A 144179-nucleotide genomic window follows, 5' to 3' on the forward strand; every position below is an offset into this window, starting at 1 on the left:
CTCGCAGACATCCATAACTGCGAAAGTGTTACCGGTGCAGGATTATGTGCACTAACTGGCCCCTCAATTGTGGCCCATAAATTTTCTATGAGATTCGTGTCAGGCAATCCGGCGACCAAATCAATCGCTCGAATTGTCCAGAATGTTCTTAAAATCAATCGCGAACAATTGTGACCCGGTGACTTGGCGCATTTCATGAGAACACGAAGTCCGTAAGTGACTGAAAATGGTCTCCAAGTAGTCGAACATAACCATTTCCACTCAGTGACCGGTTCACTTGGACCAGAGGACACAGACCATTCCATGTAAACACATCCCACACCATTATGGAACCACCACTTGGATTTATGGCTTCATACAGTCTGGTAGACACTCAAACCCTACCATCAGCTCTTACCAACTGAAAGCGGGACTCATCTGACTAAGCTACGGTTTTACATTCGTCTATGGTCCAACCGATATGCTCACGAGTCCAGGAGAGGCGCTGCAAAGCATCTCGTGCTGTTAGCGAAGGCACTCGCGTCGGTCGTCCGCTGCCATAGCTCATGAACGCCAGATTTGATTGGTTAGTTGATTTGGGGGAAGGGACCAAACAGCGATGTCATCGGTCCCATCGGATGGGGAACGAAGTCGGTCGTGCCCTTTCAGAGGAACCATACCGGCATTTGCCTGAAACGATTTAGGGAAATCATGGAAAATCTAAATCAGGATGGCCGGACGCCGGTTTGAACCGTCGACGTCCCGAATGCGAGCACAGTGTGCTAACCGCTGCGCCACCTCGGTCGGTGACGCCAGATTTCGCAGTATTGTTCGTCGTACGTACCATATTGATTTCTGTGGTTATTTCACGCAGTTTTGCTTGTCTGTTAGCACTGACAACTCTACGCAAACGCCGCTGCTCCCGGTCCTTAAGTGAAGGTCGTCTGGAACTGCTTTGTCCGTGGTGAGAGGTAATGCCTAAAATGTGGTATTCTCGGAACAACCCTAACACTGTGGATCTCGGAATACTGAACTTCGTAACGACTTTCGTAATGGAATACCGCACGCGTCTATCTCCAACTACCATTCCGCGTTCAAAGTCTGTTAATTCCTGTCGTGCGGCGATAATTGTGTGGGAAATCTTTTCACGTGAATCATTTCTGTACAAATGACAGATTGGCGAACCCACTACGCTTTTATACCTTATGTAAGCGATATTACCGCCACCTTTATATGTGCATATCACTATCCCATGACTTTCGTTACCTCGGTGTATGTGCTGCTGTGGTTGGTGGCCTTTTGCGAGGTACCCGACTGCGGATATCCTCTGTACGGACCTCCGTTTGGAAAGCAGTTCCCTTCTTTTTACGACCACTCATCTTACGTAAGGTTACATGGTTGCGAGTGGTTCACCATTCGTTCACTGATATACCAACAAATGGGACGATATAATTTTCGATGTGGTCCTGGAAATGTCAAAATACGGTAACTCCTCTTTGCCAAGCTGTCATGCCTCGAAGTCGTCCCATCCTACTGTTCTGAATCAATACAATCGACTGCCACTTAAGCACTATGCCATTGCCACGACTTACGTCAGCTGTGGAGGGTGACATGTCCACCTTGTACCATTTCCACGGTATCTATAACGTGCTCTTTTAAGGGGCGCCTACAATTATGTCGCGTGAGATTTTGTAAACGTAAGAGCTTATAAACATCTCGTTAAGAAAGTTACGAACCTTGAACACAAAGGTATGGCACGAGTGATTTGTAACTAGGACTTCGTAATTTGGACAATCGTCTCTACTTAAATTTATGTGTACCAACCTCTTGGTGGTCTTGTATTTCTTAAGGCGATATCAGCATCGACGGTTCAAAGTCGCCAAGACTACTTCGGTTTTCGTCTCCATTGAGTCATTGCATTGAGATGTTGCATACGCCTTCGAGACGTTTCACTTGGAAAAATTAAATGTAAAACAAAATGTATATTGAGATGCGATGTTCCAAATAGTAAAGAATGTTTAAGGAATGTTAGAATAGAGTTAAGTAAAGTAAGAGCTACCACCTGCTGGGTGGTATATAATTTTTTAGGTGTTATGGAGAGTGGTGAGATTGCAAACGTATCCTAGTCTCATTGCACATTGGCCCTTAAACACACCAACCCTAAGTCGTCAATGTTGTTTACCAAGCTCGGGTCTTCTGGTGATCCAAAGTGTTTTTTCTTCATTTCTTAACATAGTAATCTAGAAGGTTACTTATATTACGATTTGCCGATGTCTAAAAGTATATTTAAATGAAATAAGCAAACTGATGCGTTGCTTTATCGTTAGACTTGATAAACTTAAAAATACGCACATATCGACCCCATGCCTTGGCAGTACTACAAACTGCATGAAGATAATTTTTGTCTGTCGTACAGATTTCAGAAATTGATTCCTTTCGGCAGCGAAAGGCTCCATATATCGGCTCCTACAGCGGGTCACTGGGGACAGGGAAGTGGTCCATTTTCGTCCTGAATTCGCAATAAACTTATCTCCTTCATTGGAATCTCCATAATAATTTTCGCTAGCAATGTGTCCTTCTTCTGAATTCACATTAATGTTATCTTACAGTCCTGATGCATGTCGTTCTGTGATAATGTCCTCATCATAGTCACACAAGACAAGAGGGTCACTGAGATGACACTCATCCAGCATCCGAATAGTTTCATCATATGAGATTTGCTTTCGGGCCGTTTTTGAAAAGTTGCGACTTTCACATTGTGAAAAATAACAACGAAACATCAAAATATGTAATGTAGTATACCAAGCGCGGTCCTACCAGGGCTCCAGGTGAGTTCTTATTTTTAAAAAATTTTTTAACGAATGCAGCATAAATTTAAGTATGGTATATAGATGTCTTAGCCAGCCGCGGTGGTCTAGCGGTTCTAGGCGCTCAGTCCGGAACCGCGGGACAGCTACGGTCGCAGGTTCCAATCCTGCCTCGGGCATGGATGTGTGTGATGTCCTTAGGTTAGTTAGGTTTAATTAGTTCTAAGTTCTAGGCGACTGATGACCTCAGAAGTTAAGTCGCATAGTGCTCAGAGCCATTTGAGCCATAGATGTCTTAAACAGATGCGGCACACACATAAAAATGTGTTGTATCAGCAAAAATCATTCTCTGGTGTCCCTGAAGGATCCCGCTTGATATGATAATGGTTAACAGAGTTAAGTGAAATCCTGATTTCACACAAAGTACATGGTTATTACAAATGATTGAAGCGATTTCACAGCTCTACAATAACTTTATTATTTGAAATATTTTCACAATGCTTTGCACACACATACAAAAACTCAAAAAGTTTTTTTAGGCATTCACAAATGTTCGATATGTGCCCCTTTAGTGATTCGGCAGACATCAAGCCGATAATCAAGTTCCTCCCACACTCGGCGCAGCATGTCCCCATCAATGAGTTCGAAAGCATCGTTGATTCGAGCTCGCAGTTCTGGCACGTTTCTTGATAGAGGAGGTTTAAACACTGAATCTTTCACATAACCCCACAGAAAGAAATCGCATGGGGTTAAGTCGGGAGAGCGTGGAGGCCATGACATGAATTGTTGATCATGATCTCCACCACGACCGATCCATCGGTTTTCCAATCTCCTGTTTAAGAAATGCTTCTGCTTTAGCCTTTTCCGTAAGATTTTCCAAACCGTCGGCTGTGGTACGTTTAGCTCCCTGCTTGCTTTATTCGTCGACTTCCGCGGGCTACGCATGAAACTTGTCCGCACACGTTCAACCGTTTCTTCGCTCACTGCAGGCCGACCCGTTGATTTCCCCTTACAGAGGCATCCAGAAGCTTTAAACTGCGCATACCATCGCCGAATGGAGTTAGCAGCTGGTGGATCTTTGTTGAACTTCGTCCTGAAGTGTCGTTGCACTGTTATGATTGACTGATGTGAGTGCATTTTAAGCACAGCATACGCTTTCTCGGCTCCTGTCGCCATTTTGTCTCACTGCGCTCTCGAGCGCTCTGGCGGCAGAAACTTGAAGTGCGGCTTCAGCCGAACAAAACTTTATGAGTTTTTCTACGTATCTGTAGTGTGTCGTGACCATATGTCAATGAATGGAGCTACAGTGAATTTATGAAATCGCTTCAATCATTTGTAATAGCCCTGTACAATACAGCTATTACTGGGCCACTTGCCGTGGTATGAGACGAAAATTTATTTTTCTTTCACTTTCAGGCTTCAATAAAAAATTTCGTCGTTGATAATTTGCCTGTAGCCTAACTGAATTACAGCCAAGAGCGATAGAACCTCCATGTACAGTACTGCCCATTAAAACTGCAATGCAGCAAGCAATAAACGTCAGACTAACATGACGAGTAGAACATGTCTGAGCATGCAAGTTATCAGAATCTGAGCGGAAGCGGATAAAACCATTTGGAATTAAAACATATACATCACGTGTGTGAGAAAAAATTACACAGTAGGTTTCTCTTGCAGAAATCACTTTTGATGCTGATTATTTGTGAGGAGATTGGATTATGCCTCATGCAGGAACGAGAACGTCTATTATCACGTGTCGGAATTCAGCAGCAGAATCGTCGCCTAGCGACAGTGTGTTCCGCAATACAGATACTCGAGGTTGTGGTTCTGTGTGCAGCATTGTGATGGACGTATCCGTTTGTACACTTTGTGAGGAGAACTAATATTGCCACAGAGCAGCCGTCATCGCCATACAGGGCCAGCACTCGGCGTGATGGTGTAGGATGCTGTGGATAGGTGGGCCCCTACTTCCTATCAGCAGTTGAGTTTATGTACTGCCACCTTACATACAAAGGCAACAAGAACCTTCAGTTTAGCGGACGCCAATTTTGTACCTTCTACAGAAAGCATAACGACGGCGTGGAACGGATAGCCGCTTGGGTAACTCAGTCAGTAGAGCACGTGCCTGCGAAAGGAAAAAAAAAAGTTTTAAGCTCTATGGGACCAAACTGATAAGGTCATCCGTCCCTAAGCTTACACACTACGTAATCTAACTTAAAGTAACTTACGCTAAGGACAACACACACACCCATGCCCGAGGAAGGACTCGAACCCCCGACGGGGGAGAGCAACGCGAACCGTGACAAGGCGCCCTAGACCAGGCGGCTACCCTGCGCGGCTGCGTGCGAAAGGCTAAGGCCCGAGGTTCCACTTCCAGTCCAACACATACGAGTAGTTTTAATCTGTAGGAAGTTTCACATCAGCTCAAGATTCCTTCTGGAACTTCACAGTGGTTTGCATGGATGCAGATGTCGGTATAGATGGTCATCATATGCTCTCGATCATCTCCGTAATCTGTTACGCTGCATAACTGTACACTGGCAGCGAGGTATTGCGGATCGATTTGCAGTGTCTACCTTGTAATTTTATGGCACTGTGAAGGTTGGAATGATTGCAATTATCTCTTCAGGCCAAATAAGAAGTTACATTGACATATAATCCTCGGAAGTGGTGTCGATGCAAAAGGCTTGTTACTACGTATGTAATATATACATTGACGATGTGACTGAAAATTGGAAACAACAAAGTGATGTGCGCTTGAGATTATTACATAACTTACCTTTTTCAATGAGATAATTTTCGCAGGCGAAGTTGCAATTGTACAGGGTAGCGAGACTTAGCTCCAAAGATCCATCTGTTGAATGAGTGAAATTTCTGAATATTATATTATACAAATATGTATTCCAAAAACAAACCATTGAACGAGTTAGTCACTTCAGTCACCATGGAAATATTATAAGCTACCCGAAGGAACTCGACATTGAGAACAAACTGCCGAAATATCTAATGATATGCGAAGCAAACAATAGCATATTGAGAAATAAAGTGAGAAAAGACACAAACATCGAGTTTCATAAGGTCATGGCCATCCCCACATTGCTATTTGGAAGTGAAACTTTAATAACCATTAAGAAGCAAGAAAGTAGAATCCAAGCGGCAAAAATGAAATTTCTAAGAGGAATTCAGGGCTATAGGAGATAAGGTAGACTAAGAAACTGTAAGGTGGCAGAATAAATGGTCAGATTCACACCTTACATGAGACCTTTACAAATAGCAATGAGAAGGTGAAGATGACACCTAACGTAAATCGACAGTCATGAGAACATCTGCCTATCAATATGTAATGCAAAAAAGGATGACAGTCAATCGACGGTAATTAACACACCATTCCTATACAATGCATATCTTTGAGCAGAAGGTAGAACAGGGAATGCGGGTCGAGTCGCTTTTAGTTTTGAAAAGCCAGCTCCACAATGTGTAGCGAAATCACGCTGCAGGATTTACAATGGCAACCACTTAAAGGGGTGGCAGGAAGGAGGACAGCGACCCTGGGCCAGCCACTGTAGCGAGGGCATCGGTACAAGAGAGAGAAGAAGCTGTAGAAAACTGCATTTCGAAATTCCAAAGGGATATGAACAAAAGCAAGTGACGCATTTTCGTCGTCCAGCGTGTGTGACACACAGAAAGGTCAATGTACTTTAGGCGTCTGGAACAGGCACAAAATGCCCGATTGGCGGAAACTCGTTAGGAAGGAGAAAACTACTGAAGTTTCGACGCAGTTTGATAGAAGGGACGTTGCGATTGGTAGAGGGTGTTTCTACAAAATGAGAGGAATGCTCCTATTGGTCGGAAAATGCCGTGACATGAAAAAGGAACCCATGTGGAGCGAGGCAGTTCTGCCTTGAGTAGGACAAGAGAGAAATTTGGTGGTGGACTCTTCTCTGAACTGGCGTCAAGTGCAGAACGGAATGCAGAGAAGAAATTGGTGTAGACACTGCGTTCACAGCGACTGCACTCGAGCTAAAATTAGCTATAGCAACGTTTAACTCCAACTGTTGAGAAACGAACCAGTCAAATTAGTTAATTGTTCTTGCAAAAACTGAGAGGACACTATAATATGCGTGCTGCTCCAACCATGCGCATGTATATCGTCATGTAATAAGACTAGGGCTGAGTACATGTTTTCTCACATAACGAGAAACATAGGGAAAGTTTCTGCTGGAAAGTTCAGCAAAGGCCAGATTACTTTTGTAGGAATTTCAGTGGGAGAGAGCGGCCTTGCAGATAGCAGCAAGTCGCAGCTTAAGGCAAATACCACATGCAGAGGCATAAACTTTGTTGGTTCACCAGCTTGTGTCCACTGTAAGCTCGAGTGGCCTTGGGTAATCTGGCGCTCAAATTTGTCACTTGACTAACCATCCACTGTAAACTTGATTGTCATCCTAAATAGTACTGAACTTTAAACCGGAATAAGATTTTCGTAGTACTGGCCAACATCGTAACATACGTGTAGCAGCAATTTTGTAAAGAAATGTCCAATTAAACTTTCATATTATTGTGCTTAGGATTAATGTAAAGAAACTTCCAAATAAGCTTTCATAATATTGTGCTTAAGATTAATGTTCTTTCAGAGAGTTAATATTTAACATTGTTGTGTGTAAACTTATTTCACTCTTTGAAGTTGGCAAGATGCGTTATCCATTGCACTGTTTTTATGTTGGCGAGTTGAAAACTGTGTGAAAAGCTGTAATTTGGTGAGAAATATTGAGACATTAAACTTGTCATTTCACCTCACACAGTTGTTCTCAATTCAAGAATAAGCAAAAACAAAAGCCTCGCAACCTTACAAAACGAAGACATGAGAGCAGAGCTTGGGGAGTACGTTATAAATGAGACGATGAAGACTAATCGACAAAGCTGGCTAGAACATCTACAGGGATAGCCAGATTGAAGACTATAAAAACAAGCCTTAAATTTCGAGCCTTTAGGTACAAGATCCGTCAGAAGGCCAAGAAAAAGATGGGTGCACAATTAGTAGACGGAACAGAGCTATGACCCAGACCATGACAAAAGAAGAAGCAGACATTGCGCCACACGATTTTTGTTTCATCCTAATGTGACTCGACAGAGCCTGTAGGCCTCTTTTCTTGGCAACGCCTTGTATCTAGTGGAGTGAAGGTTTCTGTCTCAGAAGGCGAGTCCCGGCGGGCTGCCTTGAGGAAGTGTGGAGAGCAGAGTAGTGGTGCTGGCAGAGGCAGCTCGTCCTGTCCCTACCCGGCTACTGGCTACAGGCTGAGGCGACAGACGCCCCCCGCGGTGCGACACCGGGCGCGCATTATCTGCCCATAACGCTGTGTCTTTATAGGCGGCCGCTCATTTTTCACGCGCCCTTCGGCACGGCGAGGGAGCCGCGGCCTGATTTAAGATTTTTTCAGGCGCGCCTCCTCCGCCCCACACAGCAGAGGGCTGCAAGCCGTGTCGCCAGGGGGCTGCGGCGCGCCGGACGGGGGATGATCACCCCAATATGGTCCCTCGCGGGAGGGGAGGTTCCCACCCAGCGTAACGCCCGTCGTCTACACGCGCTTACTGTCCACCATCAGTCATCTCCCCGACATGTATTGCTGACGACACGCGAACACTCCTGTTGGCCTTAATTCTCGATCACAACTTACGAGTTTATTAAAAAAAGAAAGAGCAGAAAATTCGCAAACAAAAAACTTAATGCAGTGATCCTATTGTAGCATGCGATCAACAATCAACTAACCCACGAAAAACTAACGCCATACAATCGTAAAGCAGCAATTAGAGTGATCGTCAGCATCTCATCCTTTGTGTAACAGGCTATACACTGAAGAACCCAAAAAACTGGTACACCTGCCTAATATCTTGTAGGGTCGCCGCGAGCACGTAGAAGTGCCGCGACACGATGTGACATGGACTCGACTAATGTCTGAATTAGTGCTGGAGGGAACTGACACCATGAATCCTGCAGAGCTGTCCATAAATCCGTAAGAGAACGAGGGGGGGGGGGGGGAGGGGGGAGATCTCTTCTAAACAGTATGTTGCAAGGCTTTCCAGATATGCTCAGCAATGTTCATGTCTGGGGTGTTTTGGGGCCAGTGGATGTGTTTAAACTCAGAAAAGTGTTTGTGGAGCCACTCTGTAGTAATTCTGGACAAAATGGTTCAAATGGCTCTGAGCACTATGGGACTTAACATCTGAGGTCATCAGTCCCATAGACTAACTAACCTAACGACATCACACACATCCATGCCCGAGGCAGGATTCGAACCTGCGACCGCAGCGGTCGCGCGGTTCCAGACTGAAGCGCCTAGAATCGCTCTGCCACAATTCTGGACATGTGGGGTGTCGCAGAGTCCTACTGGAATTGCACGAGTCCGTCGGAATGCACAATGGATATGGCTGCACAGGGTACCGTGGTCTAGGGCGCCTTGCCACGGTTCGCACGGCTGCCCCATCGGAGGTTCGAGTCCTCCCTCGGGCATTGGTGTGTATCTTGTCCTTACTGTAAGCTAGTGTAAGTTAGATGAAGTATTGTGTAAGCCTAGGGACCGATGAATGGTTCAAATGGCTCTGAGCAATATGGGACTTAACTTCTGAGGTCATCAGACCCCTAGATCTTAGAAATACTTAAACCTAACTAGCCTAAAGACATCATACGCATCCAGGCCCGAGGTAGGATTCGAACCTGCGACCGCAGCGATCGCGCGGTTCCAGACTGTAGCGCCTAGAACCGCTCGGCCACTCCGGCCGGCTAGGGACCGATGACCTCAGCAGTTACGTCCCATGGGAACTTACCACAAATTTCCAATTCCACAATGAATATGAACGGATACAGGTGGTCACAGTTGTATCTAGACGCATCAGGGATCCCATATCACTCCAACTGCACGCGTCCCACACTATTAAAGATCCTCCACCAGCTTGGAAAGTCCCCTGCTAACATGCAGGGTCCATGGTTTCATGAGGTTCTCTCCATACCCGTACGCGTCCGTCCGCTCTATATAATTTGAAACGAGACTCGTCCGACGAGGCAACATGTTTCCAGTCATCAACAGTCCAATGTCGGTGATGACATGCCCAGGCGAGACGTAAAGCTTTGCAGCCATCGAGGGTACACAAGTTGGCCTTCGGCTTCGAAAGTCCATATTGATGATATTTTATTGAACAGTTCGCAAGCTGACACTTGTTGATGGCCCAACAGTGAAATCTGCAGCAATCTTCGGAAGGGTTGCACTTCTGTCACATTGAACGATTCTCTTTAGTCATCACTGGTCCCGTTCTTGAAGGATCTTTTTACGGCCACGGCGATGAGCGAGATTTGATGTTGTACCGGATTTCTGATATTTACGATACACTCGTGAAATGGTCATACGCGAAAATCCCCACTTCATTGCTACCTCGGAGATGATGTGTCCAACCACTCGTGCGCCGACTATAACACCGCGTTCAAACCCACTTAAATTCTGATAACTTGCCTTTGTAGCAGCAGTAGCCGATCTAACAATTACACCAGACACTTGTTGCCTTATACAGGGTATTACAAAAAGGTACGGCCAAACTTTCAGGAAACATTCCTCACACACAAAGAAAGAAAATATGTTATGTGGACATGTGTCCGGAAACGCTTATTTTCCATGTTAGAGCTCATTTTATTACTTCTCTTCAAATCACATTAATCATGGAATGGAAACACACAGCAACAGAACGTACCAGCATGACTTCAAACACTTTGTTACAGGAAATGCTCAAAATGTCCTCCGTTAGCGAGGATACATGCATCCACCCTCCGTCGCATGGGATCCCTGATGCGCTTATGCAGCCCTGGAGAATGGCGTATTGTATCACAGCCGTCCACAATACGAGCACGAAGAGTCTCTACATTTGGTACCAGGGTTGCGTAGACAAGAGCTTTCAAATGCCCCCATAAATGAAAGTCAAGAGGGTTGAGGTCAGGAGAGCGTGGAGGCCATGGAATTGGTCCGCCTCTACCAGCCCATCGGTCACCGAATCTGTTGTTGAGAAGTGTACGAACAATTCGACTGAAATGTGCAGGAGCTCCATCGTGCGTGAACCACATGTTGTGTCGTACTTGTAAAGGCACATGTTCTAGCAGCACAGGTAGAGTATCCCGTATGAAATCATGATAACGTGCTCCAGTGAGCGTAGGTGGAAGAACATGGGGCCCAATCAAGACATCACCAACAATGCCTGCCCAAACGTTCACTGAAAATCTGTGTTGTTGACGTGATTGCACAATTGCGTGCGGATTCTCGTCAGCCCACACATGTTGATTGTGAAAATTTACAATTTGATCACGTTGGAATGAAGCCTCATCCGTAAAGAGAACATTTGCACTGAAATGAGGATTGACACATTGTTGGATGAACCATTCGCAGAAGTGGACCCGTGGAGGCCAACCAGCTGCTGATAGTGCCTGCCCACGCTGTACGTGGTACGGAAACAACTGGTTCTCCCGTAGCACTCTCCATACAGTGACGTGGTCAACGTTACCTTGTACAGCAGCAACTTCTCTGAAGCTGACATTAGGGTTATTGTCAACTGCAGGAAGAATTGCCTCGTCCATTGCAGGTGTCCTCGTCGTTCTAGGTCTTCCCCAGTCGCGAGTCATAGGCTGGAATGTTCCGTGCTCCCTAAGACGCCGATCAATTGCTTCGAACGTATTCCTGTCGGGACACCTTCGTTCTGGAAATCTGTCTCGATACAAACGTACCGCGCCACGGCTATTGCCTCGTGCTAATCCATACATCAAATGGGCATCTGCTAACTCCGCATTTGTAAACATTGCACTGACTGCAAAACCACGTTCGTGATGAACACTAACCTGTTGATGCTACGTACTGATGTGCTTGATGTTAGTACTGTAGAGCAATGAGTCTCATGTCAACACAAGCACCGAAGTCAACATTACCTTCCTTCAGTTGGGCCAACTGGCGGTGAATCGAGGAAGTACAGTACATACTGACGAAACTAAAATGAGCTCTAACATGGAAATTGAGCGTTTCCGGACACATGTCCACATAACATCTTTCTTTATTTGTATGTGAGGAATGGTTCCTGAAAGTTTGGCCGTACCTTTTTGTAACACCCTGTATAGGCGTTGCCGACCGCAGCACCGTATTCTGCCTGTTTACATAACTCTGTATCTGAATACGCATGTCTATTCCAGTTTCTTTGGCGCTTCAGTGTATAATAGTCCACAGTGCAAGAAAGTTCGCCATTACTGTTGTCGTTCAGAGACACTCCAAAAAAGAAAAAGGAAAAAAAAAAGTAGTACGTCACAAAGGAATTACCTGAATGGGGCGGAAATAGGTAAATGTGATATAAATGTACAGACAAACAAATTATTACAATTTCACAAAAACTGGATGATTTATTAAAAAGAAAGAACTTCACAAATTAAGCCAATGTAAGGGTTTACGGGCTGCACGCAGCCATACAGTATGTAACAAGCGCTCGCCAGCCGACCTATCTGGAATGCTCACAATTTGCTTGGTCAGTACACGTACATCCGGCTGCAGTGCGACGCAGGGAGTAAGCATCTGGCCGCTGTTCCCAGCCCGCCGTATTAACTAGCGTGGCCTCGGATGCGAATATGTCTCTTTTCTTAGCTCACCATGGAGCCTTTCGATACGACCGTAATTAGGATGTCAGACACAGTGATGACCGCTGCGCGTAGTGTTCGTGTTTTTTATAATCTGCCTTTGTTAATAAAAAAGTTAAAACATACTTCTCGTGTTCGCGCATTGCCATACCTCAAGGACCCACCGCTTACAAATCCTGGCAAATATTTCGTGTAATTATCATCCGAGGCAACAACACAAACAAGCCTCTCATACAAATCAGTTACGCGTTGGTCCACCTCTGCCCCTTACGCAAGCAGTTATTTGATTTGGCATCGACTGATACAGTTGCTGTATGTCCTCTTGAGGGATACTGCGCAAATCCTTCCAACTAGTGGGTCAGATCTGGCCAAGATAGAGTTTGGCAAGCACGAAAACGAGCAGTAGAAGAAACTCTCACTATGTGCTCTTTGGCATTATCTTGCTGAAATGTCGGCTCAGGATGCCCTGCCAAGAAGGGCAGAAAAATGGATTGTCTTCCGTGACGAGTCCAGCTTTGAAATGAGCCCCAATGATCAGCGAAGACGTGTCTGCATACGCCCCGAACAGCGGTGGGATAGCAGCCCGACTGTCGCCTGCAATACGGTCCGACAACCAGGAGTGATATACTGGGGTGTCATTTCATAGCTGGACCCCTTTCGTTATCATCTGCGGCATCCTTACAGCACAGCAGTACGTCGACAATATTCGACGCCCCGTTTTGTTGCCTTACCCACGCCAGGGTTCCCGGGTTCGATTCCCGGCGGGGTCAGGGATTTTCTCTGCCTCGTGATGGCTGGGTGTTGTGTGATGTCCTTAGGTTAGTTAGGTTTAAGTAGTTCTAAGTTCTAGGGGACTGATGACCATAGACGTTAAGTCCCATAGTGCTCAGAGCCATTTGAACCATTTTTTGTTGCCTTACATGGCAGATCACCCTGCCCTTTTATTTCAGGAAGATAATGTCCTCCCGCACATGGCAGGAGTTCAACTACTTCCTTCTTGCTTGCCAGCAAGATCGCTGGATCTCTCCCCAACTGAGATGTCTGAAGTATTAGCGGCAGGTCACTCCAATCATGCCTAAATTTTGACGATCTAACTCGCTAGTTGGACGGAATTTGGCACGTTGTCTCTCGGGAGAACAACCAACATCTCTGTCAATCATTGTCAAGCCGAGTGATTGTTTGCATAAAGGCCAAAGGTGAACCAGCGCGTTATTGACTTGCTCAATTTGTGAAGTTCTTTCTCTTGAATAAATCATACAATTTTCTGAAACTGTAAACATGTGTTTGTTTGTACATGTACATCACATCTACCGATATCAGCCCCGTTCGGTTAATTCCTTCATGGTGAGTCATTTTTTGACTTGGAATGAATCTTAAATTTAAAATGTGCAATAAATGTAAAAGCTATCTGATGATAATTCCGGTGTTCTCACATTAGCTTCGATGGAAAAATCGTGAAAATATTTTGTTTTCCAAACGAGGCGCATCCTATTAATGCAATTATTTTGTACAAACAGGGCTAGGAAATGAAAAGCACAGTCATATTTTTCTAATAATGGCATGTTCTGGTACGTGCTAAAGCTTTCACGGTCCCCAACAATAATACGTAATTATCTTCAATGGTTCAAATGGCTCTAAGCACTATGGGACTTAACATCTGAGATCATCAGTCCCCTAGACTTAGAACTACTTACACCTGACTAACTTAAGGACATCACACACATCCATTCCCGAGACGGAATTCGAACCTGCGACCGTAGCAGCAGCACGGTTCCGGACTGAAGCGCCAGTCAAGTAGCTCCTCAATTTGCCTCACATGGGCTGAGTGCACCCCGCTTGCCAGCAGCTCGACAAACTGGATGGTCATCTATCCAAGTGTTAGTCAACTCAACAACTCTTAACTTTGGTGATCTGACGTAAACCTTTGTTATCACTGCGACAAGGCCGTTGGCATTCTTCACAATTCGTAAACAAAAATCTTGAGATTACACAGGTTATGTATAGAAGCCAGTACGTTGTCCTCGATGGTGAGTGTCCACCAGAGGTGAGGGTATCATCTGGAGTGCCCCAGGGAAATGTGGTAGGTGCGCTGTTGTTTTCTATCTACATAAATGATCTTTTGGATAAGGGGGATAGCAATGTGCGGTTGTTTGCTGATGATGCTGTGGTGTACGGGAAGGTATCGTCGTTGAGTGACTGTAGGAGGATACAAGATGACTTGGACAGGATTTGTGATTGGTGTAAAGAATGGCACCTAATTCTAAATATAGATAAATGTAAATTAATGCAGATGAATAGGAAAAAGAATCCCGTGATGTTTGAATACTCCATTAGTAGTGTAGCGCTTGGCACTGTCACGTCGATTAAATATTTGGGCGTAACAATGCAGAGCGATATGAAGTGGGACAAGCATGTAATGGCAGTTGTGGGGAAGGCGGATAGTCGTCTTCGGTTCCCTGGTAAAATTTTGGGAAGATGTGGTTCATCTGTAAAGGAGAACGCTTATAAAACACTAATACGACCTATTCTTGAGTACTGCTCGAGCGTTTGGGATCCCTATCAGGTCGGGTTGAGGGAGGACATAGAAGCAATTCAGAGGTGGGCTGCTAGACTTGTTACTGGTAGGTTTGATCATCACGCGAGTGTTACGGAAATGCTTCAGGAACTCGGGTGGGAGTCTCTGGAGGAAAGGAGGAGTTCTTTTCGTGAATCGCTAGTGAGGAAATTTAGAGAACCAGCATTTGAGGCAGACTGCAGTACAATTTTACTGGCGCCAACTTAAATTTCGCGGAAAGACCACAAAGATAAGATAAGAGAGAATAGGACTCGCACAGAGGCATACAGGCAGTCATTTTTCCCTCGTTCTGTTTGGGAGTGGAACAGGGAGAGAAGATGCCATTTGTGGTACGAGATACCCTCCGCCACGCACCGTATGGTGTATTGCGGAGTATGTATGTAGATGTAGATATCGACATGCTGCCTTGGCCTACTTGGTCACCGTATCTGTCTTCAACCGAGCACAAACGGGACATCATCAGAAGACAACCTCACAAACAGCATTAACCGTCCCTGTACTGACCGACCAAGTACAACTGGCACGGAAAGCCATCCCACAAACTGACATCCGGCTCGTGCACAACACAATGAGTGCACGTTTGTACGCTTGCGTTCAACATTCTGGCCGTTACACGGGTTATTAATGTACCAGCATTTCACATCTGCGATGCCGTACCTCGCGCTCATACTGTGATTTGCAATATCAATCACTGAAACATGATACTTAGACAAATGTATTCCCGAAATTTCATTACTGTACCGTAACTGATTTTTACGCAGCGATTTTTTTCCGTCCTTGTAGTTAGCACGTCCGAAAGAGTCCGTACGCGAAAGTTGGGACTTTCGCTGGCGGCCGACCGGCCCACACAGGCATGGTGGCAGGCTTCTCGCGTCTCCTGGCAGCCCAACTTCGATATAAACTGCGTAAACATGAAGTGAGGCCGTGAGTGCGTGGCCGCTGGAGGTGTGGAAACTGACCGGCGCGGCGCGGCGCGGTGTGGCAGCGGCAGCGGGCAGGCCCCCCTCCACTGCGACGGTAGCCGCTTTGTGCCGGCCGTGATCACTTCATCAGCGCCACAAAGGCCCCCAGCGGCGCAGATGTTGACGCTCAAAGCGCGTCCTATTCACGCGCCTGTCGCCGCCAGATTTATGCCCCTGGCCAGCCCGGTTATCTCCCGGATTAATTCACGCCGCAGCGCGCAGCCGCCACCGCCGCCGCTGTCGCTGACAAATTCGGCGTCCGCCGCGGACAGCCGCGTCTCGCGCCCAGCGGTCGCACCCCGCCGCCGTCTCGGCTGCCACTTCACGCACGCGCGCCCTAATTAACTGACAGCGCAACGACGCTGCTCGTCGCATCCTGTGGTGAGTGTTTCATCTCGAATAACTTCGCACAAGACGGAGACATTCAAACGTATCGTTATGCATGCGACAGCATTGTTACCTAATATATTCCAAAACGCAAGCCTGAAAAAGAGATTTTCCGGTGTACGTACCTCGGGTTTCATTGGTGATAAAAAGGGGGAGTCAAGTGCTTTAGATAGCCTTTGGTCTAGGGATCATTAGTATAGTCAGCAGAAAGATCGTCTTAGTGTCACTATCCTACAGTACAAGTTCCAAGTACGAATATTACACACTTCCGCCTCCTTCGGCAAATGGAGCAAATCGGTTAGCTCTTATTGCATTTGACGTGGTCTACGGTGAGCTTGGTGGTACTTACGGAAGCACCATTAGTTCCCGTGTGGTTCCTCGGAAAACCCTACAAAAAGTCTTCCTTCTCTACATTGACGCACAGATGACAAAATGGTAGATATCGAAATAGATGACAGAGGGATATAAAAACAATTATAATCACTCAAAAGAGGAAAGGCCGCTGGACCTGATGGGACACCAGGTCGGTTTTACACAGTGTATGAGAAGGAATTTGCCCCCATTCTTGCAGAGGTGTACCGTAGGTCTCTAGAAGAGCGTAGCGTTTCAAAGCATTGGAAAAGGGCACAGGTCATCACCGCTTTCAAGTAGGGACGTGGAGCAGATGTGCAGAACTACAGACCTATATCTCTAACGTCGATCAGTTGTACAATTTCGGAACACGTATTATGTACGAGTATAATGACTTTTCTGGAGACTAGAAATCTACTCTGTAGGAATCAGCATGGGTTTAGAAAAAGACGATCGTGTGAAACCCAGCTCGCACTATTCGTCCTCGAGGCTCAGAGGGCCATAGACACGGGTTCCCAGGTAGATGCCGTGTTTCTTGACTCCCGCAAAGCGTTAGATACAGTTGCCCACAGTCGTTTAATGAACAAAGTAAGAGCATATGGACTATCAGACCAATTGTGTGATTGGACTGAAGAGTTCCTAGATAACAGGACGCAGCATGTCATTCTCAATGGAAAGAAGTCTTCCGAAGTAAGAGTGATTCAAGCGTGCCGCAGGGAGTGTCGTAGGACCGTTGCTATTCACAATATACATGAATGACCTTGTGGATGACATCAGAAGTTCACTGAGGCTTTTTGCAGATGATGCTGTGGTGTATCGAGAGGTTGTAACAATGGAAAATTGTACTGAAATGCAGGAGGATCTGCAACGAATTGACGCATAGTGCAGGGAATGGCAACTGAATCTCAGTGTAGGCAAGTGCAATGTGTTGCGAAAACATAGAAAGAAAGATTCTTTATCATTTAGCTACAATATAGCAGGTCAGCAACTGGAAGCAGTTGATTCCATAAATTATCTGGGAGTAGGCATTAGGAGTGATTTAAGATGGAATGACCATATAAAATTAATTGTCGGTAAAGCAGATGCCAGACTGAGATTCATTGGAAGAATCCTAATGAAATGCAATCCGAAAACAAAGGAAGTAGGTTACAGTACGCTTGTTCGCCCACTGCTTGAATACTGCTAAGCAGTGTGGGATCCGTACCAGATAGGGTTGATAGAAGAGATAGAGAAGATCCACTGGAGAGCAGCGCGCTTCGTTATATGATCATTTAGTAATCGCGAAACCGTTACGGAGATGACAGATAAACTCCGGTGGAAGACTCTGCAAGAGAGACGCTCAGTAGCTCGGTACGGGCTTTTGTTGAAGTTTCGAGAACATACTTTCACCGAGGAGTCAAGCAGTATATTGCTCCCTCCTAGGTATTTATCGCGAAGAGAGCATGAGGATAAAATCGGACATATTAGAGCCCACACAGAGGCATACCGACAATCTTTCTTTCCATGAACAATACGAGACTGGAATAGAAGGGAGAACCGATAGATGTACTCAAAGTACCCTCCGCCATACACCGTCAGGTGGCTTGCGGAGTATGAATGTAGATGAGATGTAGAAGGGTTGTTTCCCTATATTTTCACTGTCACTAGCGGACCAAAACCCAGCCGAGGAACTAAGACGACTGCAAGTTTTACAATACATTCCTAAGATTCCGTTCGCGAACAACCCTGGTACCTTTATTTGTATCCAAGATACAGAGGTTCAAATTTACCTTACTTCTACACATAAAATCCGTTACGAGACGAAATCTGAATAACAAATAACTGCAGCAAATTGCTCAAATTTTAACATTATTGCTCTAGGCATCTATATATAGAAGAGTCATCTCTCCGTTTTCAAAAATCTTCCGAGACGGCCATGCACACCAAATGACTGTAATTTTTACGATGTATTCCTAAGATCCAGATTTCGAATAACTTCAATAATTTTATTCATATCTTTATCCGTTTCCGAGATACAGAGCTTCAACGTTAGCTTAATTGTACACGTAAAATATGGTCGTAAAATGCGATCTGAGGCGGAAAAGTAGTTTATAAAAAGAGGTAACACGGAGAAATAGTCTGTTAATTGTTTGTGTTATCATCAGATTGGTTTTGAGAACCCAGTGCCGTAGTACTGAAGCAGATGCAAAACTTTTGTGCATGTAAAATCCTGTCTGAGGTTTTGCGTTATTTCAGTTTCAAAGAAGTAAACTATCTAAATTTTACTGACAAGTACATTTTTTTCACTTGATCTACACGTGCAGGAAAAAGCGGGGAAATGGCCGAAAAGACCAGCATTGCACAAGAAATGCGAATATGTACCGTTTATTTAAAAGCCTCTGACTGAAAAGTGGGGTACCAGCCTCCTCATTCTACCTTCCTCAGCACTTTAAAATTTATTTTTCAAAAACGTTGGCGTGTGAACATGTTCCAGTATTTTTATGCAGCGACGAAAGAAGTCAGAGGCAGCGGCAAAGAGACAGAAAACTAATAAATATTGGAAGAGAGTAGACAGTTGTATTATAGAAAGAGCAAAGGAGACTGGTTATGCGGAAGAAAGAAAAAGTTCAAATGTGCGCGTATTCCTAAGGGACGAAACAGCTGTCATCGGTCCCTATACTTACACACTAGTTAAACTAACTTATGCAGCCGGCCGGAGTGGCCGAGCGGTTCTAGGCGCTACAGTCTGGAAACGCGCGACCGCTACGGTCGCAGGTGCGAATCTTGCCTCGGGCATGGATGTGTGTGATGTCCTTAGGTTAGTTAGGTTTAAGTAGTCCTAAGTTCTAGGGGACTGATGACCTCAGAAGTTAAGTCCCGTAGTGCCCAGAGTCATTTGGACCATTTAACTTATGCTAATAATAACACATACATCCATGCCCGAGGGAGGGGCCGCGCAATCCGTGACATGGCGCCTCTAACCGCGCGGCCACTCCGCGTGGCTGGGGGAAAGTGAGTGACACAGTAGCAGCGAAACATAGTTGACAGAATAGTGACAGGAAAAGAGTGAAGGGTTCAGTGGAGGATGAAGAGAAACAAATAGAGGAAGTGAGAGGAAGTGGGTCGCAACCAGTGATAATGAGAGACAGAGCATATGAAAATGAAAACGAGGAACAGAAAGATATTAACAGTGAGAAGAGACAACGGCAATAGGAAGTTGGTTGGTTGATTTGGTGGAGGGGATAAAACATGGAGGTCATCGGTCCCATCGGATTAGAGAAGGATGGAGAAGGAAGTCCGCCTTGCCCTTTGAAAGGAACCGTCCCGGCATTTGCCTGAAGCGATTTAGGGAAATAATGGAAAACCTGAATCAGGATGGCCGGACTGGGGTTTGAATCGTCGTCCTCCCGAATGTGAGTCCAGTGTGCTAACCACTATGACGCAACGCTCGTTAGCAGTGGGAACAAAGGAATGAGATATAGCAGCAACAGAGAGCAAGAGAGTGACAATGAGAGAAGACTGTTATAGCAAGAGAGAACGAAGGAGACTGTGGCTGCGGCACAGGAGACAATGACAGAGGGACACAGAGATAATGGTAATGAGGTGGGCAGAATGAATGAGCGAAAAAGAGCGACTGGGAGTGGATGGGTACAAGCGACTTATAGCAATGGACTAATGGGTGTGAGTTAGGTTACAGTTTGGCGAGCTTGTGGGAGTTTGAGGCGAGTTGCATGTTAAGAAAAGCGCGAGTACATTCATATGCTAAAATTTTTGGGAAAATGTTTGAGGGTGCTGAAAGAGGTGAAATGAGGCAGTTGGTATCCCACTTCTGTTTGCATTTTTTGTGCTCCTATAGGAGCATTTTTCCGCTGGTTACAATATTCCGTACTAACATGCAGCGGTCAGACGAATTTCGTGCTGGAAACCAACGTTTCGTGCCCTTACGCGGAGGACGTCTTCAAGGAGAGTTGAAGCATTTTTTCGGTGCACACCCTGGCTCGTTAATACAACCCGGCTCGTTAGTAGCGAGCCAGATTGTGCACCGGACCTTCGAAAACGCCACAACCCCCTTGAAATCGTCCTCAGCTGAAGGGGACGACGCGTTGGATTTCAACACTAAATTCGTCGGACTACAGCATAATAGCCGAAATATTTAATTAAGTGTGACGTTTCCAACAGTGAAAGTCTACATTTTACTGAAGAGATATTGCCACTTTATTCTTTGTGTCTATATATTTATTTCTCAACACACAGTACTTACTCTGAAGACGAACACATTTATCACAGACCGATGACCTCGTAGTTTGGTCTCTTCCCCCAAACAACCCAACAACCCCAACCAACATTTATCACAATGAGATCAGTCCGTTGTTACCGTCACTGTACAATGTTTGAGTTTGTTGACGGAGCGACAACCTCACCTTACTTGCACCGCTTCATCACTATCAAGATGAAGTTCTCGAGGGTGTTCTTTAAGTTTTGTATGCAGATGAATATCGGATGGGGCCAGGTCGCGACTGCATGGAGGATGATCGATGACAGTGAAACCAAGGCGGAGGATTGTTGCAGATGTCGCATCGCTAGTGTCTGGTTTGGCAGTGTCACGCTGAAGGAGATGCCGCTCCAAGTGTGGACGAGCTCTTCCGAATCTTACTTTCAGTTTTCTGAGTGTCTCGCAGTACTATCCAAGGATTTATGGTACTACCTTAAGGCATGAATTCCATATATATCAAATCTTGAACATCCCAGAACAATGTAAGCACGACTTTGCCTGCTGATGGCATGGTCTTGAATTTCTTTGGCGTCGGTGATCCTATGTGGTGGAACCCCACTGATGTTGTCTTGTTCTTTGGGTCAAACTGTTGGACACAGTTTTCATCACATGTCATAATGTTGTTACGAAACTCAACGCCCTCAGGCTCAAAACGCAGAATAAATTATTTACACATGTCCAGACATCTCTGTTTCTTGTCACGAGTGACCATTCGAAGCACCCACCTTGCAAACAGTTTTCTGAACCGCACTTCTGCAATGACGGCCTTTAGAAACTTGTGACATGCCACACTCACCTGAGAGCTGTGTCTTCATCGTCCATCGATTTTCTCTGATGAGTTCATCAACTCGATTCCGATGAATCTCGTCCGTTGCTGTATGCGGCCGTTCACTACGACTTTTGTCGCATAAGTTAAGATCAGCACCACCGTTTCTTTCATTACGAGCACGAACAACCTGACGGCGCTTATGGCTCGTAAGGAGGCTAGCTGATGGTTGTTGTCTCGAGGCACCTTTCCGAGTGGAACGGAAAGGTGGAAACAACAGTGGCACCGCAATTGCCTTCTGCTACACATCGTAATGGTGCTTGCGGACTGTAGATACAGATGTACAGCATTGTAGTGGCTGCGATAGCTGGAACCTTCTGCTTCGCTCCTAACATTGTTCTTCTCATTGCTTTTCTTATGCGAGCTCTCACTAGACTTCCAGGTGTAACTGAACACACACTATAAACGACACTAAATGCAGAAATAGTAACAGAGAGATAAAGTAGAATAGAAATCTATTAATATATTAAGTAGGAAAGATCATGGCAGGTTATTGTAATAGGCGCCACATTAAACCTGTAATTAGGCTATATTAACACAGGATAATTCCAATAGAAGTATCCTAGTTGATTAAAACACATACATTATAAAACAAAGTCAACAAAACTTAGAAATTACAACAGTTATGCGAGAGATGGATCGAATCGTGACATCTTAAACGTGAATTATCTCTTGCAAAAAAACTAACAATTGGACGCGCTGCCGAGGGAGGTCTGGCTCGAGTAAATATTCCGAGACGACCTCCAAGAACGGCGCCGGTGACTGGACAACTATCTCCAACACTAACATTTCCTATCTCCTCTTTATTATCTTCTTAAAAATTCAGTCGGCTGGAGTGGCCGAGCGGTTCTAGGCGCTTTAGTCTGGAACCGCGCGACCGCTACGATCGCAGGTTCGAATCCTGCCTCGGGCTTGGATGTGTGTGATGCCCTTAGGTTAGTTAGTTTTAAGTAGGTCTAAGTTCTAGGGGACTGATGACCTCCGCTGTTAAGTCCCATAGTGCTCAGAGCCACTTGAACCATTTGAACGCATTAAAAATTCAAATTTAATAATTTTACGTTTCAGAATATCATATACTATAATTTCAAGAAGTAATCACAGCTGTACCTTATAAAAAAAGCGAAAAACGTTATCCACGCTGCCCAACCTGCACGTGATGCTGCATGGGTATCGGTGGCCGCGTCTTCAACGTCAATGTCAAATTTCAAATAGGTCAAATGGCTCTGAGCACTATGGGACTTAACAGCGGAGGTCATCAGTCCCCTAGAACTTAGACCTACTTAAAACTAACCAACCTAACGGCATCACACACATCCATGCCCGAGGCAGGATTCGAACCTGCGACCGTAGCGGTCGCGCGGTTTCACAATGGATGGGTAACTACGGCCTGCACAAAATTCACGAATTGGTCAGTACTCAATCGGAAATCTGTACATATCTCTGTTATTCTTCCTGCTTTCTACCGACACAGTCCGCTGACTAGTACCATTTCAGCTAATTCTTCAGCCGCGCGGAGTAGGCGTGCGGTTTTAGGTGCTTTGTCGCGGTTCGCCCCCCCCCCCCCCCCCCCCCGAGGATCGAGTCCTACCTCATGGATAGGTGTGTGTTGTCCTTAGCGTAAGTTAGTTTGATTACGTAGTGCGTAAGCCTAAGGACCGATGACCTCAACAGTTTGCTCCCATAGTCCTTACCACAAATTTGCTCAAAACATCGCATATTTAAACGAAATTTCATAATTGTTATAATGAATCGACGATGTAAAAATAATACACGCTATGAAACCAGCATATCTCACAACAAAGTCAGTCTATGCAGATTGCACTTTAAGCGAGACCTGCTAAGGCCAAACACAACTGATTGCGTTTCTATTATCTCTGGAAAACAACGCCATTGACATCTATGTATAATTTTGGGTGTTGCCCGATTCAGCAAACAACAAGACGAATAAGGGACTTATAATTTTAAATGCATTTTACTTCGCAGAGCAGTATTATCCCAACTAAAGTGATTAATAAATTCCATTCAGCAGTAAACAAACCACGATCCTATCAGGACAACTAGGTTGTTACATTTAACTTGTGGTGGATAACATTAGGTTCAATCTTATTTTATATATTCACAAGATGGCGAACCGGCACTGTCTGGGTATTCATTTTGCCATTTTTATGTTAGAAACAGAAACAAAAACGGACTGGGTTTCTGTTGAAATATCAAAAATTACATGTATTTGTAAAAAAACATTGAAGTTATGAAACAGTCGTATAAAGAAATATGCATAATGTACAAATTTGTAAGTGCAGTGTCCAAATTACGCAACGTAGTATGCGAAACAAAAATTCTACAATATGGGCGCAGTTGCTCCACGAGTTTACATCGCGATTCTTTAAACGTCTCTGTGGCAACGCCTCTTCAAAGCTTTACAGACGACTGTTGTTTCCTTCTACAGCGTTTGTACGTTTTAGTTGAAAGCCGTTAGAAGCGCTGATAGGTGACAGGGATATCCTTTAAGTTGACTGGACTATAGCAGTATTGTAGTTGCAAAGAATATATACATTAAAACTTCATCCGTGATGCTGCATTCTTTCACGCTTCACTGTGTTTATAAGGTCATATTTCTTTCAACTATGTGTCGTACAAAGATATATTTGTGTAGGTACATTCAGCGGTATATGTGAATACTGTCTGCAAAATGTGTTGTGAATGAAGTTAGTAGTAAGGAAGCAATAAATTTAAACGTCACGCGTCATGCGCGAGTTTTCCACGCATCTCATTGTTTATGCTGCTATCTCCTTAACTGTGTTAGGTGGTTGTTCTTACCCCTAAGCGATTGTTGCCTAACAATAAGGAGTATGTGTACCAAGTCTGGATGAAATCGGTCCAGTGGTTTAGGAGGAACATACATACATACTCACATAGAGTCTGCATACAGACATCCACTTTCATACTATGCACTGATATATTTTGTTGTGACTTTTAGTAATGGTTTAGCCTTAAAGCACGAAAAGATATTTCAGTAGAAAACTACACAGATCAAAAAAGTTTTGCATCACCCAGCTCCCAGAACTCCTGTAGATAGACGTTGACTGTGGATACTGTATCATAGACACAGTCCCTTTGACTGTTCAGAGATATCACTAAACCCCCGCAAAGATGTAAACAACCAAGCATGAGCAGCGCCTATTAGACGGACGAGGTCCGACAACCGATCAGTTCCAGTCATTCCACCAGGAAGGAGGTACACGGCTCGTGTTGTCTGTAGTTCAACCATGCCTAGACGGTCAATACCGCAACTCAATCGCGTCCGCATTGTTACTTTGTGCCAGGAAGGGCTCTCAACAAGGCAAGTGTCCAGGCATCTCGGAGTGAACCAAAGCGATATTGTTCGGATATGGAGGAGATACAGAGACATAGGAACTGTCGATGACGTGCCTCGCTCAGCCCGCCCAAGGGCTACTACTGCAGTGGATGACCGCTAACTATAGATTATGACTCGGAGGAACCCTGACAACAAAGCCATCATGTTGAATAATGCTTTTGGTGCAGCCACAGGACGTCGTGTTACGACTCAAACTGTGCGCTATAGGCTGCATGATGCGCAACTTCACTCCCGATGTCCATGGAGAGGTCCATATTTGCAACACATTGTCCAGCGAGTGCAGCAAGGTGGAGGTTCCCTGCTGTTTTGGGGTTACATTATGTGGGGCCGACGTACGCCGCTGATGGCCATGAAGGCGCCGTAACGGCTGTACGATACGTGAATGCCATCCTTTGAGCGACAGTGCAACCATATCGGCAGCATATTGGCGAGGCATTCGTCTTCATGGACGACAATTAGCGCCTCCATCGAGCACATCTTGTGACTGACTTCCCTCAGGATAACGACATCGCTCGACTAGAGTGGCCAGCACGTTCTCCAGACATGAACCCTATCGAACATGCCTAGGATAGACGGATATATTGAAAAGGGCTATTTATGGACGACGTGACCCACCAACCACTCTGAGGGATCTACGCCGAAACTTCGTTGAGGAGTGGACAATTTGAACGAACAGTGCCTTGATGAACTTGTGGATAGTATGCCACGACGAATACAGGCTCACATCAATGCAAGAGGAACCGATACCGGTGTGTACAGCAATCTGGCCCACCACCTCTGAAGGTCACGCTGTATGGTGGTACAACATACAATGTGTGCTCTCCATGAGTAATAAAAAGGGCGGAAATGATGTTCATGTTGATCTCTTATTTTAATTTTCTGTACGGGTCCCGGAACTCTCGGAACCGAGATGATAAGAAACTTTTTTTCATGTGTGTATATGTAAAAGAAATCCTACGTACTGGAAGTGTATATGTGTGTTTTTATTTACTGTTATGTTTAACCTATAATTAGTTTTATCTTAAACTGAGGAAATACTGGCTTAAAAACTAGCATGTATGCATGGAATCATTTGAGAGCTTTATCTCATGGACTGACTGTAGGTATTGCTGTATTATCGTAAACATGGCGCGTGGAACAATCAATGAACTTCTTTAAGAATTCTCCAATATTTTGGTGCTACTTATGTGTTTTATTTTTCGATATCCATCGCAGATCGTCCTTCGTATAAAACATTTACTGCACCTCTTAAAGAGGAACCAGTTATAGCAGATGTTAGAGTGAAAAATCCTTTTTTTGTGGGGCAAAATAAATCAGGGTCTCGTTTTTTGGTGTCTGTGCAGTTATATTCAGGGGCGGACAGCAGCGCCACAATGGAGATATCTCCTAATGCTGCTTTTTGTAGTCGAAGCGTCGCTCCTGCTATCGATAGCAGTGACAGTTGTGAGGGCACAAGGGTGGAAAAGGACGCGAACGGGCGACAATCTCGTGTTCCAATACGAGCTGCCGTGAAAACCGACTGAATGGCCGATGAATTATTTTGCAACACTTGGGTACAAAAGGCGCCCGGCAGGCCCCATGAAAAGGCGAGCCAGCTTTGCGCGGGTCGACGAGGGAGGCGGGCGGTGGCGGGCGGTAAGTTCGTTTCACGGCGTGTAATCTCGAACAGTCGGAAGCCCCGGCGACCAGTGTCATACGCGTTAAAAGCGGCGGGAGATGGGCGCTGGCGCTCGTGGCGGCGGATTTAGCTCCCCGCGCTAAGCCGGCGTACCGCTGAATGCCCGGCGCGCCAATAAGTTTGCGTTTGAATTATTCATGGTCGGTGCGCCGCCATAGGTGCGCCCAGTCGCCCCTTCCGCGTCAACGCTACACTCCAACTCACTGACGGAAGAGATGCCACACCGGTTCATCAGCTGTGTGGCCACTGTGAATACCCGAGGCGCGCAGAGTAGAGACTACGTTCTTCATACAGCTGTATCTACAGCACGTAACGGAGTACTTTTGCTGCGACGGGTGTCCTAAGTCAGTGTACTGATTACTACGCTACCATGGTTTCCTGGCGTGGCAGAAACACGGTACTTTTCCGGAATTAAAAGCCAGAACTCATATCCTTTACTCTGGTTAAAGCGATTTAACCTCCTGTAAGCGTATCGCGTACCCTCTAGTTTAACCACTGTAATACTAAAACCCTTTTGGATCCTATATCCTTTTAACAGTCTCATCCCTACTCTTCCGAAGAAGCAAATTTCTAACATCAGTATGCTGCTTTGATTTTGTCTTATCTGGATACGAATACACTGAAAATTTCCTTTTGCAGCAAATTAATAATCTGCATTAATTTAAGCTATTGTTTCGACATTGTTTCCGTTGGGCCTCACCAATATCCAGAATGAACGAAACATGTTGGGTTAAAAGCTGATGTACCATCACAATTTGTACATTATACAAACTTCAGGCACATGGTAGGAATAAAACTGCTATTGTAATTATGGAGTAATTAACGATTAAAGTTCCAATATTTCTAGTCATCCAAAGACAGATATTTTTATATTTTCAAACTAAAAAACAAATTGCACCCACTATAAAAATACGACATGATAATTTTTCAGTCAGATTAAGCATACTCGTGTTGTAATTGGTGTTAGTTAATGGAATTGTAATTACGACTATATATAAACGTAAAATTTTACTCGTACAAAATTTAATTAATTGAGTCTAAGCCTTTCATTCAATAAGACTAATCCCTGTGATCATCTGAAAATGATAACGTGATTATCTTTTAAGTAAGTAAAATAATATATGCAAACTAACTAAATACATTGTTGTAATGATAAAACATGTAATTTGTAGTCTTAATAGAAACATAATCTTTCCTGTCTTCGTATGAAATTGTTCAATGTTATTTCACGTAAATTTTTACGCCATTTGGAAAGATGTATGTAAACGTTTTAATTGTTAAATCTAATAATTTAATATGTAACAATGTCGATAATTGTTTAAAATCATATAAATAGAGGCGATTTGTGCGCCGCCATATCTCAGTTGGAATTCAATTTGACGTCAGTCAAGGGACAGTGTTATGTCAATTTTACATGTAGTTCGCCGCCGAACATCTAGCGTGCGAAATAAAACTTGTGAACACGAAATTCCTGGAGCTTATTTCTACCATTGCATGCATGATTCCTGAGTGGCGATGCAGTAACATCAAGATGAAATTACGGCAGCATTAAGAAGCAGCTCCCCTGATTACACAAGGTACGTACAGTATTAATTATTTAGTGGAGGATATCTGTACTACGATGTGGTATCCTGATTTCTTCTGCTAAGCAACGATATACATCCCAAACTTCACCACACAAAAATCATTTTTCGCCACGTTATATTACACCACGCCGATGTATTCCTTTTTTTACCTCTACTTCTCAATTTTGTATCTCTGTCAATAGCAAAATTTTCTATCTGCCCACCGGCACCACAGTACTGGTGATATATAAAGTAAGGAAGTTACTTTAACGAAATATGAAGCCGTTACAGTTAGTCAAAGCATATAACAGTTACGTACCAAACACTATGTCAAATATTCATGAAAAACTAATGAAAATTCTTCTAAACCTCTACCGCAACCCACAAAAGCTGGAACGCACACTAGTAGGTGATAGGGACCAGGGTGACTACCACTGTTGTATATGAACGATACGGAACATGTCGTATTTTTGTAAAGATGACAGGGACTGTAATGGGAACAGCAAACAGACCTTACTTTATTTTAACTTTAGGAAGGCTAATAATGTGATACCTCGACTAGTGGTCTACTCAAGCAGAAACACAGAATTGCGTTACATAGAATGGGTGTGTCTGACTTCGAGCGGATAAGCATTAACTGATTACTTTAAGTCATTTATTTATGACATTAATGTTCATTACCAAAAGGAAGTCTCCATCCGCAGCCTTAAATCTAAACTCCAGATCATGCTATTACAGTCCTGATGTTGAATAATGTACGTCACAATACCGAGACGGAAGCAACATTTCTAGCGCTGTCAAATTTAGGTGTACATTCCTGTACGTTCCATGGATGACTTACACCAATTGACACAACCTCCGAATGAAACGTTACGTTCCGGGATGAAGGTAGGTTTTAGTGTGGTCCTCCGTCCATATCGAGGCCATTAGAGATCAAGCTCTAGCAACGACTAGAGGCAAGAAATAGGCTATGGCAATTTCAGATGCAACTATCTTCGCACTGATCATCAGACAATTTGTAGCTGAGTCGACGTAAGTTGATCCCTGACAATTGCAGTGGTCTGGCCGCGACAATTTCGGGCGCCTACCCCAGCCAATCACGTAACGCGATTCTGTAAACGTCTCTATGGCAACGCCAGTGTTGTGAAAGCTCTATAGACGGCTGCTATTTTCACCTGCAGCCGCAGCCGAAAGCTGGTAAGAGCACCGCGAGCTGTCAGGGAGCTTATTACGACGTCTCGACTACAGCAAGGCCATGGAAAACCCACATATTATCGATAATGGACATATATGAACCCAGTCGGTCCTGAACACGAGCCTAGAGTGCATGAGGTATCTCGCCAATTACACATAAAATGAGGTCATCAGTCGCCTAGAACTTAGAACTAATTAAACCTAACTAACCTAAGGACATCACACACATCCATGCCCGAGGCAGGATCCTACTATACGCTTACGTGAGTTGTGAATCAAATAGAGGCGATGGAACTTTATTCCCTTCCACTACTAGAACCGGCTAATGAGGGTCGAGTGCCAACACTCTAACGCGCATCGGTGACGCAGGCAACTGGGTCAAATATTTTTCTTGTTTACTTGAGCCGACGCTTGCTAGCGGATGCACTACAAGCACGCTGATACTTGTCACACGGTGTGTGGTGCTGGGATCTAATGTAAGGGATGCTATCCATTCGTCCACTCGCGGCACCTCTGCAAGAAATATCAAGTTACAGTGCGAATATAGTACCTTTCGAGATAGCTGGCTCGCACTCTAGTTGGTATCTTAATGGCATGAAACGAATGCATGACAGCTGATAACATGTGATCTGTTAACAAAAATGTAGTGTTATTGCGAGGAGACTTTATTAGCGTCGGTCGGAGTGGGCGCTAAAGTCTGGAGCCGAGCGACCGCTACGGTCGCAGGTTCGAATCCTGCCTCGGGCATGGATGTGTGTGATGTCCTTAGGTTAGTTAGGTTTAATTAGTTCTAAGTTCTAGGCGACTGATGACCTCAGAAGTTAAGTCGCATAGTGCTCAGAGCCATTTGAACCAACACTTTATTAGCCTTGATGACAAATATTTGTACATAGATAACTAGCTTCAGCAAATTAAATTGTCATCTTCAGTTCACTTAGTAGGCAGTAATGTCTACATCGATCTTTAAGGTTAGACTTTTGTCATAAATGTGTTTTACAGTTTAACTGAGGAGTAAAGCAAAACTGTGAAACTGTGAAACAGTAATATCTAATCATAAAGATGAGTGTAGACACTACTGTCTTGTACTAAGTGATCTGAAGACGGCAATTTAATTGGCTGTAACAGTTATCTCTACAGATATTTGCGATCAAGGCTAATGAAGTGTTCCCACAAGAAGACTACAGTACTGATAACTGTTGAACGCCTTCTGGGAACAGACAATGGCAAGTAATTGTAGATATGTCACCATTTTCGAAACAAATTGTTTCTCTGGTTAACTGTACTACATAACAGAGCAGATTGTATCTACAATTTGGTCATTGCGCTATTAACTGCTGTCGGTAAATGTCCCAAGATATGTTCCGAAACTATTCGTTCCAATTAATACATGAGGTAAAGAACAGCAAAACAAATACATTTCTATAAGGAACATATGGCGTCTGAAGATAACTTGTATGTTACGGAACATTTTGTTAGTCGTGCTGACGTAAGATGTCGTGTAGTTGTAGCTGACTGGGTATGTTTACTGACATTCAGATATCCACAAAAATGGCTCAAATGGCTCTGAGCGCTATGGGACTTAACTTCTGAGGTCATCAGTTCCCTAGAACTTAGAACTACTTAAACCTAACTGATCTAAGGACATCACACACACCCACGCCCGAGACAGGATTCGAACCTGCGACCGTAGCGGTCGCGCGGTTCCAGACTGTAGCGCCTAGAACCGCTCGGCCTCAGATATTCACAGTTCACATGTTTGGGTACAAGTGAACCCACGAGGTACTCGACCTTGCATTATCAGCAGCGATTCGATGTTAATGTGTGGGCCGTTGCTCTTGGTGACAGTTTGATTGGATTATATATTCTTCCATTCCGACTCAACGGACGGAGATATTGCCTCTTCGTGAAGCATGTGTTGCCACAACTGTTGGAGGATATACCTCTGAATGTTAGACAAAAAACGAACTTCCTCCATTATGGGGGCCAGCCCATTCCGGCATTGCTGTGTGGAATCATATGAGAGCCACCTTCGGGAACTGAGAGATAGGCCGAGGTGGCCCGTGGCCTGCCACCCAGGTCACTGACCTCTGAAGCGTCAGGAGTTCTCCCTCTGGGAACATACGAAGCAACTGGTGTACGAAACCGTTGTGGAAACAAAGAACTCATCGCTAGAATTGCCGTCGCTTTCTGATACCATTGCGGACATGGCAGGTATCTTCGAACAGACACAACAACAATGGTCCGACGATGTTCTGCGTGCATGCAGTCAGTGGTCGCGCATTCGAGCAGTTCCTGTGAATGTATCTGCTGCAATTAGCATGCTGAACTACCATCTGTCAGAAACTCCCGTCAGGGACCATACGTTCCTTATCGAAATGTATTGTTTTGGTGTTCTCAACCTCCTTTAGTAAACTGAAATAATATTTTCGGAACAACTCGTATAACAGCAGTAACTGATTCCAAACATTCGACACCCGACCGTGCAATAAAAAGATATTGACGTCTTTATGCATACTGACGAACTTCGTGTTACATTTGCTTACAGATAAGAAATCCTTGGACAGGCCAGTGATCAATCTGGGCACTTATACGCAGAACTGTGTAAAGCATACAAATTTGTCAACCCTTATCAATCTACATAAATTAATGTACAAGCATGTTATCAAGAAATTTAGTAGTTCTTCGTACAAACAAAAGACACCAAAGCTGGAAGTGATGTATAGCGTCAAATAAAATACTAAATGCACAATCGTAAGTGCCAAACTAGTTTCAAAGACAGCTGACTTGTGTACCAGCTGCTGCAAGGCTGCGCAAGTCAGCTCCTCAGTAGTATCTCAGTCAGCTGTCCTTGAGTTCAATTTGGCCTTACTAATGTTTAGTTTGAATCTGACAATATACTTTGCGTCCAACTTTGTTTTCTTTGGTGCGTATGAAAATTTACTAAGTTTTCCTGTAACGTGTTGTAAATTAGCCTGCGTTAGTTGCTTCTTAAGCGTCCTTTATTTCTCACAGATCTGATGATGGCAGATGCCGAAACGCCTCGTGAGTAGGATTAATAAATGTGTTTGACATAAGCGAGTCCGTGTATCGGAAACATTTGCTTTTGTTCAGGCTAACGTGTCAGTCAATACAACGATGCGATCATGAGCAGTTTATCGTTACAGTTTTCTGTTGATGGAGCTATGTCATCCGTGAACAGTCTTGAGAGCCACCGACGTTGTCTGGGAAATCGTCTAGTAAATACCAATTACCAATTATGGCTTTTTCCTGAACATTCTTACGAGACATCCGTATTGAGAATATCGTAGTGCGTTCCACTCCTTCATTCGTTCACAAACTATCCGATTGCAAGTTCGCTGTCCTTAATAGCGAGTCTGAGAATTTTCTGATTTCTCCCTCTATTTACTTTAATGGAGAAAATACTCAGTTTGAGGCTAGTTCCATCCCGTAAAGGACAACATCAATATCAACTCGAAAAGGAAAATTTCTGCAGAAAAAAAATGGCTCTGAGCACTACGGGACTCAACTGCTGTGGTCATAAGTCCCCTAGAACTTAGAACTACTTAAACCTAACTAACCTAAGGACATCACACACATCCATGCCCGAGGCAGGATTCGAAGCTGCGACCGTAGCGGTCGTGCGGTTCCAGACTGTAGTGCCTTTAACCGCTCGGCCACTCCGGCCGGCGGAAATTTCTGCAGAATTCGTATGAAGATGTATGTAAAGAAAAGTGGCATACGTCCATCCTCGAAGGACGATGGTGCAGCATATTGTTCAAAAGTCTGCAACGACTGCTTTGGCGAAACGTCCTACTCGAGAGTGGCAGTCCCTACTGCAGTTTGGTCACGTAAACGCGAGGGACTTCGAACAGAAGCCGCTCTCCATTTCCGTTCTGTCCTCTTCCTGATTTGTTCTTGTGTGCGTTCGTCGTCTGCAAGCTTGACCCCTTTTCCCACAGTAGTGTATGTAACATAAAAAATACACTACTGGCCATTAAAATTGCTACACCACGAAGATGACGTGCTACAGACGCGAAATTTAACCGACAGGAAGAAGACGCGGTGATATGCAAATGATTAGCTTTTCAGAGCAGTCACACAAGGTTGGCACCGGTGGAGACACGTACAACGTGCTGACATGAGGAAAGTTTCCAGCCAGTTTCTCATACACAAACAGCAGTTGACCGGCGTTGCCTGGTGAAACGTTGTTGTGATGCCTCGTGTAAGGAGGAGACATGCGTACCATCACGTTTCCGACTTTGATAAAGGTCGGATTGTAGCTTATCGCGACTGTGGTTTATCGTATCGCGACATTGCTGCTCCCGTTGGTCGAGATCCAATGACTGTTAGCAGAATATGGAATCGGTGGGTTCAAGAGGGTAATACGGAACGCCGTGCTGGATCCCAACGGCCTCGTGTCACTAGCAGTCGAGATGACAGGCATCTTATCCGCATGGTTGTAACGGATCGTGCAGCCACGTCTCGATCCCTGAGTCAACAGATGTGGACGTTTGCAAGACAACAACCATCTGCACGAACAGTTCGACGACATTTGCAGCAGCATGGAGTATCAGCTCGGAGACCATGGCTGCGGTTACCCTTGACGCTGCATCACAGGCAGGAGCGCCTGAGATGGTGTACTCAACGACGAACCTGGGTGCCCGAATAGCAAAACGTCATTTTTTTCGGATGAATCCAAATTCTGTTTATAGCATCATGATCGTCGCATCCGTGTTTGGCGACATCGTGGTGAACGCACATTGGAAGCGTGTATTCGTCATCGCCATACTGGCGTATCACCCGGCGTGATGGTATGGGGTGCCATTGGTTACACGTCTCGGTCACCTGTTGTTCGCATTGACGGCACTTAGAACACTGGACGTTACATTTCAGATGTGTTACGACCCGTGGCTCTACCCTTCATTCGATCCCTGCGAAACCCTACATTTCAGCAGGATAACGCACGACCGCATGTTACAGGTCCTGAACGGGCCTTTCTGGATACAGAAAATGTTCGACTGCTGCCCTGGCCAGCACATTCTCCAGATCTCTCACCAATTGAAACCGTCTGCTCAATGGTGGCCGAGCAACTGGTTCGTCACAATACGCCAGTCACTACTCTTGATGAACTGTGGTATCGTGTTGAAGCTGTATGGGCAGCTGTACCTGTACACGCCATCCAAGCTCTGTTTGACTCAATGCCCAGGTGTATCAAGATCGTTATTACGGCCAGAGGTGGTTGTTCTGGTTACTGATTTCTCAGGATCTATGCACCCAAATTGCGTGAAAATGTAATCACGTGTCAGTTCTAGTATAATGTATTTGTCCATTGAATACCCGTTTATCATCTGCATTTCTTCTTGGTGTAGCATTTTTAATGGCCAGGAGCGTAGAATTCGAAAACTAGAAATGATTCCGCCACGTGCCACCGTCAAAATTATGACGTCACGTCTCTCGGTGCCGCTCCCAATCTGGTAACGCATGGGATTTTCCTGATGTGTTCGTGAGATAAAGTCGAGAGGGCGTGTAACTCTTGTAAACTGCGAATCCGAACGTCAGCACCGCAGTAACGGCTGATACTTATTGATACTGTGTTATTTACAAATTATTGTCGTGGTCTCATCAGCATCACGCTAAATTCAGCTCAGTGTTTTCAGCGTTAACAGGTGGCGTATCGTCGCGTAGGGAAAGCCCGATTGTGTTTAATTACTTATCGATCATTCCTTCACATGGCTGATAACAGTTTTCTGATAGTGAAGGTTTTTTCTGATAGCAAAGGTCAACGAAGTTCTCGTTACTCCTGGCTTTAATGTGTCTCTGTACCCCTTCTCCCATTCCCCTCCTTGGGGCTGATGTTCAAGGGTCAATAAATGCAGAACCGTGGGAATGAATCTAAGGACACGTTACATTCACCTGCGTGAGACAAAATTTATCAGTATTATGTCCGTTCAGTCGCTATTTATTTCACCGCTCAACAAGAAAACTTGACCTACATATATACAAAAAGTGTATGAAGTTTTGTTTCCCTATATTCACATCCTGATCACATTGGTGGGTTGAATGACTACTGTAGGTTACTAGCTTATTTTTGGTATTCAAAGGGAGAGATGTGAGCTCTCTTTTGATTCGATGTGTCATACTAGTTCACTGGATATTTTTAAACAGTAGTCTTCAATAGCCGGTATGTTATGCTACAGCGGTTCTGAGTACAAGCAGTGTGTTGTTTGGTTGTCAGCAGTATATTGCCAGGGTAGCATTCCGTGAGAAGTGAGAGTTGGTCACACTGCAGAGCGGTCTAGAAACAGCTAGCTGAGCACAGAGATGCAAACGCAGAGGATGTTGCATTTTCGAAATACGAATTTGTACACACTAGTTTGAGAAGTGTGAAGATATTCAGGCAATGTTGTCGCTCCACGCTCGCACGTAAGTCATGATAAGTTTGGAAGAGGTAAGGTTTTAGCGTTGTTTTTCTTTATTGGTTCGGATCAGTTACATTGCTGAGACGTGATGCTTGCACTTAAGGCACACATTCGCTATTACAGTTGTATGTTATATAGCGGAGTAATATTTTTTTAATAAGAAATGAATATTGTAAAGATTGTTGTAATTGTTGATAAATGAGTATCATAATTCAGAACACAGTTTTCACATGTTAGTTTCTTTGACATAATTCAGAAAATTCAGTTTCTACCTCCGTCTCCTCACGGAAGTTTTATTTTTTGTTTGTGTGTTGGCGCACTGCAGTTAGCGGAACATAATTGATCAAAAAGTACAGCATGATGTGCTTGGTACAGCTGCTTCTTCCTTGCGTTTTTTTATTTATTTTTTTATTTTATTTTATTTTTTTTAAACACGGCTCTTTCTTTTCTTTAGGTGGTTTGCTGCTTCGCTGCATTTTAATTTTTACCCCTTTGGATCAGTACCGAGTTTCCGTCGCCACAAGAAAGTCACAAAATACAGGGCTATTACAAATGATTGAAGCGATTTCATAAATTCTCTGTATCTCCAATCATTGGCATATGGTCACGACACACTCTAAAGTTTTGTTCGGCTGAAGCCGCACTTCAGGTTTCTGCCGCCAGAGCGCTCGAGAGCGCAGTGAGACAAAATGGCGACAGGTGCCGAGAAAGCGTATGTCGTGCTTGAAATGCAATCACATCAGTCAATCATAACAGTGCAACGACACTTCAGGACGAAGTTCAACAAAGATCCACCAACTGCTAACTCCATTCGGCGATGGTATGCGCAGTTTAAAGCTTCTGGATGCCTCTGTAAGGGGAAATCAACGGGTCGGCCTGCAGTGAGCGAAGAAACGGTTGAACGCGTGCGGACAAGTTTCATGCGTAGCCCGCGTATGTCGACGAATAAAGCGAGCAGGGAGCTAAACGTACCACAGCCGACGGTTTGGAAAATCTTACGGAAAAGGCTAAAGCAGAAGCATTTCTTAAACAGGAGATTGGAAAACCGATGGATCGGTCGTGGTGGAGATCATGATCAACAATTCATGTCATGGCCTCCACGCTCTCCCGACTTAACCCCATGCGATTTCTTTCTGTGGGGTTATGTGAAAGATTCGTGCCAGAACTGCGAGCTCGAATCAACGATGCTTTCGAACTCATTGATGGGGACATGCTGCGCCCAGTGTGGGAGGAACTTGATTATCGGCTTGATGTCTGCCGAGTCACTAAAGAGGCACACATCGAACATTTGTGAATGCCTAAAAAACTTTTTGAGTTTTTGTATGTGTGTGCAAAGAATTGTGAAAATATCTCAAATAATAATGTTATTGTAGAGCTGTGAAATCGCTTCAATCATTTCTAATAACCCTGTATGTTAGGGCCAATTTAACATCACAGGCAGCACACAACAAAATCATCCACAGTCGCCGCGCGGGATTAGCCGAGCGATCTCGGCGCTGCAGTCATGGACTCTGCTGCTGGTCCCGGCGGAGGTTCGAGTCCTCCCTCGGGCATGGGTGTGTGCGTTCGTCCTTAGGATAATTTAGGTTAGGTAGTGTGTAAGCTTTGGGACTGATGACCTTAGCAGTTAAGTGCCATAAGATTTCACACACATTTGAACTTTTTTTTTCTTTTTTTTTTTTTTTCACAGTCAGGTGTTGCATTTCAGAATCATCGTCAGGGTCGGTTTAGGTAAAGTTCAGTTCAAATCTCATTTCTTATGCAGACATTCTTACTCTTACAGCGCAGTGTGGTATTCGTGTGTGTGTGAGTGTGTCGTTATTAATCACTCTGCTTACGTAAATTTTCAGGGCATCTTAATAGAAGTATTTTGGCCAGTTGTTCCTTCAAAGTTCAGCTTGTAATTTTATGGATAATTCTGACTCTGTTATTAATTTCACGTGTTGGAATTGCAAGACATGTGCTGTGACGTCATACACTGTAGCGTTATTCACTGCGCTGCACAATACAGTTTCGCGGGATAGCTTATTATATTTTAGGACTTTTGATTATGTCTGGTAAGGGTTCCGAGTTCGATTCCCGGCTGAGTCGGGGATTTTCTCCGCTCAGGGACTGGGTATTGTGTTGTCTTCATCATCATTTCATCCCCAAGTGGCGCGCAGGTCGCCCAATGTGGCGTCGAATGTAATAAGACCTGCACCAAGGCGGCCGGACCTGCCCCTAAAGGGCCTCCCAGTCAGTTGCCAAACGCTCATTTCCATTTTTTCCATTATGTCTGGTAAAAGTTAATTGCAATACAGTTACACAATGTCAGATTGATTTGGCGACTCTTTTTATCAAAGAGCGTTTACGTTGTTCAGGCTCACATTAAACACAAACACACACGAATGTTAAGAATAAGAAACCAGTCTCATATTCAAAAATAAATAAACAAAACAGCTACAAAACACAATATGCAGAGCAGATCAACGAATATTTTGTCTGAGGTTAAATAGTGGAAGCTAGTGTCTAGAACCTGTATCTCAATCGCGGCTGCATTCGAGTTTGTGATTTAGATTTGTTATTGAGAAATCCTTCGGCATCCCATTCATTTTTTCACGTCATACAGCGAAAGAACATTCACATCTGAAACGTCGTCACTGGGGAAGTGGGAAGCAGCTGTCGTAAACTGAGTTTCGGTCTTCCCAGGCGACGCTGAAATCTTTGACGTTTTAGAGATACAATACGACAAGGACAACGGAACAATATCTTTCTCTTATAAGATCTAGAGTTTTAGCTTTGAGAAAGTACGGCATTAGACGTGGACAAATTAAGTCTGAATGACGACCATCTTTGGATCCGGAGTTTTCACTTTTGCGAGTACGTTCAAAAAGTTGAGCCTCGTAGCCTGACTGAAAACATCTTTTTTACAAGATTTCTAGCACTCAGTTGTATCAGCTAGGCGGAGCAAGTGCTCTGTACGTTACTGAAGACATGAGAAGGAAGGGAGATTAGGATATAACGTCTCGTCGATGTTAGGTACAGAACCCATGCTCAAATTGGGGAAAAGCGGCGAAAGAAATCGGTCGTGTCTGTTTCATAAGAACCAACCATAGCGATGGTTGGATGCATGTTCGTCGGAAACCACATGTGAAGATACGTCCTGGCTTGGCAACAGAGCATCGTTCAGGCATGTGGTGAATCTACTCTCGTGCTACACTGCGTGAAATGGGACCTCTGATACGTCTGACACCGTCTCGTCACATATGCGAACGTAGGGGGGAACTTGCTCTCATCAAGTTTACCTGCTTGTTTGGCCGTAGCAACGCAAAAGGCCCCAGTGCATTCAGAAATTAAACGCATCACCCAACTGCTCCAGAACTGTGTTGGGATGGTTAGGGGGTACTCCACGCAGTTGACTGTGCTTGTATGCATGAACTCCTCTGCCCCTTCTTTCTCCAGGCCAACTGACTTCTAACTGACCTCAGTTGTGCCTAACAAATCGGGAAATTCATCTAGCTACATGTGTGCGCCATAGAGCCTTAGATGCAGCTCCGATCGATCTCCGAACGTTAATCGCTTGAGCGATTATAGACCACGATGTTTCCACGTGGCTTTCAACCAGCCCACAGGCAGTAAACAAGTAGTATGGCACATTCAAAACCCACACCCTTGGCCGAGAAGGGATCGAGCTCTCAAAAACTCTTAGCGTTTGAAACAACAAAAAGAAATAACGATCCAAGTTAAAAGATACTAAAAAGAATTGGAGGGAAAAGAAGTCTGTGGAAAACTCATCCAAGAAGCAAAGTCATTTTGGTGAAACTGTCGGTACGCACCCAGGATGATGAGCTACGACATATAGATAAGATGGAGAGTGAGAGTTTTCTATATAGCATATTATTCATAAATGACAGGTAACCATAAAAGGAAGCGATCGTGATATTGCTAAAGAAACCACTGTGCTACTAACGTGAAAAGAGTTCGGCCACATTCACGTGAAAAACTGGAATATCAATGGCAATTGTCGTTGCAGCAGGCGCTTATTCAAGTATTTTGTTCGTTCACCTTGTTACATCTCCTGCATGCCGGTGACATAAGCTGTCTCCAGTTAGCTACACATTGGTGTTTCACGGTAACAATTGTATTTGTGCGGTACCTGTTTTAGAAGGCAATTATCAATCAAGCATGTAAACTTTTAAACAATGTCAAATCATTTAGGAGAAACGTGTAAATTAATAATCTAGTACCTATATTTTTCTGGCGCACTGAATCTGAGTGAATGGTAGATTACTCTCCGAACAAAATAACTATTTATTCCTATCTTTATGCTAGTTCTAATGAATTATAGGCGGTGTTCGGAACTCGCTTTTTTGTATACGGGGTATAAGGCTATAGATACATAACGGAAAATAGAGAAAGTTGATTCTTTAGAAATGCAAAATATTTCAAATGGTTCAAATGGCTTCAAGCAGTATGGGACTTAACATCTGAGGTCATCAGTCCCCTAGACTTAGAACTACTTAAACCTAACTAACCTAAGGACATCACACACATCCATGCCCGAGGCAGGATTCGAACCTGCGACCGTAGCAGCAGCGCGGTTCCGGACTGAATCCAAAGCTTTTGTACTCATTAAACAATGATGAATCTCGTTTCGTAACAGTGATAATCCTTCCAAGATCAGACACAGAGTGTGAATAAGTTCAAATCGTCACTTGTTCCAAGAGTTCAAAGTCTCATTTGCGACATGATGATGACGTACGTTGGTAGTACTCGTGTAAAAGTCATAACAACTGTGGGTGCTACTCTCTTTTCATCGCACTTCAGTAGATAAGAATATTAACAAGGGTTTTTCAATTATTTCACAATGTTATGCATTCTCAACCACATTTTCAAAATATTGAAAGAGAAGTATATAAATAACGATGTCCGTTTTAATAATAAATTGGCATGTTGACATTATCTCTCGCATATGTTTTTTTATTATTATAAGTTGTTGTATGATACCTGATACATAATTGTTTGCAAAGAAAGTTTTGCCATTGCATCGGAATTCGAATCCAACAGTTTGTATATAGATGGGACAACAAGCAACTGGAGACCAAACAGTACAGGCAGAAAGCTTAACTTGCGCAAGTGGGTTCTCATTTTAACTGATCAGATCTGTCTGATGCAGATAATCCCATGCTATAACGAAATGCAAGCGAGTACGGGTTCTAGAAAGACCTTTTATTTGCATATATTACAGAGAAAATATTCATGGCCGACCACACAAGAGTTTAGTTCCTCTTTTGGCACTTAGGAATGGGGCCTGGTGGGTGCTTACTGCTCCAATACAGTTCTCCCTTATGCAGAAATGAAGGTGTTGCAAACGTCTGCTTGAGTTTGTCTGATAACAGACCGCCGATGAATGGGCAGGCGGTTAAGCGTAACGGATACATCCTGTTTCTGGCCGCAGCCGTGATCGAATCGCTTCCTGTCGGCTAATTTGAATACCGGCCTGCAACTGATACTCCACACTCGTACCTCACGCAGCCATTTTGATTGACAGACAGTATTCATATACTGAAATCCATTCTTGATAGGCTTTATTTTCCAAATAACAAGGCTTAGCACAGACAATATAAGCCGTGTTGGTTATGCACGGCATTGTTAACGGTTATGGGAGGAAATGATTTTTGTTACTTTTCAGGGCAACGAAGTCTCAACGGAAATTTCTGACGGTGTGAAATAATCATCTTGATACTGTCAATAAGCGTTTAGGTGTTGAGAACCATTTTACCATCTTCGGCTGTTTAAAATTTTTGTGATCAATATTTCGTAATTTAATCCCACATCCGTGAACTGCCAGATAATTTCGGTGCACGTCCATCAAACGCGACAATAACCAATACACTTTACAATCACTGGAATGAAATGGAAGAGTAAACAAAACTCTCCATCACAACACCCTTAAACAAAACGCCCCATCACAGCCCCCTGTATATAAGTTATAGTGTTTTTAAGTGGTTGAAACAAGCGATGGCGGTTAAATTGTTATAACCTTCAGTTTCTGCTGCGGCTATGGATTACTTCACAAGAAAATAAAATTCGCGTTTCTTTGCTTCCATTAATGGCTCCACAACATTTCATTCTAGCGAGTAAGAAATTCTTAAGTGAACAATACATGCCTATCTAGCGATATACCAGAACACCCTTTTTGAGAGTTAACGGTACCTCCAAGCCTTCAACACAGAATTTGGCCCGCATCTCGTGGTCGTGCGGTAGCGTTCTCGCTTCCCACGCCCGGGTTCCCGGGTTCGATTCCCGGCGGGGTCAGGGATTTTCTCTGCCTCGTGATGGCTGGGTGTTAGTTAGGTTTAAGTAGTTCTAAGTTCTAGGGGACTGATGACCATAGATGTTAAGTCCCATAGTGCTCAGAGCCATTTGAACCATTTGAACCACCACAGAATTTGCCGTAATCGGTAAAGAACAAGAACAATATGGAAGGAAACACTTATATGCAAATAGGGCCGTGTAGGTAAGCATTATGTCGATACGACGTATACTCCACTCTACTCTAAACAGCAACTTGAAAAATACGAGAATTGATGTGCAGGAGTTAATGGTTTGAAAATCCGTCTGCAACGGCCTCTACGCCTTTGGAAGGTTAAGCTTTACCGTGAAAACCTTCTAAAGGAAATATTTGTAACGAAGAAATTGCTACGATTTACGATATGGTGGATATTAACAAACTTACCTGAAAATAGTGTTCACATTACTTTAAACCATGGAACTTCGATGTGAGGACCCGAGCTGTGGCTGTGTGACTTGCGTTCAGTGGCATGAAAACAGCAGGCGAGGTTTAATACTGCTATGTGTGTGTTTCGATATACGGAAATCTCTTTTCGGTTACACAATAAGTCACACAAATCCCAAGACCGTCATTTCAACTAAATACTCAGCAATAACAATTAGGCATAACTTAACACACATATCTAATGTTGTGGGAAAGGCAAACCAAAAACTGCATGTTATTGACAGAATGCTTACAAGATGAAACAGGTGCACTAAAGAGACTGCCTACACTACGCTTGCCTGCCCTCTGCACGAGTACTCGTGTGCAGTATGGAACCCTTACCCGAGAGGAATTGAGATAGGATATCGAAAAGGTTCAAAGAAGGGCAGCTCATTTTGTGTCACGCATATAATACTCTAGTTGTGATGGTAATCAACGCGTGAGAAACAGCCGAAGGCCTTGCTGCAGTAGTAACCCCGGTTTCCGTCAGATCACCAAAGTTAAGCTCTGTCGGGATTGGCTAGCACTTAGATGGGTCACCGTCCGAATCTGTCGAACGCTGTTTGCAAACGAGGTGTTCTCAGCCCTTGTGAGGCCAATTGAGGAGCTACTTGAGTGAGAAGTAACGGCTCCGGTCACGAATACTGACTACGGCCGGGAGAGCGGTGTGACCACATGCCCCATCTCCACGTCCACTGACGCCTATCGGTTCAGGATGACACGGAGGCCGATCGGTGTCACTGGGCCTTTCGATACCTGTTCAGACGTAGTTTTAGGAGAGAGAAACAGAGCGGGCCCCACGTCCACTGACGCCTATCGGTTCAGGATGACACGGAGGCCGATCGGTGTCACTGGGCCTTTCGATACCTGTTCAGACGTAGTTTTAGGAGAGGTAGAGAAACAGAGCGGGACTGTCAGGCACTTAAGTGCGAGGAGATGGAGGGCGGAAGCATCGTAATATAACTTCGTTATAGATATTGCATTTATACAGATACCACTTTACGCTGCGATATCTTGCTTGTGCTTCTACGACAGTCGTGAAATATGTATATAGAAGATAAACTGCAAATTAAATTGTACACGCATATACTGTAGTAAAACAACATCGCACAGCGGCGTAGTCTAGATTTCTGTTTCAAAAATGGTTCAAATGGCCCTGAGCACTATGGGACTTAACATCTGTGGTCATCAGTCCCCTAGAACTTAGAACTACTTAAACCTAACTAACCTAAGGACATCACACACATCCGTGCCCAAGGCAGGATTCGAACCTGCGACCGCAGCAGTCGCGCGGTTCCGGACTGAGCGCCTCAACCGCGAGACCACCGCGGCCGGCGATTTCTGTTTCGGAGAGCTTTGGATCACCCGATTCTTGATTAAGTTCGTTGCCATTAAATAAGTGGCTTGTCCTCTGCCACAGTGCCATATCTGAATTTATACCTCGTCCTTTCCCACGGGTCTCACTTATCTCAATACAGATGGGAAATTAACGTCCAAGGAGAAAGATGGTAAACTGCAAACTACATTATGCGCGCATTGCTCAGTTCTTGCCGGTAGATGTCTGCTGGTTTGTGCCAGCTATCGCAGTCGTCCGTGATACTGCAGGCTTACACTGTGATAAGAAAAGTCAAGTGCTTCCGAGTGTACGACTGCGTGAAGCGGAGTTGCATCAGATACTTTAGGATTAAGAGAAGAATGACAGAAGCATTAACCTAAATTCAGTAGCAATATTGATGACATTTCTTGAACTCCACTGTAGCAGATAGCGAAATGGTGAGCCAAAATGTGGAATCATCAGATTTGCAATAATGTGAACGCAATATATTTTAATGAGAAGGTATCAGAGAAGAAATAGAAATGCTTTAGATACATTATATGTTCTCAATTAAGAAGAAACTAATATTATGTATGGGATGCCCTATTTTCTAATGTATTTATTAATATTTAGTCATCAAATTCATTTTTCTAGGCAGACAAATACGATAAAACCAAACGAAGTTCGGTCACAAGGCATTTTCGACTCAGCAAGTGCTATACGAATACTAGTTCTGAAAGCAGAATGTCATATCATGATATACAATTTTTTTTTATCACCTCACTGAACTGATATGACCAGTCACTCACAGTAGTATTTTCACCCAACGTCCTAAATTATTTGTTAAGATGGATTCTGCTCCTCTGTTGTCCCCTATATTTATTATCCTCAACAGCAACAACGAAGTTATTCCCTGTTGTTTTGACATATTCGTATGTCAAATCATTCTGTCACTCCTCTTGAAACTATTATCCATACGTCCCTTTCTTCACCTATTCTACGAAGAACTTCCTCATTTCTTACCTTGTTAGTCCATCTATTTTTCAATATACTTCTGTAACACCTCATCTCAAATGATTCGATTGTCTTCCTTTCTGGTTTTCTCGCAGTTCATGTTCATTTTCATACAATATTGGGCTTCAACGAAAAATCTCACAAATATCTTCCCCAAATTAAGACCGACGTATGATACTAATGGATTTCTTTTGGTCAAGGATGGCCATTTCTCTTGCTAATCTGCTTTTTATGTCCCCCATGCTTAGTGCATCATGCGTTATTTTGCTGCCTACCTAGGAGAATTCCTTAACTTCGTCTGCCGTTGCTATCTTCGAGGTTGAGTGGATGATATTTTTTTCGGAAGTCTGGTGGTATGTCTTCAGCCTCATAGATTCCAAAAATCAACTTGAATAGTCATCTAGTTGCTATTTCCCCAGTTTTCATTAGCTACCTGAAATCAAATATCGAAACGTTGAAGCTTGATAGTAGCTGATGGTATCTGTCAACTATCACTCTTCTTCTGCACCGCCTATTCCTAATTGTTACACAGACTCAAGTATCAATCTAGAACTTTTAGTTAGAAGAATAGACCGAGACAATATAGTGTTAGTTAGGGGGACAATCTGCGGAGTCCGCTGTTCCCAGCATCTGTTACGATAGAAGTATACTGTGAACGTGATCGTCCATCAGTTGCTTATTATCCATGAATTCTTGTACGGTATTACTTGTACCGATCTTCCCGTCCATTTTGCTCTTCTGCTTCATCCTAAGGGTTTCCAATCATATATTTTAAAAACCTCTCTACTTTATACTTTTTCTCAGACATTTATTTCAAATCAGTTCGTTACTTTCTACAATACTGTTCACACCTTTTGTCTTTCTTTTTCAGTTTGTTATGCTGTATCTGATTAAAAGGCAACACTCTTCTTGAGCTCCTAGTTTATTCTTCTGTTTTCTACTATCTTCATACATGTCAGAGTTATACAGAACAATGCACAGAACAACTGCATTATATTAGCACTTTCTGATTACTTTTCTTAAAGATTTATTCCATCTCACGCCACATAGTTATGGTGCCCCTTTCGTCGCTGGTTCAGTGCTCGTTTCACAACTCTGATGATCATGAAATACATGTTGTTGTTGTTGTTGTTGTTGTTGTTATGATCTTCAAGCTGGATGGGCAGCTCTCCACTCGTGTCTACCCAATGCAAGCATCTTTATCTCTGCATAACTGCAACTAGTTTACTGTAGTCATTTTGGTCACCCTCTACTGTTTTAAACACCCCCCACCCACCCCATCGCAACATACATACTTCTGTCCGTTATTAATCACTAGATTGCTCATCTTGTGTCCTGGAACGGTGTCAACCATATTTAGTAACATATTAGTAGCAGTATACAAATAAATACTGTGGGGTTAAGAACTACCAGCCTGTTATGGGAGTGAACATGATAAACATAGAGACTGAAAAGGGGGAGGAGGTGACAGACAGACACCGAGAGGGAAGGAGGAGCTGGGCACAGACAGCAGACAGGGGGTGGGTGAGATGAACAGAGAGAGAGGGAGAAAGAGCTGGATAGAGAGAAGGAAGAGGCGAAGATTAACAGAAAGAGGAGGGAGATGGACACAGAAAGGTACGAGGAGTAGACAGACAGAGAAAAGGGGAGAAGGATATGGAGGAGAGAGAGAGAGAGAGAGAGAGAGAGAGAGAGAGAGAGACAGACAGACAGAGAGGAGGAGTTGTACAAAGAGAGGAAAGAGGAGGAGACAGAATTTGAGGGCAGAGGAGGGGATGGACAGCGGCGGAAGGAGCAAACGGTCTGATGAGGAGGAGCAGGTTGACAGAGAGTGGGGCAGGAGGAGATGTACAGACGGATAAAGAGTGGGGTGGATGAAGTGGACAGGGAGAGTGAAAGAGTGTAAGGACGGAGAGAGGGGCAGGAGGAAATGGACGAACAGAGGACTGGAATAAATACACATGCGGGCCGGTCTTTTATTTTCTGACTGGTTTGATGCAGCCTGCGACGAATTCCTCTCTCTTGCTGACCTCTTCATCTCAGAGAAACACCTTCAGCCTACATCCTCATTTATTTGCTGGATGTACCCTCGACAGCTCCCTTAGTACCAAGGAAGTTATTTCCTGATGTCTTACGGAACATACTACCATCGTACCCCTCCTTCTTGTCATTGTTTTCCATACATTCCCTTCATAGCCGATTCTGGGATTGTGGACGTAAATGGACGTTGTATTCAGTTGAGTCATCAGTCAAAGAGCAGTCGGAAGGAAGGGGCGTGCTGTGTCCCAGCTTGTGATGAGCGCACACGTGGGTGCTGTGAAGGCGGGTACTGTGTCGTAGTGTCCGGGTCACACGTGGGGAGGCGGACAGCGGACACCGCGGCACACACGTGGGACCCGGGGGGGGGGGGGGGGGGGGGACTTCCGCTGCTATCGACTGCTGCCTCCTGCGTCACTCTCTCACAAGTTTCCATTAGTTCCTGTGTGTACCGCTCTCTTCTTCCTGCATTCCACAGCCGTTCCTACGGGACAAGTCCTGGGAAGGACCGCACAAAACAGCATGCAAGCATGGCAATAATAGCAGAAGATATTACTACGCCACTTGCTGTAGGAGAGAATGCAATAGTATTACTGAAGAAGGAAGCCTGAATTTAAATAAAAATTAAATTTTCTTCAGGCTGGAAAACATGACGATTCTATGATAAGAGCTACTCTGCGCAATACAATTATGGAATCACCTTTTCTAAACCCCGTATCAGGTTTGAAATTTGGCTCCAAAGTTCCTACAACCTTCCTCTGTAATGACACAAAAGCGTTGCGCCCTGCGATGTGTGGCACCCAGCGGCATGGCGGCTCTTCAGACAGCAAGGTGGCGACAGATACGAAAAAAAGAGCAGAGCTCAGAAGTTCATGTGAGGGTTAAGATGGGTTAATGGTGTCATACTGATACGAAGTTTCACCACAATTCAGCCCAACGCCATCGTGGATGTGTCATACGACGGAAAGGTCGTCACAGTTCCTTTTTCCTCCTCCTTTTGACGCCTCTGCGAAAGAGGTCAGAACCGCGACGCCCAGTGTTGAAATCAAACGTCTTCCCTGACTGCGATGGGTTCTTACAGCACGGCGATTATCCGTATCACAAGGCCAGAATCGTTCTAGCGTGGTTTGGGGAGCATGTTAGTGAACTCACAATGAATCACATTTAGTTTCAGCTGATCTGAAACCGATGGAACACATCTTACCCCCTTTGGTCTCTCGTTCCTAACCCACAAATGACCTGATACGTATTTTACGAAAACTGCGTCATCTCTGACGCCACAGACCTCCGGTAATAATCTATCAAGGACTTGTCGAATCTATACCACGCGGGATCGCTGTAGTATCGAGTTCCAAGTGTGGATCAACATACCATATAGCAGGTGGTCATAATGTTATGGATCATCAGTCCACCATTTACGTACAGTCTCCTCTGCAAATGGCATTACATTTGATCGGCATTACCCGGAAACAGTATATACTAATTAAAATGGCGAAATTAATTTTTCGTCAACAGACTTTCAAAAGACAGTACAGTTGGTGCCGCACGGTCCCTGATCGCTAGTCTGTAGTGGTTCAAATGGTGCAAATGGCTCTGAGCACTATGGGATTTAACAGCTGAGATCATCAGTCCCCTACACTTAGAACTACTTAAACCTAACTAACCTAAGGACAGCACACACATCCATGCCCGAAGCATGATTCGAACCTGCGACAGTAGCAGCAGCGCGGTTCCGGACTGAAACGCCTAGAACCTCTCCGCCACAGAGGACGGCGCTAGTCTGTGCTCCAGCATCAACATCCCAATAACGTCTTTGGGCGTGGAGGTACAACATCTACATCTACATCTACATTTATACTCTGCAAGCCACCCAACGGTGTGTGGTGGAGGGCACTTTACGTGCCACTGTTATTACCTCCCTTTCCTGTTCCAGTCGCGTATGGGTCGCGGGAAGAACGACTGTCGGAAAGCCTCCGTGCGCGCTCGAATCTCTCTAATTTTACATTCGTGATCTCCTCGGGAAGTATAAGTAGAGGGAAGCAATATATTCGATACCTCATCCAGAAAGGCACCCTCTCGAAACCTGGACAGTAAGCTACATCGCGATGCAGAGCGCCTCTCTGGCAGAGTCTGCCACTAAAGGTTGCTAAACATCTCCGTAATGCTATCACGCTTACCAAATAACCCTGTGACGAAACGCGCCGATCTTCTTTGGATCTTCTCTATCTCCTCTGTCAACCCGACCTGGTACGGATCGCACACTGATGAGCAATACTCAAGTATAGGTATAACGAGTGTCTTGTATGCCACCTCCTTTGTTGATGGACTACATTTTCTATGGACTCTCCCAATGAATCTCAACCTGGCACCCGCCTTACCAACAATTAATTTTATATGACCATTCCACTTCAAATCGTTCCGCACGCATACTCCCAGAAATTTTACAGAAGTAACTGCTACCAGTGTTTGTTTCGCTATCGTTTAATCATACAATAAAGGATCCTTCTTTCTACGTATTCGCAATACATTACATTTGTCTATGTTAAGGGTCAGTTGCCACTCCCTGCACCAAGTACCCATCCGCTGCAGATCTTCCTGCATTTCGCTGCAATTTTCTAATGCTGCAAGTTCTCTGTATACTACACGCTTAATTGCTGTCCTTTCGACGTATGGTAATTTCAACCCCAGCAGCTCGCTTTGTGCTTTTGTAGAGGAGCAATATTCACCCCTGCAGCTTACCGCTACCTGCATTTCCATTTACAAACAGACAGCGCGCCAGTGTTGGTGTGCTTCAGTACATGTCTAGCCGATTGTCGACCGCGACGGACACGAACGTACGCTCTAAACTCAAACATTTTTGTTATTTATCACTATAGTTTAATTATTACACAATTCGGGAAAACTGTGATGACGAGAAAAAGATTGAAAGCATTACAGCCGTTAACACTGTCATCGAATGAATAGTTCATTTAACTGTGACCATTGTAGTTTCGGCCCTTCTGCAGTACTTATTCGGTGATGTATTTTTCTGTGTTGCTTAAACATTAATTACCCTACATTACAGACGAATAAATGAGCTTCATAGCATACAAACAGTCATTACATTTACTTTAACGTTCTGGTATTTTCGTGTTTATACTACAGTATTAGCAAACCTTTATTCGTCCTTAAAACAAGGGAATGCACACATAATGTGTGAGAGAAATGTATATTGTCTCCCGAATATTGACTTAGGCACGAGGCTAATAACATTTAAACAGATCGTTCATTCGACGAAATTATGAACACCGTTTTTACCTATTTTTAAATTTGGACTGGAACTACATCAAGATGTCTCTGAAAAGTGAAATTTAAGTCGCTGGAAACAGATACCGTGCTCCAGACTCTGAAACTGTATCACTTAAATTCATCCCAGTTTTATGGTACTGAGATCCACGACTGTATAATGACTGTACCAAATAATTTTCACTTCTTCAGTAACTTTTTGCTAATTTTTATTCGCACAACATGCTTCAGTAGCATGCTGCCATCATCAGTGCATTACAATTACGTATACATTAATCTGAATCCCTGAGGCACGCCCAACAAATAATCATCATCGCGCTTCACAATAATGTACATGTAATCTCAATGTGCTGATGATGGCACAAATTTACTCACAAATATTAGTAAAATGTGACTGAAGAAGTGAAAATTATTTCATAAATTACGATCGGTCTTCTCTCACCCACATAACTCCGAGTGAAAAATTGTTAAAAAAGAAGAAATTCTAGGATAGCTAACCAAGCTCCCAAAGGGACGCTGACTAGAGAATCAATGCGGTAAAAGAAAACACATGTGCCTAATGAATTAATCAGTGCTATGCCGTTTTCGCGACACACAAAGAAGTCGGAGGGAGGAAATGGCAAACCACCTGAACGAAAAACTGAAAGCTGAGCCGTGCTGTGAACATTACATTTTCCAGAAGCTCCCCATGGAGTAGAAGAATGTATCTCATAGTGAAATGATTATTCCGGAGCAATGGACACACATGAATTAGTTTTTAGTCACATATTACACTGTTTCTGTTCCTAATTTAAGCGTCTCAAACACAGTAGACAGTCTCTGACTACTTCAGTCTAACCATCCCCCTACTCATACAAATCTACCGGTGAAGCTTTCATTACACTACCGGAGGCTAACTACGGTAAACAGAAAGGAAGCCTGGCATACGGCACAGTTGGCTTGTACCTCACTTTCCCTCAAACAGTTCTTGACGATCCATCCTGACACTCTGTAGTCGTCCTACCTGTTCATTTTTCCACCAGTGTATCAGTTGACCTGCACCTCACAAGAAGATGTCGCACTACATAACACTTTCTTTCTGAAGGTTTTAACTGAAACATGGCTAACGGCACCTTCGCTTGTAGCTCAGTTTCTGTGGAACAATTCCTGATAGTCGCAGCCGAAATCCTGGGAGCACTTTCAGTGTTACATATTTTGTAGTGCTATTGCCATGTCTGTGTGTTATTGGTTTGTCACCTAGTGGAATAAATCTAATTATCTTTGCTGCTGCTACTATAAACATTTTTTTAAAAAGTCGTTATTCCGCATTGGCAGTACAAATTTTTTAAAATCAAAATTAATCCCATCTCCAAGTGCATAACAGCGATCAAGCACCCGAAATTAAATGCAGTGTTGTCAATATGTGTCGTATTACGTAGCATGGTGTGCACTAAATTCACATAACAAGTGGACTGCATTTTACACTCTTCTGTACAGATGATCAGACGTGTGAGTTTGAGTTTGATCTCTGGCGCTCAAAGCTGTTATTTTATTTGTTTTTAACAATCTGATTCAGTCTCCTGTGCCAAACTCTTCAGTTCCGAGCAGTGCTTGCATAAAACATGCTCGAATATTTTATTGGTCCTTCAGCCGATATAAATTAACTTCATCTACAGTTTTTGCCCTAAATGCCCGATTTAGTACAATGGAACTTACCCCTAAACGTCAGTACATCTTGTATCACCATATGAGTCTCTTCCTCGCTGATTCTGCGGAGAACTTAATTATTATCAGTCCACTGCTGTGTTCCAGACGTACATTCTCAGAAATTTCTTCCTCAAATTAGGGACTGTGTTTGATACTAGTAGACTTCTTTTGGCCGGGAATGCCCTCTCTGCCTGTGATAGTACTGCTTATTTTTTCATTCATTTGGCTTCTACGCAGCTATTTATCCATAGCGTGCCTCTTACAGAGTGACAGTTATTGAACTGTAAGACATAAAATCGTCATAACTGCCGAACAAACTTGTGTTAGGAAGTTCAAACAGCGCGGTTGGCCGCGGGGAATGGTGGGAATTAGTATGCGCGTGGTGTGGTTTGGTTTAGCGACGAAACCCACTTTCATTTGGATGGGTTCGTCAACAAGCAAAATCAATGCATTTGGGGGACTGGGAATCCACATTTCGCGATCGAGAAGTCTCTTCACCCTCAACGGGTGGTGCGCAATTTCCAGTCACCGGATAATCGTTACGATATTCCTTGATGGCACGGTGACTACTGAACGGTTTTGGAAGATGATTTCATTCCCATTATCCGAAACGACTCTGATTTCTACAAGATATGGTTGACGCAAGACGGAGCTCGACCCCATCGAAGCAGGAGAGTGTTGTCCTGGAGGAACACTTTGGGGCCGGCTGATGTGGCCGTGCGGTTCTAGGCGCTTCAGTCTGGAACCGCTTGACCGCTACGGTCGCAGGTTCGAATCTTGCCTCGGGCGTGGATGTGTGTGATGTCCTTAGGTTAGTTAGGTTTAAGTAGTTTTAAGTTCTAGGGGACTGATGACCACAGATGTTAAGTGCCATAGTGCTCAGAGCCATTTGAACCATTTGAACCAACACTTTGGGGACAGCATTCTGGCTCTGCGGTACCCAGAGACCACTGGTATGGGCCTCAATTGGCCTCCATGTTCTCCGGATCTCCTTTTTGTAGGGCTACATTAAAGACAAGGTGTACAGTAATAACCCCAAAACAATAGCTGAGCTGAAAACAGCGATTCAAGAGTTTCAGTCTTTCACGGCCTATTCCACTGATGAATTCTTCTCGGGTTGTCAGCCGAGTGGTGGCGTCGTCTTGTCGCAACGTTTCAATGAGTTTCGTACCCATCATCTTCTGGCCAGCAAACTGCACCTAATATGAAAAACGTATGTTTTCGGGCGTGCCCGGGTACTTTTGATCACATAGTAGATATGGGAAACTATCCCGTATGCTATAACCTTCGTTGTCCAACAGGAGCTCAGTCAAGGGAAATGGATGAGAAGAAAATCTAGTCTCGCTCTGCAGCAAGGCAGAGCCGCCCGACGTAAACGAAACAGCGCCTCAGCTTCTCGGTGTTATTGATGCACGGCAGTTAGCGGGGGCAGCGGCGATTGCCAACGCCGAGGGCGCCGATGTACGCAGCTCCCGTAATAGAAAAGTCGTCAGGCAGACAGAGAGCGAGGAAAAGTGAAGCAGCTGGCGGGGCCGAGGTAACGGGCGCAGAGGAGAGAGGGAGAGAGAGAGAGAGAGAGAGAAAGACAGCCGCGGCGCGTTGTCGGAGGGTAGTGAGTTCCCGGCATTGTGACCCCGTCACCGCCGGGAACATCTGCGCTCGAAACTGATTGATGTGTCACTCGGGTGTCGGCACCTCCCCCAAACGCGACTCTTCGCACGATGCGGCGCCTGTATTAACAAATGGACAGAGAAAGGCATTCGCGAGGGGAGGATGAGCAAGGGGTGGGACAGTCGACGAGGGAGACTGAGCGAGAGAGAGAAAAAAACGATTTACGAGGACTTAATCGCGCCGACACGGCCAGCGTTCTTGCGGGCGTAAGTGGAGGACGCGGTGGCGCGTGCGCGGCCGCCTCATTGGCTGAATAAGCGGCGGGCAGTGGGGCGGGCGCGCGTTCAGCTGCGCAGCATCTGCCGCCGCCGGCTGTCTGTCTCTCCCTCTGTCTGCCTTTGTCTGCCAACTCGCCGCTTTCAATGGCACTCGCCGCCGGACGAGCGTCAAACCGTGTAGCAGCCGCGCTGCTGCCAACTGACGACATTCCGCCGTGCGATTCGGACCGGTTTGCAAGCAGTGTATCTAACTGGGGAGTTGGGCTTACACCTGTTTATTCTCTTCAGTCGCCGCTAGAGATGGGCAAACTCGTTCATCCTTGGGAACTAGTTCACTGCTGATCGTTCTTTTTTGGGAACCGTTCATTTTTACTCGTTCACCGTTCATTTGTGCTTGGTATACGGTTCTTATGAAAAACTGAAAACTAGTAGTGTAGATGACTGAAGGATGGAGGGCACCAACAGGGGCACTTCCCTACCCCCTGGAGTATAGAGTTTTTATTCATTACAGAATTCTTACACACTTTTAGAAGTAATTTCTGTTTAGCCAACCGTAGCCTTGTGTGGCTGATCGCAGGGAAATAATATAGGGTGGCGCACGGAAAACAGGCCCCGAGTACAGACGGCTCGCCAATTACGGACGATGTGTTCCCCTTTATCAGCAGATACAACAAACAGACAAACGTGTAATAATTAGGCAGTGAAGAAAAAACAACCTAATGCAAGCAACAATTGCGAAACAATAGATGACGATGTGTAGAGAGCTGGAGAAGAGAACATGAAAATCTCACGCGACGCGCGTGGGCTATAGCTCATGTAGTCTTGTAAACCTGTTGGTAGCTGTTTCCCAACTTAATAGACCACAAATGTATTGAATAAAATTCTTCGTTTCGACTTCCATTACATAGCTATGCCACGTTGTAAACAATAATCGTTTACACCCTATATATACTTCACGTTGTCTCTCAGTTGGTAGGCGAAGTAGAGACTTTAAGGAAACATAAAATAAAATGTGGTTTTCTCATACTTGCGTCACACGCTTAGTATAAATAAAGGTTTTTATGTTGCATTATTAACGTAAATGCAGCAATAATAATAATAATTAAGTTCGCAGTAATAAAGTTTTTGGTTTGAAAGCTCCTTCTGAACAAATGTTTTTGAGACAACAAATAAATATGATTTTAAGGCGATCTATGTCTTTTCAAATGGAGAGGCGCCGCTTTTCCTACTGAGACAAAATGACCCACAACCCACTTTTTTTTTTCAAAGAAACCAAACTAGCAGGTAATGCAAATTGGAAACAACCAAACTTAAAAATAATTAGAGCCTTCCTGAATGTAATGTTTTGTATGTGAAACATACACGAAAATCGTTTTACATGAATTTTCTTACACTAAAAATTAAGCAAATTATTGAAACTTAGCTGCTAAATCAAGTCGATGAAACCAAAATATATATGAATAACAAAAAAACTTGCCTTGTTATAAGTATGTCTTCTGCTGTTCATCGATATAATGAAGTGAGCTGATATGCCCCCCGTAACTATAAAATACTTCCCCGGTAACTATAAAATACTTTTTGATTACCGGTCGTGGACGCTGAATGGCCAGAACCAAGTGCAAGAACAGTTTGGAACTGCGAGCGCAGTGAACGAAACAAACAACTGAATACTGAACTAACTAGGAGCAGTCGGCAGTGGAACTGAGACAGGTGGTCATACGAAGAACGAAGAGTGCGTCCGAGGGAGACCGAGACTGAGACGAGCACGCGACCGAGGCTGGAACGAGAACTGCCGAAGTGACCGCCGCGACCGAAGTGAACTATGAACCGATCGTTCCTCGTTCCCGGGAACTATAAGTAGACCGCCGCCACCGAAGTGAACTATGAACCGATCGTTCCTTGGAATTCGGTCCTCGGTCCTTTCGTTCATTTTGGTGAACGTTCCTTTGCACCCGTTCGTTCGCGAACTACGTATCCCTAGTCGCCACGGAGTCGCCAAAGAACGACTGCTTGAGCGGTCCACGTGATCCGAGCCAAATGCGACGTACGCCGGTTCGCTACGTGACGTGATCACGCCTACATAGGAAAAAGAAGCGTTTTATTTGTGGTTCTGTATCAACCCCTATTCTCCGATACATGTGAAGTTGTTTTAATAATTGTCATCAGTATTACCTGACTCATGAGGCGTGGGTAATTAGTCACGATCCGCCACATTGGCCGGTACCCTCTACATACGCGTTTGCAAGGCGGGTGCCGGGGTCGGAGTCGTGGGGGGGAAGGGGGGAGAGGGGCAAATGTGGGTCCTTGCCAGTTCCTGGAATACAGGTACAACAGGATTTCATTAGTTACAGTCTATCTGAACAAAAGCATTTGGACACTTATTTGCGGCCATTAATATGGCCTTCAAGTCGACTTGAACTCTGCTGTGTACACTTTCAATGAAGTGTCTGAATGTCTATGAAGGAATGCGAGCCCATTCTCCTTCGAGAGTCGAAACCAGAGAAGGTTGAACGCTCGGGTGTGTAGCGAATTCGAAGGTTCTAACAAGGGAACCTCCCCATCGCACCCCCCTCAGATTTAGTTATGAGTTGGCACAGTGGATAGGCCTTGAAAAACTGAACACAGATCAATTGAGAAAACAGGAAGAAGTTGTGCGGAACTATGAAAAAAATGAGCAAAATATACAAACTGAGTAGTCCATGCGCAAGATAGTGAACATCATGGATGGTCTCAGCTCAAGAGCACCGTGGTCCCGCGGTTAGCGTGAGCAGCTGCGGTGCGAGAGGTCCTTGGTTCAAGTTTTCCCTCGAGTGAGAAGTTTACTTTTTTTATTTTTGCAAAGTTATGATCTGTCCGTTCGTTCATTGACGTCTCTGTTCACTGTAATAAGTTTAGTGTCTGTGTTTTGCAACCGCACCGCAAAACCGTGCGATTAGTAGACGAAAGGACGAGCCTCTCCAATGGGAACCGGAAACATTTGATGGCAAGGTCATAGGTCAACCGATTCCTCCACAGGAAAACACGTCTGATATATTCTATACGACACTGGTGACGGCATGTGCGTCACATGACAGGAATATGTTGTCGACCCACCTAACTTGTACACTTGGTGAATGGGTAAAAAGATTCTTCTGCCTTGCCCGATTGAGGTTTTCTTATGGATGTGATAATCACTCCCAAAAAAGTGATGAAAACATAGAGAGTTTGTCACATAAACTGCAAGAAATGAATGCAACAGTTTCACAGTCGCACAGTTTTCCCTGTGCGCTGTCAAAACATATGTTTATAACGTTTTCAAATTTTTCCAAGTGTAGACCGTCAAATCCTGCATATGTCCAAGCAAATCTGAACATGTCCGGGAATTATGGAGAGCGAAGTTGATTATGTGTGTGTGTCTGAACTTTGATAATTGACACACGATCACGTAAACAATACTGCTCTGTGTACCTGTGCAGCTTCGCGAAATAATTGCCTGAAAATAAAAAATCAAACTTTTCACTCGAGGGAAGACTTGAACCAAGAACCTCTCCTTCCGCAGCTGCTCACGCTAACCACGGGACCACGGCGCTCGTGATCTCAGATTCTCCTGGATGTTGCCTATCTTGCGCATGGACTACTCGGTTTGTATATTTTCTTATTTTTTTCATAGCTCCACACGACTTTCTCGAGTGATCTGTGTTCAGTTTTTCAAGGCCAATCCACTGTGCCAACTTATAACTAAATCTGTGGGGGGTGCGATGGGGAGGTTCCCTTGTAAGGCATCATAAAGGTTAGGATTCAGACTGGGAATCTGGACAGACCAATCCATTTCAGGACCATTATTCTGCACAAACTATTGCCTCGCAGATGCTACTTTATGACAGTAGGCATTGTCATGGTGATACCGTAATCGTTTCTGAAGTGTTCCCCTACTGTACCCAGAACACAATGCTATAAAAAGTGTTCATATCCTTCCGCATTTTGCGTTTCATAAACACAATAACGGAACCACAACATAATCACGAAAAACAGCTCTGTACCGCAACTACACCTCCTCTGTGATCCACCTTTTACACTACACATGATGGCAGCTAACGCTCCCAAACATTTCCTGGAACTGCCACAGGGCATAGCTTGGGTCAGTACGTGGTGTCTGCTCTTTGAAGCTGTAGTTACTATGAATCAAGACACAACGTAATTAAAGGCGTTAGTTAACAGTAGGCATTGACTAAAGTCAATGTGGAAAGTTGAAAATCTGTGCCAGAGTGGAATTCAAACCCAGGTGTCCTCCTTACTAGGCAGATGCGCTGTCCAATACGTCATCCAGACACAGTGGTCATCGCAACTGCATGGACTACCCTAGCACGCCTCCCGTCAGACCCAGACGTTCCCCATCGAGTCAAATCAATGCCCATCTACAGCTCATAATTCCTATGTGCCTTGATAGCATGACTCATAACTTAAAATCACTCGTTTTCGGTTGTACACCGTACAGTGACGTCGCTCTTTTCACCACCTCAAGCGTCGCTTAGCACGGACGACAGAAATGAGGAGCTACTCGATAACTGTACCCCCCTCTTTTCAACTCCAAACGCACAGTCACTGTGCTAGATGGACTGCTGGTAGCATACTACAACTCACGAGTGATTACTTCTGCTGATTTCATGCGGTTTCTTACAAGCACCCTCCACAACGCTCAACGACCCTTGTTCTGCAGTGCCTCGTCTTGGTTCAGCTGCAGTTGTTCATTCACGTTTCCACCTCACAATCTCATCTTCAGCAGTCAATGCGATGAGCTTTAGTAGGGTTGAAATTTCCTTGATGGATTTGTTAGTGAGGTGATATTCAATGACTAGTAGACGTTCGAAGCCACTGAGGTGTCTTGATTGATACATTTCACTGTGGCTGCTCCTCTGCTGAGAACACAAAATAATGGCGGGTCCGTCTCTAGTGACATCTTGTGGTCAATTTCGCATTACATAGAGGTGTTCATATACTTCTGATGAGATACTGAAAATGTTTCATCTCTAACGACGACTGTCTATGTCTCTACCTAAACTGCAGATTTATCATCGGTGAGGACGACGGGAAATAGTGTGGCTTGAGTGACAACTTAGCATCATTTCTGAACAGTGCTGAACACAACGGAGCCATAGCAGTAGATTACTATTAACATCGTAAGAGGTCCATGATTAAGGAATTTCTTGGTAGTGCACTCGAGCAGATGTAATTTCGATGAATTGCTCATGCGCTGCCTGCGATATGTAAGCTATAACAGAATCTCAGACCAAAGAGCAGTGTTGACTGCAGTAGGAACTGTGTAGCAATAGGAGTAAGTAGTAGCTAGCAGTCTGGTGTATCGAGTTGGCTGGGCCGGTCGTGGTGGAGCGATGGCGGAGCCTGAGCGTTGTAGTATGAGGTAAAAGCAGCTTCGCGCATATGTAGTATTGTTATATCAAGTCCCATGTAAATGTTTTTAAAACAATCTCTTGATAATAATCTTTCTCATAAAAAGTAACTTTTGACAATCATTCATTTCAATTTAAAGAATTTACTAATTTCTCCAATCCTTGGTCATCCCGATTTTCGAAAAGAAAAATCAGTTGTTTCTTTTTATACATGACAAATCTATCTGCCAGCATTGCACTGAGCTGTGCCAGAAAAATTTCTTATAGGAGCAGATATATACGCGTTATCCGGCGACCTTATAGAGGTAAGATTTTTCAATTTATTCAGAATGAATTTTCAGGGCCATGACGCAGCACTGCTGACGTCCTAAATTTACCAGTTTAAATTTACAGTCATTATTGAAAGGTTATAAGTGAGCGACAATTTTATTGAGAAGTGAGTCACATTTTTATTATTCCTAGGTTACGCGGTTACAACATGTTCATAAAGAAGTCTCGTGATTGCCTGCTAACCTTACTTTACACGGCAAATCTATAACAGTAAACACTAAAGAACATGGCTATGTAGGAGTGTACATCTTTATCTCTGGGTCAAAATGCATCGGTCGTAGAAAATTTTCTCTTCTAGAAGAGAGCAAAAAAAGGGTGTGAAATTCCAAGTACAAAATTTGTCGCCTACAGGAACTGAGACCTTCTCTACGGGCTATAACACGGTGCCACATGTAGTCATAAAGCCACGAATTCTGCAGTCCAGCTGGCATGCCTGCATGAGTATGTCACAAACAGAGGAAACGAAAATCATATCCGATTTGGTTCAGTTCTAAGCTGTTAAAAATCGATTCTGATGGCCAGTTTGAGGGTGGTTGTCGAAGATAACCCACTTTGATCTAGTCATATACTGACCCTGGGCTACACTTTACTTAACTAACCCAGAAAATATATGTTTCAAAAGAGATTTTGATCGACTTCAATTATGCCAGTGCACATTAAAAACTAGGAAGCACGAAAGTAATGCAATACATTCGTTAGTGTAGTCAGATGTGTAGTTCTGAAATCAAAGTGTTGTTAGTGGAACTACAGTTGAATAATGCCTTTCTGAAAGTTTATTCCCTGTTTCTCTACTTCAAACTATATTAATCTGGCATTTTCTGCTGGCTACTTTTGTTGATGTCAAACAGCATTATCTCAATCGTTTTAAAATTTTTATATTTCATGTTCTCAATATTAAGTTGTAACCTAGTGTTATGAGTATATTAATAATTTTTTAAGTTTTTTGATAATATTCTTTCATAATTCAATGGAAATTATTGATGCAATCATATGAGGATGTAATTTAATGTCCCTGAATTCAAATTCGTATTAAGGATGTGAAAAATGAAATTTGCATAAACTGATGAAATATTAGATATAAAATATTTTACTTTAAAAATATGAACTGGGTAACTATAAATCGCTTGAGACGCAGTAAGATGTGTGTACTCGTCAAATTTCGTTCTCGCGGTATGAAACGTTTTCAAAGTCATCGAATCAGTTATAATGAAACTGGCAATTTCAAAATATTACCACTCTTACAAACATTTCTGCGTGCGTCCAAGGGCCTGTATTTACCTGACACCTATGAATCACCTCGTGTCGGATCATGGACCGAAGAATATATACCGCTGCGTCTGTCGAAATATCCTGCGTATTTATCCTAATACACACTGTTTCTTCAATAGTAGTCGACCGTGAACGGGATCGTATTGGCGATTTCTAGTACACACGCTGTCAATCGCTACATACGATAACTTTCACTCTAGATATTAACGAAATACTTCCGAAATTGATTTCCTTGTGACAAAAGACGCTAAAAATTAATCTTTTACTCTTCACAATAGATTTTCGTAAATTTCCACTCAGTTACCACAGCAACTACAGATTAATTCTCCTTGTGTTTTAGTACTAGCATTTCGCTTTCGTTGCACTTCCTAATCCGCTTTATTTGCGCTGCCTACTTGATACTGCCTTGTGACTGTTTCTTTAGAATTCATTATTTGTAGAGCTACTTTGAGAAATTAAGCTCACGCCAGCTCAGAAAACTTTAACACAGAGTTCTGCGAGCACTGGCAATCGCTCCCGACACTAATGCAGCACACACATTAGGGAAATCCAGCCTTGCAGAGGGGCCACTCCTTGACGGCGAGTGGAACCTCAGTATATTGCACAAAAATTCATCAGATATCTACCGTTCAGCTCAATAATTTTCAATCGTTCTGCAGTTCTCAGAGATGAGACAGTTCACCCAGATAAAAATCCCGAAAGGATAATTTACACCCATCGAAAAACGTTATGGATCACCCCGGTTCCGAGAGTTCCGGAACTGTCGAGAAAATTGGAACAGAGATCAACATAAACATCATTTCCGCCCTCTATATTGCTCGTGAAAACCACACACTGCATGTTGCACCACCATACAGCAAGATCTTCAGAGATGGTGGTCCGAACTGCTGTACACACTGGTACCTCTAATATCCAGTAGCACGTCCTCTTGCATTGATGCATGCCTGTATTCGTCGTGTCATACTATCCTCAAGTTCATTAAGCCACTGTTGGTCCAGATTGTCCTACTGCTCAACGGCGATTCGGCTTAGATCCCTCAGAATGGTTGGTGGATCATGTCGTCCATAAACAGCCCTTTTCAAACTATCTCAGGCATGTTCGATAGGGTTCATGTTTGGAGAACATGCTGGCCACTCTAGTCGAGCGATGTCGATATCCTGAAAGAAGTCAGTCACAAGATGTGCTCGATGGGGGCGCGAATAGTCGTCCATGAAGACGAATGCATCGCCAATATTCTGCCGATATGGTTACACTATCGGTCGGTGGATGGCATTCGCGTATCGTACAGCCGTTACGGCGCCTTCCATGGCCACCAGCGGCGTACGTCAGCCCCACATAATGCCACCCCAAAACAGCAGGGAACCTGCACCTCGCTGCAATCGCTGGAGAGAGTGTCTAAGGCGTTCAGCCTGACCGGGTTGCTTCCAAACAGCTCGCCGATGATTGTCTGGTTGAAGGCATATGCGACACTCATCGATGAAGAGAACGTGATGCCAATCCTGAGCGGTCCATTCGACCATGTTGTTGGGCCAATTTGTACCGTGTTGCTTAATGTCGTGGCTGCAAAGATGGACTTCGCCATGGACGTAGGGAGTGAAGTTGCGCATCATGCAGCCTATTGCGCACAGTTTCAGTCGTAACACGACGTCCTGTGGCTGCACGAAAAGCACTATTCAACATGGTGATGTTGCTGTCACGGTTCCTTCGAGTCATAATCTGCAGGTAGCGATCATCCACTGCTGTAGTAGCCTTTGGGCGGCCTGGGCGAGATATGTCATCGACGGCACCTGTCTCCCTGTATCTCCTCCATGTCCTAACAACGTCGCTCTGGTTCAGTCCGAGACGCCTGGACGCTTCCCTTGTTGAGAACCTTTGCTTGTACAAAGTAACAATATAGACGCGATCGAACTGCGGTATCGACCGTCTAGGCAATGTTGAACTACAGACAACAAGAGCCGTGTACCTCCTTCCTAGTGGAATGACTGGAACAGCCCGCCTGTCGGACCCCTTCCGTCTATCCGTCTAATAGGGCTACTAATACATGGTTGTTTACATCTTTGGGTGGGTTTAGTGACATCTGTGAACAGCCATAGGGACTATGCCTGTGATACAATATCCACAGTCAACGTCTGTCTTCAGGAGTTCTGGGAACTGGCGTGATGCAAAGCTTTTTTTAAAGTGTGTATTAAGATGAATTCTCATTTTATATCGACAGGTGCGAAGAATGGTATACTAAAACTGTTTCCTAAGATGTTATATGATTATTGATTGCTTGCATTACGAGGACGTACCGAAAGGTAAAGGCTCTGCCTTTTTATGTGAAAACTATCAAAGCTTTACGTAAAACAAACATTTGCAATCTATGTCAATATAGTCGCCATGGCATCGAACATATTTCTCCTAACAATAGACGAGAGGCCCGTTTGTTGATAGGGACACTCTAGAATGCTTGAATTAGTTGACGGAGCCACAACCTCACCGGCCGGCCTGCGTGGCCGAACGGTTCTAGGCGTTACAGTCTGGAACCGCGCGACCGCTACGGTCGCAGGTTCGAATCCTGCCTCGGGCATGGATGTGTGTGATGTCCTTAGGTTAGTTAGGTTTAAGTAGTTCTAAGTTCTAGGGGACTGATGGCCTCAGATTTTATGTCCCATAGTGCTCAGAGCGATTTGAACCATTTTTGAAGCCCCCGAAGGTGTTCTTTAGGTTTTGTAAACAGATGAAAATTGGATAGGACGACGTCGGGACTGTAAGGGGGACGCTCGACGACAGTGAACCCAAGGCATCGCATTGTTGTAGATGCCGCAGCGTTCGTGTGTGGTCTGACATTGCCATTCTGAAAGAGCGTGAGTTCCGTGTGTGAATGAACTCTCCGATTTCGAGACTCGATTACAGCACTCTATTTCTCACGCACCGACATAGTTACGTTACACACCACCATACTGTACACTACAATTCGGAGCCCTCTACCAGCAGGGGGCTGCAAATACGAAGAATAAAGATGTGCAGTGTTCATAACGTCTATTTCATTGAAAAATGTTTAAGAGATTTCACACAAAAGAATAGGGGGCATTACTTTTCAGCACTATCGCGAAGAAAGGAGAGAGGTGTAATAGGGGATAACGTCTACTTTAGACGACTTGACGATGACTCGAGGTGAGTCATCCGAGTGAAGTGAATAACGGATATCATCATAAATTTAATTTGGGATAGTCCGGAGGGATTTATACACAGAGTTTACGAGTCCTTATAATGTATCATTGCTATCCCCTTGAACGGTGTAACGAAAACACAATTGTTTTGTTGTTGCAGTAATACCCTTGGTGAACAACTATCCAAGCCCGTAAGTGCGAATGGCATCTTTAAATACGCGCCATCCACTAGTAACAGAAGCTGTTTAAGCAACCACAGGAATTAAAGGAGCTACAACACACGTTTCGTGCCAACGGCTATAATGACAACATCATAAGAAAGGTAGCTAAAACCAAAGGGAGCAGAACACGAGAAGAAGGCAAAGAAGAGAAGCTTCCACTGGTACAATTACCATATGTAAAAGGCGTCAGTAAATGGCTAGGCAACGTCCTCCGCCGACGAGGTTTAAAACCGATATTTCGAAGCAGTCACAGGATCCACAAAATGAAAAGTTCCACCAAGGATGTAGTCAACAATCTTAACACTGCAGGTGTTTACGAACTATGGTGTGAGTACGGAGCTGCCTACTTAGGAGAAACAGGGAGGCTGTCAGCTTACGAGTAGCTATGTACGATTACAACATAATAAATCGGCGATAGCGGAACACCACCGTCACTGTGGACAACCTATCAGGTTTCAGGAAGCCCGAGTGCTGGCGAAAGAATCGTGGATGCGAGAACGCAAAATACGGGAGGCAATCGAAATTAATAAGCAGCCTGACAACATCAACAGAGAAGATGGCTACAAACTCCCGGCGTCCTGGATGCCGGCCATCCCAGTTCAACGGGCCCAGAGCGGTCGCGGGGCAGAAGCTACACGGGACATGGACGTATCTGCACAAACAGCTGTAGAGCAACTGTCAGTCCACTTCCGCGCACACCAGGAGGAAAACTTGCCGACTAGAAGCCGAACGCTGATCGGCGGACAGCTACCAATCGTTGACGACATGGACATCCACGAATAGCCTCTTTCCTTCCATCTTCCCTTACGTCATGACTAGCCAATCATATTACACGGCCAATTAAAAGTGTACAACAGTGACGTCAGACATCGATAGTCTGTAATGAATAGAAGCACCTATCCCCATGCAAAACCAGTCATAACCTGAGGAAGGCTGTTGCAATTCGGCCGAAACGTCGGTTTTAGTTTATATCAATGACGGGGCATAATACCAAGAAGAATTTTAATCACTAAAACCACAAAATTGTGTGTGTGTGTATATGTGTGTGAGGGGGGGGGGGGGGTGCAAAGTTTGTGTAGAGATAAGGTAGCTTCTGCTGCTGGAGCAAAGGCCATTAAGGGAGACTGGTCAGCAGTTTTTTACATAAGTTGGTACATGCAGCCGGCGCGTATTTTGTCTGCCTATTTCCGCTACTAGCCGGACTTTGGTCCGATAGCGTGGAAGAGCACTGTTCACTGGTCGTCAGAAGGTGAAGTTATCTGTTCCGGTCGTCTCTTATAATGTAAGTTTAGGTAGTTGGGATCGTACAGATTTTTCTAAGATTGAAATGCTAATAAGTTTCTTAGAAGCATAATATAGATAAATCACACCGAAGAACCTATTCAATTGGGAAGTGCGGCGATGCTTCTTGATATTTCAGTTGATTAACGCGTTTCTTTCTTCTGCTACTACACAATGATGGGAGAGTGCTTCTTTCGACCCACGTCATGTTACAGTTATTGTGAATCTCTTTGTGAATGCCTTGTGCGTGTGTTATCTGTTTATCGTGTTAGTATTCCTTTTCCTTGCTTAAATTTTAAATTCAGTTTGTGAGTTCGAAGTTTTCTTTGCTTTTGTTAGCCAAACTAGACTACGTGCCCTTGCCCGACGTCCCTATTCATTCAAACACGCTGTTCACATTGAATTGTGAATCGAATGAAGATTTGCTTCCAGCTTCTTATCGTGTCGGACATCTTTTTGCCCTTCGTAGTGCAGCAGCTCGACGTGGTATAAACTCAACAAGTCGTCGGAAGTCCCCTGCAGAAATATTAAGCCACGCTGCCACTATAGTCCATAACTAGAATAGTGTTGCCGGTGCAGGATTTTGTGCACGAACTGTCCTCCCGATTATGTATCATCAATGTTCTATGGGATTTATGTCAGGCGATGTGGGTGGTCAAATCATTCGCTCGAATTGTCCAGGACATTCTTCAAAGAAATCGCGAACAGTTGTGGGCCAGTGACACGGCTCATTTTCATCCATAAAAAATCCATCATTATTCAGGAACATTAAGTCCATGAATGAGTACAAACGGTCTCCAAGTAGCCGAACATAAAGCATTTCCAGTCCACCATGGGTTCAGTCTGACGAGAGGAGCCAGTCCATTCCACGTAAACACAGCCCACACCATTATGGAAGCCACCACTAGCTTGCGCAGTGACTTGTTGACAACTTGGGTCGATGGCTTCGTGAACTCTGCGTCACACTGTTACCAACAGAAATTGGGGCTCATCTAACAATGCCACGGGTTTTCAGTCTTCTAGGGTCCAACCGATATGGTACTGAGCACAGGACAAGCGCTGTAAGCGATGTCGTGCTGTTAGCAAGGGCAGTCGCGTCGGTCGTCTCCTGCCGTAGCCCATTAACGCCAAATTCTACCGCACTGTCCTAACCGAAACGTTCGTCGCACGTCCCACATTGATTTCTGTGGTTATTTCAGAAGTGTTACTTGTCTGTTAGCACTGACAGATCCACGCAAATGCCGCTGGCCTCAGTCGTTAGGTGAAGGCCGTCGGCTAATGCATAATCCGTGGTGAGAGACAATACCTGAATTTTAGTATACTCTGCACACTTTTGTCACTGTGAAGCTCGGAGCATTGAATTACCGAACGATTTCAGAAATGGAAAGTCCCATGTGTGTATCTCCAACTAGCATTCCGTGTTCTAAGTCTGTTGATTCCCGTCATGTGGCCATAATCACTTTTCCCTTGTGATAAGAAATAGTTATTGAAACAGTTGCTGCGCCATATTTACAGTATCAAGCATTCCTATAGGTGTTCGCAACGTTACTTATGCGACCCTTCCAGCTTTGAGTCTGGCTCCATCAATCTGTTTTAAATAATAGTTTTTAATTATATGTATACTGACGTTCATTATGTTCATTTTTTTGAGTCATCCGTCTTTTAACTGGTTTGATGCGGTTCGCCACGGATTCCTCTCCTATGCCAACCTCTTCATCTTAGAGCAGCACTTGCAACCTACGACCTCAATTATTTGCTGGATGCATTCCAACCTCTGTCTTCTTCTACAGTTTTTGCCGTATAATGCCATGGAAGTCATTCCCTGATGTCTTAGTAGACGTTTTATCAGTCCACCTAATTTTCAACATGTAGCACCACATCTCAAGTGCTTCGATACTCTTCTGTTTCGTCTTTGATCTTTCCCGAGACTGTCTAACATAAAAAAAATCGCCCAGTCCACGCCACACAGCCCCTGCTACCCGTGTAGCCACCTCCTGTGTGAAGTGATTGGAATGGATCGGATTGAAGAGTTCCCCGATAACAGAACGCAGCATGTCATTCTCAATAGAGAGAAATCTTCCGAAGTAAGAGTGATTTCAGGTGTGCCGCAGGGGAGTGTCGTAGGACCGTTGCTATTCACAATATATATAAATGACCTTGTGGATAACATCGAAAGTTCACTGAGGCTTTTTGCGGATGATGCTGTAGTATATCGAGAGGTTGTAACAATGGAAAATTGTACTGAAATGCGGGAGGATCTGCAACGAATTGACGCATGGTGAAGGTAATGACAATTGAATCTCAATGTGGACAAGTGTAATGTGCTGCGAATACATAGAAAGAAAGATCCTTTATCATTTAACTACAGTATAGCAGGTGAGCAACTGGAAGCAGTTAATTACATAAATTATCTGGGAGTACGCATTAGGAGTGATTTAAAATGGAATGACCATATAGAATTAATCGTCGGTAAAGCAGATGCCAGACTGAAATTCATTGGAAGAATCTTAAGGAAATGCAATCAGAAAACAAAGGAAGTAAGTTACAGTACACTTGTTCGCCCACTGCTTGAATACTGCTCACCGGTGTGGGATCCGTACCAGATAGGGTTGATAGAAGAGATAGAGAAGATCCAACGGAGAGCAGCGCGCTTCGTTACAGGATCATTTAATAATCACGAAGGCGTTACGGAGATGATAGATAAACTCCAGTGGAAGACTCTGCAAGAGAGACGCTTAGTACATACTTTCACCGAGGAGAAAAGCAGTATATTGCTCTCTCCTACGCATATATCTCGAAGAGACCAAGAGGATAAAATCAGAGAGATTAAAGCCCACACAGAAGCACACCGACAATCTTTCTTTCCATGAACAATACGAGACTGGAATAGAAGGGAGAACCAATAGAGCTACTCAAAGTACCCTGCGCCACACACCGTCAGGTGGCTTGTAGCGTATGGATGTAGATGAAGTGGACACCTAACCTATTTAGCGGAACCCGAAACCCCACCACCCTATGGCGCAAGTCGAGGAATCTGCAGGCTACACGGTCGCAGAAACGTCTGAGCCTCTTATTCAGACCCTCCACTCGGCTCTGTACCAAAGATCCGCAATCGGTCCTGTCGACGATGCTGCAGATGGTGAGCTCTGCCTTCATCTCGCTAGCATGACTGGTAGTCTTCACCAACTCAGATAGCCGCCGGAAACCAGAGAGAATCTCTTCCGATCTATAGCGACACACGTCATTAGTGCGGACATGGGCCACCACCTCCAGTTGGCTGCACCCTGTACCTCTCATGGCATGCGGAAGGACCCTTTCCCCATCTTGGATGACTCCCCCCGGTATACACACGGAGTGCACATTGGCTTTCTTCCAAAGCTGCCATAGGGCTCCATCACCCGCCTAACATGGGAGCTCCCAGTGCCAAGCAATCCCACCCTTTGCCTTTGTCCGGACCTCTCAGGAAGACAGGCCACTGCCGCAACAGGCGAGGCCGCCCTTGCTGGCTCAGAAGTACTTTCAGCAGTGGGCAGTACTTCAAACCTGTTACGGAGGCGTAAGGGTGCAGCCTTGCGGCCAGCACCAACTTTGGCCTTGCGCCCAGGGATTCGCGACCTCACCACGGTTCGCCAATCACCGTCAGGCAAGTGGCGACCGGCAGGGACGTCCGAATCCGAGGGCGCAGTGGTATCAGAGATCCCAGGCGATGCTACAGGTTCCAGAGGCGCCAAAACGCTCGCCTCGGGTGTCCCAAAGACACCGCGGTCCAGGGCAACAGCCTGCAGCCTGTCGACCACGGCCAACACAGTTTCCAGCTGTTTACGGACAGTGGTCTGATATCGATCATTTGGTCAGTCCGATCGGATTGCCCCGTTTCGACAATCATATACGCCATCGAACTAGAACCGCTTCCCTGCGGCCTGCAACATCGTTTATCAGGGATCACCCTGCGAGGACACACATTCAAATACCGCGCCTATGCAGATGACCTGGTCTTCACCGTACTTACCAACGAGGAGGTTCAGGAACAATCTGGGAGCAGTGTTGGCAGCCATATGAACGTTGCCAAATTCTGCGCCATGACTACTAGAAGGGGACTCCGTGACGAAAGTGTGGCTCCGTTCAGGACAATGAAGAATCTCCGCTATCTAAGAATATTTTTCACTCGAGACATCCGTCGCACCATGGCGATCAACTTCTGACGTTTTCTTCAGAACATTGGCACGCGCATTCGAAGTCAGCTGTTGCGAGCAAGGGACATGTCGAAGTCGGGTGATGCAGAGGGAATTAGATTAGGAAATGAGGCACTTAAAGTAGTAAAGGAGTTTTGCTATTTGGGGAGCAAAATAACTGATGATGGTCGAAGTAGAGAGGATATAAAATGTAGGCTGGCAATGGCAAGGAAAGCGTTTCTGAAGAAGAGAAATTTGTTAACATCCAGTATTGATTTAAGTGTCAGGAAGTCATTTCTGAAAGTATTCGTATGGAGTGTAGCCATGTATGGAAGTGAAACATGGACGATAAATAGTTTGGACAAGAAGAGAATAGAAGCTTTCGAAATGTGGTGCTACAGAAGAATGCTGAAGATTAGATGGGTAGATCACATAACTAATGAGGAAGTATTGAATAGGATTGGGGAGAAGAGACGTTTGGGGCACAACTTGACCAGAAGAGGGGATCAGTTGGTAGGACATGTTCTGAGGCATCAAGGGATCACCAATTTAGTATTGGAGGGCAGCGTGGAGGGTAAAAATCGTAGGGGGAGACCAAGAGATGAATACACTAAGCAGATTCAGAAGGATGTAGGTTGCAGTAGGTACTGGGAGATGAAAAAGCTTGCACAGGATAGAGTAGCATGGAGAGCTGCATCAAACCAGTCTCAGGACTGAAGACCACAACAACAACAACAAAGTGATGGCGCGTCGGATCCAAGCGGCAATCGGTTATTTTGTTAGTACTGGTCACATATTCAAGATGAGGTACGATGCCGCGCGGGGTAGCCGTGCGGTCCGGGGCGCCTTGCCACGGTTCGCGCGGCTGCCCCCGTCGGAGGTTCGAGTCCTCCCCCGGGCATTGGTGTGTGTGTTGCCCTTAGCGTAAGTTAGTTTGACTTAGGTTAAGTAGTGTGTAAGCCTAGGGACCGATGACCTCAGCAGTTTGGTCCCATAGGAACTTACCACAAATTTCCAAAATTTTTCAGCTACGACACCCACACATTCCCCAGAGAGCATCTCAACCTGGGCAATGTCCCCGCGCGCGCTACAGCTCTTTTCGTACGTACGCTCTTGAAGCTGTGGGGTCACAGCCTCAATATTATCACTGGAATTCCGGTCGATGAACTCGCACCTAATCCATTTCAATTGCCGATCGCCGTGGCCCACTTTGACCAGCGCTATCAAGTATGAAACTTTTTCTTTTGGAACAGAGTTATGTCAATGAAGACTTTCTCGCACCAGGGCTCTCACTACGCGGGATATTTTTATCACCTCTTAATGCGGACTCACCCCAGGAATGTGGCCGAAGGGCATCACCCAGAGATTAGATGCACCGTGGTGTGGAGCGTAGTTCATCAAGCATACTTAATCTCGAACAAGAGCGCCACTTGATCATCGTCATTACCGGTAAATACCCGACGCGACACTAACTGCATACCATCGCCCCGGGAGGTAGCCCCCTCTGCCTGCAATCTAATGCGGACGACACGAACGAACAACGTTTCCTCTGTGGTGCGGCGGCGGACGTATGGTTCCATCTCCAGCAGATACTGGCCCTTTATTTCCGGATGCCAAAGGATATGATCGTCCGCAGTATGCTCCTCTGTCCGGACGAGACGCATTTTCCATCTTCAAAGATGCATGCTGTCACCTGGATACGGGGTAAGGCCGAAATGGGTTCAGTAACAAGATCGATTTTTGGACGTGTTTGCTAACACCACACCACATAATGGGACGACACGTTAAATACCAGTTCACTTTTGCTATCTATATTGTAAGCGATTTCTCGAACCCGCCCCACAGTTGGAACCTCCACGGTAATACTAATAACGAGCGTATGGCATTGGTGGCCGCGAGACCCCTCGCGGGGCGGTTCGGCCGCCGCTCCACAAGTTCTTTAACGCCACTACGGCGACTTGCGAGTGAATGAGGATGGAATGATGATTAAAGACACACAACACCCAGTCATCTCGAGGCAGACAAAATCCCTGACCCCTCCAGGAATAGAACCCCGGACACCGTGCGCGGGAAGCGAGAACTCTACCGCAAGATCACGAGCCGCGGACGCTTTCCCGCTGAGCGGCGTTAACAGGTGAAGCTTTATTCTCATAACCATCATAGGCTCGGCTTTCGCTCTCTGAAGGCACGTCCGCCAACCGGCGTCTTCAAACAGTGGCGGTCGCTGTTTCGCTTTCGCACACCAGGAGGCTCTTTTGAGTTTTTTCCTGTTTTGCGTGTTAAGTAAAAGAGTTTTCTGTTATTATTTTTACACTGTATAACTAAAAAGAACAGTGTTGGTACAAATTTTCAACGTCGCTTCAATCTGCTTCTATACATCATATCCAAAGATTCCTAGACAAGAATCTTCGTTCCGTTTTTGAGCTACTATCGCATTAAAACCCCCGACTATCATCTTGTTTCGCAGAAATATACCGCTGAAGCGAGATCGTACGAAATACCAAAACGCTTATATGATCGCGATGAGTAACAGTGTCCGAAGATCGCTTCCCTGCGAGCTCCTTTCCTTTTCCCTTCGACTAAGCTGTGAAGCAGAGGTAGAGGAGATTTGGGGAGACGTGCGGGCAAGTGACGGCGGGCACGAGTGGCTGGCTTATCTGTTTGATAAATTCGCTGGAGGGCCCTCCTACAAGTGTCTGCCCGCCCCAGCCCTCCCCCCCAGCTGCGCATCCCACGGCCCGCCGAGCTTCCCCGGGGGCTCGCGTGAAAACAACGCCAATAGACAGCGGGGGATCTCCGCCGCCGACTGACTACCCTCGCGCCACGCCGCCGTAATTGGATTCTCCGCTTCCCGACGATTACACGGCCCACTAACGCCGCTGTAGCGCTGAATAAGCAGAACAAGTTCCAGCACGTCTTACGATACCCGTCTATGGCATCATCTGGTTCTCTCTTCTCCAGAACGCAAATAATATGGCGAAGATTTTAACTGTTTTTTAAACAACAATTAATGTTAAGTCACTGTGCTTCAAGCACTTGTTCATCTTCGATATTGTAAAACACATCTCTTCTACTGAACAAGTGCTCAAAGCTCTAACGGTATCTATTTTTGAGCCTATGTTCAGTAGACTTTTTTCCTTGTTTTGGTCCGCACTAGCACTCTCAAAATATGGAAGTGGAAGAGATTTGTTTCACAGCATTGAAGACAAAGAAGCGCTCACAGCTCTTAAGGTATGTTTACTAGACTTTTTTGCTTCGAATGATCGTTCCTGTCATATCCCTGAATACTGACCACTCTTTCCGTGGCACCCTGTGTAAATGATAATTTTCTATTAACAAGTGCAGTCACAAAATGGTTCGAGGACTGGGCTTACAGGACTAAATGGGACAAGTATCAATTTTCTCCTTCAGCAAAGAGTTTAGGAGTAGTAACAGTAGATGAAAATCTAAATTGGACTGAGCACTACAATGTTCAATATGCATCGGCTTCTCTCCATGGTTTAGAAACATACAAAAAGCTGTTTCTCTTTATCAGAGAAAGAAACTTTTATGAACACTTGTACGTCCAACACGTGACTGCGATGTTAGCCTGCAAGGCCTTTCTCAGATAAGCTTACGACGACTGCAGCTGGTTATGAATGCCTGTGTTCGTTATATCTGTGATGTTCGACTCTTTGCTCACATTTCATCATCACATATACAGCTACCCTGGCTGCGTACAGACAACCGCAGAGATTTTCATACCGTCTTCTCTACTGTCTTATCAACGAATCAACGAACACTGTCCCTCCTATCTCTCCTCGACCACTGAGCGGGGTGGTGCAGTGGACAGCACACTGGAGTCGCATTCGGAAGGACGACGATTCAAACCCGCGTCCGGTTATCCTGATGTACGTTTTTCGTGATTTACCTAAATCACTTTAGGCAGATGCCGGGATGGTTCTTTCGAAAGGGCACGGCCGACTCCCTTCCCCAAACCGATGGGACCGATGAGCTCGCTGCTTGGTCCCCTTCCTCCAAATCAACCGACCAACCATCTCCTCGACCTTAACGCTCTTATCTGAACAACATGGCAGAAACACCAATTCCCATAGAGCAAAATCATTTCTGTTCCACTCCATCGTTCAGCCACTTTCTCGAAGTCAATCTCACAAAGGAAATTCCCCATAGCCCCCCCCCCCCACCCCTCAGATTTATTGGTAACATGTTCCAGAGGATAGCCCGTAAAAGCTGACAGATCAAGCATGAAAACAGCAAGAAGGTGTACTGAACTGTCAAAAATGAAGCAAAATAGAAACAGTGAACTCTCCGAGCAACATCGAGCTAATTTGTTGAGCCTTAAAGTCGTGGTTATGTGGTCATGGTCTTGGATCGCAGAGAGCCTAGTATCCCTTTTCTCCCATGAACTGTCTGTACCGTCATTGACTTGTCTGTTCGCTCTATTCAAATTTGTGTCTGTGTCGCGGTGTAAAGTCCGTTTGCAACAGTGCCGTGTGAGAAAGGGACCTCCAGACGTACGTACCTCCTATCTATTCTATAGAAGTAGCACATGTTATGACTCCTGCGTTCCGTTTTGGAAATTTTGACTCTTGCATTCCTTCGTTGTAATACGGTTCATAGCCGTTTATTTGTTGTCTTCATTTCTGTGAGCGGTCCATGCCGCATCTCACCTTGCTCTCACTATGGATCGCATTTAATTGGCTCTGAGCACTATGCGACTTAACTTCTGAGGTCATCAGTCGCCTAGAACTTAGAACTAATTAAACCTAACTAACCTAAGGACATTACACACATCCATGCCCGAGGCAGGATTCGAACCTGCGACCGCAGCGGTCACGCGGTTCCAGACTGTAGCACCTAGAACCGCACGGCCACTCCGGCCGGCCACATTTAATTGCGACGGTAGTATGTTCCTATCACACGAGTCATATTCTATAACAAATGTATAGTATGACAACTGCCAAGACTAAAGAAAGGGAACGGACACGTCAATGACCGGACGGACAGTCCATAATTAAGTGAAAAAAAAATTGGGGCCGAGGTAGATTAGAACACGTTTCTTCCACTTTGCTCTCTAATACCGCGACAACTCACCCACGTAGCTGCCGTTCTGCGAATTCCGTCGATGTAGCACATCTTCAGCTTGGACGGCTCACTTTCTATTTTGCTTCTTTTCTCACAGTTCAGCACACCTTATTCCTTTCCCCAAAACCCGCTCTATAAATATATCAGAAAACATCTATCATGTATGCCTATAAACTCTTTCTATATCTGCCACTATCATTATTGTTATAATTGTCATTATTATTATTATTATTGTCATAATTATTATTACCACTATTACCACTATTAGTGGCAGCAACTACAGTAGTACAAGTACTGACAGCATTAAATTTTTTAGTTCATAGTACTGTTTACTCACACTGCTACTTCAGACATTCAAATCACTTTAAAATTGTGATATTAAAATTGTTATTTCTTAGGAAAGTATGAAATAAAAGTGGTACTGTACACGTGAAATGCTTGTCCAGTGTAAGAGAGGGCCTGAGGGAGTGATTTGCACTGAAAACGACGGAGTTTCAAGTGTCTGAGAAGTTGAATCTCCTACGATCATGGATCACGAGTAGAACTAAATCTCCATGAAAGTGGAGTCAGCAAGTAGACAGTCAGTAGTTTCAACATGAAAATGAATGGGTTGTGAAACGGCATACTATGAGGCACACGTGTTGTTTCCAGTAACCTAGAAGAGCTTACTATCAGAGTAGAAGATGTTTTATAATGCAAATGACCCGAGTCATCCTTTGATGCTTAGTGTTGTGTTTGGAATGGAGGGAAGATCACCGGTATGACGTTTCCCACGTATATCCTCATCTGACTGTCGTCTACGTTCGTTTCTGGTTACAGTTAACAGTCTCTGGTTATCAAAAGCCTCACCAAATAGTCTCCATATCCTAATGCGGTGATAAACTATGCAGCACGGTAATTGTTGCTGGAAATGACGGGAAACTCAGTGTCCGTTACCATCTTAAACAGCTACTGAGTGCGTAAATTATGGATTTATCGTTTATGCGCTCTAAGCAATAGACTTACAGCTTTATCGTAATTGGCATTTACTTTTGCTACCGGCTGTGTAATCTCATCTTATTACTGAACGCAAACGGCCTCAAGATGCCGCGACCGGTCACGTGTATGTCGCTAACCACTCGTCTGTGGAATGTTCGCAGCGGACTTACAAACACATCTTCAGAGATGAGTTACAAGTAGGCGTTCAACGTGACATGGGAGATTCTTTTGATTCGGCGAGGATGTTAAGTTATTGTCTTTAATAAAAATGTAACGTATGAAATTACGAAACGCCATGTCTACTTCATCGGCTCCTCAGTACGCATGCACTCCGATATCTCAAGTACCTATGGTCTCATCATAATCGCAACAGATTGTCTCACTGTCTGGTATTCTACACGTGACTGTCAACAAAACAAAAGCGTTCGCAAATTCCTTCGCTGCTGCTCATCACTGGAACAAGCTACTGACGCTTATTAAAAAGTCGAAGCACTTCCGTTTGACAACGAAATAACTTTTCCGTAAAAAAATAACATTTTTGGCCAGTTTTCTCTCCCTTGAACAGTAAAGTAAATTTCTCCATCATCACTCAGTTCATTCTCTTTTAGTTTTCCAGTCAGCCATACCACTTTTTATCCTTCTACACCGTAGAGACAAAGAAACTGGAACATCCTAATATCGTAGAAGCGCCGCAGCATGACATGGCATGGATTTGACTAATGTCTCAAGTAGTGCTGGAGGAAGCTGACATCATCAATCCTGCAGAGCTCTCCATAAATCCGTAAGGCTCCGAGGGGGTGTATCAGTAAGACTACGAGGGGGTGTAGATCTCTTCTGAACAGCTCGTTGCATGGCATCCCAGATATGCTCAATAATGTTCATGTCTGGGGAGTTTGGTGGCCAGCGGAAGTGTTTAAACTCAGAAGAGTGTTCCTGGAGCCACTCTGTAGCAATTCTGGACGTGCAGATTGTCGCATTGTCCTGCTGGAATTGCTGATGTCCGTCGGAATGCACAATGGACGTGAATGGCTTCAGGTGATCAGACAGGATGCTTACGTACGTGTCACTTGTCACGCACACGTCCATCGGCTCTATACAATTTGAAACGAGACTCGTCCGACTAGGCCACATGTTTCCAGTCATCAACAGTCCAATGTCGGTGATGACAGGCCCAGGCGAGGCGTAAAGCTTTGCAGCCATCAAGGGTACACAAGTGGGCCTTCGACTCAGAAAGTCCATATTGATGATATTTTATTGAACAGTTCGCAAGCTGACACTTGTTGATGGCCCAACAGTGAAATCTGCAGCAATCTTCGGAAGGGTTGCACTTCCGTCACATTGAACGATTCTCTTTAGTCATCACTGGTCCCGTTCTTGAAGGATCTTTTTACGGCCACGGCGATGAGCGAGATTTGATGTTGTACCGGATTTCTGATATTTACGATACACTCGTGAAATGGTCATACGGGAAAATCCCCACTTCATTGCTACCTCGGAGATGATGTGTCCAACCACTCGTGCGCCGACTATAACACCGCGTTCAAACCCACTTAAATTCTGATAACTTGCCTTTGTAGCAGCAGTAGCCGATCTAACAATTACGTGAATGGCTTCAGGTGATCAGACAGGATGCTTACGTACGTGTCACTTGTCACTCACACGTCCATCGGCTCTATACAATTTGAAACGAGACTCGTCCGACTAGGCCACATGTTTCCAGTCATCAACAGTCCAGTGTCCATGCTGACGGGACCAGACAAGGCGTAAAACTTTGTGTCGTGCATCATCAAGGGTACGCGAGAAGGCCTTCGGCTCCGAAAGCCCATATCGACGATGTTTCGTTGAATGGTTCGCACGCTGACTCTTGCTGATTGGCCAGCATTGTAATTAGTAGCAATTTGCGGAAGGGCTGCGCTTTTGTCACGCTGAACGATCATCTTGAATCGTCTTTGGTTCCGTTCTTGCAGGATCTTTTTCCGGTCGTACCGATTTCGGAGATTTGATGTTTTACCGGATTTCTGATATTCACGGTACACTCGTGAAACAGTCGTACGGGAAAATCCCCACTTCATCGCTACCTCGGAGATGCAGTGTCCCATCGCTCGAATCTTGATAACTTGTCCTAGTAGCAGTAGTAACCGATCTAACTGCGCCAAACACTTGTTGTCTTCTATTGGCGTTGCCGACCGCAGCGCCGTGTTCTGCCTATTTACACGTCTCTGCATTTGAATACGCATGCCTGTGTCAGTTTCTTAGGCGCTTCAGTGCATTTCTTATTCATTGTTGGCAGTGTCCTCAATTTAAATCTACTCGATTATAATGTGCCTTGGTGTTCTAGTTTTCGTGAACTAATATAAACCTTTCTTTTTATTACTAGCGTTTCTGTTATTTCCACTCTTTATGTTATAATTAAATGTTGTATTTCATACTGAATGTAATTCTTTTTATGTCATTATATAACCGGTGTTCTACAGGTTTCCGTTTGAGGACATTGCCGCAGCGTATGTGCAATGTACTGCGACTGCAATGCGAGTATATAAGCACCAATATAAGGCATGGGATTAGAGTGGCATTCGTGTCTTTCCGACGTGTGTGTAGTAAATGGGGAAATGTGAGCTACGGGGACGTTATTACCAAATGCGCCCGAACAGGACGAAAATGCTGTTATTCTCTTCTTGGCTGCCGAAGGGCAAACACAGGTAGACATCCATCGGTAAATGAAGAATGTGTGTCGGCCAGTGGTGACATCCATCGTCTCTTCGTTCCAAGAAGTTCAAGAACCAGCCGTCTGCTGAAAGACGATGCTCACTCTGTTCTTTGATTACTGGGGCCATAGGTTATTGATTTAAAAGAATCTGGTGTCTTTATCACAGGGGAACGGTACCCATGCGATTATAATGCCTTCGATCTCTTAATAAAAGCACGAAGGTCGATGATTCCTGTCGGGCGGAGATGTGAGGCAGTTGTAGCTACGGGCTTCTTCGCTCCGCAGACACGGGGTTTTACCAAACGGTATCTTCAACATTGTGCGTCGGTGGGACGATTGCCTCAATACTCATGGCGATTTTGTCTGAACGGCTAGTTTCACTAATTGACATAACGATCCTGGACTGTACGGTCTTCGAAAACGTACTTTATGATCGCTCCTAATACGAATGTAATGTAAAATATATAGAAAGCTTGGTTTAATGTAAGAGAGCATCTCATAGCTCTCATCTTGCTATTTTATGCAACCTGTCCCTGTAGTGTGTATATATGAGCATCAATTTGTTGCACCTTACCATCGTAGTGCACGGTCACAATTCCTCAAGGATAATCACATTATTTCCATATAGTTCATAGACAGACGCACGTCAGTATTGAACGTTCCGAAGATATTCGTCGTTCAAACAATTCTTTTCCTGTAGATGTCTTCCCACGATTTATTTTGGCACAGCTACGACTACGTTTAGGATTTCGTAATCCTTTGCGAGGGGCGTGAGGAACGGTGAGACGTATGCGCTTGAGAGGGGCGCATTGCCGCGGAGTTGCTTCTAAATGTTTTCGGGCGAGCTGATTAGCGCTCAGACTTAATGAATCCCTCGTGGATGGACGGGCAGATACCGCAGGCTGGCTGTGTGGGCGGGCGCGGCCGTTACCGCCCAGACTCACGCACTGCTTGCCGCTCCAAGCTCTCCAGCCTGTCAGACTGCCTCCCTTGTTACCAGAGCTGTACTTCTGCCTTAGACGGGACAAGCCACTGTATTACACCGCTGTCTTAAAATTTAAGCATAATCAAGAAATGAAAGTTGGTTTTACTGTTGTTGTATGGGAAGGAGTTCAGAACGAGATGATGCTTAATCATTATCCCAGTATGCAGCAACAATCTATCACAGTTGTTCAGAAGAAAATTCTGCTCACTGATAACGCTGTTGTTCACAGGAAAGTGTCATCGCTGGAAGATTATAAGAAACTGTAGAAAAAACGTGACTAAAATTTCCGCTACGTGTAACGAATGTGGATGCACGAAAGATAATGTCTAGTCACATCAATGTGGCCGTGCGGTCTAACGCACGGCTTTCCGGGTGGGAAGAAGCGCCTGGTCCCCGGCACGAATCTGCCCGGCGAACTTGTGTCGAGGTCCGGTGAGCCGACCAGTCTGTGGATGGTTTTTAGGCGGTTTTCCATCTGCCACCGCGAAGGCAGGGTGGTTCCCCTTATTCCGCCTCAGCCGGCCGGTGTGGCCGTGCGGTTCTAGGCGGTTCAGTCTGGAACCGCGTGACCGCTACGGTCGCAGGTTCGAATCCTGCCTCGGGCATGGATGTGTGTGATGTCCTTAGGTTAGTTAGGTTTAAGTAGTTCTAAGTTCTAGGGGACTGATGACCTCAGATGTTAAAGTCCCATAGTGCTCAGAGCCATTTGAACAAATTCTCCACGTACGCGTACACCACCATTACTCTACCACGCAAACATGGGGGTTACACTCGTCTGGTGTGAGACGTTCCCTGAGGGGGGGGGGGGGGGGGTCCACAGAGGTCCACCGGGAGCCGAACCGCACAATAACCCTGGGTTCGGTGTGGGGCGGCGGAGGGGTGAAGTGGACTGCGGTAGTCGTCGTGGGGTTGCGGACCACTGTGGCTGCGGCGGGGACGGAGCCTCTCCGTCGTTTCTAGGCCCCCGATTAACATACAACATACACATCAATGTGGCCACCTGTCACAAGCCTTTTGCAGCACAGACCACTGAGAGACGTGCAGAAAGAGAGCCCATGGGCGCTGCAAGATATCGTCAGGGGAAAGTAGCCATGACGAATCCCGTGCCGTGGTCAGCTGCGGTTGGTTCCGAGATTGAGAATCCATGGCGCGAACAGCCCTATCGAGGTGGCCTCACACATTCTCATTTGGTTTAAATCCAGGAAGATTGGTGATCAGGAAATTGCGGTAAATTCATCCTGGTGCTCTTCAACCACCCACGTACATTGCGAGTTCTGTGACACGTTGCGTTGACCTGCTGGTAGATGCCATCGTGCGGAGGAAAACCAAGCTGCATGTAGGCGTGCACATGGTCCCCAAGGACAGATGCACACTTGTATTGATCCATTGTGCCTTCCAGAATGATGAAAACACCCAGGGAATGCCACGAAAACGCTCCCCAGACCATAACACTTTCTCCTCCGGCATAGTTCCCTGGGACGATTGCTGCAGTGTGTTGCTTTCAGACGTTTTACAACGTACACGCCAACGGCAGTCTATCCGATGGATCATAGGACTTGATTTATCTGAAATGGCCACCTGACCCCAATTAGTGGACATCCAGTTGCGGTACTGACGTGCAAATTCCAGCCTTCGTCGCCGATGTACAGCAGTTTGCATGGAGTCAACGACCAGGTGCGTGATGCAGAGGCTCATATGCGCAGCAACGATCGTTGAACGTTCGTTGAGCAAATATCGTCGACGGCCACTAGATTCCTCCGGAGGTCAGCTGCTCAAAAGTTGACGTCTATTCGGCCGTACACATCTCAGCAACCGTCGTTCACTCCTGTCATATAATGCCCGCCGTGCACCAAAGTTGTCTCGGTGCTGGTTCTGCATAGCACCATTTTGCCATGCACGTATAGTTTAACTACGACAGCGTTATTTTAGGAGAAGAAGGCGTTCGCGCCTTACAGTGTATAAAGTTATTGATAATGTATCCATTACTATGAAGAGCGGGGTAGCTGCGCAAGTTATTCTTCGTGGACCTTCAGTGTTTTGTGGATGCGTACTGAACTTTACTCTTACTAATACTGATGCTAGTGCACAGGGTAATGGTCGGGTTACGTGGTGGTAAAGTGGAGACTGTATCAGGGCTGGAGACTTTTAACAGCCGAGAAGTTATTTGCTTATCGTACATTTCAGATATGTGAAGTGTATAACAGAGATCGTGGTTCATCTTACTGTATGTCTACAATGCCATTGGTTCTTAGGACAAGGAATCGTCGTAAAGTAAATGAATCAGAGTCTGTGTCCGTATGTATTAAAGGTGCACTGAATTGTGCCAAGATTAAAGTTGTTGGTCATGTCACGCATTATTATAGAAACTGAAATAAAGTACCTGTCCTTTCCTTGAGAAAATAAAAAAATAATAATAATTAGAAACTTAGCCGTTTCGGAAATGTGTCCAGCCTTGTTAGAAACCATTCAACAGCCAAGATTGCACGAAATATTTTTTATTCAAGACAACCGGCTTCAACAGTCTTAGCTGTCATCTTCAGGCCTTAAATATTTTTTTTGTAGTACATGTTCATTTAATGCTGACTTCATGCACAAGGTACCAAGTGGATGCAGCTCAGCAAATTAACGATGTCAAACGTTTACAATGTGCTGAGTTTTATCCACTTGAAACCTTGTGCATTAGGTCGGCGTAAAATGAACATGGTTTAATACGAAAAATATTTAAGACCTGAAGATGAAAGCTAAGACTGATGCAACCGGTTGTCTTCAATAAAAAATGTTTTGTGCGATAGTGCCTTTTGAATGCAACATTTGAAACAGACTGCCCTTCAATATTCTCATTATGAGAAAATTCAATCAATGTTCCAGCCTTGCCCGAAAGTTAATGGCACTACCCCTTCGGAAGTCAGATAAATCATTCCGTTACCGTATTAAGAACACGGCTACACTATTTCTGCGTGACAGGGCCATGTATCAGTGCCCCTCTTTTAAAGAGTATACTGTCGCTTTTTAGCGCTGTGATGGTATTGGTAGACAACAGCGTTGTCAGTTAACAAATTGTCCTTCTCAAAAGTTTTGATAGCTCGATGATGCATGTTTGGATCATGTTGTTCTGTTCCTCATCCACTACCATAATAGCTGGCCGGTGTGGCCGATCGGTTCTAGGCGCTTCAGTCTGGAACCGCGCAATCGCTACGGTCGTAGGTTCGAATCCTGCCTCGGGCATGGATGTGTGTGATGTCCTTAGGTTAGTTAGGTTTAAGTAGTTCTAACTTCTAGGGGACTGATGACCTCAGATGTTAAGTATCATAGTGCTCAGAGCCATTTGAACCACTACCATAACAAGAAAAAAATTAATTTTAGGACAAAAGTATAACACACAGGCTTGGTCCGTGTAAAACAGGGATACGGCTATGTTACCAGGGGAAGCAATCTGACACATTGGAGAGCTTCAAGCAGCACGCGGTGAGTGAGTCTGGGCGCTGGAAATGGTAGCACGCAACCCTCCCTCATGACGTAAAACCGTGGAAGTGAGGTGGTGTGTAATGTCATTCGATTTTATGGAATCTACGTCGTAAGGCGGTTCGACGAGAAGACATGACAGAATGACATTAAGGACCCTAATGTGTTTTTGCGCATGTCCATTACCACACCGCGAATGAAGATCCCGTTCCGATACTGTATCAAACTTTCAACAAGGAACGCTGAACCACTCGCAGCCGTGTAACACAGTGTAAGAACAGTAGTCGTAAAAATAAATAACAGTAGTCGTAAAAATATATTAACCGATAGCGGTGGGAGACGAGTGTTGGGTCCAGTTAATAACAATAGGTTTCAAACCCGACAGTGGTTGTCGCTGCCACTGAAGTCACGTCCATCTCAAGCAGTTTCCGGGCCAACAGTGTGTAGGAAACTGCATACAATGGACATCTGTAGAATGGTGCTTCACTAGAGACTATTGCTCACAGCACATAACACAACACGACTTCAATAGGCAAAAAACACAGAAACCGAACAGAACTGACTAAAGCCTGTAGTGGTGCCCGATGAATCGCGATTTTACCTGTTTTCAGTAACCCAAGGCGTCGGCTGAAATGATTGCCGCATGAGGCGTTGAACTCGCCATGCGTGGACATTGTACGTATTTAGGGCCAGTGGTGGTTCTGTGGCATTCTAGGAGTGTTTTTCGTAGCACGACTTGTACCCACTCTTTCAGGTTACCATGAAAATGAACCGGAATGTTTATTTCGCAATTCTCAGCCACTGAAGTGTTGCACTTTCTCCATCGCCCTCAAGATGAGTATGCTGTAGGCTCATCCAACATGACAACACCAATGTTTGCATAGCTGTAACTGTACGTTCCTGGTTTGACGAACACTCAGGCACTCTATTACACCTCGACTGGCGCCCTAAACCACCCATTCTTAATCACAAAGCGAAAGCATTGCACTGTTCTACCTGTTTTAAAATGATGCCCAACGAAGCGTTTAACCAACAGTCGGTGGAACGTGCAGTCCAGGCCGGAAATGGTTCTGTGGTGTTTAGGGGTATTTCTCGGAGCACAAATTGGTCCACTTATCCAAGTTACCGTGAATACGAATGAGGACGTTTATTTTAACATTATCGATGACTAAGTGTAGTCCCATCTTCTCTATCTTCACAACCAGTTTGCTGTGGACGCTCCTTCTTCCCACTAGTGAGGTAGTCTAGTGGTTAGGACGTCGGACTCCCTTTCGGAAGAACGACGGTTCAAATCACCGATCGTCTATCCATGATTTCTCTAAATCGCTTATACCGAATGCCGGGATGGTTCCTCTGAAAGGGTACGGCCACTTTCCTTAAGTTGAGTTTGTGCTCCGTTTGCCATGACCTCATTGTTGACGGCACGTTGAGTACAAAGCTTCAGACTTCTTCCTTTACTGGCCTTATGGAAGAAGACAACAGCCATATTCACAGGGCTGCATGCAAACTTTCCTGGTTTGACGAACACTGACCAACTAAATCACCCTATCGTAATTACACAGAAAATGCTTGGGATTATTTGGAACAGTGGGTGTAACGTAGGGATGAACTTGAATACAATTTGGTAGCTCTATGGGATCTCCGAATGGCTTGAGCTGTATGTGGCGTACGTTGAGAAACTTCTGGGCCTTGTTTCTCGCCGGAAGCATTATCGAGGCAAGATGAACTGTTACACTGTATTATCGTTATATATACTGGGGTGACTAATTTTGCCTATAAATCGACCTCTTTAGGTTGTCACGCGACGACCTTCGCCATTTTTCTGAACAACATTGGAGAGTTCAAATTCCAGATGTCTGTGGAGGGGTTGCCGTACGGAATGCTATTGCCTGTGCTACTATAGCAGGTAATTGCTAAGCAACAGACAGCCAAAAACTCCTGATGATCGGCATAAACTAATATAAAGAAGCGGTCACAACAGACCTGCCGGTGGACGCTTTGTTGCTGGACACAAGCTGCCAATTCGCTGTAGCTTTCCAACCACCTGCTACAATATCAGAGGCAATGATCTTCCGTACAGCCTCCCGTCCACAAGCATCTTGACTTTCAGCTGTCCAGTGTCGTTCAGGAAAGTGTCGTAGGTTGTCGCGTGAGAACCAAAAAACCGACGGAAAAAAATCTCAGGACAAGAAGGAGTTGTGCGACCTAACGAACGTTGGTACGCGTGTTTCTACATTTGAAAAATGATATCTACTCACCAGTCACATAAGAGTGACGCTACTGAGGATGCAAGTCAGGTTTGTTTTAAATACGCGCTGTAAAGGTCGTGAGCGTTAGTTACGTTCAAGATTGGACATGGTGGATTGATGTTAGTCAGAGTGGCTTTAGGGCGACATAGAGGCCATTATTAACACCTCACTGCGTTTGAAAGAGGGTGTGTAATATGGCTACGAGAAGCTTTGTTCCTTCTGCCATACTATAGAAAGACGTGGCACGAATGTAGCCACTACATAAAGGCTGTTACAAAAAGGTACGGCCAAACTTTCAGGAAACATCCCCCACACACAAAGAAAGAAAATATGTTATGTGGACATGTGTCCGGAAACGCTTACTTTCCATGTTAGAGCTCATTTTATTACTTCTCTTCAAATCACGTTAATCATGGAATGGAAACACACAGCAACAGAACATACCAGCGTGACTTCCAACACGTTGTTACAGGAAATGTTCAAAATGTACTCCGCTAGCGAGGATACATGCATCCACCCTCCGTTGCATGGAATCCCTGATGCGCTGATGCAGCCCTGGAGAATGGCGTATTGTATCACAGCCGTCCACAATACGAGCACGAAGAATCTCTACATTTGGTACCGGGATTGCGTACACAACAGCTTTCAAATGCCCCCATAAATGAAAGTCAAGAGGGTTGAGGTCAGGAGAGCGTGGAGGCCATGGAATTGGTCCGCCTCTACCAATCCATCGGTCACCGAATCTGTTGTTGAGAAGCGTACAAACACTTCGACTGAAATGTGCAGGAGCTCCATCGTGCATGAACCACATGTTGTGTCGTACTTGTAAAGGCACATGTTCTAGCACCACAGGTAGAGTATCCCGTATGAAATCATGATAACGCGCTCCATTGAGCGTAGGTGGAAGAACATGGGGCCCAATCAAGACATCACCAACAATGCCTGCCCAAATATTCACATAAAATCTGTGTTGATGACGTGATTACACAGTTGCGTGCGGATTCTCGTCAGCCCACACATGTCGATTGCGAAAATTTACAATTTGATCACGTTGGAATGAAGCCTCGTCCGTAAAGAGAACATTTGCACTGAAATGAGGATTGACATATTGTTGGTTGAACCATTCGCAGAAGTGTACCCGTGGAGGCTAATCAGCTGCTGATACTGCCTGCACACGCTGTACGTGGTACGGAAACAACTGGTTCTCCCGTAGCACTCTCCATACAGTGACGTAGTCAACGTTACCTTGTACAGCAGCAACTTCTCTGACGCTGACATTAGGGTTATCGTCAACTGCACGAAGAATTGCCTCGTCCATTGCAGGTGTCCTCGTCGTTATAGGTCTTCCCCAGTCGCAAGACATAGGCTGGAATGTTCCGTGGTCCCTAAGACGTCGATCAATTGCATCGAACGTCTTCCTGTCGGGACACCTTCGTTCCGGAAATCTGTCTCGATACAAACGTACCGCGCCACGCCTGTTGCCCCGTGCTAATCCATACGTCAAATGGGCATCTGCCAACTCCGCATTTGTAAACATCGCACTGCCTGCAAAACACGTTCGTGATGAACACTAACCTGTTGGTGCTATGTACTGATGTGCTTGATGCTAGTACTGTAGAGCTATGAGTCGCATGTCAACACAAGCTCCGAAGTCAACATTACCTTCCTTCAATTGGGCCAACTGCCGGTGAATCGAGGAAGTACAGTACAGACTGACGAAGCTAAAATGAGCTCTAACATGGAAAATAAGCGTTTCTTTTCTTTATTTGTGTGTGAGGAATGTTTCCTGAAAGTTTGGCCCAACCTTTTTGTAACACCCTGTATGACTGTTGGTAATAGGAGTCACAAGAATGTACGGTAGCAAGATGGCCGGGTCCTGACGGCCACTTGGCATTACCGAGAGGGAAGACCACCGTGTTCGACGTAAGGCTATGGCGAGTCGTACTGTATCTCCAGCAGAAATTTGAGCAATAGTTGGCACGACAATGACACAAAGAACTGTTACAAATCAGTTACTTCAAGGACACCTCCGAGTCAGACTCCCTGTAGAGTGCATTCCACTGATCCCAACCACCGTCTGCGACTTCAGTGGTGTCAAGCGAGATTTCACTGGTGGGTAGGATGGAGGTCTACTGTGGTTTCTAATGAAAGCTGACTCTGCTTCGGTGCCAGTGATGACTGTGTGTTGGTTAAAAGGTGGCCAGTTGAGGGTCTGCAACCAACCCGTCTGCGTGCTGGACACGCTGGACGTACGCTTGGAGTAGGTAATTGTTTAGGGTGCCATTTCTTATGACAGCAGGAGCATCTCGTGGTTATCACACGCACCCTGACTGCGAATTTGTACGTCAGTCTGGACCTGTTGTGTTGTCATTCATGAACAACATTCCAGGGGTGCTTTCCAATAGGATAACGCCCGCCCACATGCCGCTGTTATAACGCAACATGCTCTTCAGTCTCGACACGTTGCCTTGGCCTGCACGATCACCAAATCTGTCTGCAGTCGAGGACGTATTGGACATCATCGGACGACAACTCCAGTGCCATCCACAAAAAGCGTTAACCGTCCCTGTATCGACGGAAGCGGTGCACCAGGCGTGGAACTCCATCCGGCACCTGTACAACACAACGCATGCACTCCTGCTTGCATTCAACATTCTGAAGGTTACACCGATTGTTATTGTACCAGCATTTCACATTTTCAGTGGCTTATCTCGCGCTTACATTAACCTGTTATCTTGCAATGTTAATCACTCAAACATGTCACCTACACAAATGTATTCCCGAAATTTCATTACTCCACTTCTTTTTTGATGCTGCGATTTTTATCGTCACTGTATGCGGGGAAGACTGTCCCCAGGAACCACTAGTATAGTCGCCCTGAAGAGTACCGCTGCACTGGTAGTCGAACCGTCGGTATTAACTGAGTTCTTTTGTTTAAAAATGAGACGGACTGATCTCCAAAACCATTTTATTCATGCTGAGTCTGATCTCGAAAGCATCAGCGCTTGAGTAAATGGTTCAAATGGCTCTGAGCACTATGGGACTTAACTTCTAAGGTCATCAGTCCCCTAGAACTTAGAACTACTTAAACCTAACTAACCTAAGCACATCACACACATCCATGCCCGAGGCAGGATTCGAACGTGCGACCGTAGCGGTCACGCGGTTCCACACTGTAGCGCCTAGAACCGCTCGGCCACCCCGGCTGGCACGCTTGAGTAAAAAAATTAGTTACGTACTTTCATATTTCAAAGTGATAAATAAAACTTTATGAAAACCCCTCGCACACTGCACGAAAACGATGTGTTGCTTATAATTTTCTATCGAAGCAGCGATGAAGCCTCTTTCCGCAGATCGCGACGATGTATGCTAGACGGTCGGTGGGCGATGGTGGTGTCGATGGGCACAGCGCAGCTACCGCCAGCACTCACGCTCACCCTGTAATCAAACGCGTGCAGAGCGGCCCTAATCAATGACAGAGCCGCTGGCCCGTCCCTCAGGTTGGGTTCGCCGCGGCGGCTCCTCCGAGGCGCGGGCTGGGCGAAACCCGACTGGGGAGAGGAGGGCGAACCAGGCAGCCGCCTCCCCCGCCGTCGCCGCCTCCGCTTGTAATCAAGATTGCAGATAACGTAATTACTCTCCGCAGCCGAGAAAAACTAATTTCATGACTGCTGTTCCTTGAAGAGCCCATAATGTGTCTGCGGCGGGGATGGCGCGCCGCTATTTCGAGGCCCCCTGCCCACTGCACGCCTCTCCGCGGAAATCGCCCTCCTGGTCTGTACCTAGCGACCGGAAATTAGACCGTCGCCTAACTGCGGGGCCGGCCGCGCCGAATCCTTTTTGTCCTCCTGAGACGAGGTGCTGCCTAGGAAGCTCGTTTCTTGCGTGTGCCTTATTTGAATATGTGTCCGGTGGAAGATTACAAGGCAGTCCGCCACCACGTTCCCCGCTGTCCAGCGTAACTGCCTCGTATTTTCTTCTTGCATATGTATGCTCTCTGGCCTTACAAGAAAGTTGAGCAAAACGGCCAAGACGTAAACGTGGTCTCATCCGCTGCGTACTATTAGTTGCTTATCGTCTATTATTTTTGAATCGCCATGAGCGTTAACGAGATGCTCGTAGCAAATTAAAAAATACCTCACATTTGTAAAATACTGGATTCAGGGTTACGACGGATAAGCGTACTGATACATGCAACTATATCACACTTTACTGATGATCGTGACCTTGGCGTGCTTACTTTCGAACATGCTAATATACAAATGGTTCAATTGGCTCTGAGCACTATGGGACTCAACTGCTGTGGTCATTAGTCCCCTAGAACTTAGAACTACTTAAACCTAACTAACCTAAGGACATCACACACACCCATGCCCGAGGCAGGATTCGAACCTGCGACCGTAGCAGCAGCGCGGCTCCGGACTGGAGCGCCTAGAACCGCACGGCTACCGCGGCCGGCTGCTAATATACACTCACTCGATATACGTTTAAAATAAATACCTGCTGTCACTGCCAGTCCATCTACATCTACATAAGTAATATGGTGCACGGTGAAGGGTACCGTGTACCATTACTAGTCAATTCCTTCCTTGTTGCCGTGCGGTCTAGGGCGCCTTGTCACGGTTCGCGCGGCTCCCCCCGTCGGAGGTTCGAGTCTTCCCTCGGGCATGGATGTGTGTGTTGTCCTTAGCGTAAGTTAGTTTACGTTAGATTAAGTAGTGCGTAAGCCTAGGGACCGATGACCTCAGCAGTTTGGTCCCATAGGCACTTACCACAAATTTCCTTCCTTGTTCCACTCGCAAACATGGAAAAACGATTGTCAATACGACTTCTCTCATCATATTTTCGCGTTGCTTATGTGAAATGTACGTCGACAGCAGTAGAATCAGTCGGCAGTCGAACCAATCGGCAGTCACCTTAAAATACCGGTTCTCTAAATCTCCTGAATAGTGTTTCGCGGAAGAAATGTCGTCTCCTCTCCAAGGTCCGGATTTGACTTCACGAAGCATATCCGTAATGGTCGGGTGCCGATCAAACCTATGGGTAACAGATGTAGTAGCATGGCTCTGCCTGTCGTTGTGGCCGAGCGGTTCTAGGCACTTCAGTCCGGAACCGCGCTGCTGCTGCGGTCGCAGGTTCGAATCCTGCTTCGGGTATGGATGTGTGTGATGTCCTCAGGTTATTTAGGTTTAAGTTGTTCTAAGTCTAGGGGACTGATGACCTCAGATGTCAAGTCCCATAGTGCTCAGAGCCATTTGAACCATTTGAGCACGCCTCTAAATTGCTTCGATGTCTTCCTTTGATCCGACCACGTGGGGATCCTAAACACTCAAACATTACTCAAGAATTGGTCTCACTAGCGTTGTACGCACAGTTTCCTTCATAAATGAGGAAAATCCTCCCGTAAGTCTTAGTCGACCATTCGCCTTCCCTGCTACCGTCCTTACATGCCCTTTCCATTTCATATCGCTTTGCAACGTTACGCCCAGGTATTTAATGAAACTCACTACGTCAAGCAGTAGACTACTAATTGCGTGTCTGAAAATTACGGATCTGTTTTTCCTACTCATCTCCATTAATTTAATTTTTTCTACTTTTAGAGCAAGCTGCCACTGATCTCACCGAATGGACATTATATCTAAGGCATCTGTATCCTCACAGTCACTCGACTACGACACCTCTCCGTACACCACGGCGTCCTATCACTCTTCCCTGGGGTACTTCTGAAGATACGTTTGTCTACGATGAACAGTCGCCGTAGAAAACCACGTACTGGGTTCTGTTACTTAAGTACTCTTTGAGCCACGCACATATCGGGTGTTTAGCCTACAAACTATTGAACGAACGGTGCTAACGATTTACAAGGACGATGCTGACTCAAGTCCATTTTGATTTCAGATAAATCATATATGTTTATTGCGTAACGATACTGGCTCCTAAATTACGATCTTGCACAGTATACACGTGGATTTAAACATCATTCAATATGATGCATAAAAAAATGGTTCAAATTGCTCAGAGCACTATGGGACTTAACATCTGAGGTCATCAGTCCCCTAGAACTTAGAACTACTTAAACCTAACTAACCTAAGGACATCACACATATCCATGCCCGGGGCAGGATTCGAACCTGCGACCGTAGCGGTCGCACGGTTTGAGACTAAAGCACCTAGAACCGCTCGGCCACATCGGCCTGGCGATGCATAAAAAGAAACACCTGAATGAATCTTCGATTTTATTCTATTATTACCATCATTTTTTTTCTTTCTTCCTTAGGTCTAAGGTATCATTGGCTGAGAGTAGCCAATAACAAAAAAGCTGCACCACGCCGGGCAAAAGATGTCCAACACGATATTACGAGGTATCCCGTGATTTTTGTCATTTCAGTGTACTTCTTCGAGAAGAGGCCCTTGTTCCAAGATGTTGGACATTTCTTTTTTCAAACAGACGGCAAAACTTTAATTGGAGTAATGGCAAAATATCTGTTTCGTTCTGTTCTTTAAGTACTGAAAAGCCCTTCCTGTTACGTTTTCCTTAGTTCCTGAAAGCTTTGGGTTTTGGAGAAAATTATTTCGATAATGACTGCATCAATGGTAATTGTTGGCGTATGATTAGAATTATTTGGTGCACGCTCTCGCTTAGCCACCCCAGTAGCACCGTCAGGTTTCGCTGCCATTCATCTGTGTCCATGAACGCCAATATTCCGACCCCCAGAGGCGAGTTCTGAGAATATGAGTGACGATTTTAATCCGAAAGTGTACCCTGGCACACTGCACATTACGTAATGGAGACAAGAGTGTTCATGAAATTACTGTCAAATGTCCTGACGGCTTTTTGCCTTTTAGACTTTACAAAACAATCTCTATAGCGTATACAACGTCTCTAGGCATAAACTGGATGATACTCTTTTGCCTGTAAGCCAAGGTAGTGTTTTGAAGTGGAAACTGCGATTTGTGACTGTCCAAAAAAACATATCCGGCAGTCGCAGCATGGCTGTTTGCGGGGTAAGTACGAATGGAAAACATGTAGATTACGCTACTGCAGAGACGTCATAAATTATTGATTAACTGACAGCCTAGTTCAAGTGATGTGAAAATAATTGTACGTACGTAGGTGCTGTATTATCACAGGGCTTTCAGCACATACAGTTGCTGCTTTAGTAAATGCGTTTTTGTGACATTACCCCAGCAGCCTCCCAACCCTCTTCTACATGCAGTCGTCTTGGCTTCGTGCGTCTAGATATGACAGAGCCTGTCACCCTTCGTGTCAGAGAGTCCTTTACTTTTATGCCCTCGGCATTACGGGCACTTTGGAACCAATTACGCCCCATCCGCATGAGGTGGTCGCCATCATATGCAAATGCAGGCGTAATGCCCGGTAACCACAGAGGCGCGGCCGGAGATAGCCTGCTGTGCCACTGGCCCGTCTTCGTCGCTCCCTGGCGCCGGCTGACCGGCACGCACTGCCCGCAACTGCCTCGTTATACACATTCGACCGTAAAGCCAGAAACCGCCTTGCTTTATATGTTGTGCGGTACCGCACCTAGAATCTTTCTCCAGAAAACTCTACAGATTTGAAAACATCTTAACTAATAATATTTATAAAATATATCTCGCGTGTTAAGCGTCAAATAAATTACACTTGTTACCTAAACATCCTTTACCTTCGGTGAAGCCAAGCGAACTACTGAAACTTTCTAAATAACGAAAGAGCTATGAAGCAAATTTCGCTTCCATGGAGAAATGTTTTCTTTAACGAGCCGAAGTATACACTTTAACAAACGACAAATTACAATGAAATGAACATCCTTAGCTGCTTACAGGCGTTGACATACGTCAACGGGGACAGATGAAAATGTGTTCCCCGACCGGGACTCGAACTCGGGATCTCCTGCTTACAAGCCAGACGCTCTATCCATCTGAGACACCGAAGACACAGAGGATAGCGCGTCTGCAGGGATTTATCTCTGGCACGCCTCCCACGAAACCCACATTCTCAAGGTATTGTCCCGCACTACATTCGTAGTGCCCCTGCCCATTATACTCATTACTCGCGGCGCTTTGCCAATTCCCGTAAGAGTTCGGGCACTGTTTGTGCATTCGCACAGAAGAAGAAGATGGTCAAGTGGCCGGTGAGCCTTAACTATGTATATACTAAGATGGTATCTGTTCTTTCGTACATGTCCGAAAGAACAGATACCATCGGTGACCATGCAGCTCGTTAGAATGAAATTACACTGAAATGAACACCCTTAGCTGCTTACATGCGTTGACATACGTCAACGGGGACAGATGAAAATGTGTGCCCCGACCGGGACTCGAACCCGGGATCTCCTGATTACATGGCAGACGCTCTATCCATCTGAGACACCGAGGACGCAGAGGATAGCGCGACTGCAGGGATTTATCTCTGGCACGCCTCCCACGAAACCCACATTCTCAGATGGATAGAGCGTCTGCCATGTAAGCAGGAGATCCCGGGTTCGAGTCCTGGTCGGAGCACACAATTTCATCTGTCCCCGTTGACGTATGTCAACGCCTGTAAGCAGCTAAGGGTGTTCATTTCATTGTAATTTCATTCTAACGAGTTGCATGGTCACCGATGGTATCTGTTCTTACGGACTTGTCCGAAAGGACAGATACCATCTTAGTATATAAACGACAAATTGGTATTCATACAGGCAGCGACGGAAAATGCAAAACTGTAAATATTGGCGGTCGATGAACGCATGTGTGACACTGCAGCGCAGTTTCACAGCTCAGCTGGCAAGAATAGTTAAAAAAAGTACATGTCCTTACCAAGGCATAAATTCTTTGAGAATTTAATTCCTGGTACTAAGCTGGCATTAACTATGCCTCGTAGACAATGACTGAACAATATATACAGATGTCAGCATTTGAGAGAGGACGTGTACTTAAGCTCAAAGAAGCCGGTTCGAGTAATCAGTGAGTCACTTGACGTTTAAATAGGAACGATGCCTCTATTCGACAATTTTGGCAGCAATGGGTGAATCATTGCCGAACACAGACAGCACCGAGAACGAAGCGGTCGACCTAGAGGGGCGACAGAACGTGAGGATCGGGCAATCGTCAGAGGGACACTCAAAGTTCGCGATTCTTCATTATCGTCTACCCGATGTGCAACTGGTGCTTCAGTGACCTCAAAGACCATTAATAGGCGGCTCGCAGAAAGAGGGGTGAGCTCATGCCGCCCATGCACCGACTGCCAATGGTGTCTGTACAAAAACTGGCTCAAATGGCTCTGAGCACTATGGGACTCAACTTCTGAGGTCATCAGTCCCCTAGAACTTAGAACTACTTAAACCTAACTAACCTAAGGACATCACACACATCCATGTCCGAGGCAGGATTCGGACCTGCGACCGTATCGGTCTCGTGGTTCCAGACTGTAGCGCCTAGAACAGCACGGCCACTCCGGCCGGCCTGGTCTCTGTACACCAACAAGCCCTTTTGCTGTGATCTCGGGTACAGTCTGCCTAAAATCTCATGACTGGTGTAGAACTGTCTTCAGTGATGAGTCCCGCTTCGATATGATCCCCGATGACCACCGATGACGTACTTGGAGATACAGATTGCAGTGGGATATCAACAGATGGTCGCCCGCTATACTGCATACCAAGACCTCTTAGATTGTCATCCACGGCACGTTTTCGTAACAGCAGTACGATGATATTCTACGCCCGGTTTTGTTACCCTTCATGGTCAGCCATTCTGGGATTACATTTCAGCAAGATAATTCCCGCCCCCACACGTCGAGAGTTTCTGCTGCTTGTCTTCGTGCTTGTCAAACCCTATTTTGGTCACCAAAATCGCCGGATCTCTCTCCAGTTCAGAACGTTTGGAGCATTGTGGGCGTGGGTCTTCAACCAAGTCCGGATTTTTACCATCTAACAAACCAGTTGGACAGGATTTGGCACGATATCCCTCAGGAGAACACACAACGCCTCTATCAATCAGTGCCAAACCGAATAACTGCTTGCATGAGGGCCAGAGGTGGACCATCGCGTTACTGACTTCCTCAAGTTTTGAAGCTCTCACTCTTGAATAAAGCCGGCCGCGGTGGCCGAGCGGTTCTAGGCGCTTCAGTCCGGAACCGCGCGACTACTACGGTCGCAGGTTCGAATTCTGCCTCGGGCGTGGATGTGTGTGATGTCCTTAGGTTAGTTAGGTTTAAGTAGTTCTAAGGGACTGATGACCTCAGATGTTAAGTCCCATAGTGCTCAGAGCCATTTGAACCATCTTGACTAAATCATACATTTCTTCTGAAACGGTAATAGTTTGTTTGTGTGTAATGCGCACATGAGATTGCCGACGCATCTGGATAAATCCCTCAGAGTCTACTTCAACGACAAGCTGCTGCCACTGCAGAAAAACTGAGGGCTGTTTATTCACGATGTTGCAGTATCAAAGTCTGATTAGAATATAGTCTGAAACTAACATAAATAATATAATATAAAAGCAAGTCTTTTGGTCCAGACTGTATACCAATTAGGTTCCTTTTGGAGTATGCAGATGCATTAGCTCCATACTTAACAATCATATACAACAGTTCGCTCGACGAAAGATCCGTACTCAAAGACTGGAAAGTTGCACAGGTCACACCAATATTCAAGAAAGGTAATAGAAGTAATCCACTAAATTACAGGCCCATATCGATCGATATGCAGCACGATTTTAGAACGTATATTGTGTTCAAACATTATGAATTACCTCGAAGGAAACGGTCTATTGACACACAATGAACATGGGTTTAGAAAACATCGTTCCTGTAAAACACGACTAGCTCTTTATTCACATGAAGTACTGAGTGCTATTGAAAAGGGATTTCAGATCGACTGCGTATTCCTGGATTTCCGGAAGGCTTTCGACACTGTACCACACAAGCAGCTCGTAGTGAAATTGCGTGCTTATGGAATATCGTCCCAGTTTGGATTTGCGACTTCCTGTCAGAGAGGTATAGTAATTGACGGAATGTCACAGAGTAAAACAGAAGTGACTTCAGGCGTTCCGCAAAGTAGTGTTATAGGCCCTTTGCTGTTCCTTATCTATATAAACGATTTGGGAGACAATCTGAGCAGCTGTCTTTGGTTGTTTGCAGATGACGTTGTCGTTTATCGACTAATAAAGTCATCAGAAGATCGAAACAAAATGCAAAACGATTTAGAAAAAGTATTTGAATGGTGCGAAAAGCGGCAGTTGACCCTAAATAACGAAAAGTGTGAGGTCATCCACATGAGTACTGAAAGGAACTCGTTACTCTTCGGTTACACAATGAATCAGTCTAATCTAAAAGCCGTAAATTCAACCAAATACCTAGGTATTACAGTTACGAACAACTTAAATTGGAAAGAATACATAGAAAATGTTGTGGGGAAGACTAACCAAAGGTTGAGTTTAATTGGCAGGACACTTAGAAAATGTAACAGACCTACTAAGCAGACTGCCTACACTACGCTTGCCCGCCCTCTAATACTGCTGCGCGGTGTGGGATCTTACCAGGTAGGACTGACGGAGTACATCGAAAAAGTTCAAAGAAATGCAGCACGTTTCGTATTATCGCGAAATATGGGAGAGAGTGTCACAGAAATGATACGGGATTTGGGCTGGAAATCATTAGAAGAAAGCCGTTCTTCGTTGCGACGTAATCTTCTCACGAAATTCCAATCACCAGCTTTCTCCTCCGAATGCGAAAATATTCTGTTGACACCGACCTACATAGGGCGGAACGATCACCACGATAAAATGAGGGAAATTAGAGCTCGTACAGAAAGATATAGGTGTTCATTCTTTCCGCGCGCTATACGAGATAGGAATAATATAGAATTGTGGTTCGATGAACCCTCAGCCAAGCGCTTAAATGTGCTTTGCAGAGTATCCATGTAGATGCAGAAAGTATCTCTCTATGTTTTACACGATAATCTAAAGTTCTGATTCCCAACTGATACAGGGATTTAAATTTGTTATTTAGCTTCTTATATATGAAACTTAACAGCAGGATTCGTGATCGCGAAGTAGACGAAGTTGAGGAATTCTGCTGCCTAGGCAGCAAGATAACCCATGACAGTCGGAGCAAGAAGGGCATAAAAAGCGGACTAGCACTGGCAGAAAGGGCATTCCTTGCCAAGAGAAGTCTACTAGTATCAAACACAGGCCTTAATTAGAGGAAGAAATTTCTGAGAAGGTACCTTTGGAGCACAGGGTTGTAGGGTAGCGAAACATGGACTGTGGGAGCACCGGAAAAGAAGGGTAGCGAAGCATTTGGGATGTGGTACTACAGAAGAACGGTGAATATTAGGTGCGCTGGTAATGTAAGGAATGAGTGGTTCTCTAGAGAACCGGCGAGGAAAGGAATACATGGAAAACACTGACAAGAAGAAAGGACAGCATAGTATGAGATCTGTTAAGACACCACGGAATACCTTCCATGGTTCTTCAGGGAGCTGTAGATGATAAAAACTGTTGAGGAAAACTGAAACTGGAGTATATCGAGTAAATAACTGAGGACGTAGTGCTACCCTGAGATGAAGAGTTTTTGACACGAGAGGAATTCGTGGCGGACCGCATCAAAAAAGATTGGTTTTGGTCACCGGGAAACGAATGTGCTGCCGTCGCGTCAGCATGCAGCAATGCAGACAATTAGATGAAGGAAAGTTCTATCAAGTACGACCTGCATGTACACTACGTGCGGTGTTTCACTTCAGTACGACCATCTTTTACGGCTGAGCGTCCAGTTCACCACCAGTTCACCAACTGTTAAACATCACTCTGCAGATGAAGGCACCAAATCCTGCAACGATCGCCGAATAGCGAATTGTCGAACATACTCAAATGTTAAAATTCGTATCATACACGTAAAGAAGATGCCACCTATGACACTCTCCGAACGTGCGAACTGATTACGCTTCTTTGATCTGTTTGGTCCGTCTCGAAACAAAACAATGTGAAAGTCATCGGCTGTAGCAGAAAAGAACACTGGTCAGCCATCGCAGAATAAGCTGTTGTTAAGATCATGACCGTCATCAAAATGAAAAGATACGGGGTATTAGCACAGATCTCCATCTGTGCAGAACGGGGCACCAGTTCACACCTCGATAGTTGCTCAGATTGACTCTCCTGTCTCAATTTCACCTCTTTGCTATTTTAAACTAAAATCAGTCACGTCCCAGTCGATGAAGGAACTTATATGGTAGCTCCACTGGTCCACGAAACTGGTTGTGGTACATTTCAATACACAGGAACTTCCATCAGCTGAAGAACATAAATATTATGTTAAGTTCCGTAACGCACTGACCACTTCAGGAAAGTGAAGGCCAGAATTTTAGTAACAGTCTTCAAACCGTGAATTCTTGAATTGTTCGGCCTTTATTATGAAGATACTACATCACAGACTATATACTGCACAGGGCAAATTACCCTGACATGTCAATTACACAACGTGAGTGGCGTTTGTTATTATACGTTAACATTAACACAAAACATGTGCTTCTTCAGGGTGTATACTCTCCGGGACAACCGGGAAATCCGGGAAAACCAGGGAATTTTTTTAACCGGGAGAAAATCGGGAAAAACCCGGGAATTTTTTAGAAGTTCGGGAATTTTTCATCGTTTTAGTCTTGAGTCAAATTTTTGTAATTTTGACTGGTACGAACTGACAGTCTAACAAAGAATTTTATTGTATTCCGCTACTGCAGAATAATACTGCAGCAATAAAAAAACTTAAATTACAGAATGAAACCAAAATAAAATTAAAGTTGCAAAGAAAATGCGCTATTCACAACACACAGAGCACACACAGGCGCCTGTTGCCAGCGGGCTCCTGTGCAGGCGCAGTTGAGTTGCGTATGAGCAGTGCCTTCCGCTTCTGGCTGCTTGAAGTGTAGCTGCATCACCAGAAAGAAGCAGTCATTCTACCCAGAAAAATTTTTCTGGCGCGTCGAAGCTGCCAGATTTGCGCATGCGCAGAGCAATCTGGGTTGTAGTGGCGAGGGGACTAGTGACCCGTGTTTACGTTTAGTGATTCTGATGCTTTCTCATCGTTTACAGTTCGCACATCAAACAAAAACAAAACGGATTTCTGTGGCCGGAAGCTATCGAGTGAATTAAAATACATTCATATAATTATGGAAGGCTAAAATATGTTATTAGTTCCAGTTTATTGATTTTATTTTATTTCCACGTTCTTGGCAAGCAAGAACTAATCACCTTGCACCACAACCATGTTATTTTTGTCGGTTTGCTAAATAAATGTGGCTTTTATTAACTTTCCGGCAGATGCAGTCAATTTATAAGAAACGAAATGTTTTATTCCACGCTATTGGCAAATTTTAACTGTTCGCTGAATTTCAAGTGCACATTTTCAGCTTCTGGTACGTATGGCATCATGCCATAATAAATAACCAAACATGAGACACTACAGTACTGGTACTCCAAAAAATTTGCATCCCGAAAAGCGCACTGAAAAGCCTAATATGAGATTGGGACCTGGACATATGAATGTGTCATTTATGCCAAATTATGCATTTCTGTATGGTTTACAAAACTCCTATGATCTTAGAGTATCCTCTGATGTCCTATTTCTTTTATGACGTTATGTAAGAACTCTTAATGCTATATGTGTACGAACATACGGGGTTCCTACGTCATCGTAGCTGTGCCCGTGCAGTAACGCCTATTTTCTTGCACTCTCTGGCAACTGCTTAAACGAACCTATTTTTAACAGGTCGGTTTGGTACTTTCAGATATCCTGATGCTCAATAAATCATCTGACGAAATTGTTCTGTAAAGCAGCTTAGATGTTGTCAGTAGCTTAGTGAGACCTTGGTTGTCCATATTTGGAACCCACTTGTCTTTCTCAATCCAACGAAGTCGCTAGAAGTACTTGGAGGCTGTCGGTCACTTCATCCATGTTAAATGAAAGTTGGCCGTCAAGCACAGCAGCTTATTTTGTGGCCAGGAACTGCAAACCGCCTACAGAATAACATTCTGAGAGCCATCGCATCAGCATATTCAGTTTTATGATTAATTAAAATGAAGGACATTTTAGAAGCTCCTGTACTCCCAATTCCAAAAAGAATAAAGTGAAGACACCCCCTTTTTTAGCTATCTGCGTGGATGAAGCCAGTAACTGTAGCAAGATACAAGTATATCTAACTCGGAGCGAATGAATAAGGTTTCAAGCACAATCACAACGACCTTGTATTTTTTATGCACCAGATATGATACCTTTGCAGACAAGGAACACGTCAGCCATCAGCTTATCACACGGAGATAAAGACAGATCTATGCTTATGACATCGCCAGCTATCAAGTACTCCTAAACGACCATGATTTTTCGTAAAGTGCGTTAACGAGTATTCTTGATTATTGAATTACACAACAAATGTGTTCCTTCGTCGTGTTTCAGGAAGATTTCTTGAAATGGCGCTATTAGAATGAGGTGTACTATCATTAAACCTTGTGATTACGATCTATAATGAATCGACCATCAAACATTCCAGTATGATAGCCTTCCGTTTTGCAAGGTAAAATACACATTGCTGCATCAATATTATCTACTTGCTGCAAATACCTAGGTGGAACGTTTATTAATCTTCTTGGTCTCTCGCCAGAGAGATTGAAGTGACTGTATTGCCGTGGTTTCGGTGTGTTTGGTTTTAAATTAGCTGTGAAGCAGAAACATGGTGAGTCCATGACTGTGACGAAAGCGTCCCAATACATTTATAGCCGCAAACAGTCATTTAACATTAATAATTAACCTTTCTTATTGATATTGTAGGAATTCCACTAAGAGTTTCAGGGTTTCACCTTTCATCTGGTCCTTTAAACACACTATGAAATAAAATATAAGCTGCCTTAAAGTAGCCTATTGTGTTAGTCTGTTCACTTTTGTCTTTTTGTTTATAAGCAGCTGCGTAGCTTCCGCGGCGTTTTGTCTCTAAACAGCTGTGTATCTTCCACAGATGCTGTGAATCCTATATACGAACCTATGGTCATAATTTATAGCCATCTCTGTTATCGTCTTCAGTTTAAGTGCAACTACTCAACATAGCTCGTGAGAAAAACTGAAGTGACTGCAAAGAAGTTGTGTCGCGCTATCTCATCACGCCACAAGAAGATGAACAATGCTGCCACACAAAGCCAGGTGCTGCTCCCTCACGAGCTTTTACTGAAGGCGGGAACACACATTGCCATACAATATATATACTTTGGCCATTATAGTTAATTTGAGTCATCACTTGAAGCTGCCTAGCTGTTGATAAACAAATGATAGCGACTGCAAAAAGTCTGCTGCTGTAAGTCAAGAGAGGATACGTTTTACGTTTTTTCGCTGTGTATCGATGTGTTTTGTATTAAAATGAATCATAATAAAGCACTATATGAAGGGCGAAGGGCTGTAATCTTAGTGTAAACTCTTATAACCAATAAAAACGATTTCGTGAGATTGTACAACTGGTTGTAACCATAAACTTGTAGCAACGAAGCATATCAGGGCCCGTAGTGGCTTCTCCGAGGGGGAGAGTTACCATACATAGTGAAGTCTACGTCGCCTACTTTCGTAAAGGCCCAGTGCGAAGCACTGTGCACTACCAGCATTGCGTGAGGAGAGCGGAACTCGTTACACCTGCGCCTTTGTCTTACCCACGGTAATTTGGTAGTTGATTCGAGACAGCCCTTCCTTCCCCGCACTCCATTCTGTTGACAATCGGGAAAAGTTCAGCAATTAGTATGTACTCTGTGCAATGGCGTAGTACCATAGGAACAATTGAACATAACGCGGCTATCGGCGTCGGTATTACTATACCGGGAGCTTCAATAGAATTTACTTTCATAAAAATCTACGTTCTACTCGACAAAGCACGATGTGGGTCTGGTCGCAGCAGGCTCTCGTTTACTCACGTGACTAGGTGGAGCCACGTTCAGCACGACATATACTGTCTTCGTGGACAAACAAGACGCATTACTGTCAACGCTATTAAATTTATCAATGATGAAGCTGAAAAAGGAGCGGTGGTGCGGACGGAGTGTTTGCGAATTAAGGGGAGGTCGCGGAACTGTGAAGAGCAGCACTGGTTTTTTCCAAAGGAAGCACCATATCCATAATGAATATACCGCTGACGTTAAGTGCAAAGGCGCTTTTAGCCATAATTATTTACAGTACTACGAAGAATGCACGAAAATACGAACCCTGAAAATGGCATTGTTGACGCAAATTTTTTAGTAAGAAATTATTCTCACTAGGAGATTTGATTTTGACTCCAGATTTTTAAGAAAACACTCGGATGACAAATGGCTGATTTAAATGAACCGCCGTATCACACATTATAATACTGTGTACAAATATAGACAAAGTGACTCTGTACGACGAGTAATATCGAACACATGTGTCAATCAAAGTTTAATTGTAGCTAGACATTACAATGCTCAAGTTATTAAGAATACCAGAGACGGTGTGGATAATACGTCCATTCCCTCTTCATTGGCATAAACATACCGCTGCTACGTCTACAGTGACTCGTAGGATAGTATGCTAAGAGTTGGTACTGTACTGCAATCACGGAATTATGCAGCCAGCTAAGTTGTCAGTTTTACATTACCACTGTTCTACGCTTCACGTCTCACGCAACTGTGGAGCTTCGCGAGATGCAGTGGTTATGATTGGTTAATATGAGAAAATATTACCATTTGCATAGTATACAGATCGGATTCCTTATAAGAGTTTACAAAAATACACTCCTGGAAATGGAAAAAAGAACACATTGACACCGGTGTGTCAGACCCACCATACTTGCTCCGGACACTGCGAGAGGGCTGTACAAGCAATGATCACACGCACGGCACAGCGGACACACCAGGAACCGCGGTGTTGGCCGTCGAATGGCGCTAGCTGCGCAGCATTTGTGCACCGCCGCCGTCAGTGTCAGTGGCATACGGAGCTCCATCGCAGTCCTTAACACTGGTAGCATGCCGCGACAGCGTGGACTTGAACCGTATGTGCAGTTGACGGACTTTGAGCGAGGGCGTATAGTGGGCATGCGGGAGGCCGGGTGGACGTACCGCCGAATTGCTCAACACGTGGGGCGTGAGGTCTCCACAGTACATCGATGTTGTCGCCAGTGGTCGGCGGAAGGTGCACGTGCCCGTCGACCTGGGACCGGACCGCAGCGACGCACGGATGCACGCCAAGACCGTAGGATCCTACGCAGTGCCGTAGGGGACCGCACCGCCACTTCCCAGCAAATTAGGGACACTGTTGCTCCTGGGGTATCGGCGAGGACCATTCGCAACCGTCTCCATGAAGCTGGGCTACGGTCCCGCACACCGGTAGGCCGTCTTCCGCTCACGCCCCAACATCGTGCAGCCCGCCTCCAGTGGTGTCGCGACAGGCGTGAATGGAGGGACGAATGGAGACGTGTCGTCTTCAGCGATGAGAGTCGCTTCTGCCTTGGTGCCAATGATGGTCGTATGCGTGTTTGGCGCCGTGCAGGTGAGCGCCACAATCAGGACTGCATACGACCGAGGCACACAGGGCCAACACCCGGCATCATGGTGTGGGGAGCGATCTCCTACACTGGCCGTACACCACTGGTGATAGTCGAGGGGACACTGAATAGTGCACGGTACATCCAAACCGTCATCGAACCCATCGTTCTACCATTCCTAGACCGGCAAGGGAGCTTGCTGTTCCAACAGGACAATGCACGTCCGCATGTATCCCGTGCCACCCAACGTGCTCTAGAAGGTGTAAGTCAACTACCCTGGCCAGCAAGATCTCCGGATCTGTCCCCCATTGAGCATGTTTGGGACTGGATGAAGCGTCGTCTCACGCGGTCTGCACGTCCAGCACGAACGCTGGTCCAACTGAGGCGCCAGGTGGAAATGGCATGGCAAGCCGTTCCACAGGACTACATCCAGCACCTCTACGATCGTCTCCATGGGAGAATAGCAGCCGGCATTGCTGCGAAAGGTGGATATACACTGTACTAGTGCCGACATTGTGCATGCTCTGTTGTCTATGTCTATGTGCCTGTGGTTCTGTCAGTGTGATCATGTGATGTATCTGACCCCAGGAATGTGTCAATAAAGTTTCCCCTTCCTGGGACAATGAATTCACGGTGTTCTTATTTCAATTTCCAGGAGTGTAGTTCATGACTCTAAGAATAAGAAGAGTCGCGAATGTACGTGTAGATCCCATCATACTTAAAAATCTGTATAAAGTGGGTAGAGATAGGACAAGTGTGCAAAACAAAAATTGTTGTAACATCTTTCTCTCAGGTCGAATATACATGAATGTATGAGTTCCTTAGAGCAGCAATTTAAGACTAACTAAATCAATAAGTTCCTGGACAATGTTGACATCAGTAGAAAATTTTTTAGTGATTACAACAACATTGTAATCACAGATAAAGTACCAGATGTCACAGCGGAAAAACTAAATGAAACCTTCAAACGTATTTACAGGTGGTCAGCAAAGGTGAACCTCAACAAAACTAATATCGAATAATTTCACCTTAAAGACGGAAACTAAACTGGAATTAAATGCAAGTAACGACTCGATAGAGTGCGTAACACGCAATACTTCAGAATTAATATTGATTAGTAGCTGAAACGAAATATAAAGATACAAATAAAGGAAATGCTATTGTCATAGTATGTGTTTATAGAATTTTGTCATCAGTGTGTAAGAGCCACTGACTTACAGTTACATATTTTTATTGCGTATACTGTAATATAACTTCCAGTGTTGTGTAGTATATCGCACACAACTAACACATAAGTAGATAGACACAGGTATTTCGTATTAATTATATATCTTTTTAATTCCTATGTTATCTTTTAACTTTGCATTGGTATTCTTTTCAAGTATTATTATTTTTCTCTAAAATTTATTTCATTTATACTCATGTTTCAATAAACTGAGAAAATAATGATGTCATTTAATAATAAACATACGTAAGACAGTACATTGTTAATGTTACTTAATTCATGTAATTTTCCTAAAAAGACATCAGTTCGGTAAATTTCGTGTTAACTGAAAATGTGGACATACTAATTAATGTTCAAATTCATGTGGGCCAATCTTAAAGCCGTTAGTAAGTAATAAACACGTTGAATTGAAAGAAGTGGGAAATAAGTATGGTAATTTTGCATAATTTCGTAAGGAAAGGGAAATCTTGATAAAAATTTGTGTTTATAACTGTGGCAGTTTAGAAAGTCAAGTAATCTGTAATAAGTTTGCTGTTGTGGAAGTATTTGAATTGAAAAAATCTAATTATGTCGTAAGTTCACTGTCAAAAATTTATACTTTCTGAATAGCTGCGACTACACAGCTAAAGTTCATTACTTGTTCTGTTTCGTTCTGTGTTATGATTGCTGCGCATTTTGGACTTGAATTTTTGTGTAAGTCTCAACTGATGACTGCGGAATGAGATGAATTTATTTTCGCACCTGGAATGAATAAATGAAAAACTTTCTGAATTATGAGTGAAGATCTCGTTCGATTAAGGACTCTGGACATAAACAACCATGTTAAGTATGACGTTCTATTGTTATTACAATGATGTTTTTCCAAATATTCTGAAATCCAGCAATTACATGATGAAACAATGGATATTATGCGGAATACTGGATCACCTGTAGAATCGCAGCCACAAAATTTCGAAATTTTCAAGTTACAGAAAAGTATGACAATAGCCTTTCTTCTTTCTTTCACTGGTGCCATGTCCCGCGCTGATGCAGGGTCGGCATTGTTAGGAATGGATTTGGCAAGGTTAGTGGAAAGGGGTGGCTGGATGCCCTTCCTGCCGCCACCCTGTACCCCCCAGGACGGAATTAGTGTACCCCTGCTGTCTGCGGCTAGTGTAATTCGTGGAATAGTGCGAACGTGTTCAGATGTCTGCGAGTAGTGTAACTGAGGCGGAACGTGGGGACCAGCCCGGTATTCACCTAGCGGGATGTGGAAAACCGCCTAAAAGCTACATCCAGGCTGACCGGCACACCGACCGACGGCGGTAATCCGCCGGGCGGATTCGATTCGGGGCCCGTGCGTCTACCCTTATCCAGGAAGCAGTGCATTAGCGCTCTCGGCTAACCTGGCGGGTCAAAAGTATGACAGTAGTAACAACTAATAATAATAATAACAACAATAATAATGCGACTCATTGTAAACATGTCTTTCAAAGGGGAGGGAATTCTGACTACATCGAATAATTAAAAAGTATTAACTGTTACACAAATAGCTTTAGCCATGATAGCTCACCAAGACCCAGATTTAAACTACACGCTGTAACAGGTAACCATAAACTTGCACTTTTACCCTAAACTTCTCATCAACCATGAAATCCATTTTAGCCTGTGAAGTAACAGCACACGCGTTCTGATTTGTCAAGAAGGTGGGGTCCATTATCATCCTTGAAAAAGTCATATATGGTCGAAACACAATTCCTTTGTAGAGTGACACATTTTCTAGAGCATGAATAAAAATTTCGTGTTTTTCCACGTGCAAAATTCGATAGATACCAGTTGACCGATGAATCGTAGGTCATCGCAGTATCAATAAGTAAGGATTTCATCCTACAAGACGAGTATCTTCAACAGTTAAAATTCTGCGCATGGTACGCTCAGCACGATACGATACCGGAGTCTCTTTGAGTATGTTTGAGATGTTCTTGGGGCGTGCATTGATTTCGCAATTTTCTTTCCCACACTGAGAGCAGCTGTAGAAAAAGAATGGTGGTGTGTAGTCCACGGAGTAACGGATACCATCGAAACAGAGCCTACGTCGCTGTTAAGTGCTACTTGTTACTTGTGATGATCACACTATCTATTTACGTCACTTCAAATACGAGGGATGGAACTTTAATACGGGCAACTATTTATTTACAACTCGTACAAAATAGATACGTGTTTCAAAGTTTTACTGGCCTTCAAAGTAGTCACCATCATTGTGTATAGCCCGTTTCTAGCGATGTGGAAGTCCTAGGATACTCTTAGCAGTGCTAGTTGTGTTGACAGGTAGAGCGGCGCGGTCTATTGCCCGACGAATTTGTAGCAGTTCTGAAGTGAACGCCGTGAAGTGTTTCCTTCAGTTTAGAAATCGAGTTGAACTCACGAGGGCTTAAGTCAGGGGAGTGCAGTAGGTGGTATAGCACTTAGCAGCCCCATCAGTCAAACAAATGTTTCAAATGGCTCTGAGCACTATGCGACTTAACTTCGGAGGTCATCAGTCGCCTAGAACTTCGAACTAATTAAACCTAGCTAACCTAAGGGCATCACACACATCCATGCCCGAGGCAGGATTCGAACCTGCGACCGTAGCGCTCGCTCGGCTCCAGACTGTAGCGCCTAGAACCGTACGGCCACTCCGGCCGGCGGTCAAACAAATCAGTAATAGCTTGCACTGTTCGTGCTTGAGCATTGTCCTGCAAAATGATGGTCAGGTCCTGCAGAAAATGTCATCACGTATGTCTTTAAGCTGGTGGTGTTCCAAATCTGAACAGCATAGAGACAGAAGTGATGACATTGATTGGAAATGTTTATGTTCGGCTACTTGGAGACCATTTGCAGCGGTTCATGGACTTCGTGTTCTCAAACAACGATAGAGTTTCGATGGATGACAGTGCACCAGGGCACCAGGCCACAATTGTTCGCGACTGGTTTGAAGAACAATCTCGACAGTTCGAGTGAATGATTTGGCCATCCACCGAAAAATTATGACACATTGTGTGCACAAAATCCTGCACCGGCAACACTTTCGCGATTGTGGTCGGCTATACAGACAGCATGGCTCAATATTTCTGCAGGGGACCTCCAACGAGTCATTGCCAAGTACCATGCGAGGGAGGAGGAGGTCCGACACGATATTAGGATGTATTGCATGACATTTGTCACCTCAGCGTAATACTCCTGTGAAGGTCGTCATTACCAGTCAACCCACACAAACATTAATGGATGTTTATCATAATTTATTTTTCTGAAATCAATAATTCAATTACAGCACGTTGCTTGTGTGGTGTCACCGCTTGCTAGGTGGTAGCCTTTAAATCGGCCGCGGTCCGTTAGTATACGTCGGACCCGCGTGTCGCCACTATCAGTGATTGCAGACCGAGCGCCGCCACACGGCAGGTCTAGAGAGTCTTCCTAGCACTCGCCCCAGTTGTACAGCCGACTTTGCTAGCGATGGTTCACTGACAAATTACGTTCTCATTTGCCGAGACGATAGTTAGCATAGCCTTCAGCTACGTCATTTGCTACGACCTAGCAAGGCGCCATTATCATTTGCTATTTATCTTGTGATGCATGTACCGTCGGACCGATGTTCACCAATTATGGATCAAAGTTAAGTATTCCAGAATCTACGTACTTTTTTTACTACACTCAACTGCTTTAACTGTTCCAGACCTCACGCCAGCCTGCGTGAGCTTAAACGCGTGCCTTTCGGCTTCCTGTCATAGTGGCTTGGCTGTCTTGCCAAGTCACAACAGCTTGTATTGGCAATTTTGCGTTAACTCCATTGTGATGGTTCTCTGCAGCTCTGTAATCTGTGAAATTCCTCATCTGTGGAATTCCTCGTAACTTCGCACACGTGCAGAATACAATCTGAAGGACCTAAAAGGCCGCGTTCCGATGTTAAGGGTTGAAAGAAATAAAGAAAAAAAGAGAGAGAGCGTGGTATTATTTATTGAACGCTCCTGTAAATATTTTTTGGTGGATTGGGTTACTTCCAAGACGTGATAATCGTAATCACGTGACTGCAGTCGACAGGGAGTTAAGTTTCCGCGGGAAGGAGAATCCAGTGAGGCATCAACAAATGCAGAGAATGCAGAGAAATACATAGAGCATTCTTTGCTTCGTGTTACGAACATAGTCCACACCGAGCTGCCTCCCCTGCACTTGCGGCCTGTGCTTTCGGCCTGTTATCTCCACTGTTCTGCAGCTCGTTGTCTGTGGAAATATTTTGTCTTCGTAGCCAGCGGCTCTTGTGAGCAGAGATGAGACTCAGGGGGAGCCAGTTGCGGACTGTATTGTGGGTGCTCAAACACTTTTCATCGGAAACGCTGCAGGAGCGTCTTCATTGCCCCTGCAGTGTGCGGCCGAGAATTGGCATGAAGAAGGAACTGCTCGACAGTTGCGATACGTGCGCTGCTTGACACAGGCGAAATCTTACCAGGCGCTCATACTTGGCGGGAGACGCTATTCCCTACACATCTTTATGTGCTCACTGTTCACTCAAAACTGAAAAGAGCGACGCGACACGATCGACAGGAATACTAGAGACACTGTCCAACACATCTATGCAAAGCTTTACCGGGTTTTCCCAATGGTTTCAATTTCGCGACCGATCGAAACTTTCTTTCTGGATAACCCATGTATTACGATTATCGTGTCATGAAGGAATCACAAATTTAGCATTGGAGGGCAGCGTGGAGGGTAAAAATCGTAGAGGGAGACCAAGAGATGAATACACTAAGCGAGGTCACTGAAGGAGAGTGTCGGTGGTGAGAAGAGTGCAGAGAGATAATTAGGCTTCATACGAGACCCGCGGGGTCCGGACGTGGACGTACGGGGCAGGCGGACGCGGACGCTATCTGGCAGATCGCCGCGCTGCGCTGCACTGAGTTGGGCCCGGCTGTGGTTCCCACAGGCGGGACACATCCCACTGGAATGCATCCCGGCGCGCAGCAATTAGCGGCCGAGGAATGCCGTGAATGAGCGCGCGGCGCGTTTATCTGCCATCGCGGCCGGGCCTCGCCTGGCTTCCCATTCATCGCCGCGCATTGTGGACGCGCTGAATGTGTGGCGCGGGCCGCGGGCCGTTTCCGTCCAGCTGGGCTGCCCTCGTCTGGGCCGGCTCCGGCAGACGCGCGGGCGCCGCGCCACCTGTCGCTGCCTAGCAACCGGTCGCCGGGGGATCGCGTTACGCCCCCAGATTCCAGCAGCCAGACCCTCAGGAAACGCCTGCGGCTGCTGGCATCTGACGGCTCCAAAGGGTTGACACCGCATACCGCGGACGTCCAGACAGTTTTCAGAGCATATCCTCTCTGATGCGTTGAGAGATCGAGCATTCGAACACACAGAAGTAGACGTCCGCCCAAAGCAATGTAGGGTCTACTTTGGCAACTAGAACTACCTGAAACCTCCTATTCATCGATGTATATAAATACTATGTAGTGGTAATGGTACATAATACCATTCCTCAAAATTGTAGCTATTATACACTACTGGCCATTAAAATTGCTACACCACGAAGATGACGTGCGACAGACGCGAAATTTAACCGACAGGAAGAAGATGCTGTGATATGCAAATGATTAGCTTTTCAGAGTATTCACACAAGGTTGGCGCCGGTGGCGACACCTACAACGTGCTGACATGAGGAAAGTTTCCAACCGATTTCTCATACACAAACAGCAGTTGACCGACGTTGCTTGGTGAAACGTTGTTGTGATGCCTCGTGTAAGGAGGAGAAATGCGTACCATCACGTTTCAGACTTTGATAAAGGTCGGATTGTAGCCTATCGCGATTGCGGTTTATCGTATCGCGAAATTGCTGCTCGCTTTGGTCGAGATTCAATTATTGTTAGCAGAATATGGAATCGGTGCGGTTCAGGACGGTAATACGGAACGCCGTGCTGGATCCCAACGGCCTCGTATCACTAGCAGTCGAGATGATAGGCATCTTATCCGCATGGCTGTAACGGATGGTGCAGCCACCTCTCGAACCCTGAATCAACAGATGGGGACGTTTGCAAGACAACAACCATCTGCACGAACAGTACGACGGCGTTTGCAGCAGCATGGACTGTCAGCTCGGAGACCACGGCTGCGGTTACCCTTGACGCTGCATCACAAACAGGAGCGCCTGCGATGGTGTACTCAACGACGAACCTGGGTGCACGAATGGGAAAACCTCATTTTTTCGGATTAATCCAGGTTCTGTTTATAACATCATGATGTTCGCATCGCGGGGAACGCTCATTGGAAGCATGTATTCGTCATCGCCATACTGGCGTATCACCCGGCGTGATGGTATGGGGTGCCATTGGTTACACGTCCCTGTCACCTCTTGTTCGCATTCACGGCACTTTGAACAGTGGACGTTACATTTCAGATGTGTTACGACCCGTGGCTCTACCCTTTATTCGATCCCTACGAAACCCTACATTTCAGCAGGATAACGCACTACCGCATTTTGCAGGTCCTGTATGGGCCTTTCTGGATACAGAAAATGTTCGACTGCTGCCTTGGCCAGCACATTCTCCAGATCTCTCAAAAATTGAAAACGTCTGGTCAATGGTGGCCGAGCAACTGGCTCGTCACAATACGCCAGTCACTACTCTTGATGAACTGTGGTATCGTGTTGAAGCTGCATGGGCAGCTGCACCTGTACACGGCATCCAAGCTCTGTTTGACTCAATACCCAGGCGTATCAAGGCCGTTATTACGGCCAGAGGTGGTTGTTCTGGGTACTGATTTCTCAGGATCTATGCACCCAAATTGCTAGTATAATATATTTGTCCAATGAATACCCGTTTATCATCTGCATTTCTTCTTGGTGTAGCAATTTTAATGGCCAGTAGTGTATTCCCCAGTATTAAATAGGCAACAGGTTCTGATGTTCCGCAAAATTATATTTATTTGGTCATGAATCGGGTTTCGTCTTTTTTACGCCATCTTGAGGTGACAAATGAATAAAACTGGCAAAAGACTTCATCGCATAGCCCTTTATTAAAAATATGACCGGTTTCGGTCTCTAGTAGTAGGCCGTCTTCAGGTAATGCACCATCCAGCTGACAATCATGACTCTTGGAACAGCTGTGCTACCGAAGTCGCACAACTGCTCTCTTCTCAAAGCAGTTTTGCGACTGGGATCAGCACAGCTGTTCCAAGCCTCATAATCGTCAGCCGGGTGATGCATTACCTGAAGATGGCGTATTACTTACGGCAAGAAAAAGGAATAAAAGTGAGATAGTGTTAATACTTTCATCCTTCTTTACCTCCTCTGCATTACTGCAGATGACGTGTCACTGAGCACATTTGTACTGTGCATGCAGTACACGTGAGGTGCCTAATTGTTTCCACTGCCATGTGTGGAATACATAAGTTCTTGTACACTTCACTACCGTGCTGTCTTCATGATGATGATGTCCGCAGCGCAGAAAACAGCACGCAGGTCGTGGATTGTTTTTCTTGAGGCTGAAATTAACTTCGCAAGGAACTGCTGCTACGAATAAACTACACTCCTGGAAATTGAAATAAGAACACCGTGAATTCATTGTCCCACGAAGGGGAAACTTTATTGACACATTCCTGGAGTCAGATACATCACATGATCACACTGACAGAACCACAAGCACATAGACACAGGCAACAGAACATGCACAATGTCGGCACTAGTACAGTGTATATCCACCTTTTGCAGCAACGCAGGCTGCTATTCTCCCATGGAGACGATCGTAGAGATGCTGGATGTAGTCCTGTGGAACGGCTTGCCAAGCCATTTCCACCTGGCGCCTCAGTTGGACCAGCGTTCGTGCTGGACGTGCAGACCGCGTGAGACGACGCTTCATCCAGTCCCAAACATGCTCAATGGGGGACAGATCCGGAGATCTTGCTGGCCAGGGTAGTTGACTTACACCTTCTAGAGCACGTTGGGTGGCACGGGATACATGCGGACGTGCATTGTCCTGTTGGAACAGCAAGTTCCCTTGCCGGTCTAGGAATGGTAGAACGATGGGTTCGATGACGGTTTGGATGTACCGTGCACTATTCAGTGTCCCCTCGACGATCACCAGTGGTGTACGGCCAGTGTAGGAGATCGCTCCCCACACCATGATGCCGGGTATTGGCCCTGTGTGCCTCGGTCGTTTGCAGTCCTGATTGTGGCGCTCACTTGCACGGCGCCAAACACGCATACGACCATCATTGGCACCAAGGCAGAAGCGACTCTCATCGCTGAAGACGACACGTCTCCATTCGTCCCTCCATTCACGCCTGTCGCGACACCACTGGAGGCGGGCTGCACGATGTTGGGGCGTGAGCGGAAGACGGCCTAACGGTGTGCGGGACCGTAGCCCAGCTTCATGGAGACGGTTGCGAATGGTCCTCGCCGATACCCCAGGAGCAGCAGTGTCCCTAATTTGCTGGGAAGTGGCGGTGCGGTCCCCTACGGCACTGCGTAGGATCCTACGGTCTTGGCGTGCATCCGTGCGTCGCTGCGGTCCGGTCCCAGGTCGACGGGCACGTGCACCTTCCGCCGACCACTGGCGACAACATCGATGTACTGTGGAGACCTCACGCCCCACGTGTTGAGCAATTCGGCGGTACGTCCACCCGACCTCCCGCATGCCCACTATACGCCTTCGCTCAAAGTCCGTCAACTGTACATACGGTTCCCGTCCACGCTGTCGCGGCATGCTACCAGTGTTAAAGACTGCGATGGAGCTCCGTATGCCACGGCAAACTGGATGACACTGACGGCGGCGGTGCACAAATGCTGCGCAGCTAGCGCCATTCGACGGCCAACACCGCGGTTCCTGGTGTGTCCGCTGTGCCGTGCGTGTGATCATTGCTTGTACAGCCCTCTCGCAGTGTCCGGAGCAAGTATGGTGGGTCTGACACACCGGTGTCAATGTGTTCTTTTTTCCATTTCCAGGAGTGTATAACTCATTTAAGATGCCTCTCGCGTTTTTATTGATATAGACACGAGAAACTATTCTTGATCACAACGTATTGAACATACCTTTCCATAGTCATTATATCTCGCTAAAATAACATGAAATACATCCTGCCACAGACAACATGCCTGTCTACTGGAACCGTCAGAACTGGAGAATAAAATTACATGAATCAAATACTACTATTACAGACAACATGTCTGTACCTAGCGACGGTCGGAACTGTAGTAAATAAAATTGGATGAAACAAATACTGCTATAACAGACAACATGTCTGTCTACTGGAACGGTCAGAATTGGAGAGTCGGACTGCTCGAGACACTTCGCGCGCCAAGCCAGCAAGGCATGACCCGAACGCCACCGAAGTGTATCGGCAATTATATCGTCAGTCTTTTGTTTTAGTAATACTTTGATTTTAATAATTTTGAAATGTCTGATTGATAGCTGGCTATGGAGAGATGTTTATTTAAAAAATGAAGTCATCTGGATGACAGGTTTAATTAATAATAGCAACTAAAGTTTAACGTTTCGGCGCCCTACCGCCGAACACAGCTGCCAGTCACAGAGCAGCAGCATCATGCAGGCGGTCTTTCTCACGGGAATGGTACCAAATCTAACATCTGTCACCGGTACCTCATCCTACATTGCGTCATCTCTAAGTTTCTTGCATCTCCACTGCCCTGGGAATAGCTTGCTGGAACCTAATATGATGGCTGAATAAGCGAGAAATATTACATACTACAGGCCGAAACGGGTCATATTCTTAATAAATGACTGTGCGATCAAGACAGTATTTCCTTATTAATTTTAGTTGCCTGACAGATTGCTGTCAAATATCAATAATATTATCTAAAATTACGCCAACAGAACGTCGCAAAGACGTTTCGACAGATATTATTAACAAACAAGATACAAATGATACAAAGAGGTGTGACATATAGGGTGCTTACATAAGAAAGTATCACATTTTCTGTCAAGCAGAAATAACGACATTAACTAAAACCAGGGAAACATTTTTTTTGTAGAAGTACGTTGAAAAAATTATGAAAAATAATTTCGAATTTTCAATTTGAATCTTTTATGTGTATCTAAAAATCACTTTCGACGGAGGAAAAATGAAATCTAAGTTTCATCAACTAATAGTAAGCTAGCTTTCTGTGTAATATTTTTGTTGATTTCCAGTATTTCCAGAAGGGTCATTTTCTACTTTTCTTTACAGAAAGTAAAAAAACTTCACGTTCTAAATCTTAAGAGCGGTCTTTTGTTAAAAGGTGACTGGCAGACGCTGAGATTAGGAAGAAAGATTCAACCTTTTTTACTTAATGCAATTATTTCTGCTTGACAAAAAATACAATATTTCCCTATGTAAACACTATACATGGCATTGTTTTTGTATCTTTTTAATTTCCTGTGTAAATAATAAGCGTGTAAGCCGCAAGTCATTGTATCTGTGTTTGTGACGTTCAGCTGTCACCTGAAAAGGTCCTAAGAAGCCGAAAGGCGGTTCGTTACTAAATAAATACAATGTTTCACAACATCAGGAAGTGTATCCTAATTAATATTATAATCATGTTCTGTCAGGCACGGACGGAAAATGCAGTTACTATTATTACATAAAATGCAATTAGTGTTATTACATTTGCATTATATATGCTTATCTTTGAAAGAATACTGCTGATTGACACTAAACTGTTTCACTTCGAATATGAACTGCTCAGGATAAATGAAAGGTTGCCACTAACCTCATTACCTACACAGCTACTTTTTTTTACTTGCAAAACTACTGCTCTTTTTGTATAGATATATTTAAGCCAAGATACGTTTTGGGGTTTCAACCACCATCAACAGGCGTAATACTTTCGCATCTTCATCAAAACTACGTTTTTCTTGCCCGCGTTTTGAATACTGCAATTTTCTTGCACACAATAACAGTTCATACAGCTACCACGTTTCCTGTCTTGCGTAGTTAACTAATAGGTACACTTACTATAAAGCTACAAAAAAAGTGACTGGTTGCTGTATTTCCTCAAGTAACTTAATCCACAGCTTCGTGTCTCTAGCATCATTATCATGGATAAATTAATAGCTTTTTTCAACGTCGACCTCTTTCTCGACACTCTTTTGAGCGCAGGAAATTGCCGCGTACAGCTACCTATGTAAAGAAGTAAGAGGTAAAGGTAACTCTTTATTTCGATGTTCAGTTGAATGCTGTAACTTGTGAATGGCACCATGCGGCTTATGTACGTAGTATGTTTCGTAGGGTCAGACCTCGGGGTGCGTTAATCGGGAGGAGCGGGTGGGGGTTGCATGGACAGTGTCCACACGATCAACATGGCCCTAAGGAAACCATTATGAACAACAGTATAAGCAACCCCACCAACGCTACACGCTAGTACGTAAAATAGTGTGCAAGGTAATACCTGGAGGTATGCAGATACTGTTTGACGGCTAAGACTGTTGTAGAAGAGTGTGTAGGCGACCAGCCAAGAACGAACGTATCAGGCATGCAGTCCCATGAGTTCAGCTCGGACGTGGCTCAGTCACGTTTTGGGCGGGTAATATGGGTGGCGTATGGATTTCGGGAGCCTCTCGTCGCTATTGAGGAAACGGTAGGTCCTTGCAGTAGGTGACAAGATCTCCAAATCCAATGTCCAGTAAATGAAGCGATGAGTTTGTTAAGAAGATGCAGCCATTATCATCTCTCATGATAATCTTCGTCCTGATGAAGTGTAATTGCAGCTGCACTGGGTAACTATGATCAGTTAACTGGTTTATGACACGCCATTCCTTTCATTACGATAAAAAAACAACGATACGACCACACCAATCATTATAGAGCTTCTACTGAGATTCACATTGTAAAGAAGAAGCTAGGGACTGTACACTCACTCCTCTGGTTACTCACGCTTAAACGGTTCTCACAATACATTGGTACGACTACATTACATGTTTTCATTTGGAGGCAGCCCAGGTTGTATGCTCCGTACAGCCTCTTCTTTGCAATAAGCTCCCTGTCAATAATAACTGTCCCATCAACGTTTTTTTAATGAACTTCCCATCGCAAAGTTTTCCTTAACAGTACGTTCTATAGGTTCATACTATGTTCAGTAGTCTCTATCGCGTACTTATTACAAGTGATAATTCTCTGTATAGCCCTAGTCTTTATTAACCAGTTTAGCGGATATTCTGCTACCGTATTTTGTAAAAGTAATTTTCTATACGAACACCGAATCCCATCGATTCAAATCCGGTCCAATACAATGGCACCGATCATCGACGCGCGCTTCCACGAATGTTCGTCACCAGACAGAGAACCTGTGACATACACATGGCAGCCAGGTAAACAGAGTATTAAGGAGAGACACAAAAGACAACGTTAGTTCGTTACGGGGCAGTCAAATGTCACGCTTTCGACATGATGTGCATATACCGGTGTTCGATAACGTTTTGCACAACGTCTGTGGATTAGCCTTGCTCGATAAGATTATGTGCATCATCGCCCTGCTGACGAGCTGGGCTTCGCAGTATTAGTTAGACTTTAAATCTGATGATGATCTGTAACGAAGGTCGAAACAAGGATTCCAAAGAAACATATTTTACTACATTATACAGTATGAAAATTTAGGTCCAAGGACTGAGCCCTGTTCAGAGCCTTTGGTCATTATATTCGTCAGTTTCTTACGTGGTCTCGAAACTGACAAAGACACTACATATGTCCGTCGTTATAATGAAACCACACTGAATTCCTATACTGGCCATAGCTAAGGGCATTCCAAAAGGGTGTTGCTTTTCTGGATTTATATCGTGCGTTATTCGTATTAGCGACGAAGAAGTGGCATGTTCAAGAGAAATGACTGTTCTGAATAAGTTTGTTAGCGTTGCGCATCTGAGTAGGGTCCGTAACTGAAATTTATACAATTTTTTCATCCAGTATTTTGGCGTACCGTGTTAGGTAATACGCTGGTGCGCAAAATTTAACGAAGAAATTAGCATCTGAAGGTCCGACGCTATTGACCGACCGCTGTGTCACTATCGGCGTACAGGAATCACTGGATGCGGATATGGAGGGTCATGTGGTCAGCACACTGTTCTCTCGGCCGCTATCGGTTTTCGTGACCGGAGCCGCTGCTTCTCAGTCAGGTAGCTCCTCAATTTGCCTCACAAAGGCTGAGTGCAGCCCGCTCGCCAACGACACTCGACAGCCCCGACCGTCACCCATCCAAGCGGTAGCCCAGCCTAGCAGCGCTTAATGTCGGTGATCTGACGGGTACCTCTGCAGCAAGTCCGTTGGCACCTCAGTATATTACAGACCGTAAATCAGAGAAATACGCAATGAGATTACGAGAATGACACTTTAATTAAAAGACTATAATAGCACTGAAGTCACCGCGATTCGTGACGGCCTCCTGGACACTGCAAAACGTGGGTCATGGTTCTTAATAGGATGTGGGATCATCACGAACGGCTCTGCAATGTGCTTCCATGCTGGCCACATTCATAAGGAGTTCTTCTGGTAGAGCGTTTCATTTCTCCATTTCATTTCTCCACCAGTGCGGTTGATAATTGATAGATGGTCATTGGTGCATGTGGACGTGCTGAATTACGACCCCTCAAGTCAGCCCACACGTGCTAGATGGTATTTTAGCCGGCGGAACGGGCAGACCAGTCCCTTCTCGAGTTTCCTTACGTTCCAAGAACTCCTTCAGCTGCGATGCAGTCGCGCTTTGTCATCCATAAAAATGAAGTCAGGGGCCGAATGCATCCCTGAAAAGATCCACTTGGTGAAGCACTGCAGAGTCACAATAACATTAACCGGTGAGAGTACCGTGATTAAAGGTTTGGAGATCAGTACGCCCGTGAAACATTATGCCTCTCAATATCATAACATCAGGACCACCAAAACGATCATGTTCGACAATGTTCAAGGGTGCATTACGTGTTCTCGTCTTTCAGCATACAGTTGTACATCCAGCATTGTTTAACAAGTGTAGAGTAGGTATACGTATGAAGACCGATAAAAGGTATATGCTCTGTAACAAATTCTGGATTCTGCTTCCCTTTCTCGTGTGTTTTCATCACATCAACTGCTAAAATATATAATGCATTTGAGTTCCTGTCTTGTGATCTGATTTTAAAGGAGAACAGATTGCTGTCTGGAGAAATGAAAGCCCTACGAAATACATAACAGTGACGTATATAACTGAGTTGCTAACAGCAAACGTATCGTGAGCATCTAATAAGACAACTGAGGCTCATTAACGATCCTTCTGAATATAGTGAGAGGAAAGCATATGGTTATACGATATTCGCTCAGCATAGTCCATTCTAACAAAAATGTAAAACGTGCTATCATTGGACTACACGACCAATAAATCTCAATTCAGCAACCATTTCACTTAACACGTGAGCACAACAATTTAGAGACATATGAGAAACACGTCCACATAGGGGAAAGCGAGCGGCGTGCTAAGATTCGCTGATACGATACCGTGAAACTGGAATTTGTATACAGAAGAGATCCCAAATGGTTCAAATGCCTCTGAGCACTATGGGACTTAACATCTGACGTCATTAGTCGCCTAGAACTTAGAAATACTTAAATCTAACTAAGCTAAGCATATCACACACATCCATGCTCGAGGTAGGATTCGAACCTGCGACCGTAGCTGTCGCGCGGTTCCAGACTGAAGCGCCTAGAACCGCTCGGCCATAACGGCCGGTGAAGAGATCCCACATAAAACATTTGCACGGCCCACGTTTGAATACTTCTCAAGCATACGGGAGCCCCATTCGGCTCCGACTAACAGGGAATGCTGGAATGTCGGAAATGTATGAGAAATATTGAAGTATCTTCACTGGAAGAAACTGATACCTCACATCTCGCGAGAACCTACCTAGAAGAAAGTAACCACCATTCAGGGCAGAAATTGCGGACATTCCTTAATTCCCGTCCCCATACGTATGCTACACTGGGGAGCCAAAGAAACTGGTACACCTGCCTAACATCGTTTAAGGCCCCCGCAAGCACGCAGAAGTGCCGCAACACGACGTGCCATGGACATGATTAATGTTTGAAGTGGTACTGAAGGGAACTGACGCAATGAATCCGTAAGAGTACGACGGGGTGAAGATCTGTTCTGAACAGCATGTTGCAAGGCATCCCAGATATGCTCAATAATATTCTTATCTGGGGAGTTTCGTGGCCAGCTGCAGTCCTTAGAAGAGTATTTCTGAAGTCACTCTGCAGCAGTTCTGGACTTGTGGGGTGTCGCTTTGTCCTGCTGGAATTGCCCTAGTCCGTCGGAATGCACAGTGGAGATGAATGGAAGCAGCTGATCAGACAGGATGCTTACGTACGCGTCACCTGTCAGAGTCGTATCCAGACGAATCAGGGCTCTTATATCACTCCAACTGCACACGCCCCGACAATTACAGAGCCTCCGCTTGAACAGTCCCCTCCTGACATGCAGGGTCCACGGATTCATCAGGTTGTCTCCAAACCCGTACACGTCCATCCGCTCTATACAATTTGAAACGTCAGACCAGGCAAAATGTTTGCACTCGTCAACAGTCGAATTTCGGTATTGACGGGCCCAAGCGAGGTGTAAAGCTTTGTGTCGTGCAGTCATCAAGGGTACACGAGTGGGCCTTCAGCTCCGAAAGCTCATATCAACGACATTTCGTTGAATGTTTCCCATGCTGACACTAGGTGATGGCCCAACATTGAAATCTGTACCAATATGCGGAAGGCTTGCACTTCTGTCACGTTGAACAATTCTCTTTAGTCGCTGTCGGTTCCGTTCTTGCGGGATCTTTTTCTGGCCGCAGCGATGTCCTGAGATTTGATGTTTTACAGGATTCCTGATATTCACAGTACACTCGTGAAACTGTCGTACAGGTAAACCTTACTTCATCGCTACCTCGGAGATGCTCTGTCTCATAGCTCGTGCGCCGACTATAACACCACGTTCAGACTCACTTAAATCTTGATAACCTTTCATTGTAGCAGCAGTAACAGATCTAGCAACTCCCCCAGAAACTTGTTTGTACAGGCGTTGCCAACCGCAGCGTCGTATTCTGCCTCTGTACATATCTGTATTTGACTATGCATGCTTATATCAGTTTGTGTGATGCTTTAGTATATACGTGCAAAGGTACCCGAACTCCACTACGTAATGCGGAATTGTCCACTAGATGCCACGAGAGACGTACCCGCTACTGTAAAAGGAGGCGGTGAGTGTTACGCTGTCAGTAGGGAAGCAGTAACAGCTTACTGAGTCGGTAACGAGAGCTCAGTAACTTCGGACATTGACTGGTCACTGGGTGTCACCTGAGTAACAGATCCACTACGGACATTTTAACCCTTCTAAAGTTGCCCAGATCGAATGTCTGCAATGTGATTGTGAAGTATAAACGAGAAGGTTGGTTGGTTGGTTGTTTGGGGGAAGAGACCAAACATCGAGGTTATCGGTCTCATTGGATTAGGGTAGGATGGGGAAGGAAGTCGGCCGTGCCCTTTCAAAGGAACCATCCCAGAATTTGCCTGGAGCGATTTAGGGAAATCGCGGAAAACCTAAATCAGGATGGCCGGACGCGGGATTGAACCGTCGTCCTTCCGAATGCCAGACCAGTGTGCTAACCACTGCGCCACCTCGCTCGGTAAACGAGAAGGAACTACTGCATATAAAACTATGCCAGGCAGACCGGGTGTACAGAAGGACAGGGACCGTCGAGTACTGCGAAGGATAGATGTAAAAAAACGGTATGAAATCAGCGAAGGGAATTACTCTTGAGATTAAAACTGCTATCAACAGCTTAACCACAAGGACTGTCCGTAGGAAGTTAAAAAAAAATGGGACACAGTGTTTGAGCAGCTCCTCATAAGCCACTCATTTCTGTAGTCAATGCTAAGCAACACTTGAGGTAAAGCAAAGAACGACGGCAATGGACAGTGGGCGACGGGAAAAGTATGATGAATCGCGCTATATCCTACACCAAACCTAAGGATGGTTTGGGTCTGGCGAATGACTGGGAACGTTACCTGCCCTCAGGGGAAGTACGCACTAGTGAAGTAAGCAGGAAGTGATGTTATGGTACAGGGGTGTATTTCATGTTTAGGGTGTGGTCCATTTATTGCACTTTAAAAATATCTAAATCAAGACAGCCGGCCGGAGTGGTCGAGCGGTTCTAGGCGCCACAGTCTGGAACCGCGCGACCGCTACGGTCGCAGGTTCGAATCCTGCCTCGGGCATGGATGTGTGTCATGTCCTTAGGTTAGTTAGGTTTAAGTAGTTCCAAGTTCTAGGGGACTGATGACCTCAGAAGTTAAGTCCCACAGTGCTCTGAGCAATTTTTTTAAAATCAAGACACTGAATACGGCGGAGGAACAGTACTGAAACAATGATTATTTGCATCAGCATGACAGCCTGTCATTAAGTAGCATCTATGTGGTAACGATTTGTGGACTGTAACATTCCTGAACCTGGCTGGCCTGCTCGCAGTCCCAACTTGAGTTAGAACGCCGACTACGCTTTACACTCCAACGCCCAACATAACAAGCTCCTCCATTTTCAGCTCTTGAGGAAGCATGTTCTGCTATTCCCTCACAGATATTCAGGCACACCACTGGAAGTGTCCTCAGCAGAATCATGCGGTCATAAAGGCAAAGGGTGGACATACCCTATATTAATGGCCACTAATAGGTGCCCAGATATTTTTGGTCAGATAGTGTATCTACACCACAGAGATCGTGGTGGCAAGGTTAGGAAAATAAATAGATTACAGAGATGCGTACAAGCATGTTCACGGGCTCCACCAGTGACTCGAACGGAAGAACACATTATAAGATTTTGTACAGAGTTTCACCTTCCACGCACTTGACAGCGATTCGAACGATCTGTACATGGATGCCGATTTAAAGTACGCTACTGTCCATTAAAATTGCTACACCAAGAAGAAATGCAGATGGTAAACGGGTATTCATTGGACAAATATATTATACTAGAACTGACATGTGATTACATTTTCACGCAATTTGGGTGCATAGGTCCTGAGAAATCAGTACCCATAGCAACCACCTCTGGCCGTAATAACGGCCTTGATACGCCTGGGCATTGAGTCAGAGCTTGGATGGCGTGTACAGGTACAGCTGCCCATACAGCTTCAATACGATACCACAGTTCATCAAGAGTAGTGACTGGTGTATTGTGACGAGCCAGTTGTTCGGCCACCACTGACCAGACGTTTTCAATTTTTGAGAGATCTGGAGAATGTGCTGACCAGGGCAGCAGTCGAACATTTTCTGTATACAGAAAGGCCCGTACAGGACCTGCAACATGCGGTCGTGCATTATCCTGCTGACATGTAGGGTTTCGCAAGGATCGAATGAAGGGTAGAGCCACTGGTCATAACACATCTGAAATGTAACGTCCACTGTTCAAAGTGCCGTGAATGCGAACAAGAGGTGACCGAGACGTGTAACCAATAGGACCCCGTACCATCACGCCAGGTGTTATGCCAGTATGGCGATGACGAATACACGCTTCCAATGTGCGTTCACCGCGATGTCGCCAAACACGGATGCGACCATCATAATGCCGTAAACAGAAGCTGGATTCATCCGAAAAAATGACGTTTTACCATTCGTGCACCCAGGTTCGTCGTTGAGTACACCATCGCAGGCGCTCCTGTCTGTGATGCAGCATCGAGGGTAACCGCAGCCATGGTCTCCGAGCTGATAGTCCATGCTGCAGCAAACGTCGTCGAGCTGTTCGTGCAGATGGTCGTTGTCTTGCAAACGTCCCCATCTGTTGACTCAGAGATCGAGACGTGGCTGCACGATCCGTTACAGCCATGCGGATAAGATGCCTGTCATCTCGACTGCTAGTGACACGTGGCCGTTGGGATCCAGCACGGCGTTCCGTATTACGCTCCTGAACCCACCGATTCCATATTCTGCTAACAGGCATTGGGTCTCGACCAACACGAGCAGCAATGTCGCGATACGATAAACCGCAATCGCGATAGGCTACAATCCGACCTTTATCAAAGTCGGGAATGTGATGGTACGCATTTCTTCTCCTTACTAGAGGCATCACAACAACGTTTCACCAGACAACGCCGGTCAACTGCTGTTTGTGAGTGAGAAATCGGTTGGAAACTTTCCTCATATCAGCAAGTTATAGGTGTCGCCACCGGCGCCAGCCTTATGTGAATGCTCTGAAAAGCTAATCATTTGCATATCACAGCATCTTCTTCCTGTCGGTTAAATTTCGCGTCTGTAGCACGTCATCTTCGTGGTGTAGCCATTTTAATGGCCAGTAGTGTAGTTCCGCTCCGTCGGATACGACTATGTACGATGATTAATTCACACATCGTTACTTGAGATAAGTCACGAAACGTGGGGAGTAAGTGACGAACGCTAGGGAACACCGAGATGAAATACGTCAGGAGGCAGACTGCAGGCGAAGACGAGGACAGCGTCCAATTAGTTTCTCCTAACAGACGCAGATAAGCTCGTTTTCTGAAAGGCGGCCGGCGAAACACGCGCCAAGCCGCAGGCGCCGCGTCCTGCCATGAAAAATACGGGACACCAATCAGGTTTTAATTAACGTCAATTTTTAGCAATCTCCAGCATTTAATTACCAATAGCAGACGATAATTAGTATTTATTTGTGCAAATGGAAAACAAAACACGTGGTCTACTGTCGATATGTAAGATAACTGTTTCATTATATAAACGATTGTGGAGCAATTGATATATAACTCATGATTAACAAGACTTGATTTGCTCACGATACGTGCTAACTGTTTCATCATCCAAAGTGCAGTGAAGTCATTGCCACATATTTACAAAACACGTTTCTGTAATAGAGCCTATGGAAATGAGACACTTTTTTCTCTTCTTTGCGAGAGTATACACCTGATATCTGCATCAAACTGGGTAAAATTTTTACTTTCGATGTAATAATTTCTTCTGTCTCAAAGACAATGTACACGGATAGGGGTTTTCCTCAACGACTCGATTTGGAAACATGGGAACTTCACATGAAATATCGCATGTAAATCGGCACGTAATCTACTCTGAAAATTTCTTTCTTTCAACAGATCAAAAATGATATATTAACTAGTACCTCCATGAAGGGAAGCGCAGCATTTACCACTGCACATTAATCCGAAAGATCTCCTACATTATCTGACAAGCTCAAGAGCATAATCAGCAAAATAAACCCATACTTGTATATTGAAAAACTGAACCACTGGATGCGTGTAAATGACAAGTCAGTCAAGGCAAGATAATGACAAATAATTCTGAGAATACATTCTGCAATGGTGAAAGATACTTGACACTTGTGTACGTAGAGAGAGCTTAGTTAGTATGGTGGATGAAACGCAGAGATAAGTAATCCGCGATATCAACAGAAAGTAATTTCGAATAAGAAAAATGAAGAGTGTAGCTCAAACTGACTTACGTGCGTATTATCAACATCCAGTGTGTATCTTAAATATCGAGAAGTGACGAATAGAAAGTTCAAAACACTCAACTCTTCAATTATCAGTATTAAGATGCATGAATGATGCTTTTCTGACTGAAAGTGAGACAAAATAATTAGTACATTAAATTGGCAGCCATCTTTCACTGGATATCATTTCGTAATATAATCAGCATCGCACCGTCCGTACGAAAAGTTCTGAGACTGATTTTATTCCAGGCATACAAGCGACGAACTGACAATTGAAGCAACATATGTGCATTCGACCTGTCGCTTGTGAGCCGGCAGAGTTAAGTAGTGGACCTGAGACTCTGGAATGTTAATACTGATGTCTAACAGACCGAAAAGGAACAACGAACTGAAAACCTATAAACCAGTTTTTCAAGCCATTCTCCAGAATGTTTTGAAGGAGACGAAAGTATGTGCAAAGCCTGTGTCCACGCCTTGATGCCCGAACAAAAAACAACGACGCGTTGACGTATGACGTGACTGAATAAATCGCGAAACGCGGACAATTCTTTTTCTAGAAAAAAAGTCATCACTGGTGATGAGACTTTGTGTCATCAGTACGAACATACCGCAATACGACAAAGTAAAGAATGGGTCTCTGATGATTCGTCAAGACCGAAGAGGGTGCGAATGTGACAAGTATGTTTAACAAAATCACAAAGAAAGACTTTTCGGACAGTTTTACATCGTTGACTGTTTTTTAGTTAATGCAGCTCGGCAACTTTTTTGGACTGGCTGGGTAAGTAACGAAGACTTATAAAATTGATTACATTGATCGCTGAAAATCTATTGCGAATGCTGGAATCTGGCAGACCATCTGCGGACCGCAAATATTGCACTTGTTTTGCTTATTTTTTCACATTCTAACGCGAAAGAACTTCTGGGAGAAAAGTTGTGGCAACAGTGATATTCCAGGGTTCTATAAATTAGAGGTGTGAGATCTGGCATACTCCACAGTGCTGAGCAGATTAGGATTCAAGTAATATTGTTATAAAGAATTTGCCGGTTGAGACAAATTTTCAAATGGCATTCTTACAAATAACCACAAGAAACTGCGGTGAAGATATACTATTGACGCAAAGAAACGATGCGCACTCTGTGATGGTCCATCTGATACAACTCTTCTGGTTCGTTTCATGTACCTCGACTGATTTTTGTCACTTGCACATCATATTCACTCACCACTCTGTCACCATTGTGTGTCTCCTAAAGGAATGCACGAGAATAAGACCCCACTCCTTTATAACAAACGAATACATCTATCCCTTGGCGATGAGAGAATTTGCTGTTGTTTTAAAATTCTGTCTTACTAAAACTAAGGCATGGTGTATTTGGGGCACGCTTGATATTTAGTGTGAATGTTCAGATTTTTAATGTAATGGCTTGTCGAACTGTTTCTCCTTGCTCTAAGAAAGAGAAATAAAAAGGTGAATATTAGGAGGGATTTCGCAGTCTACGTAAATACACTCCTGGAAATTGAAATAAGAACACCGTGAATTCATTGTTCCAGGAAGGGGAAACTTTATTGACACATTCCTGGGGTCAGATACATCACATGATCACACTGACAGAACCACAGGCACATAGACACAGGCAACAGAGCATGCACAATTTCGGCACTAGTACAGTGTATATCCACCTTTCGCAGCAATGCAGGCTGCTATTCTCCCATGGAGACGATCGTAGAGATGCTGGATGTAGTCCTGTGGAACGGCTTGCCATGCCATTTCCACCTGGTGCCTCAGTTGGACCAGCGTTCGTGCTGGACGTGCAGACCGCGTGAGACGACGCTTCATCCAGTCCCAAACATGCTCAATGGGGGACAGATCCGGAGATCTTGCTGGCCAGGGTAGTTGACTTACACCTTCTAGAGCACGTTGGGTGGCACGGGATACATGCGGACGTGCATTGTCCTGTTGGAACAGCAAGTTCCCTTGCCGGTCTAGGAATGGTAGAACGATGGGTTCGATGACGATTTGGATGTACCGTGCACTATTCAGTGTCCCCTCGACGATCACCAGTGGTGTACGGCCAGTGTAGGAGATCGCTCCCCACACCATGATGCCGGGTGTTGGCCCTGTGTGCCTCGGTCGTATGCAGTCCTGATTGTGGCGCTCACTTGCACGGCGCCAAACACGCATACGACCATCATTGGCACCAAGGCAGAAGCGACTCTCATCGCTGAAGACGACACGTCTCCATTCGTCCCTCCATTCACGCCTGTCGCGACACCACTGGAGGCGGGCTGCACGATGTTGGGGCGTGAGCGGAAGACGGCCTAACGGTGTGCGGGACCGTAGCCCAGCTTCATGGAGACGGTTGCGAATGGTCCTCGCCGATACCCCAGGAGCAACAGTGTCCCTAATTTGCTGAGAAGTGGCGGTGCGGTCCCCTACGGCACTGCGTAGGATCCTACGGTCTTGGCGTGCATCCGTGCGTCGCTGCGGTCCGGTCCCAGGTCGACGGGTACGTGCACCTTCCGCCGACCACTGGCGACAACATCGATGTACTGTGGAGACCTCACGCCCCACGTATTGAGCAATTCGGCGGTACGTCCACCCGGCCTCCCGCATGCCCACTATACGCCCTCGCTCAAAGTCCGTCAACTGCACATACGGTTCACGTCCACGCTGTCGCGGCATGCTACCAGTGTTAAAGACTGCGATGGAGCTCCGTATGCCACGGCAAACTGGCTGACACTGACGGCGGCGGTGCACAAATGCTGCGCAGCTAGCGCCATTCGACGGCCAACACCGCGGTTCCTGGTGTGTCCGCTGTGCCGTGCGTGTGATCATTGCTTGTACAGCCCTCTCGCAGTGTCCGGAGCAAGTATGGTGGGTCTGACACCCCGGTGTCAATGTGTTCTTTTTTCCATTTCCAGGAGTGTATATACTGAACATCCCCTAGGTTTCCCCATACTAAAACTCTTCTAACAAGAAAGGAAATTAGGGCTGCACAGTGATGTCCTTACAGTGCCTCGTGACGTCGAATTAGGTGGAATAATTCCGAATGTTTATGCGCTCCCGTTTGCTTATAAGACGTTATTTCATTGAGCGAAATTACAGTAATATTTTTTTGGACCGTGTTTACTTCTGATTCCATAGTAATTCGTTATCACTAAAGCAACAGTCAAGGAGATGACGTGCGCGAGCACAGCCAAGACAGTTGAGTAAGAGAAGGATAAACGTTCACAATTGGCACTTATGAGTTTACATGTCCTTTCAGAAATTAAAATAATGACTACACGATTCACCACTGCGGTTTCTCGTTCTCTCTTACTCAGGGACAATGTAAGAGGCGTGTTTTTTAAGTAAGTGCTGTTTTGAAATTAAAAAAAGTGATAAGGTATCTCAATAATTTTATTTTTACATGAAAGCCTGTACCTTAATCTACTTTTCTACATAATTTCCGTCAATACTGAGACACTTGTCATAACGTTGTACCAGTTTATGAATATCCTCCTCATAGAAGTCTGCCGTCTGACTTTTTACCCACTGCGTCACCACTGTTTTGACGTCGTCGTCGCCTCAAAGACGCTGACCGCCCAAGTGTTTCTTCAAGTGCAGGAACAGATGGTAGTCACTGGGCGTAAGACCGGGGCTGTACGGAGGATGAAGGATGGTCTAGAGTTTCCCATCGAAAAACTGTGATGAGATCTTTGGTCTCATTCGCCACATGCGGTCGGGCATTGTCTTGCAGCAAAACGATTCCCTTTCTCAACTTCCATGCACAGTTGCTTTGATTCTGGTGTAACATAGGCCGCCCATGTTTCATCGCCCGTAACAATTTGGCTTAAGAAATCATCACCGTTGTTGTGGTACCGCTAAAGGAAAGTCAATGCACTGTCTAAATGTTTGGTTTTGTGCACATCCGTCAACATTTTCGGTACCCAACAGGCGCACAATTTTCGGTAACTCAAGTGCTCGGTCACAATGCCGTACAAAACACGACGAGAGGCCGGCCGATGTGGCCGTGCGGTTAAAGGCGCTTCAGTCTGGAACCGCAAGACCGCTACGGTCGCAGGTTCGAATCCTGCCTCGGGCATGGATGTTTGTGATGTCCTTAGGTTAGTTAGGTTTAACTAGTTCTAAGTTCTAGGGGACTAATGACCTCAGCAGTTGAGTCCCATAGTGCTCAGAGCCATTTGAACCATTTGAACACGACGAGAAACATTAGGAAAGTCATCCCGCAAGGAGGAAATCGTATATCATCTGTTTTCTTTCAGCTTATTGTCCACTTCCTGCACCAAACTTTCATTAACGACCGAAGGACGCCCACTCCATTGTTCGTCATGTACATTTGTGCGGCACTCTTTAAATGTTCTCCCCCACTTTTTTACCATTCCACCACTCATAATGTTTTCTCCGTAAACTGCACGGATCTCACGATGAATATGGATCGCTTTTCGGCCTTTAGCACTAGGAAATCTTATAACAGTCTGTACTTTACAGTCAGCGGGACTCACGATTATCGGAGGCGTCTTAAACACTCAGTACACAACATAAACAAGGAAGAATCAGACTGTAATGGCGTCAGTGCGTAGATTAACATACAGGCTTTCATGTAAAAATAAAATTATTGAGATATCTTAGTACGTCTTTTTTTTTTTTAATTTCAAACGGTACGCCTCGTATTGCAATTGTGCTCCTGAATTATTCCAGCCTGTCGTCCAAAATGATGCAAGAGGGTGCCAGGTGCCCTGCGCCCCGCACCAGACGCGACGAGCTGCTCCTCGCCGCAGCTGGAAGCGGGAAGCTGGCAGCGGCAGCTGCGGCCGACGCCCCCGCAGGGACACATCTGCCGACGGGGGCGTGGCCGCGCCGAGGACGAGCCGCCGCTAACGAGGCCCTCCTCCGGCCGGCGCGCTATTAGCGGGTCACCGGGCCACGGCAATTATCTCGTCGCGCCGTCGAGGGAAGCGCGCGTAAATCAGCGCTCCTCTGCCCAGAGGCCGAGCTCGGGGCCGCCACACCAGATGGCCTGACACACTCATCTGGCGCGTTCGGTGCCGACTCAACGAGCAGAGGGAGCACCACAGAGGCAACTGTGAGCGCGCCGACGCAGACTATTCCGCCTTTGGAAACTTAAACAGCTGGAAATTTCTTCTCCTCATTGGGAAGTACAAAAATGTTCATTGAAATTCAGTAAAACAGAAATACCAAGTCCTTTAGAAATGAAATAAATAGGTGATGCGGGGAACCTAAGGCGAAGTGGTTGAATGGAAAACGAAAAAAAAAATTGAAAAATAAATGACTGTTGGAAGAACAGACTCAGCAAGTCAAGACAGTCTTCGGTAAAATTAAAAGCAAGGATGTCTGATGACTTGATACAAGAAGAAACAAAAGTCGGTATAGAAGAGATAAAAGCACGCCGCTTTCTGGCCACAAGTGGCCCGTCCGGCCGCCGTGTCATCCTCAGTTGAGGATGCGGATAGGAGGGGCGTGTGGTCCGCACACCGCTCTCCCAGTCGTTATGATGGTTTTCTTTGACCGGAGCCGCTACTATTCGGTCGAGTAGCTCTTCAATTGGCATGACGAGGCTAAGTGCACCCCGAAAAATGGCAACAGCGCATGGCGGCTGGTTGGTCACCCATCCAAGTGCCGGCCACGCCCGAGAGCGCTTAACTTCGGTGATCTCACGGGAACCGGTGTATCCACTGCGTCAAGGCCGTTGCCGCAGAAGAGATAGGGGCTCCAGTATTAGAATCAGAATTTAAATGAGCTTCGAAAGACTTAAGATCGAATAAGACAGAAGGGATAGATAACATTCCATCAGAATTTCTAAAAACGTTGGGGGAACTGACAACAAAACGACTATTCACGTAGGTGTGTAGTATGTACGAGACTGGCGATATACTATTAGACTTCCGAAAACATGTCATACACACGATTCTCAAGATTGCAAGACCCGACAACTGCGAGAATTATCGCACAATCAGCTTAACAGCTCATGCATCCAAGTTGCTGAAAAGAATAATATACAGAAGAATGGAAAAGAAAACTGAGGATTTGTTCGGTAACGACCAGTTTGGCTTTAGGACAGGTAAAGGCACCATAGAGGCAATTCTAACGTTGCGGTTGAGAATGGAAGCAAGAATGAAGAAAAATCACGACACTTTCATGGGTTTTGTCGATCTGGAAAAAGCGTTCGACAATGTAAAATTGTGCTAGATGTTCGACAGTCTCAGAAAAGTAGGGGTGAGCTATACGGAGAGACGGGTAATACATAAAATGTACAAAGTCGAGAGGGGAAAATAAGAGTGGAAGACCAAGAACGAAGTGGTCGGAAAGGGTGTAAGACAGGCACGTAGTGTTTCGCCCCTACTGTCCAATCCGCACATCAAAGAAGGAATTATGAAAATAAGAGAGAGGTTCAAGAGCGGAATTAAAATCCAAGGTGAAAGGATATCAAGATTCGCTGATGACATTGCTATCCGGAGTGAAAGTGAAGAAGAATTACTTGATCTGCTGAATGGAATGAACTGTCTGATGCGTAAAGAATACAGGTTGAGAGTAAATCTAAGAAGGATGGAAGTAATGAGAAGTAGCAAAATTGAGAACAACGAGACTCTTAACATTACGAATCCTGATTCGTGATCACGAAGACGATGAAGTTAACGAATTCAGCTACTTAGGCGGCAAAATAACACATTATGGGCGGAGCAAGCAGCACATAAGGAATAAATTAGCAATGGTAAAAAGGAAATTCTTGGCCAAGAGGAGTATAAACTAACATCAAACGTAGGGCTTAGTTTGAGAAAGAAATTTCTGGGAATGTACGTTTAGAGAAGGGCATTCTACGGTAGTGAAACATGGACTGTGAGAAAACCGGAGCAGAAGAGAATCGAAGCGTTTCACATGTGGTACTACAGAAGAACGTCGAAAATTTGTGGATTGATGAGGTATGCAATGAGGAAGCTCTCCGCAGAAGCGGTGAGGAAGGGAGTATGTGGAAAACCCTTGCAAGAAGAAGGAATGGGATGGTAGATCTCTTAAGATATCACGGAATAACTACAATGGTACTAGAAGGAGGTGTAGAGGGTAAAATCTGTAGAGGAAGACAGAGATCAGAATACATCCAGCAAATAATTGAGGACGTAGGTTGCAAGCGCTGCTCTAAGATGAAGAGGTTGGCACAGGAGAGGAATTCGGGGTCAGAAGACTGATTAAAAAAAAAGAGTTACCAGTATCTAATTGAAGACAGCGGATCTTAACTTAGAAGTATACTTTGAATTAAATTCGAACTGGCAGGGAAATTCTGAGTATTTACATAGAACATCAATTGGCCAAAGTTGCTAAGTGGTTGGCCATCCCTCCGCCATGCTCCACGTTTACTAAATCTTGATCCATCTCATCCTTTGCTGAGCCAGCGCAGCCTATCTCCTTCTCGAAAGATATGAACGCCAAGAACTCCGCACTGCATTCTGCATCCGTTTAGCCTACCCTACGTGGATCCTTCACTCGTCCATTAGATTCGTCTCCCTCCTCAAACACAATGAACAACTCTGTATGTCTTATTCAGGAGGGATGGAAATGATCTGATAGTACCCTGTCTGCCCCGGCATTTGCCAGAGGCGATTTAGGGAAATCCTGTAGAACTTAAATCTGGAAGACCAGACTCGGATTTGAACCGATGACCTCCCGAACGCTTGTCCAGTGCGCCAACGCCTCCGCCACCTCGCTCTGTGAAATAAAATCAGTCTCGCCATTTTTTTGGGCATGTGGTGCATGGTCAAAGCACATTAGTACAGGTCGAACCTAGCAAATCGTAAGTACACCACTGTGGAGCTACAGGCACGAAACTACAGCTAAAATCTGTCGTACTTGCTGGGTAAAGCCAGACTATCAAATCAAATACGTTCAACGTATCTTAATGTCACTGATTTGTTAAGTTAAAATTGTGCTGTAGAAACATCATTGCAGACAGTCTACACGTTGTACAGTACAGTAATAAAATGTAAAGTCCACATGTCATAATTTTTGTTAACGTACTAATAGAATGAATGTTAATTAAATTACATTTTTCACAGCAATTTCTTCCAACTTCTCTACAAGTGCACCCGGTTAAAGCTACCTGGAAGTGTGAACGATTGCGCCGGCCGCGGTGATCGAGCGGTTCTAGGCGCTTCAGTCCGGCGCCACGCGGCTGCTACGGTCGCAGGTTCGAATCCTGCCTCGGGCTTGGATGTGTGTGATGACCTTAGGTGAGTTAGGTTTAAGTAGTTCTAAGTCTAGAGGACTGATGTCCTTAGATGTTAAGTCCCATAGTGCTTGGAGCCATTTGAACCATTTTGTGAACGATTGCCCTGGCCTCTCGGCCAGCTCTTCACGTCGATTGACTGACGCGAGGTCGCCGCTGTTTGGCTGTAGCTCCACAGCGGATTGTGCCCGAACTACAGGTATGCGAAAAATATTTCTCGGTTCTAAATCCCATACTCTGTTCTGACCATATTGTCGGATTGCTCTCCGCACTGTGTACTGCACAAGCTCGACTCGCGACAGTTCAGTTCCATCGTTTCCCATCTTATCAACAGTCTTGCTTTGCTGCTACCTCTGCACCAACAAACTCAATCAATACTACACCTGCGCACTCTACGTATCGAATCCGTGCGCAATTTTAAATCTACCAGACAATGAAATCTGCTCTGAAATTTTCCTCTCCTACTAACTTAAACGCCTCCTACGCTCTGCCTCCACCGGAAGAGGTCCATCTCTGGCCCTTCCACCCCCTCGTACCTTTTCTCCTTGTAACCATGGCTTGGCCTTCATTACAGTCACAGAAAGGTTCTTACCTTACATCCACCCTCCCACATTATAGACATCCCCAGTTACCAACTCTCCTATTCCTTTTGTACTTCACACCTGATCCAAGCAGAATCACTCAACCTCCGCTCTTCTAAATAACCCCCCATTTGTGCGATTCCTTGTAGTTGATACTGAAGTGCTTCGTCAGTTTTCCCAGTAATTTCATCAAAACGAAATCATCATTAAAAATCACTTTAGTAATTAATATAATCTTCTTGCTTTACAAGCCGCATCAATTCGAATAAAACACTAGCGCGCTCGCAGCTGTCCGCTCCATCGTCGTCCGAAAAAAGACCCCCCCCCCCCCACACATACACACAGGCGCGTCACTTCGAATAAAACATTCGAGTTTTCGGTAACTGTCTAAGCCATCGACACGATTAGTAGAAAAGCCAGTAGCAGTTTTGTACACTTGGTAATGGTGGAGACAACTATAGAAAATACGAATGAACACAATAAATTTTCAACCGCCAACATCGCTAAAACCATTTACTGACATAGATGACCTGTTTAGGCAATTCTCTATTGCCGTCGTCAGAATATGCTTAAATCATTACGTAATATCCTCCTTGTCTACAGTAAGTGGTGCTATACAATGTATGTCCATGATGGTTCTGTGCGACATCTATGGACACACAATGTATACCACCACTTACTGTACTGAAGGAGGATATTATGTAATGATATAAACAAAGATCCGAAGACGGCAACAGAGAATTGCCGAAACCGGTCATCTACATGAATGAATGATTTTAGCGATCTTGGCAGTTGAAAATTTGTTCAGTGTTCACAATACTACAGATCGGCCCCTCGCTGACGATGTCAGAAGTGTATATGAAAATACGAGTGTTTTATTCGAAGTGAATAGGTTCTAAAATGACTAGATTTAGTTAATGCATGCCACGGTGAAAGACTCCGAGGACATACTTTAACAATTAAAAAAGAGGTATAAAATTAACTTTTTAAATCTATTTGTTTTTGAAGCAAATTGTTATATTTGCCCCTCGTTGACCCACATTGTACAGCCACAATTGTTTTTCAACCTGCAGGTGGAAAGCCCAAGTTTAGGCATCATGTTATAGGTGTAAGTTATCACACCTATTGTGCCGCGCGGGTTTAGCTGAGCGGTCTAGGGCTCTGCAGTTATGGACTGTGCGGCTGGTCCCGGCGGAGGTTCGAGTCCTCCCTTCGGGCATGGGTGTGTGTGGTTGTCCTTAGGATAATTTAGGTTAAGTAGTGTGTAAGCTTAGGGACTGATGACCTTAGCAGTTAAGTCCCATAAGATTTCACACACATTTGAACATTTCACAACTATTGTCCCCATTGTAGATATTTTGTCTGTCGTAACATCTTCCATGATCACATGGTGTTTGAATCAATGGAATTATACAGTGACGTGACAAATGGAACATCCTTTCACGCTGCTTAGTGCAGCAGCTCGTCGTGGCATGGACTAAACAAGTCGTTGGAAGTCTCCAGCAACTGCGAAAGTGTTGCCGGTGCAGGATTTTCTGTACGAACTGACCTCTCGATTATGTTCCATAGATGTTCGATGCGATTCATTTCAGGCGATATGGGTAGCCAAATCGTTCGCTCGAATTGTTCAGAATGTTCTTCAAACGATTCATGAATAACTGTGGTCCGGTCATATGATGCATTCTCATCCATTAAAATTCCATTGTTGTTTGGGATCATGAAATCCACGAATGGCTGCAAATGGTCTCCAAGCAGTCCGTTCCATGTAAACACAGCCCTCACAATTATGAAACTACCAGTAGATTGCATAGTGCATTGTTGACAAGTTGGCTTCGTTAAGTCTGCACCACACTCTATATCCACCGTCAGATCTTACCAACTAAAATCGGGACTCATCTGATCAGGCCACGGTTTCTCAGACGTCTAGAGTCCAACCTATATGGTCACGAGCCCAGGAGAGGCGCTGCATTCGATTTCGCCACGCTGTCCTTATGCATGAGTTAGTCGTACGTCCAACATTGTTTTCTGCGGTTACTTCACGAAGTATTATCTGACCGTTAGCACTGACAACTCTACGCAAACGCCGCTCCTCTCGGTTGCTAAGCGAATGCCGTCGGCCACTGCGTTTCCATGATGCTAGGTGATGCCTGAAATCTGGTATTATCGGCACACTCTTGACACTGTGGATCTCGGAACATTGAATTCCCTAACGATTTCCGAAATGCAATGTGCCATGTGTCTAGCTACAACTACAACTCCGCATTTAAAGACTATTAATTCCCGTCGTGCGGCCATAATCACGTCGGAAACCTCTTCACAGGAATCACTTGAGTAAAAACGACACCTCCACCAATGCACCACCCTTTTATATCTTGCGTACGCGGTACTACCGCCATCTGTATATGGGCATATCGCTGTCTTATGACTTTTGTCACCTCAGTGTGCGTAACACATGTACTCAATATATTTTAATAGATTATAAAGTGAAACACAACCCTACAAAAGTATCGTTACTTACTAGTATTACTTCGATCTGTGCCATGACATACCGTCGAATATTTTTGAGCACATTCATGTTAACAGAGTCGCCAGCTTGCTGTTAATACTGTTCATTTCTCAGCATTATATTTACTGATTCTTTGTTTGTAGATGCTCGAGAATCGCGTAACGCGCAACACTGTAATATGAGTCTTAAAACTTTTACAACCATAACCGGAGAACGACGACCTTTAAATTATTGAAAACAATTTGACATCCTAGCCGATGATATTATGGGTTCCTGTCGTATCACTTTGTTTCTCTGCTGAGTTCTGTTCATGCAAAACAGTTGAAGCCAAAAGTTCTCGGCTGATGATACCCCACAGATGAAGTTAGAGCAAACTGAAGAATACCCTCTGCAAAATTACGAAGTAGCACCTAAAATTTACATACTGATGCAGCTTCATCAAAACATAAACGTAATAAAATACACCAACGCAGAAAAACAGCAAAATGCTCTGACAACGACAAGGAAACATAATGAAACGAGGTCAAAATTTTTAGGTAATTTGCAGAAGGAAGGTTAGGCAGTAACCTATTTTGGTAGTCCTTAAACACGCCAAGAAAAGGCTGTGACCAAAACGAAGAATAATCTCCGGAAATTAGAATACTCCAAATAATCCCGGAAATGACACCGCGGAAACCACAGAACATGTCAGTCATGTTACGTGTCCTTGTTTCTACGAATTACGTGGAGAGAATGACTTACTTAAGGGTGACTGTAATGTAGTGGTAACTGCCCGACCGCGATCGAAGATCAGATGAAATTGTTATGTTTCGAGAGCAAAATTTCACAGCTCATTTTGCATATTTATAAGCAAGATCACTTACATTTCCTCATCAATAAATGCTAACGTGGCCATGGCGGGCATCCTAAAACATGTGACACGACTAATAATATCAGTCTCGAAAATGTACCCCAACACTAACGATTTAGTGAATAAATTTATAGCAAATTGACATGAAGGTTGCTTTGAAAAGATCCTCATTTAAAATTTGTCCCAGAACTTTATACCTTGAGATAAATGTTAAAAACAGAGAATTATATCCAACAAAATTACTTCTAAGTCATTACAAAAGGAACAGAAGTACAATTAAACTGGCGCATAATGCTTAAGTATATCTCAACGACATTGTTTACCGAACTGAAAACCAAACTTGTCAGACACATTTTTCACAGAAATTAGGTGGTTTAAAGTTGGAACACTCGAGGTGACACTGATCTTACAACGTGTCTTAGAAGATAGGTTAAGGAAGGCCAAACCTACATTTATAGCTTTTGTACATTTTGAGAAAGCTTTTGACAACATCGACTGGAACACACTTCTTTGAAATTCTGAAAGTAGAAGCGGCAAAACACAGGGAGCGAAAGATTATACACAGCTTGTACAGAAACTACAGGTCAGTCATAAGGGTCGAGCGGCATGAGAGGGAAGCATCGGCTGAGAAGAGAGTGAGACGATATTATTCAATATGTACATTGAGCAAGCAATAAAGGAAACCAAGAAAAAATTTGGAAAAGGAATTTAAGTTCAAGGAGAAGAGATAAAATTTTAATGTTTGCCGGCGACATTGTACGTAGGTTGGAACTTAAATAGTGGCAACACTGCTGTGGAGACACTATGCAATGGAATCTACTATTGTCGCCGATAGGACACGTTGCTGAGATACCTACTTTACCTTCGAGCAAATGGACTCGCCCGTCCCACGTCACCGGCGTGCGCACACTCGTGGGAAACACAAGTCACTTGTGATCGAGCGGTCTAACAAACGGTGTCACTATGTTTTCGAAACAGGAACAAACGGAATTGGATCAAGATTGAATGTGCCAGACATCGTATAGCACGTCAGTGTCATCAAGGTCTTCAAGAGGCGTGCGGGGATTCGGCATTGCCGTGCAGAACAGTGGCACGTTGGATAAAAGCCTTTAACGAAGGTCGGCAAACTGTGGCAGACATGCATCAGGCAGGTCGTCCTACCGTCTCTGAAGAAGTGCGTGCTGTTGCCAAGTTAGTGGACAGTGATCGACGCCATATGATTCGTGAGCTCGTCCACGAAACCGGATTACCGCATACGACTGTGCTTCGCATCCTGAAGTAACACCTGGGCATCCGAAAAACTGCATCACAATGACCTCCGTATGACTTGACGGAAATGCAGAAATGGATGCGTTACGACGCTGCTCAGACGCACTTGGAGCACTATGAGCGCGAAGGAGAGGCTTTCTTGCGCCGTATCGTAACAATGGATGAGACATGGGCCAAAGCATACGAGCCAAAACTGAAACGCCAATCCAACAAATGGCGTCATTATGGGTCACCGCGAAAGTCGAAAGTGCGTCATAGATCCAGTATGGTGAAAGTTATGGTGATTCTCGTGTAGGACTGTGATGGTGTTATCCTAACGCATTACGTTCCTCCACGGCAGACCATCAATGCACAGTATTACATGTCCGTTTTTGGAGCATCACCTGCGACCAGCTTTGCGAAAGAAGTGGCGACACTTTCTGCTCAACCCACCCATCATTTTGCACGACAATGTGCGGGTGCACACAGCGCAAGCTGTGGCTGCTCTGTTCGGTCGATGGGACTGAGTACTGTACCTAAGTCCTTGTGACTTTGATTTGATTCCGAAGATGAAGAAATCACGTCGTGGCATTCGCTTTAGAACTGTTACAGAGATTCGACAGGCAGTAGACCGCTCCATTCGCACCATCAACAGAACAGGCTTTGCTAACGGCATACTACGCCTTCCACATCGCTGGCTACGGGTGACTACTTTGAAGGACAGTAACAGGTGCAAATATGCAACTCTTTTGTATCGGTTCTGAATAAATAGTTGCCAGTATTTAAGTTCCAACCCTCGAAATTGTGTCAGAGACAGCAAATGACTTGGAAGAGCAGTTGAACGGAATAGACAGGGTCTTGAAAGCACTATATAAAATAAACACCAACAAAAGCAAAACAAGGATAATGAAATATAGTCGTATTAAATCAAGCAGTTCCGAGGGAATTAGATTAGAAAACGAGACACTTAATGCAGTAGAAAAATTTTATTATTTAGGCAGTAAAATAACTAATGATGGATGAATTAGAGAATATGTAAAATGTAAACTGGCAATGGCAAGAAAAGTGCTTACGAAGAAGAGAAATTTTTTAACATCGAATATAGATTTAAGAGCTAGGAAGTCTTTTCTGAAAGGATTTGTCTCGAGTGTAACCTTGTATGGAAGTGAAACGTGGACAATAAACAGTTAAGCAGTTTTTGAAATGTGGTGCTGCAGAAGAACGCCGAAGATTAGACGGGTAGCTGACCTAACTAATGAGGAAGTACTGAATAGAATTGAGGAAAAAGGAAATTTATAGTACAGCTTTACTAGAAGATAGGATCAGTTAATAACACACATTATTAGATAACAAGGGATCAGCAGTATAGTATTTGGGAGAAGTGTAGTTGGCAACATTGTAGAGGGAGACCAAGAGATGAATACAGGATGTAGGCTGCATTAGTTATTTGGAGATGAAGAGGCTTTACAAGGGTATCGTAGCGTGGAGAACTGCATCAAAGCAAATTACGGACTGAAGACCACAACAATAGCGACAAGGTTGGTTTTAGGAACCGTCAGGACTTGGTGTCCGAAGTGACGAGTGTTACACAACATACCTAGGATTCATTATATGTTAGTAATTATCAATGTATGTTAGTAAGGCCTGATGACTACCATAATTCTGTGCCCATGTGTGCAGGTCTTTCTGGAAAAGAGGAGTTTAACGACGGATATTGTAGCCACTTCAGAAAAGAGTTGAAATTTGAAAATTGTCTTTCTGCCTTCAAGAAGGTACATTGAACAAGATGATAGAAACCAGGTGCTGGACCATCAGTATGCTGGTGTTCGCTTTGACAGTAAGACTTCGTTGCTGCAACCTAACACTTCAAAACACATGCTTGACTGGCATAAAACTCGGGCGAAAATATTTAAATCAGTCTTCGCCTTCTTTTTTTCTGTCTTTCATACTTTATCAGCTTCCAAAGTTTCCTAATGCTACAATTTTGCGCGAATTTGGAGTAGGTCTATACCAAACGGACTTTGCATTCCTTTTTAATACAGCCTGTAGATATCGTTCGTTTATCCAGAAATTAAACATCAATTTAAGTAGAACTACTTATCGAGTTGTATTCTCATGTATTCAGCAAACGCAGCGCATGAAACCCTAAAGCAAACGCAGATTATGAGTTCTATCCGTAGTATATTTTTAGCGACGGGACGTTAAAGCCCACATCAATGCCCAAGACTGGATTCGAATACGTAGCAGATGCCGACCCATGCTTACTGAGTCTACAAATTCCATCGGTATTGTGATCCATACACACTCTGGATAATTCTCCACGAACGCCCTTTCTTCCATAGTAAGTTTGAACGTGCTCCGCCAGTAGCCACTCCATGTGCCATAATTTATCATTCTTCTTGTTAGAATCCGACAGTTTTGTAATGTCAGAGACATGGCGTAAATATATTGTCACATATGTTTCACACTAAAGGAAAATAACAATCCTTGTTTATCCTGCTTTAAGAATACCTGGAAGAATAACACTTTTCTTTAAATTACTATTACGCAATCGGATGTCTATATAGTTTATGGCAGAGGTCGCTTTAGGGTACCATTTCTTGCCGTGACTGGAGAGAATTGAGTTAATGTCAGTGTTAAAGAAAGAAGAAAAAAAAAACGAAACAAAACCTATGCAATGGGTTAATGAACCACATCACTCGTTTATGTCTGTGACATTTGAAAAATGAACTTAGTGCAATAAAATCATTAGAAAGTGTTTCGAAAACGCTTTCATCGACAAATACTTTTCTTTGTCACTACCAGCTTCCTTCAACATACAATCGTTCTCCCACAGCTCTGGATTTTTGGGATAATTGTGGAATAATCAAGACATACATATCAATAAATACAATAAAAAATTGTCGAAGGAGAATGGCAACTGCATATTAAGAGAAGCTGACTGCGTCTGAGACAAAGTCAACTCCGAAAATCGTCTGTCCTTAACTCATGCGTTCAGAACCACTGAGCGCAATATCGTAATATTTTATCCCCTGAAGACCCTACTTGACACTAGTTTAAAGAACATGGTAATACTAATATATGCTTTCGTGTAGTTCTCGTGCATAAGGAAACAACAAATAAGAATAATCCAGTTCAGATAACACACCGCAAGATGATCAAGACTTTCGTGTCTCACGAGACGGTAGATAAGAGCTATCTGATCATCCATTTAACAACGTAATAAGCGTTCGGCTGTGAGAAACTATCTCCTTCGATAAGGGAGGAAGAAACATTGAGATTACAAGCCAGATAGCATATAATTAAGAGATAAAAATCCATAGGTCTTGAAGCGACAGATTAGTGCGTAATTCCAAGTTCCCTCCCTTTGTCCAGCTCCTCCTCTTTCTCTTTTCTGTCCGTTCCCACCTTCCCCATCTCTCTGTCCTTTTCCTCTTCCCCCCTCTCTGTCCATCTCTTCCTCCAACTCTTCCTATTAGTTATCCGTTTCCTACTTTCCCTCTCCGTCTGTTCATCTTCTCCCCTCCCCCTTCTCGGTCCATGTTAACACCCCCTTACCAGCATAATATTTCTCTCCAGATCGTGACCAGTATGTGTGCCAAATATCATTGAAATGATTCCAAGAATTTAAGATGAATGTCACACCCGTGGCTTTGCCTGCATAGGCACATGGCAGAAACAAACGTACACATATTCCATCTGTATCTCTAGCGAATTTTGCCTTGCAGTTTCATTTTCACGCAGCTTAATGTTCATGACGTCGTATCTTCCGAAATATTTGTCGTACAGTGATATAATTTTGCAGGTACATCGTGTTGTATATGTAGCTACTGTCTCCGAAACATTTTTTGAATGGAGTTGATAGTAAGGAAGCAATAAATTGAAATGGCATGCATGATACAGCAGTTTTTCACGCATCTCATTGTTTGACGTCATATCTGCTCTACTAAGTGCCTTACAATGGTATACATCTGGATACGGCAGTTTTTCACGCATATCAGCGTCTATGACGTCATATCTCCTGAACTATGAGCTTGTACATTCAGTGATGTATGTGAAAACTTCTGAAAAATGTGTCGTGGATACATTTAGTGATTAAATAAGTAATAAGTTAAAATGTCTTGCTTCATGCTGCAGTTTTACTAGATGAACAGCGAAAATGTAGTAAGCGATAAACAGTTTTCCTCTTATAATTTTGTACGGGTTGTTATTACAGTATGCACGGATTTCAATAACGTTCGCCTACTGCACGATCTTAGAGTCTCAGAGCGTCCCCTAATCCCGGGGTTGCGCAAATACCGGCCTGCATGCCACATGCGGCCCGCTAAGAGTTTTTGTTTAACCTGCCAAGACAGTCACAAAAATCAGCCTTGAAGCGAAATTTCCTTCCCATGCGCGACCGAGGATTTCCAGTAAGACGGCGACATCAATACGCATGCGCACTGCACAGTGTAGATACTAAATGCACAAACAAAACTGACACTGTCAACAGTGGATGATGGGAGCGACCATAAAGGCAAGGCATTTTCCATGCAGCCAGATCACATTGTCAAAGACATATTACATGCTGTGACAGTTGACCTTTACAAATCTTTGACGGCTGAAAAATTTCTTAGTATGAAGAAGTTCGCTGGGAAAATGTTCTCTACATTTGGGCCTGCATGTTTTTGTCAGCGAAGTTTTTCTTACTTGAAGAACAGCAAGAGTAAATCAAGGCGCCTTGATGCTCTTTGACAAACATTAACTTACAGGGTGCGATGAGGATCTCAGCAAGCCATCTCCATGTTGGTTTAAAAAAAATTTATTCCAAAATTTAATGTGGTTGCTGCTGTAGATGGTACGAAATTAGCACGATAAATGAATTTATTAAAACTACCATTACTTTTTTTAATTTATATTTATTGATATTTATGGTAAAATTTATACCTTTTCTGAAATGCACCGTTAACTAATGAAAACAATCATTTTAAAAGGTACGGCACACTGTGGCACACTAATCGAAATAATTGCTCACCTCTGCTGTAAGTGAAACGATTTTGGCATTCTTGGAGGGTACAAGCGTCTTTCAAATAAAAAAAACCGAATAACTTCGCAATTACGCGATTGGCTGGAGGAATATTTAACGAACATGACCGATAACGTCATAATGGACGGCGAATGTTCCACAGAAACGAAAGAAACATCCGGTGTGCCCAAATGAAGGGTAAAAAGGTCCCTAATGAGATGGGATTGCATTAGGAAGTTCGTGTGCCACGACTACACAGCAAGTACTGCAAACAAGGGAAAAGCCAGTAATGGTCGTTAAATTTGAAACCTTTTTTT

Source organism: Schistocerca piceifrons, chromosome 2 (genome assembly GCF_021461385.2).
Source record: "Schistocerca piceifrons isolate TAMUIC-IGC-003096 chromosome 2, iqSchPice1.1, whole genome shotgun sequence".
NCBI classification, from domain to species: Eukaryota; Metazoa; Arthropoda; class Insecta; order Orthoptera; family Acrididae; genus Schistocerca; species Schistocerca piceifrons.